Genomic DNA, 144,179 nt, shown 5'->3' with positions numbered 1-144,179 from the left:
TGGTCGAGGGGAGAAAAACAGAATGAGTGTGAGGAAGATCGGAAAAAATAAAATATCTTTACCGATTTATAAGTCAGAGTTCTTAGATGAAGAATTTATTTACTAAGTGTCTTATTAAAAAAAAACGAAATTCATTTCAAACAAATAATGAGGTGTTTTAGTTCCATTAACTGTTATTTTCACATTTAAAATACTATTTTATGTTTTCAATATTTCTTTAATATTTTTTAAGGCCTAGCTTTTTAGCTTGTAAAAAAAAAATCAACAAATAACACCAAATAATAAATCATTGGAAAGAATGTGATAATATGTGTGAATATATGTATTTGGTTGATTGTTGTGTGTGTGATTTAACTGCGTGATTCTGCAGGAAAGAATGAAAAAATAGGCATACATTATATATGTGCACTTACCAGCAGCTCTCTCCTTAACTTTCTTCACCAACTAAACAATCCAGAGTTCGCAGTTTCCAGTAGAGTCTCTCTGTTTTGCTGACAAGCAATATTCCTTAACTAATCAATATAACTAAACAAGAGTCTTTAAATGGGCCTCTTAAATTACACATATGCCCTATTTATGATTGTGTTAAAATAAAAGTTTTCATCATGTGTTCAGTGAGTCCAATAAGCTTGTCCATTTCTGTAACATCCGTAACGCTGGGTATTTTGTGACTTACCTCAAAATCTAAAGGTCCAAAAATATTTCATATTGCAGGCTTATCTTTATACCAATATGTTTAACTAAAATTTGAGTATTCAATTTTCTAATTTAAATCAATAGCTTGTTAATGTTAGGCTTGGTTTCCAAATTTATCTCTGAATGTAACGTACATACTGCTAGAATAACCCATATGCTTCAAATATACCGATGAAATCATATATGACTGTTTTGATACAAAATGTATAACTCAAGTTACTTTGTCTAACATTTTTTCCCTCATTTGTTACTAGCCGAACAAACAAAACAACCAGATTGTAAGATATAACTTAATTCATGACCATAAGTCATAACTTACCCATTAAAATATTTATCTTTTAGCATGCAAAACAATCTCAGGTCAAAATTGTCTGCCTCTGTTCGATTATAACGATATTAGTTATACTCAGTGTACCACTGCTAGGGATGCAAGGGCTTGGTGTGCTACATCATTGTACAACAATACTAATGAAGCTTATGGGTGGGAGTATTGTAATTCTGCATGTTCTATTGCACCTACACTGCCTTCAACATGTAAATCTTTGTTTTGTCTGAGATTCTAATAATTTATATATTTTTTTAAAGTTTGTCAAACCCTTGAACAACAGCCATGTGTGCTTCCCTTCGCTTACTATGGGACCTCGTATTCCAAATGTACTGATGTTGATAATGGTGGTGTGAAATGGTGTGCAACATCAGTCGACAGTACACACAGTGCAGTTGGCTGGGGTAACTGTCTAAATATATGTAATTAAGAAATGTGCCCCTTCACAATTATGAATTATTATTTGGACTGATTTCTATTAATTTTTTTGTATTATTTTTTAAACTAATTAATTTTTTGGTCAAAAAATAAAAAATGAAATACATAAATCAGAACAAAATCCAAGACTAACTAAAACTAAGAGTGTGTATATATTTGAGGTAATTTTCTTAGGTATATCTCTATAAATAGAGTTGTCAATGAATTCCGAATTATTGGATCTTATTTTCAACCTGTATTGCATTTAGCTGCATAGTCTATAATTAAGGTTAAGATATTGCCTCGGTAGGTGACCAACCGTTCTCTTCACCCCAAATAGATCCTCTTTTATATCTTCACAGAAGACTTTTCATTTTTTATTGGGTTTCCAATCGACTTAATGATAAAAGTCAAACACCAAAATCTAAATTTATTAATAACACAAGCCAAGTAAGTTTTGTTTCTCAAAAATATTTTAAATTCCTTGTTCAATTCTAGTAGTACTTATTTTCATACATATGGAGATGGAAGTAAACCCCCTCATTACTCTTCCCCTGCTATCGACTTTTGTCTATCATTTCAACTACTCTTTCTTATTTTCCCTTTAACTCTTCATTTTCTCCAATCTCAATTCAGATCTACGTAAACAATAAGGAAGATAATCAGGCCCTTACTCCCTTCTCCAGGATTGCTTATTATCACCTGCTTCACTGTTGTTTTTTTTGTATTGAGAGATATTTATTAAAAAAGAAGATAAATCTTACTGTTTCCTTCAGTTTTAATATTTATTTTTTGAATGGTACTATTACCATAAGCTAAGATCCTATAAATCAGGATTTCCCTTATATAATTTTTTCTTCCAAAATGAATACAACACCTTAATGAATTAAATACTTAATATATTTTTGAAAAATAAGTAAACTCTAGGTGTTTTGTACAATTCAAAAATAAAAAATCTTCATGATTAATTCCAGGTCTATAATTCCATAGTATCAACCGGATAATATTTAACATATTCAATGCTGCTACCTTATAGTCACATTTTAAAATTTGTCGATTATTTTTTTATGTACTAATATGTAATTGCTTTTTTTCGGCATTACCACCACTAATATCAAAGCACCTCCCCCAGGGGCGGTATTGCTCACTTTGGGAATGACTGTTTAAAACAGAAAGACTTCTATTTGTTACAGAGTGAATTATGAACTTTTACATCGTCATCTTTAAGAAAAATGAAATGTTCCATTGATAATTCTATCAATTTAAAAGTTTTTTTTTAGCAATCTAAGGCTTGATATAAAATAAATTATCAAAAATGGGTTCCTGAATTTGGTTATTTAAAATGTACCAAAAACACACTTGTAGTATTTGTTCTTAAAGCATTTGCTCGACAGTGACTTCAAAGATTATATTCAGTGTTTAAGTTTCAGCTCTTCTATCGACTTTTTTGTTGAACAATTTTTTTCTAATATATATTCTTCTTCTTCTGTTAAAATAAAGAAAATCTGTTATACTTGTGGAAAAAAGCAAAAAAAAAAAAAAAGATCTTATTCTCGAACATAGTTTTTTTGTAAAAGATTAATAATTTTAGGAACAATGCACGAGTTCCGTATTCTCTCCCCATCTATACAATCCCAGATAAGTGTGATTACGCTCTTTCTTATAGAATAAATTGTTTCCAGAATTTAACTATTCCGTTTGACATTTGATATAAATACAAGGTTAATTAAATTATTATTAAAAAAAATTACTAAAGACTTTTCCTCATTGATCTTTAAGCCTAATTGTAATTCCAAGAAGGATATATTTCGGCTGACTTATATAATAGCAACCATGGTAAGAACGCTGCCTGAATCAATGGCTACTGATGTGTCATCCGCTTAAATGAATTTACAACAATTAATCAGTAGTACTTGAGGAATTCCATCTTTGAGGTCTTGCATCGACGCTGGACTGTTTGCGTAGACCTTATCTTTCAATTGGCCCGAAAGGAGTCACAAGGTGTTAAATCATAAGATCTCGGAGGCTGTAATCCCCGTTACGATTTTTAATGGTCGGAATTGGATGGTATTGCTCTGGAAAACGAGCAATACTAAGTCAAAGATGTCCAAGTATTAAAGGAAATTGGAGTCACTGATGGAATTTCCAAAGAAGATATCAAGTCTTTAGATCCCCCAAAAAAAGAGCAAAGGTATGTTCCACCTTCACAAGGTTCACAAAACAACCAAGACAAAAGTTTCTCCTTCAAGATCAAACATAAAGAGGAACAACTCTATCACGGAGAAATTGAGTAAGCCTGTGGATCACTCTACGAAAGAGCTAGTAAAAGACATCCCCAGCTATGCCAATGGCACTTCCATCTTCTCAAGGGACTTAGAAGAGATCAGGAAAGGTTAACCTCTTCTTAACAATCCCTTTCTATTGTAAGTTGACGTTACTGACCATTATTTGAACATATATCATGAAGAGGGAATGAAATGTTTTGAAGAATCCTTGAATACAAGCATTGCCGTATGTCAGGAAGATTTTTCGGTCCTCTTTACAAGGGTGAATGGTTGATTTTCAGTGGTGAACGTGAGATATTTAAACAGGGCAAATGCTACAGCATAGATTAAATCTTGCAAGAATATTGTCCAATGGACTGTCTGACCATTATTTTCTTCAGGCAAACATTGGGAAAAATAAAATGAAAAGGAAAAAATCTAAACGGAAGGTCAATGCCGACCTATTCATAAAGGAAGGAGTATAATGGAGTATAAAATGCACGGTGCAAGAATGAGAGAAAATTTTTGAACTATACAATTAAGTCAAACAATTTAAACCTCCTTAAATATTTTGAAAATAATAACGGATGAAGATAATGAACGAGATTATAATATACCATGAAACGGTTACATCGACAGAAAATAAATTTGGTTCAGCTGGGGCAGGTTTTGCCAAATGGACTTCACCTGACATCCAAAATGAGCTGATAGAGATTATACCATCCAAAGTGACCGAAAATATAATTGAAGATATCAAAACTTGTGCCGACGATGATGACTACTGGTTCTCTGTGATTGTTCATGAGACATCTGATATGTCAAACAGTCTGTCACTGGGATATCTGACGAGTGAAGGCATCAAGAAAGAGAGCTTCCTCAAGTTTGTAAAAGTTATCCAGACTGCAGGCAAATATTTGTTTGAGAAGCTTCACGAGGCTGTCAAGGATCTCGGCCTTAACCCCGCCCACACTGTCTCCCTGGCCTCGGACGGTGCCTCCAACATATCCGCCATCAAGTAGGGGCTTGCCGCCAGGTGGAAGGAAGCAGCCCCATTGTGTGTCTACATCCACTGCTACGCCCATGTCCTCAATCTTGTAGTCAAGGATCTTCTCTCAGATATAACCCTGTTGAGAAATACAATGGGGACAGTACAAATTTTATACAACTTCATTGAAGGGTCACCAAAGAGGTCAGCAATCTACAAATCTTTACAGCTACAACCTGAGGGCTGGGATTTATTTAGGATATTATAAGGGTTTTTAATGTTTAGGGAAGCGGCAGTGGAAAAATTTGACCAGCATGAGGGAACAGCAGCCAGCAAGCAGTACTTTGACAAAAAGGCAATGGAAAAGCCTTAAAAGCACTCCAAAAATCTCCTGACCCGCCTCAAGCACCCACTTCATCGAGACATGCTCTAGTTTTTTTTTTTAGACGAGAAGCACTTTTGGGACCAGAAAGTCAAGAATTATTACAACAGGTGGCTAGCCTTCTGCCCGAAAGATGTACCTGCTGTCATGCAGACAAAGTTACCAGCCCACGTCATTATGTTGAATTGGTTAGCTCCGTAGGCCACGTCATGCCACCTCAAATGATCCCGAAAGCCCTCAAGGCCAATACTGATACCTACTTGGACGTACTAGAGACTAAGTTGAAGCCCTGAAATGCCATGGTTGCCAATGGGAGGCCTTACATTCTTTTCGAGGTGTGGCAGAAAGTGGAGTCCTTCTGCCATACCTTAAAAAAAATATCTAATGACTCCACGACAATTTGAAGACTTCATCTCACCGGTCTTGTGGCCTCCAAACTTGCTGGATCAGAATCAGATGCATACTTTTTTGTGGAATACGATCGAATGACAAACCAACCGAATCAGCCGGCTTAACCAAAACGAACTTATCAGTCGGATCAAGATGGAATTCCAGGATTTGCAAAGGGACCAAGTGGAGAAGGTCTCCTCGTGTATAGGGGCTGTAATTAATGCTGGAGGTGAGCTTATTAAATTAAATAAATTAGAATTCATCAAAATTTCAGAATCTGGCTTTATTTATATAATCTGATGACTTGTTGGAGAGAAAATTGCGTTAAAAAAATGATTTCCTGGCACAGGTAGCTTGCGCACTAGAGCGGTTTATTTTTCAATTTATTTTTCAAATTCCGATTACAACTAGTTGGGAAATGTTGTTATATATAAGAAAATAACCTATTGCTCTAAGATGTTATCTTTAAGTAGCATTTCTATTTCAAAGTTTGAAATGAGGTAACAGTTCATAATATCCTCATAATAGATTAAAATACTGGATTATTCATTATTTTACATTTTTTAATTATGATAGACAATATTCTAATCTATACTAGATATTAATAAAGTTGTATTTCTAAAGCTTTTCGATGGAGCAAAAAGAGACCAATACATTTTGCATATTTAATTTTCATACGATATGACAACTTTTCTACAATTGTCGAAATTCATAAAAAGGTTGATCAACAAACCACTTTATTGCGCACCTTGTATACCTGTTTATTTTATTATTGAAAACTGAACGACTTTTTTTAATTGGGTGAGTCTGTTTGTCTTTTCTTTACTGCGTCAGATTGTTTTATTTATTATTTGTATACTCAGCATTTATTAACATAAGTCGATTGACGTAATTTATTATTATTTTAAATTTTGACATACACTATGGGAAAGGATGGAAGGAGAAAAAAATTTATGGAAAAATTAATTATAAAATTTTTCGTAATACTAACTATTTTTCTTTATGGATTATGAGAATAGTCCCTCAATACTCAAGTAAAATAGGAATCTTCTTTGGAAACTAAAAAAAAAAATATCACTTGCCCTTTATTTACACATAATTGACAATTTTTTTACCACCTAATAATTTGGGATGTTACGAAGGACTTTTATGATGTAGTGGTCCTACATAACCCTGTTCTTCTACTACTATTTAGAAATGATCTTTTCAAAAATGTCAGCATCCCAAAACCTCCATACCGAATTACACTACTACTTTGACAACTACATTCTGATGAGTAGATCTGATGATCGTTTTACCCATTTTTTTTCTCAAAAAGATACAGAATGTACCTTTAGAACAACTCTTCAGAATTTGGGGAAGATTGGACAATATCTTATGATGGTACATTCGGATAATTTCATCGTATGACAACACATAAACAAACATATATTGCTGACCAAATCTGAATAATTTTATTTTTGTTTGGATGTAGGTTTTAATCGCGTATAGTTTGAACCATTCTTTTATTCTACTATTGACTTTTTCACTGACTTGCTAAGCCACCATGACAATTATCAACTACTTGTACTTTGCTATAAAAACTTGCAAGGTGGTTTCATTCACATCTCTGTGCCATCATTTACAACATATAGATTGTCTTCGCTGGAATTTATATTAATGTAACTACTATTTCCATTTAGATACATATGTCTTTAAAAAATCCGAACTGAAATTTAATATTCGAAATAATGTCTAATTAATTCTGAAAATAAGTAGTATTTACTTTAGGTACATGTAAGAATTTTGGATTTCCAAATTGCAATGCAATTCCATTTCTATTTAAGCATTTGAAAGGGTTCTTTATTTTTTAGAATTTTGCTCCTAATCCTTATTTTTGCCGTTTCCTCGATAGAATAACTAAACAATGCCAATGGAACAAATTCTTCTATCAAGCATCACAAATGCAATACAATTGCTTGAATGGGACTCTTGAAAGTGTAAGTTGTACATTTTTATATTCAAGACAAGTATGAATTAGGTTTAAGTCACTTATATGAGCAGAATTTAAAGATTGGACCGTTATTCAACAATATGCAAACAAATGTACAAATTATTTTAATTTGTACATTTGTTCAGGGTAAATAATTGTTCTTTGTGGCAAATAATTTATTTGACCTGATAGTAGCATCATTTAATTGAGTATAGCATGTATGCCATCCACCTGATAATGTGAAGGTCTTCCTGTCTTTATTTTTTATTTCAGAGGTACTTTACCAAGTTACACAAGTTTTCTCAGAATTAATTCTTCATATTTCCCTCTTGAATAGTGAAACTCCTATGTTGCTTACAGGGCGAATCTATCATATTTTTTTGCATTTCTTGTTATTCTAGTTTTTGAAAGACAATCCGTTTTTCTTGGTTGAATATTTAAAACTTTTTTTACTCTTCCAAATAAAGAAACTTCAGGACCTTTTGAAACATTGATTATTTAAAGATCCAAAGAATTTTTAAGCAATCTTTCTCCAATATGGTGGCTACAGGCAAGCCACAATAACTCTCTCTCTCTTTAACAATTGTTGAATAGATGTGCAAGGCATGGAGTGTTTTCCCTAACATTTGTGAATATTTCCAATTTAAAAATTGTCTTTGCAATTCTCTGTTCGAGTAAAATAATTGTTTTGTGTTGTAGAAAAGGAACATCAAGTAATTTTAATGTTCTGATTCCCGAAACAACTATGGGTAATCTTTCTTCCAAGAATTTAGGATTGTCAAGATTTTCTATTAGTTTTTCGTCCCAGTGCACTGCCATAATGGATGGGAGTTTCCAGGAACTTCTAATTTGTTTTGCGATACTAGTGAATGTTTCAAAACGATATTTCTAGGTTTGAACATAACTTAAATTTATTATCTAATTTCTATCAAGGCTGTGACAGAAACATTTTCTTGACGGCAGACTCAACAACGTTGAAATTTTTACAATTATCATGTGGCTAGAAACCTATTGCTCCAAGTTTTGCCGTTCCAACACTTTTCTAATATTTTGTTAAAATGCAATAGCTTCACAAATTTGTTCTTTTGGTACAAAGTTAATGTTATTTTTTGTTATCATATATTTTGAAAACAATAAACCCTCTAATACAATATTCTTTTCTTCTTCAGAAATTGCCTTCAGACTATTCAAAAAAAAATTCTCGACATTGCTGGAGAAGAATGATGACATAATTTATTATTGTTTTTCAGTTAAACAAAAACCTTTCTGTCAGTTGATCTACTATCATTAGGATGTTCAAGGCAATTTTTTGTAGTCATTGATATGGAAAGATATAACTTTTCTTGTAATGTTTTTTTTAGTTGTCATCGGTATTCTTGCTTTATGAGAGATACGTTGTTGAACCTCATTCACTAACACAGAAGCTGCTTCAAATTTCACTTTTCTGTTCACTGAAGGGAAATACTCAAGTTGAAGGTGTTTACGTTCGCAAAATAGAATAAAAAAAACTTTTTATAGTTTTGTAATTTTGATCCCTTAAGATATCACAAGGACATATTAGTAAAATTTCTTGTGCCATAGCACTTTGCCTTGCCATTTTTTAAGAACTAAATATTAGGTTATCGATTCTAGGAATGCTTTTTTCTTGAAAAAAGTGTGACAACGAGAAAACAAAGAACAAAGGATTTTGTTACGTAATAAGCCTTATAAAAAACCAGAATGTGCCAACAAAAGATATTTGGCAATTTTTATAAAAATCCGAATTTAGCTTCAGTGTATTAAACATTACGAGTATGAAAATGGCAAAAAAACGCATAAGTTTGGAACGGAGTGATGACCCTATAGATGCAATATAAACACTCTCGAAAAGTAAATCAATGGATTATTTGTTACTAATTTTCTTCTCTTCCTTAATTTTATTCGAAATTTTTCCATAAACTGTGTTGAGGACTAATCAATAGTATTGTTTCGATTGAAATAAAAAGATATATTTACTATATTTGAGAACAACAATGAATTTTGCACGCATTAGGAGGTTTGCAGCTGATCAATAGGATTGAAAATTATCATCAAGATAAGTGAATGCATTTATTTAAGATATTTTAATGTAGAAAGAGAATTTCCATATTTTTCTAAAAGAAAATCCTTATTAAGCTTCAATATGCTTCAGTGAGTAAAACAGGACATTAAGTTCAGCTTACAATTCGAAATACAAAATATAATTAATTTTTTCAAAATATATGAACGTCACTAGCGTGAAATGAGTAAAGAGACAACATCACGAGCTATTAATGGATGAATAAAAAAACTATATGCTGAATCTATGTACGTAGGCACATAGTGAAAACACTTGTGAGAGAGTAAAAATACCTTACTAATAATATTGACATTTGATTAAGAGATTAAAATCACTTAGAAATATAATGAAATGAAGACATTTCATTTTCAAATCCTCCCTTGGTCTGCATTCTCTTAAATCAGATTTTAAATCAACTATGTAAATCGTTCCATAAAAAAAATTTTACCCCAAAAATATAACAAACTAAATTATATAATACATATACTTACTGTGTCAAATCAAATTTATCCCTTCATTAATACTATAAGTACATCTTTAGGGTCATTTTACTCTAATCGGCATTATTTCAAACAATTTTTTGGATTGAAACAACTGGTCAATTTATTTCATGTTTTTACTGTATGCCAGAATATGAAGTATATATATATTTAATTTGGAGTTATCAGGATTTCAATTTAAGTATGTAAATGAAATAGTTATTAAAACGAGTGTCTTAAATCGTTATCTTGTTAAAAGGAATTTGTTGGAGATCATGATTCTTCTAAGAAACATGCGTTCAATTAATTGTTGAATCTATAATTTAATTTTCTTTTTTCATCGTAGTACACATAGTAGTCCAAGGGGTTCAGATACCTTGAGCTAGGAGGCTACAATTACTATGCAGAAAATGCAAGATAAATTAATAAAAAATCTAACAGGCTTAAAACTATAGCCTAGTCTTGAGTATATTTTCAGCCTTCTTTTATAGAATATCATTATCATTTTTACAAGCTAAAATAGATTAACTATTTCATCTATTGAATTAAATGCATGAGTAAATGATCCAGTCGTAAAAATGCTCTTAGAAGCTATATTAAGAATTATTTGTTAGCATTTGAGGAGCTAAATAATAAAAAAAACACACAGATGAAAACGGTAAGTTTATGCAATATATAAAGATCTATTAGTTCCACAATTTGACATTACTTACGAGTTATCAGTTCTGGAAGCATGATAACCATGAAAGCTATCTTCGTGATTGTGGCTCTCTCAGCTTTGTTCCTTGAGAGCAATGGACAAAGTATGTACATAAAAGGGTTATATCATTGAAATTCAGGATATATGCAAATCCTGTTAAGTAGAATTGAAAACAATATAACTAACTCTTTTCCATATTAACAGTCAAAACAACACCAGCACAGGGCGTGAAAACAACTGTGGTTCTAAAAGAAACTAATGCAACTGTTATTACAACGACACCACCCTCACCTACGACGACACCAACCGCACCTCCGACGACACCAACCGCACCTCCGACGACACCAACCGCACCTCCGACGACACCAACCGCACCTCCGACGACACCAACCGCACCTCCGACGACACCAACCGCACCTCCGACGACACCAACCTCACCTCCGACGACACCAACCGCACCTCCGACGACACCAACCGCACCTCCGACGACACCAACTGCACCAATAGGTAGATATATATTCAATTTGTAATATGATTTTATCGATATATTTTGACTTACAGGTTGTGCAACCGTGACTGGGGTTTCTTGTATATTCCCATTCATTTATGGTGAAAATATTTATGCTGGCTGCACATCAAGCGATAATGGGGGTGTTCTTTGGTGTGCAACAACATTATATCCAACAGGCTTTGCTCATTTCTACGGTACCTGTAACTCTGTTTGTTCAGGTAAGTAATTTTATCGTCAATATATAACTCAAGTTACTTTGTCTAACATTTTTTTCCTCATTTGTTACTAGTCGAACGAACAGTACAACTAAATTGTAAGATAAAACTCAAATCATGACCATAAGTAATCAACTTACCCATCGAAATATTTATCTTCTAGCATGCAAAACAGTCACAGGCCAAAGCTGCACATTCCCTTTTCAATATAATGATATTACTTATAATGATTGTACAGCTGTTGGGGATACAAGGGCTTGGTGTGCTACATCATTGTACAACAATACTAATGAAGCTTTGGGGTGGGAGCATTGTAATTCTGCATGTCCTATTGCACCTACACTGGCTTCAACAAGTAAATTTTTGTTTTGTCTGAGATTCTAATAATTTATATATTTTTTTAAAGCTTGTCAAACCCTTGAACAACAGCCATGTGTGCTTCCCTTCGCATACTATGGGACCTCATATTCCAAATGTACTGATGTTGATAATGGGAGTGTGAAATGGTGTGCAACATCAGTCGACAGTACAAACAGTGCAGTTGGCTGGGGTAACTGTCAAAATACAACTTTTTGTAATTAAGAAATGTGCCCCTTCACAATTATGAATTATTATTTGGACTGATTTCTATTAAATTTTTTGTATTATTTTTTTTTTTAAACTAATTAATTTTATGGTCAAAAAAAAAAAAATGAAATACATAAATCAGAACAAAATCCAAGACTAACTAAAACTAAGAGTGTGTATATATTTGAGGTAATTTTCTTAGGTATATATCTATGAATGGAGTTGTCAATGAATTTCGAATTATTGGATCTTATTTTCAACCTGTATTGCACTTACCTGCATAGTCTAGTATTAAGGTTGAGACATTGCCTCGGTGGGTGAGCAACCGTCCTCTTAACCCCAAATATATCCACTTTTATATCTTCCCCGAAGACTTTTCCTTTTTTATTGGGTTTCCAATCGACTTAATGATAAAAGTCAAATACCAAAATCTAAATTTATTAATATCACAAGCCAACTAAGTTTTATTATTCAAAAATCTTTTAAATTCCTTGTTCAATTCTAGTAGTACTTATATTCATACACATAAAGATGGAAGTAAATCCCCTCATTACTCTTCCCCTGCTATCAATTTTTGTCAATCACTTCAACTACTCTTTCTCCTCGTCCCTTTTTCTCTTCTTATCACAAAAAAGCAAACTACGTAAACAAAAAAAAAGTTACTGGGGCCTTACTACTTTCTCCAGTATTGCTTATTATCACTTGCTTTAAGTCTAGTTATGGATGAATACATTAACAATTGAACATCTACCATAGTCATTCTGATTCTATTAAATGCACTTGGGTTTTGATTGCTCTATTAAATTCTTTTTTTCTTTTTGATTGTATATTGTGATAGCTATGAAACAAAAAAGCTACTTATTGCTTGTATTTTCCACATTCATTCCACATTCGAATCAAGTTGCAAGTATATTTTAATGCAATTTCCTTACCAGCTTCACCCAGAAATTCATCCCCCCAAAAAAAAAAAAAAATAATAATAATAATAATATATATATATAATCCTGCAGACATCTTTTTATCCCATGAGGAGTTTTTGCTCTTGCTGCTCTAAACGAATTTGTAAGGACAAAGTTGGTCGAGGGGAGAAAAACAGAATGAGTGTGAGGAAGATCGGAAAAAATAAAATATCTTTACCGATGTATAAGTCAGAGTTCTTAGATGAAGAGTTTATTTACTAAGTGTCTTATTAAAAAAGACGAAATTCATTTCAAACAAATAATGAGGTGTTTTAGTTCCATTAACTGTTATTTTCACATTTAAAATACTATTTTATGTTTTCAATATTTCTTTAATATTTTTTAAGGCCTAGCTTTTTAGCTTGTAAAAAAAAATCAACAAATAACACCAAATAATAAATCATTGGAAAGAATGTGATAATATGTGTGGATATATGTATTTGGTTGATTGTTGTGTGTGTGATTTAACTGCGTGATTCTGCAGGAAAGAATGAAAAAATAGGCATACATTATATATGTGCACTTACCAGCAGCTCTCTCCTTAACTTTCTTCACCAACTAAACAATCCAGAGTTCGCAGTTTCCAGTAGAGTCTCTCTGTTTTGCTGACAAGCAATATTCCTTAACTAATCAATATAACTAAACAAGAGTCTTTAAATGGGCCTCTTAAATTACACATATGCCCTATTTATGATTGTGTTAAAATAAAAGTTTTCATCATGTGTTCAGTGAGTCCAATAAGCTTGTCCATTTCTGTAACATCCGTAACGCTGGGTATTTTGTGACTTACCTCAAAATCTAAAGGTCCAAAAATATTTCATATTGCAGGCTTATCTTTATACCAATATGTTTAACTAAAATTTGAGTATTCAATTTTCTAATTTAAATCAATAGCTTGTTAATGTTAGGCTTGGTTTCCAAATTTATCTCTGAATGTAACGTACATACTGCTAGAATAACCCATATGCTTCAAATATACCGATGAAATCATATATGACTGTTTTGATACAAAATGTATAACTCAAGTTACTTTGTCTAACATTTTTTCCCTCATTTGTTACTAGCCGAACAAACAAAACAACCAGATTGTAAGATATAACTTAATTCATGACCATAAGTCATAACTTACCCATTAAAATATTTATCTTTTAGCATGCAAAACAATCTCAGGTCAAAATTGTCTGCCTCTGTTCGATTATAACGATATTAGTTATACTCAGTGTACCACTGCTAGGGATGCAAGGGCTTGGTGTGCTACATCATTGTACAACAATACTAATGAAGCTTATGGGTGGGAGTATTGTAATTCTGCATGTTCTATTGCACCTACACTGCCTTCAACATGTAAATCTTTGTTTTGTCTGAGATTCTAATAATTTATATATTTTTTTAAAGTTTGTCAAACCCTTGAACAACAGCCATGTGTGCTTCCCTTCGCTTACTATGGGACCTCGTATTCCAAATGTACTGATGTTGATAATGGTGGTGTGAAATGGTGTGCAACATCAGTCGACAGTACACACAGTGCAGTTGGCTGGGGTAACTGTCTAAATATATGTAATTAAGAAATGTGCCCCTTCACAATTATGAATTATTATTTGGACTGATTTCTATTAATTTTTTTGTATTATTTTTTAAACTAATTAATTTTTTGGTCAAAAAATAAAAAATGAAATACATAAATCAGAACAAAATCCAAGACTAACTAAAACTAAGAGTGTGTATATATTTGAGGTAATTTTCTTAGGTATATCTCTATAAATAGAGTTGTCAATGAATTCCGAATTATTGGATCTTATTTTCAACCTGTATTGCATTTAGCTGCATAGTCTATAATTAAGGTTAAGATATTGCCTCGGTAGGTGACCAACCGTTCTCTTCACCCCAAATAGATCCTCTTTTATATCTTCACAGAAGACTTTTCATTTTTATTGGGTTTCCAATCGACTTAATGATAAAAGTCAAACACCAAAATCTAAATTTATTAATAACACAAGCCAAGTAAGTTTTGTTTCTCAAAAATATTTTAAATTCCTTGTTCAATTCTAGTAGTACTTATTTTCATACATATGGAGATGGAAGTAAACCCCCTCATTACTCTTCCCCTGCTATCGACTTTTGTCTATCATTTCAACTACTCTTTCTTATTTTCCCTTTAACTCTTCATTTTCTCCAATCTCAATTCAGATCTACGTAAACAATAAGGAAGATAATCAGGCCCTTACTCCCTTCTCCAGGATTGCTTATTATCACCTGCTTCACTGTTGTTTTTTTTGTATTGAGAGATATTTATTAAAAAAGAAGATAAATCTTACTGTTTCCTTCAGTTTTAATATTTATTTTTTGAATGGTACTATTACCATAAGCTAAGATCCTATAAATCAGGATTTCCCTTATATAATTTTTTCTTCCAAAATGAATACAACACCTTAATGAATTAAATACTTAATATATTTTTGAAAAATAAGTAAACTCTAGGTGTTTCGTACAATTCAAAAATAAAAATCTTCATGATTAATTCCAGGTCTCTAATTCCATAGTATCAACCGGATAATATTTAACATATTCAATGCTGCTACCTTATAGTCACATTTTAAAATTTGTCGATTATTTTTTTTATGTACTAATATGTAATTGCTTTTTTTCGGCATTACCACCACTAATATCAAAGCACCTCCCCAGGGGCGGTATTGCTCACTTTGGGAATGACTGTTTAAAACAGAAAGACTTCTATTTGTTACAGAGTGAATTATGAACTTTTACATCGTCATCTTTAAGAAAAATGAAATGTTCCATTGATAATTCTATCAATTTAAAAGTTTTTTTTTAGCAATCTAAGGCTTGATATAAAATAAATTATCAAAAATGGGTTCCTGAATTTGGTTATTTAAAATGTACCAAAAAACACTTGTAGTATTTGTTCTTAAAGCATTTGCTCGACAGTGACTTCAAAGATTATATTCAGTGTTTAAGTTTCAGCTCTTCTATCGACTTTTTGTTGAACAATTTTTTTCTAATATATATTCTTCTTCTTCTGTTAAAATAAAGAAAATCTGTTATACTTGTGGAAAAAAGCAAAAAAAAAAAAAAAGATCTTATTCTCGAACATAGTTTTTTTGTAAAAGATTAATAATTTTAGGAACAATGCACGAGTTCCGTATTCTCTCCCCATCTATACAATCCCAGATAAGTGTGATTACGCTCTTTCTTATAGAATAAATTGTTTCCAGAATTTAACTATTCCGTTTGACATTAGATATAAATACAAGGTTAATTAAATTATTATTAAAAAAAATTACTAAAGACTTTTCCTCATTGATCTTTAAGCCTGATTGTAATTCCAAGAAGGATATATTTCGGCTGACTTATATAATAGCAACCATGGTAAGAACGCTGCCTGAATCAATGCCTACTGATGTGTCATCCGCTTAAATGAATTTACAACAATTAATCAGTAGTACTTGAGGAATTCCATCTTTGAGGTCTTGCATCGACGCTGGACTGTTTGCGTAGACCTTATCTTTCAATTGGCCCGAAAGGAGTCACAAGGTGTTAAATCATAAGATCTCGGAGGCTGTAATCCCCGTTACGATTTTTAATAGTCGGAATTGGATGGTATTGCTCTGGAAAACGAGCAATACTAAGTCAAAGATGTCCAAGTATTAAAGGAAATTGGAGTCACTGATGGAATTTCCAAAGAAGATATCAAGTCTTTAGATCCCCCAAAAAAAGAGCAAAGGTATGTTCCACCTTCACAAGGTTCACAAAACAACCAAGACTAAAGTTTCTCCTTCAAGATAAAACATAAAGAGGAACAACTCTATCACGGAGAAATTGAGTAAGCCGGTGGATCACTGTACGAAAGAGCTAGTAAAAGACATCCCCAGCTATGCCAATGGCACTTCCATCTTCTCATGGGACTTGGAAGAGATCAGGAAAGGTTAACCTCTTCTTAACAATCCCTTTCTATTGTAAGTTGACGTTACTGACCATTATTTGAACATATACCATGAAGAGGGAATGAAATGTTTTGAAGAATTTTTGAATACAAGCAGTGCCGTATGTCAGGAAGATTTTTCGGTCCGCTTTATTAGGGTGAATGGTTGATTTTCAGTGGTGAACGTGGGATATTTAAACAGGGCAAATGCTACAGCATAGATTAAATCTTGCAAGAATATTGTCCAATGGCCTGTCTGACCATTATTTTCTTCAGGCAAACATTGGGAAAAATAAAATGAAAAGGAAAAACTCTAAACGGAAGGTCAATGCCGACCTATTCATAAAGGAAGGAGTATAATGGAGTATAAAATGCACGGTGCAAGAATGAGAGAAAAATTTTGAACTATACAATTAAGTCAAACAATTTAAACCTCATTAAATATTTTGAAAATAATAACGGATGAAGATAATGAACGAGATTATAATATACCATGAAACGGTTACATCGACAGAAAATAAATTATACTCACAAGTCTTATGTTCTTAACTCGCATGTATACGTGGTGATGTGTTTGAAAGAAATGAAGAAAAAAATGCATGTGTTCTTTATCATGATTAGAAGAAGAAGTTTCTCCTCTCTTTCCTTGACGCAAAGGTGTCAATCAAACTGTCCATGTCTTCATGGAGCACCTTGTCCACCATCACCCTGTCCATGTTCAAGAGGGTGAGGGAGGAGACCCTTTCTGGTCCATGGTGGTCCTCATGTGGTTCTTGAGCCTTCTGAGACAGGAGAATGACCGCTCCGCCTCACAGCTGCTGATGGGCATTGAGGCCAGGATAACGACCACCTTGTATAGCTCTGGCATCAGGCGGAACACTCCCGAGCTTATTAACTCCGCAGCAATTTTTGACGAAACCATGTCTTCTGTGTCAATATCTGCCTAGAGAAACATAAATTTTAAACATATAATGCAAAATGAAACATTATAATATTAACCTTGAATTGCTGGAAGATTGCATGGTCTGACTGGAGTTGCTCGAGTTCAAGTCTGTAGTGCTTGGCGACACGCTCAATGACACAGGTCTCCACTTCACTGTCATTGACGATTGCAATGAGATCCATTGTGATGTTTGTATCGTCGGTGGCAAATCTGCTCCCAAGCTCTAATACAATCTTATTGATTGCAACATCGAAATGTGTTTCACGGAAGTAGGATTCAGCTGTTCCTTACCACCTTATTTTCCTTGGAATCTTCGCCTCCTTGAATTCCAAATCAATTGAGTCATCCTGGTCAAATACTGATTTAATCTCAGACGACTTCAACTCAGCAAGTTTCCAGATTGATTCAAAGATTTTCTCATTCTTAAGATCTTCAAGAGTCCTAATCACTAGGTTGACGTGTTTCCGGGCCTTTGTTAGGTCAACTTTTCTGCCTTGAAGTTCATCTAACAAGCTAGATGTGTGTCTGAGGAGTGTCTTCAACAGTTCAATGCCGAAAACAAATTCATGACTAAAGATGCTGTTGAGCAGAGAAGTTGTTGTTGAACTCAACAATGTATCTTGCTCTCTTCTCATTATTATGAGGGTCTTCATGATTCTGACCATCCCTAGAGATACAGCGTGTACATCATCGTAGCGGAGACTCCAGCGGCTAGCTGAGTGGTTCTTCAGAGTCATCACCTTGGCATGCTCCTCATCTATACTTGTTATCTTCACCGACTTGTAGATTGCTGACCTCTTTGGTGACCCTTCAATGAAGTTGTATAAAATTTGTACTGTCCCCAGTGTATTTCTCAACAGGGTTATATCTGAGAGAAGATCCTTGACTACAAGATTGAGGACATGGGCGTAGCAGTGGATGTAGACACACAATGGGGCTGCTTCCTTCCACCTGGCGGCAAGACCCTACTTGATGGCAGATATGTTGGAGGCACCGTTCGCGGCCAGGGAGACAGTGTGGGCGAGGTTAAGACCGATATCCTTGACAGCCTCGTGAAGCTTCTCAAACAAATATTTGCCTGCAGTCTGGATAACTTTTACAAACTTGAGGAAGCTCTCTTTCTTGATGCCTTCACTCGTCAGATATCCCAGTGACAGACTGAACTGCTCTGTGTTTGACATATCTGATGTCTCATCAACAATCACAGAGAACCAGTAGTCATCATCGCCGGCACAAGTCTTGATATCTTCAATTATATTTTCCGTCTTTGGATGGTATAATCTCTATCAGCTCATTTTGGATGTCAGGTGAAGTCCATTTGGCAAAACCTGCCCCAGCTGAACCAAATTTTTTGACTTCGGCCTCCAGTTTATCTGTGAGAATATGATTGTCGTGTGAACGCAGGGACAAAAGCTCCAAGAAGTTTCTTCGATTGTTTCCATTAGATTCTGTCAACTTTTCTCTTGTTTCGGAATCGCCCCTAAAAGCCAATCCTTGCTTTGCGAGGAACCCAACAGTTTGGAAAATATACCTCAAATAAGCTCGCCACTTCACGACTTCATCAGCATGTTGAGACTGAACATGGCCGAGAACCGAGGTATTCTTTTTCTTTGATGTGAGGAAATTGATCCACTTTTCCATCGACAGTTTGTGTTTTTTGTTGTTATAATGAACTTTCAACAAGAAACTGTTTTTCCATGTTTTGAACTCAAATTTCCCAAGGTTGGAAATGGAAAATTTGGAACAGGCGAAACACTTGGCTGACTTTTCAACCTCGTCATATTCTAGCCACGGGAACTTACGGAACCAATCATATTGAAAGTCTCTGGAGTATTTGTCATCTATCTGAGGACTGTATGTTTGTAACTTGGGCTGTAGAGGATGATCTCTCTCGACTTTAAGCACAGTTTCCCGCTCAGTCTCCACTCTGGTTCTGGTCTGGATGTCCTTCTGCTTTGGCTCCCCCCGGTAAGTATCGGGCCACCCAACTGGCTCGTGAAGACGACAGAGTACTCTGGGCCTCCGTCCACAAACTCCATCTCCTCAGTCTTGTTCTTCTCACCTCCCTGGACATTGTCACTAGTCTCAGAGTCCTCTGCAGAGGGAATATTGTTGTTGTTGACTACAGAGAGCTGCTCGGGAGAGAAAATTGGTCCGATATCGAGATTAGGAAGTCTTATTCCATGAGAAATCCGTCCGCTGAGGTAATTTGATGAGTCGCCATTATTTTCTGTGTCTGCAGTAACTTTCTCTTCAGCAGAAACGAACTTTTCAGATCTTGGTTCAGGCAGTAAGGCCTCAACTGGAGCAGGGTCATCGGGACAGGAGGAGGCAGTGACTGAGGATGAGGATGTAGCAGATGAAGTTTTCTTAATAGCAAAGTTCAATGTTTTCTGCTTCTTATGATCAATTTTCACTTGATACTTGCAGCTGGGGTAATTCTTATGGAGTTTAACTTTGTGATCATTAAAGTTGTCCTTCTGTATTTCCTTCTGACAGATAGAACAAATCACCAACTCTCTGTTCAAATGCGTTTTCCGCTTCCCGTGATACATTTCTGATAATTAATAAATTACTGCAACAATCCACTCTAAAAAGTACATAACTATTATTTATGTCCCTTTTAAGCAGTAATAATTTAATTTATCTTGTATTCAATGAAACAAATTCTCACGCTCTTAAATATTTCAAGAGTACTCCATACGAAAAATGTTGTGTGCGTCTTTTTTTTTTTTTTGCTGTAAAGTACTTCACATTTGCAACCAGTAACGTTAAACGTAATATGTAACTCAAATATCCACTCAATGTGAAGTACTTTAAATCGATAAGAAAAATGTTGTGTGCGTCTTTGTTTTTATTTTTGGCTGTAAAGTACTCTTGAAATAATTGCAGTAATTTATTAATTATCAGAAATGTATCACGGGAAGCAGAAAACGCGTTTTATATTCAAAGGTTCAATCATTTATATTTATAAAATGACAGACAATATTTGAAAAAGATATTACGGTTAATTAAAGGATTTGAATTCAAATTTCTGCGATGAATTGAGATACCCGAGAGTGTTAACTGTAGTTTAAAACCTCCATTTTATCTATTTGACTTAATTTGGCCCCAATATTGTCTTAGAGATATAATTTATTAATTTTATAAATGTGCCGGTGAATTTTGGCTACCTTAAGTACAATTTGTGGTGCCTCCACCACAAATTAATCAGAATCATTTTTTCATTTAAATGAACTATAATTTGTTGGAAAATATATTCCATGTTCAATTTTGTGAAAAATTATCTAGCTTCCTTTTGGGTGGACGTGCTACAAATATGTAATTCTATTATAATGACTCAGTACTATTATGAGTTGGTCATAAGTTACACATATATAATAGATTTTAATAATTAATTATGACTTAATTCATCTATATTTACATACCTATATGATTGGTGGAAGTTGAGGAAAGTTTTTTTTTTTTTGGTCCGCTGAACCGGACAAAGCGTAATATTGACGTACGGCCCTGAATACAAGTAAAGAAAATCAATTATTACAGCAATTCTTATGATTCTCGTGTCCCTGATTCACATCTGCAAAATATTTGATTTCAGCAAGAAATTAATTGTTAGGGACTGCTACGGGGACTACACATGCCAATATTTTCATGAGATTAATAAACAAACTCATTAAAACTATAAACTGGCCAATCTTCTTCTTGGAATGCCTCTCAGAATCTTCATGATATGGATTGGTACAGAAGAATAATTCATGACCTTCATGCAGAAAATCAATCAGGTTGTGGATATGTTCTGGATGTCATATGAGCTAGTGAATTTTAACGTCACCACCCAATAAAATTCACTAGCTCATATGATATCCAGAACATATCCACAACCTTCCTTGTCATTAATGTCTCTATCAAAAAAGGTAAGTTAATAACGGACCTGTACATTGTACAAGAAAGAATGTGGGTTGAGTAACTGCTTCCTTCTTCTTCACTCCCTGCTCATGTCACCAAAAACATACTTATAGTTTGGCCCTCAGAATTGTTAGGATATGCAGTGACCCTAAACAAAGAGCAGTAGAAATAGAGAAGGTGTAGATGAGTAGAAGTTACTTTAGAAAAATTCTTGAAGACAGTCTGAATAGAGCCATGGCTAATCAAAGAGAAAAATCACTCAAAACCAGTGCCAAAGTGGAGTGTAAATACGTTGTATTTCTTTTCACATATTACCAACAGTTACCAAGATTATTAAGAAACACTGGAACACATTAGTGAGGGATCTCACAATGAAACAAATCATTCCACATTCTCCAATGGTTACATTTAAACAAGTAGTAAGTCTCAAGGCTATGTTTCTGCATAGCCAAATTTCCAGAACCTTCAAGTAATGGCTCTACTACGTCAAATGTGGGATCAAAAAGTGAAAAAAGGACCAATGGAATTGCTGCCCATTTCTAGATATTAGCAAATAACTCTGTACTACCGAGTGAAAAGCTGTTGTAGATGTTAGTCATTAGGTTGAATGTGAGACAACTGGAGTTTTTTATTGCATTAATAACTCAAAAGCCCACTATAGAGTCCAATATGTAGGCCAAACAAGAAGAAAGTTGAAAGACAGAGTGTGGATTACATCAAGCTACTGAACTTCATTTCACAGGTGCTAACAAAATGCACTATATGAAAGTGCTAATCTGGAGTAATTATTTGTAACACAATAACAAGCATGGGAAACTATAAAAGTGTTCCCAAAATGTATAAGCTTAACGAATCCAACTCTGCTTTATATCCCTGATTCAGTATTAATCACAGAATTTTTTTTAACAAATTTGAGATTAACTATGCTAATAAAAATTTAGAAAAAAAGAACATGGTTCATCAGGAATAGGTTTAGAAATTTATTAGATGTTTGCAGATGAGTTAGCACTAATTTTAACTATATTTTTTATTAACATATACTCTTACAAGGTTCTTTTCTCATTTGTGAGTAAAAGACTACTCATAACCATTCCAAAAAATCACCTTACCACTGATATGTCAAAAACTTGAGACTAATCATAAAATTTATGAGATATTCTCACATATTGTCATCGAAAGGCTTCAATCAACCCTTCCTGATAATATTAGAGAGTCTCAGAGAGGTTTTATAAAAGGATATAGAATGGAAAACGTCAACTCTAATATAAAAACAGCAATTAAATAAAGTAGTAACTGCACCATTATTGCCATTTTAAAAAAGCCTTTGATTCAATATCATACCAATACCTGATAAAAACATTAGAAAAAACAGGGTCTTTTGAAATTTTATGATCAAAGCAATGACGTGAATGATAGTGAGATCAAAGATTCAATATGGTAAAGGGAAAAAACTTAAGAAATCAGTATGATATTGCCGAAGCATCGATGTTTCCACTTTTCAAGCATGTATGAGCTACGGAAATAATCTCCATACACCATCCAAGAAATCGTTTGCGTATCTAGTTGTGACAAGAACACTAGATGTATCATGATACCTATCAGTAGAGATGGACATCGATCGAGTAGGTGAAAAAAGCGGGAGCTAGATATATGGTACTGTTGATTAAATTTACAATTTTGGAGTATAGAATATCACGTGATTCTACTATAGAAATGAAAATCTTCTATATTTAAAGTTACCCTAGAACAATTCATATAAAAATTAGTCTAAATTTTCAAATTCAGGAATACATGATTTATTTCGTGAAACTCATAAAAAGAACTTTCATATCTCTATATTATAGATCTATTAACATTGATATCCCAATAACAATGAACAATAAAAACTAATGGCTAACACTTCGTCTCTGTGTGCCTGAGATCCATCGAGTGAGGCACACAGAGACGAGATCCCTTCAACAAAACATGAAGAAAGGATGATCAGAAGGTGTGTTGCTAGGACATTGAAATAGAAAAATAGAAACTCCGAGGGAAAATGGATAGATAGATATCCAATTAAATGTAATCCAGTCGGAGAGAGAACTTTTTTAAGGCATTTGACTAATAAAATTAATTATATTCAATGTTACTAAGGTAAGCAGCAAACTAAAGTTTTTATTAGAGGGAGATGTTGTATACAAGAAATATTAATAAATACTGAATGGACAAAAAAGAAAGAAAAAAAGAAGAAAATCTACCAACTGTTTTCCTTTTCTAATTTCAAAATAGTAATTTTTTTGACCAATCAGCCCATCTTTACTTACCAAATAATCATTACTCTTATTTCTGCAGTTTAAAAAGAGAGTCTGCTTCATAATTTCTGTGAAAGTGTCCGCATATTAAAACTTTGCTTTGCTCTTATTGAGGTGCCGAAGGAACGCTTCCGAGACTAAAAGAACAGATATCACTTTTCTACACTAGCTTCCAATAACGAATTATATGGTCCTGAAGTGAAGGACAAAATTCAATTCTGTTCTGCATCTACTTCAGGAAGGCGTTTGGCTCTAAGCTTGACAGGTGTATAATAAAGGGTTAAGACTCATTATTTCGTTTATATTTGTGTTATATGTTTTTATTATCTTATTGTAACAGACTGCATGGATTATGGATTACTTAACATCTGGATAAACTATACGCTTTTAAAATCACGCAACCTCTCTATTTCTATTTTGATTCTATAAATATATTCTTTTATCGTCAACTAGCTATCAATAAATATTATTTTGCATAGTAATTGATTATTCTTCCTAGAAGTGAAATATGCCTTCAAATTGTGTGGTTCCTTGTTGCCATACTGGTAAAACATTTGATCGAAAACTCAATGGTAATAAAATAAGAACTTCCTTGAATAAAGTTCTAACATCGAATATATCCATTCTTAATAAATGGAAATCAGCTATGCCAATAAATTAGATAGCGGGTAAAAAATACTATATATTTATTTTAGTGATATTTGATACAATAATTATTGTTTATATTGATGGCAAATCCATTGGTAGCTCTAAGAAAGTTGTTTTTCTCTTCATTTTAAACATGAAGATTTTGAAACAGAAACTAAATGAAAAGTTACTTAAAGGACGTATCTTAAGGAAAAGTGTTTTACCATCTTTAGGATTTAAAAAAAAAGTGACAATTAAACAAAGGACCTGTATAATATCAATGGCTGATGAGAGGCATAAATTGATAAGTGATGAAATAGAATTAAGGGCGCAAAAGTTTTTCCAACAATATGATTTTTCAAATTTGTCTGAGCTCAAACAAAAATTAGATATCAATTGTGCTTCTACAAAAATAAAAGTAGATTGAATGGAAGATTTATGTACAAAACAAAATAAGATTCAGGTATTTTAAACAACACATCATATTAGTGAAATGATTTATCTCTTTTTGGGAAGATAATTAATTATCCTTTTGATTTAATAACTATAGTTTTATTTAATTAATGATTGATTAGTAGTTTTAATTCATTTTAGGTTGTCCAGTTATTTGATTCAATTTAATAATTCAAAAGGACTTCAAATATTAAATGTGAAATACTGCAAATAAGATTTTCATGGACAAAACAAGTCATTGGTGGTTGCAGAGCGAATAAATACATGTAGTGCAGTTTTAAGTTTACTTGCTTTTTTGAAGACTAAGTATGAGAATGTTACCGTCAAAGTACAATTATTAGAATAAACAGCTTCAATAAAATAACTTCTGAACTAGCTCAATTAATTTGTTTCAAAGAATATAATTTATATTCAAACAATACAGGATATGGAAATTTTAATTAAAAATAATAATTATAGAACTTAACAAGAAATAAGTTTATTTGTTACTTTATATGTGAATTACTCCACATCGAGGGACAAAAGTAATTATGAGTTATTCTAATTAAAGATTCATAGCATGCATATCTCAATATAATATAATACATAAATATCCAAAAGTAAAAGAAGAACTTTTTGTCACAAAAAATCATCAGAATCAATTTGAAATGAAATAAAAATAAACACATCTCCATTATGTGCCGTGTTTTCAGTCTGAGTAGTTGCAATAATAACGATTTGTTGCATTGAAATAGGCAAAGTATGGACTAATTCATGCTTAACATGACGAATAAGCCACACATATGTTCTATATCCATAATATAAGTTTAAAAATCCTTAGGTGAAAGGTAGATATTCAAGCAGAGATCTTAATAAAATAGCCTGACTCGAGTTTTGTCCATTCCAGTAATTCGTTTCTTGATGTAAGGAATACGCGAGACTAGTGTTGTGTCGGAACTTAATTTTTTTGGTATAATTATGTATGGTCATAGGACCGGACCTATCCATTTTTAGGACCGGTCCTTAGGACTGTCGGTGGTGGAACTGATTATACAAAAAAAAAAATAAAGCTTAGTTTCGTCATCAACGACCAAACTTTTTAAGTTTTTAGGACTGAAATGCAGTACTAAACTGGACCAGACGTAGGCTGAACTGGAAGGGACTGTAGTTTATATTCCTAAATAAAGACAAACACACACACTCTTTTTTACATTACTAACTTTGACCAATTACAGGTGCTTTTTCTATTGTTATTTCAATAGAGTATCTATGAAATCAAAGAGAAAATTATGTTAAAATGATTATTTAATGAATGTCTAAAGGAATTAAAATATTTTTTTTTTTATTAATCAACATTTAGTTCTTTTTTTTTTATCAATTTTATTTATACTCTACCAACTCAATAAATACATTGTACGTGGTTTGTATAAATAAAAAACAATCCGGACAAATACATGAAAAAAAAAAAAAAAAAAAAAAATCAATATTTTGAGTTAAGTCCATAATTTCTTTATAATAAAATTTAGAAAAGATATACAGACAGCTCAGGTAATGGTCCTCTGGGTTGTGGGTCTGACAGCAGCAAGATGCCTCCCTACTTCTTCAAGGCCAACGTGAAAGTTAACAAGAACGTCTACTATAAGGTCTTCGTGTACCATGGGGCTCTAAAACAGTAAACTAACATCAACTCAATTATAGGAAAAACAATCGTTATTTTCTTGTACTTGCCTCACATATATTGATTTAAAAAAAACCTAAATCAACTGAAACGGAATATGATTCTTCTATATTATGTATCAAGGTATATTATTTTATGAATGAATGATAATCTACCGAATGAATATATTTAAAGGAGATCCTTAAAACTTCAAGACGCTTCAATGAGTGAAACCGTACATTCCGTTCTGCTTACAATTCGAAATAAAAATAATAATTAATTTCTTCAATATAAATCAACATTACTTGTGTGAAATTAGTCATGATACCACATCATGAGTAATTTAAGGAAGAATTAATTAACTATATGCTGTATCATTATTTGTACGAAGGTCCATATGGAAAACACTTGTAATCTACATACTTCATAGCAGAGAGTAAAGTACCTTACTAATAACATTTAGACATCACTTAAAAATATAATGAAATTGAGACTTTTCAGCGTCAATTCATCCAATGGTCAGTATTTCATTTATTAAGATTTTAAATTGACTATGTAAATAGTGCAATGAAATAAAGTTTACCACAAAACAGAACACACTAAATTTAATGATAAAAAATCCCTCATGTGTCTCAAACTCAAATCACCTCATTCATTAATACTAGAAGTCCCTTATTTGGCAAATTTTACTTTTATTTATGGGCGCACGTCTCTAAAAATCCCTACTAAGTAAGGGTTTCGTAAGGTTTGTCCTAGTTTTTCCTTATGAACAAAATGCTCAATTTAATATTGATTTCAAAAAGATTTTCCGATGTTCATAAAATAAACAGATTCGAATGAGGTATCATTCCAGATTGTTAATGCTTATTATTATAATTATCAAAATTCTGGAATGACTAATGAAAGTTCCTTGATATGTTATGTCCATAGTTAAATAGCCTATAATTGATAAATCAATTCAATATTTATCGTATTCATTCTCATATGCCTAGAGTAGAATTGAAATTGCCAATAGAGTTCTTACTTTAAAATTTGGATGCAGGCTCAGGCATAGATTATGTTGAAGAGGGTCTTTCTCAAAGTTATCGTAATGAATACCCTGTCCAAACTAAAGTTTGCATCTCAAGTCAACAAAAATAAATAAAAGGAATTTTATGATTCAGGTTCCTAAGATTTTCGAAATACCTGGTTTTTTACCCAATTAAGGTGTTCAAAACTAGGGTTACCTGAACAAGACAAGAAATAAGGCCATTTTGCGAGAGAATGCGCAAAATGGGTTTGTTAAGTGGCTAGATTACATATAAACAATTGTAAATGTCAACCTTACTCCCTCATCTATACAAACTAGCAAGAACGGTGTATCAAATGAATCAGAAAAGCGTACTGCAATATAGGAAGAGTATGCTCTCATCTGACTGAAGAATATAATATTAATGTAACATAAAAAGATGTGTCCAATATAGGCGAAGTGTCTTCGGCAAATGTTTCAAATAAAGATGCAACAAAAGGTAATTGACACTTCTATATGCTCCATTTCAAAAATAGGTAAAAAGGATATCCCTCTTACTTATAAAGGGAAAATTATGCCTTCTAGTAGGATGAAAGATGGGCCAAGGAATTGGTACAACCCCCCAAAAATGAAAAAAAAAACCCGGTCAAAATAAGCGATAACATTATATGGACGAGAAGCAGATCAGGATTTTCCTCTAAGAGGGTCACTCCAGACTCAAGGCTGTCGTCCGATGACAAGGAAACTTCGCTCAAAAAAATTGCCGATATTTCACAAAATATTCCGACAACTAATAATTCCATTAAAATGCCGAAAAAAAAATTGGAGCAATCATTGCGATTGACTTCAAGAAAGCTTATGATTTTACTTAAACGATTTACGTGCCCCCAGTTCTACCATCGGTAGACGAGAAGATCTTAAAGGAAGAGGACTAGTACTATTCTCAAATATTATACTAAAAATTAATATATAGATTTTTACGGACCTTAAGTCCAAACCTCAGTTAGAATGGAGAAGATTCATCAAAGATCATTCGTCTGTAAGATGATGATGTTTGGTACAGAATATTCCATTGAGGAAGTGGCATTGCACTCTATGGACTTGGTAGGTGCACAAAACATTATATGGATTAAATCACCTGAATTTAACTCCAATAGTACATTATACGTCATCCACCAAAATGCAAACAAGAAGTTATTCTTACTGAACCTCCAAAAACAACTCATAAAGCTGTACACGTTTGCCATCAGCGAAAACGTTCTTACATTTCACGATATGGATCACAAATCGATTGTGAAAGCTAGAAGATTCTACTACCCTCTGCAGAGATCAACAAAGTTACATGTTCCACTTACTCCTTGGTATCTGAAATTGAATTCCGAAGTTTTGAAATCTCCTGTTGCGTGTTTTATTACTAACGAATATATAAGGAGCTTAGATCTTCCTCAAAGATGAGAGAGCAGGATGTTGCGTTCTCTGAAAAGTATTAATGATAGGGGATATTCGACATTGTGGGAGTCCACATTAAAAAATTATAAAGGCTTTTATATTACTTAGTTCCAAGTAGATTTTAGATTTTGAGCCAAGATAATGGGAAGCATTTGGGCTATTTGGTCACAGAAGATAGGTTAATTGACAGAAGAGATCTAAGGACTATCTTAATATTGGCTGTAGATAGATACACTGCTTCATTCCTGAGGATTCCACATCGTGGAATTATGGTGCCGAATTAATGATCTATCAATATCACTTTATAAATATATTCTTAGGATAATTATTCGGCGATGTAAGAAGTAAAGTAAAGAAAATATGGATTTATTTGAGTAGCTTTGCGGGTTTTTTTTAAAAATATTTTTCTAAGTACAGTAACAGTATTTGATTATGTATATAACGTGATTATGTAAAACACTTTGCTCATTTTCTCCCCTCATTGTAAGAATGATGTGCCAATCTGACTCATTTAGACTTATACCAAAACTATCGGTAATAATACACTTCACGATAGATATTAGAGGTCTCACAAACAAAAACAAAAAAAAAGGAAAGGAATATTCTACAGCTTCTTTGCAGAAAAAAAATATTCCCGCTCCGTTTTATTCGACTTGCTGGCATATATGGAGGATGTCACCAACCTTTACCGAAACCATCTATGACCAAGTAGTGAAGGTACTTGACTGAATTATTTTCGGGTGGTTTACCCATAGTTAACCTTAGTTCTTCCTAGGCTTTGCTAACAAAAAAACTTTTTGATTTTTTTAGTTTTCAGTCATTATTTTTTTCCCTTTCCACTGAACCAATTCTTATTAAGGAGGGGGATTATTGGGTCTTGTTGAAGAAAATTAGCAGCATGAGTCGAAGAAGTTACTCCTGCATGAAGAATCCAATCAGTAATGTTTCCACTGAATCTTTTCAGTTCACCTCTTGATGTTAGGTTATGTTTTTCATAATACTGATTGGCAGTTCTAAGGCAAGGGTTATAGTTGAGTGGTTCAACAGGACCAAAGGTAATGAGAATACCAGTTATTGAACTTTCCCCAGAAACTGCCATTCTATACCAATAGCTATCCAAGGAATAAACATTTCTTTCTTGTGATAAAAAACTGGAAAGGTTTCCTAATTCTGCCAAAGACGACTTTTAAACTACAACAGTTCATATATTGGCCCAATAGTTACAGGATGATCACCAATTATCTCAAGAGTGTTGGAGCACATTGTCTCTATCAAATATAATTATTTTACAGTTTTGCGTAGGAAATATGACTTCAGACTAACATAACTTTTCATTATTTTCAAACTGTAAGTATATGAAATACTTACTTGTATTTCCCTTTAACCAAAAAATTAAGTCCACAATAACAATAAATTCTTACTAGTAGTTTGTTACGCGATATGAAAAAAGTTTGTAGAGACTGAAGCAAGCATCTCATTCAAATAAATTATAGTTGAAGAATCGTATTTATAGTAGGGGAAAGCAAAGACTCGACGATTTCCAAGGGAGTCATAAATTAAATTAAAATACATTCTTACTATAACATTACTAATCAAATTGTGAGCGCTCATAACTTCGTATCAGGTAGAATAATCGAAGGGGAGTGAATAATTCAGTGACTGTTATGTTTCGAACATAATCAAATAATTCACTTCAAGAACTTAGAGTAGACTCGTCTCTTTATTCAACGTATTTATATATATTATTCTATACCTACTTCATATTTATAAGTTGATATTCATACTTGATTTTACATCATTTCCCTCCTTATTTCGATCTTACTCGAATTATCTTGAACCTCCTGACTCTGAGTTCATGTTCATCCCTATTTACTTCTACACATTCCATTTCGCCTCTTTTCTTCAGTGTCTCAAGAAACGTCTATTCCTCCATAAAATCTATCCCATATTCAATCGAACTTGATCTTCTCTATTGCTCCCCTTAGCAATAATTTGTCTCTAATACGACCATCGATTATTCTTATAATTTCCTATTATTACCTCCATTCCTATTTTCAACTCTGGTAAATCCCTTTTATTGTAATTAAAGTGGATTTTCTCCTTCTCCCTTTACTCCTCCGTTCTTCTCCACCAGTCTTTTTGTTCTTTTTCAATTCTTCGATTATAACTCTTCCAACGGCTGGGTAAACACGATCTTATATGATGACTCGAGTCCCTTATCATTGTTTCTTCTGGTTAACTACGTAATTTTTTTATACACTTTCTAATCATTTCTTCAATATCAGAGTTCATTCCAAGACAATAAGTAGTCTGCCTAGCCTTTCTTTTTGTCTTCTTGATACTTGATGTGAACTGTGCAATCCCTGAAGAACTTGAACTTGCCTCTCCCGCTTGGAATTACCAACCTATTACCATTTAAAATAAGACCATTTTCAGTACTTAAATCATTTAATATCTTGGAAAATGGTTGTACTGAACCGTTTATACAATCGTTTTCAACTGTATTGAATAAACCCTTATATATTTGTTCTTTCATTACTTTTTTTCTAATATCCTCTACATATTAATAGATCTACTAATATTTCTTCATCTTTTAAATGAGTAGTTTGTATAACTGCAACCCCAATAACTTGTCCTCTGTGATATTCAACATCTCCATCCAACTCTTCATTTTTTTCGGGATGAGACACCAGGGATCTCGATAATGCATCTGGTACTTCATGATATTTCTCCTTTATCCATTTTGTTTCAAGTTGGTACATTGATATTTTCAATTTAAATCTAATTATTCTAGCATTATATAGCTTATCTATGCTGTAATTATTAAGAATAGAAACAAGTGATTTATGGTCCATAATGACACACTAAATGTAGGTAAGCCTGCTATATATATCTGACATTTCTTTATATCCCACACAACACCCAAACATTCTAATTCTATCTTGGAGTTTCTTGTTTCAGTACTTGATAAAAATTGGGAGCGACATTGAATTAATTTCCAGTCTTCTTTGTGCTTCTGACATATCCATTTATTATCGATACTCCTGTTTCAAGTTTGGTATCTAATCTTGGATCGAAGTTTTAACTTAATCACCAACATTAGGTGCTAATATTGGTGATTAAGTTAAAACTGTTTCAATTTACTTTATTACCAAAGAATGATTTTTGGTCCACACATATTCTACTTTTGACGATACAAGCTCTCTCAGGTGACATACGACTTCAGTAATTCTTGTTGAGAACTATTCCAATTGATTCACTTATCCCAAAAAACTTCTATACCTTTTCTAAATGATGGCTCTACAAAATCTTTCATAGCATTCAATTTACTTGGATCTGTAACAATAGTCGTTTTGGATAAAATATAACCAAAATATTATAATTTAGGTAGTGCAAATACAAATTTGGATGAATTTAATGTTATTTTGTTTTTTCTTCACATCTTTGTAAGATTCTATTGATATTTTTAATTGTGGTTTACAGTGAGAATGTCACCTACGACTTTGGACCTGTTTGATAAACCTTCCAATGCCTCATTTCCGCGAAAACAATATGAGTACTCCATTGTTATGAATCCCATGGGTGCTGTATTAAGAAATATATACCTCAAGGAGTCAAGAAACACGTGATTTCTCTTGATTTTCAAATTCAACTTTAGTACTACTTTTCGGATGCAAAAATACCTTTTATGCACTCTAGAAAAAATAAGTTATAATTCCACCCCCCCACTCCCCTCCCCCAAAATTTACTTTTTTTACCTATGAAGTCATATGTTTTTAATTTATTTTCAATATAATCTGAAGAACTTTACAAATTTTGTTATCAGTGATGCCTTTATATTCTTAAAGCCACAGTTATATAACATTTTAAAATTATAAAGTACAGTTTTAATGAAACTTTTTAAATTCAAAAATATAACTATAAAATTCAAACTTCTGAATCCCTTTACAAATACAGAATGTCGTTAAAAAAGAGTCATTTTCAAATGATTATCGAGGTCAAATGATGGCCTTTGAAGTCTGAAACTTAACAAAGATATTTGTTTCATTAAAATACAACAAAAGATCGAATTAACAGGGCATTCTAAAAACTGGACACACAGTTACACACTTATAAATGAAAAAGTTTGTTAAATTAGAATGTAAAAAAATGTAATTCAGAGCATATGTAAGAGTGATTTAAAAATGAGATCTTGTACCAAAATGGACAATTCGTTCAAATAATATTATTGCTAAAATTATTTTTAGAAAGAGAAATAATTTAAGATCTGCTCAACACTCAACGCCATTTATAAATGTACTAAATATATATATTATTAGTCTTAAGGCTGTCTAGTATATTTTTGAATATGAGTGTTGTTAAATTTTAAAATACCTATTATAGTTGAAAAGTTGTATTTGAATCCATAGAGATTTATTAATCTTCTATTAAATTGAATCTCATATATGAAGGAAGCGAAAATACTTTTTATGCCCAATCACATTTATGATACTTTTCGCCTTCGCATGATAATGTGGAAAGTTATTTTTTTCAATAAAAATTGGGACAAGTACACAAGTACTTTATGATATTCTTTTGTAGCTTTTAAAAAGGTGTGTCTCACTCTAAAGAAATCCAAGGAAATTAAATTAACAACACCAAAAATTAATCAAGGAGCTCACTTCCTTCACTCGCAAAGTAGAGTGGAGATAAAAATAATAAAGATTGAATATAAGTATTTTAAGATACTTCTCTAACTCAGAAGAAAGAGATCCAAAGACCCTGAATGCCTCTGAACAACTGACAATATTTAAAAGAAGAATATTTATGTATTATTTATTTCTTTTTCTACAAATTATAAATTCCTGTATTTTACTAAGTGTAAGGATATTAAAAAAAACATATTTGTAAGGAGATTAGATGAGATTTATCTTATAGAGTAAGGGGTACTACATCTAAACAGTTACAAGTCGAAAAAAAAGTAAAACGCTTCTGTAACTTTATTTCCGAACGTTTTTTTTAAATTTTATTTATGAAAACCAATATTATAACTTCAATAAAAACGCTGTTTGCTCGGACCACAGGTCAACAACGTCCCTGAAAAATTCCAAGTACCTTCTTGACCGTCCCACTTTGTAAAGTCCAGAATATTCTCCTTTTCCAGCTCTTGGAAATGTTTCGATGATGTGGGGACATTCATTAGAATCCCGTTCAACATTGCACCAGAAAAAATAATATCAAGTCCTAAGAACTTGGCTGGATGTACATCAAATTCTCAGAATCAAGAAAATTCAGTGTTATTTTGTTTGTGCAATAGATTGCCCCGTCTTGATGACAGAACCAAAGTAAGTCTTTCATGATGTACCAGGTTAAGAGAAATAGTAGGCAGACCACTAACGTAGACCTTAGCATTGAATTTTAGGCCCTGATGAAGGGCATCATAACGTAACCTTTGTTTCTAACAACGCCAAGAACCATAACTTGCTGTAGGTATTTGTCGTTAATAGTTCTAACGACGCTTTAAAAACTTTCGCCAAACATCTATTATTGTTCTTGCTATGCTTTTTGGGTTTACATAAATTTTTCTCATCTCAGAAGAAACAGACAAGATCTTTTACAAGAGGCTTCTGTTTTATGTGGATTAACTGCTTGGTTCGGGTGACTCTTTTCTCCCTGTTTAGCAGGGCTAAAAGCTATTTCCTTCGTCTTATATAGTTGTGGTACCTTAGTTCTTTATTGTTGGCATGATGAATATTTGAAGATGACACATCGTGGATGCTGTCATCGATTGTATTCATCGATAGCCCAGGATTCTGCTAAATTCTATTGTTTATATTTCATAATAAAACAAGACAAAACTAAGAATCTTTGCCGTAACTTCATATATTTTGCCGCAATTATCAGCAATCAAGGATTTTTTATGAATTCCAGTACACATTACTTTGAAAAATAACTATATTATATCATATAGAACTAGCACATACCCGTCCTTTTTTGCTGAGGTTTTTGTATTTTAAAATGCGTATCATGATTATAAGTATGTTAATTGTAATATAAAAACAAAGATTAAAAAAAGGTATTTAAAGTTTATTGTATTAAATGGTATGTTCAAATGATATGAAAATCTATAATAAAACTTTTTTAACTAAAACATAATCAATAGATAGGTAGATATTCAAAATACATATTATGAACCTGTTTATATATAAAACGACTATTTTGATTATAAGGCTAATTAATGACACAAGTTACAGAGAATTTATATTTATTTATAATCATTTTATGAATGCTTTAATTAACTCAAGATTTTAGTAACCTTGTTAAAATACAATATTTAAAGTTATTCCATCCCTTTGGCCATTATAATTACAAATATGTTGATCATTCAACTATAGTGAGACTAGCTCCCTCATTCCCTTCTTTTCCTTTTTAAATTATATTCAATAAACATTTTCTTTTTTCTGTTAGCACAATAGTAAAATTCAATTTTCGGATTTTTAATTTTTTTTGTTGCATTTTCGAATCGACCAACCCTCCCTTAAAAAAACTTTGAGACACGGGAAATTCATCTTATATTACTATAATATTTTATAATAGTAGACACTTATTTGCTAAATAATGTCTTGAGGAGAGAACATATATAATTAGTATGATATGTTAACTTCTCCTCAAGAATGAAAAAATAATGAAACAAATTTTATTACTGGCCAAATTGTCAACTACTGAAAGTTGCTCCCGCTTTTTAAGACATACCAACTCTTGATGTGCCTCCAAAAAATTGAAGATTAGAAGGCCTCATGATAATATCAGAAACATCAAAAATGCCTTTGGGAATATTACACTACAGAGCACTTTCATATATTTTATGATGTTACATAAAAATCTATTATCTTATAAACTAATACTTATTTGTTCATAATTCTCCATATTATATTGACTTTCTAGGACCATTTTTTATACGGGTATTTCACTGAAGGAACATTTAAGACATTTTGCAGAAAAATGATTCTTAATATATTTAAAAATGTCATTGCATATTTATAAAATATTCTCTGCACTAATTATATTTTGAATGATCTATCTCAGTACTACAGGGTCGTTCAAGTAAATTTGGACCACCTCTAATTGCATCTTAATCAATAAAGGAAGCAAGTACAGGTTTTTAAATTTTATTACAAGTTCGAATAATACAAAAAAAAATCGTTCAATGTGTCCACCATCTTCACCAATCATTGGACTATGGAAGATGGGTGATTTTAATAAAGTGATCAATTATCAAACCTGTCAAATATGCTGTGTAGGGTCTTGAATATCCATAAACAAGATTCGTATATTTCTCTATTTGAAGAAATTGCAGACCTGAAGCTCTGTTGGACTCCCATGACCATACACTCCCCATGAGTAATTGCCCATGACTTGAATGTAATAAAGGGTAATTCAAAACGAGCAATTTTTGGATTGTATAAATAAAACACATAAAATATTATATTATGGTCAAAACTTTATTATGAACCGAAAAAACAATCCTTTACAATGATTTTGAGAAAATAATCCCCTTCATATGTTGGCCGCAACTTGCCTTTCAATGGTCTATTCTTTTGAGCCAATTTTTGATGACACGTTCGAGCATTGTGACCGGAATCTCACGAATAACTCTCTCAATATTTGATTCCAATGCTTCAATCCTTGCTGGTTTATACAGATGGACTTTTGCTTTTACGTAGCCCAAAGAAAAAAGTCCACACACATCTTGGAGGCCAATTTACATTGCTAAAACGTGAAATTAATTGCTCACTAAAATGATGTCCCAATAAGTCCATTGTTACGCGCGCTGTGTGGCAAGTCTTGTTTGAACCAAATATCGTAGAGACCATGCGCTTCAATTTGAGGTACCAAAAAGTATGTTACCATGGCGCAATAACGTTCGCCGTTGACGGTAACGTGTTGGCCGGCAGCGTTTTTGCAAAAATATGGACTGATGATTCCACCAGCCCACAAAGCACACCAAACTGTTGTTTTCAATGAATGTAATGTATGCTCTTAATACAATTCGGGTTGTTCTTCACCCCAAATACGGCAATTTTGCTTACTTACGTAGGTATTGATCCAGAAATGTGGACCCTAAGTTGGGCGTAATTTGCGAAAAACTTCTTTCACAGAACGCTGATTTTCATAGTACAATTGAACAATTTGTACACGTTGTTGTGGCGTATATCTTTCTACGAAGAATTGTAAAACAATATTGAGTAAAAATGACGTATGAATTTGACAGAACTCGCGCGCGCCTGTCAAAAATCCCTACTGGAAAAAGCCGCTCGTTTTGAATCGCCCTTTAGTTGGGGTAAACAATTGTACCTTTGGTTACATAGTTCCAGTTTATCAGGCTCATAGAATATCCCCATAATATAATCTTATGGATAAGCATTTTTGAGGTTTTGATTCAATTGGAGGAGGGAGGCTGTTGTTTGGTCTTTGAAGGCATAAAGAATATCTTAGTCTCGCCAGTAGTCCCCCTCTTGTCCCTTTACGGTAAGGACCCTTTTTCTCAACACTGTCAGGAACAACTTCCCACACGTTTCTCAGCTCTAAACCATATCTCTTGATGATTCATTTAACACTGTTATGGGTCTCCAATCATTGATATCCAAAACAACCCCTTTCTTTGTTATTAATACAACTTGACCTTTAGAGACTATAGATCCATAGATCTGCCAATTTTCAATAAGAAAGGCGTTATTTCGTCTCCCAAAAAATTTAAAAATACACCTCCCACTCCATCAGGACCTGAGGCTTTTTAACCCTTGAAAAATTATATTATACATAATTAAGGGTTTGACTAGATTATATATTTCCTTTTTTCTAACTGGGATTTTTGGACCCCCTATACCAACTAGGGATTGGAAAGAATCTTGAAATACACTGAGGATGTCCGCCGTTTCAATAAAGTCTTTTCATTATGTATAAATTTGCTAATTGATGATGATGTAATTTTTTTTTTGTCTTCTAGTTTTTTATACGCTGAGAGTGGCTATTTTCTTTTTTCACTGTTTTCATCATATCATCTTCCAAAACTTCTGATATTCAATAAGTACTAATTAAGTCTGACGTGTAACTTCTTAAAAAAAGGGACACACTATCTAAAATATCATCTACATCTTTTTGAATCTACATTGCTACAGCCCTTGTATCTCTAACATATTTATATGATGCTAATTTAATGATCCTGATAAACTTTTTTTAGCTTGCTTGGAAGAAACATCTGAATCAAAAGAGTCAACTATTCTAGTATTCATGGTTATTTGAAATCCTTCATCTTCAAGAATTTATTTTGGCATTTAGAAACTTCAAGTTCCCATAAGGTTGAAGAATTCAATTTCAATTATTATATGATCTGAACTAGATTTTAGACGATACTTGACAGTCTTAATTTTTGACAAAATTAATGGAGAGACTAGAACATGATTAGTTATTGAAGAATGTAGCCCCTTCCTCCAGGAAACTGTTTCTTCTGAAGATGTGTCCTTCATAACATCTACTAAGTTAACTTGCCATATTAGGTTATTTAGAATGGGCTTATTTGTGTAGTCCTTCTTGTCCAGATCCACATTCATGTTGCCAACAAGTAGTATAGGAATGTCATGATTTATTCGACTATGAATAATTGACTTAACAAGAGTTAACAATTTCTGATTAGGGCCGTAAGCGTTTATTACTAAGAAATAGTAATCAGCATTAGAAAAAAAAAAAAAAAAAATTCTGACAATCCCTAGACTGAGAAACTTCCTTTACGACAGAAAATTCATTCAATCTTTTTGACACTCATGTTAAAAACTCTTTTTATTTATTAGAGCCGTTAAAATAACTTCTAAAATTCCGGGAGATCGAGTGATTAAAATTAACTCGTATATATATTTTCAAACATAAACAATAAGTTACAAAATAAAACAAATCAGTTCTATAGCTTATGTATCTAAGATCTCTAGGGGAGGGGATAATTATCTTTCCAGAATTCAGATTCTAAAATACAGTATAATTGTATTTTACAACCTTGCATTAAAAAAACTACGAGCTTGTGAGCTTCTATATAATCTTCAGGTTATGTTAGGAGTCAACACTGCACTTTGAAGAATCCTCTCAGTTATGTATCCATAACATTTCTGGTTCTTAATAGTTAAGAAAGTTTCTTAACTTTCTTAATTATGTGTATATTCAAAAGAGATAGTCAATATGTATAGAAAAATATTAAATAAATGTAAAGAATGTCTTAAGTTATGTTTTGTTTGAATAAAAAATAGAATAATTATTAGAAATCGGACTATTACAATGCTTGAAAACAGTGTTTTAAATATATAACTTTTAAGTTGTTGAATTGTCCTCAAAGTTTAATGAATTTCTTGATAAAGATCAAAATATTGAAAATATAAAAGATCAATTATAATTTATGATTCATATAAATCTTATATTTGAAGCTAAATTAATATTTGAAAGAGATTTTAAATGATTTACATAGATAAAATATTGATTTCCCTTTGTAAATCTTATATAATTTCCAAAAATTAATTAAGTGGAACAAATGAAATTTTCTTTCAATATTAGATACTTGATTAATATTTTATGTAAACACATTGTTTTTAATGTAAATAAACAGGCTCATTTTACTTCATTCTTATGAGTAATACGGATGTATCTTTTGACACCTTCTCTGCTTTATTGATTTGGAGAAAAAGCCTTATGATGATTAAAAATAAATTCTTGCACATTTACACCTCCATTTTGAGCACTAATTAAATGTCGTGGATCAATTCCAGATTTCCTTACAAAAAATCCAGTGAGGTACTGGTCATCAATATTAAAAAAATGGAAGATTCCATTGTTCCTATCAGCGTAAGAAAAAGTTTGGAAATTGTGATATGTAATTAATCATCAAGGTTAAAGATACTTACATTAAACAAATATCGCATGGTTTCAAAGATTGTAATTGAAACCATCCACTAGATAATTTAGAAAACATGAAACTAGGAACGTTCAATTTCAAGGAATTTTTAGCCACTTTAGCATGTCTTACTGAAAAAGAATAGCCAAGCTCATTAGGGACTCCCGTTCATGTGTTGTTGTTTTTTTGAGCAAACTTAAGATGTACCGCAACTTCACAAATTACAAAACCAGCAAAAAAAATTGTCCATCATTTGGATAGCTTTATCGCTCTTTGAAGTTTTGTAAAAACATACCTTCTCACAGATTTAAACCACATGTCTAAAATAAAAATATAACAAAATATAGTTTAAAGGTATTATCCCATATAGTATTAAAATAATTTATGTGTGTGTATGATGTACATTGATACATTGATGTACATTGATAAAATGAATTTATTTCAAAAACGGAGATACAGACTACTATAGACATAAAATAAAAGTTGTTCAGAATTTTAAGTTACGTACGTACAGCTATGTTTAATTCCAATCAGACCAGATTCCTGGGTTCTGGAGAGCAAATAAATTAAAAATCAAAAAAACGAATTATTGTTCTAACGGAACGTATATTAAATAAATATTTAAAAAAATGGAATTAGGAACAGGATGAGCTAGTTAATTTTAGTATGCACCTTCAATCCTCATTATGGTTCAAGAAAGACCATGACAATCCATCAATGACAATAAATAAATCACAAGGTCAAACATTTAAAAAATTGCTTTATATTTACAAAAAATCAGTATTCTCACATGGCAAATTATATGTTAGATTTTAAGAATGTCAATAGGGGGGTGCAGGTTTGATTATATTTCCATCAAATGGACAGAAAGCAATAAAAAATGTTGTGTACATGGAAGTTCTACAATAGAAATTTACCTATTACATAATTATAGTTTATTGTAGGTTGTTTTAGTTTAGCTCTTTTGCATCGAGGGGACACTGGCGTCCCATATTTTGATTCATTCGTCGTTGCTTTATTTTTCATGATATTTAAGATATTTTTAAATTATTAGAAAGAGTAATAGTAGATATCTAACATTTATATAAAAACATTTTATCATAGAACTTATATTCGTCCTATATTAGTCCTCAAACTATGTCATTTTTTAGAATTCGATAAAATAACATTGTACCTATCATATGCTTTTGATGCATGGAAAATTTAAATTTTTTATTGCTTGTTTAATATTTGTCTAGTATGAGGAGTAATTATATATATATTTTTGTGTTTTTTAATGTTCCTTTAATTGGTTAGATGGGGTTGCACTGATTAAGTACAAGTAAACATTATAGTATTACAATTACTATATCTAAACTAGGTATCTTTTGGTGAAATCAATGTATATATAGTATATTTTTTTCTCTAGGAATCACTGGGGCGCGAACGTACACACATCAAGTTCAAGAGAGTAACTACTGAGCGTGCTGCTCTCCATGATATGGCGATTGTTGAAAATTTTGCTATGTTTTTATGAAAAATGCAAAGGTTACGACAGCTTAAAGTTGTTGGAAGACTGGTGTCCCTATGGGTTAGAAAGGTATTTTTTTTCTCTTTTTATTAAATTTTAAATTTCTTCAGAATGAGACATGTATCTTTGGTTTTTGTCCTTTTAGAGTATTCATATTAAAGTACGCTTCATTAGTTGAGAGATTACCAAGTAATACATGTAAATACAAATATTTTTTATGAATACTATATTATTAAAATGTAGAGTAGATTATAAATGGAAAGAATATAAAGAAAAAAATATTTTAACCTTTATAGCAGCACTATTAGTGACCAAATTTATAGCATGTTAGACGAAGCAGACAGTGGTGATGAAGAGGATATTGACTTTTTCTATTGTAAAACCTCCACATAAGTAACATTTTTCCTTGGTTTCTGTCCATTTGATGAAAATATAATCAAACATGCACCTCCTTTCGACACTCTTAAAAATCTAACATGTAATTTACAATCTGCAAATACTGATTTTTGTAAATATAAAGTAATTTTTTAAATATTTGACCTTGTGATAGATTCTGGTACTTAAGTTATAGCTGATGAAGAGGTTACTACAGAAACGAATGCATAATATACTTCATTGATTCCGGAAGCAAACATTCACGTTGTTGTTATGATACTTCGAAATTTTCTCTTTGATGATAATCTCAAAGATAATAAGAGTGATAAAACATATAAAATCAAATCACTGAAAGTCTATCTGAACGAAAGGTTAAAAAAATTTGTCTCTACAGCAAAGGTATGGGAAAGTCGATCTCATGGATCAAAGAACTGCTTCATACCACTAAGATTCAGTTATCAAAACGATTTTATCTAAGAATCTTCTTTAATCTTCTAGACATAGTATGTGTAAATATCTATATCGCTTATAACATTAAACATCCAAATTAATTATCGTTTCTTGACTTCAAAGTTGTGATTGACAAGAATCAGATTAAATATTATGAAGGGCATAAGAAGGCACTCAATCGTCCAGACCATCAAAAAGAAAAAAATGTATCTGTTATAGTAGACATTCTCCAGAGTTTGAACGAAAAGAAAAAGATGCGCTGTGTACTGTACAAGCAAAAAATCGACAATCGAACTTTGTTCATTTGTATGGCTTATAATCTTGCTTTATGCATGGTAAGAGATATAAGTTGCTTCGTTTTGTTTTACATGTAGAGCAGTTATTATACTATTATTAATCAATTTTTCATGATAGACTTATTAGTAGGTGTTTGAATGAGATATAAAAGTTATACCAAAATAATGAATAAATGTCATTGTAACGCTCGCTTCCAATACTTATTTAAATGTTGAATTATACCATCGTTCCGACCAGTGTTAGTTGCAGTTCTGTCACATCCAACAGAATTCAAGTCCTCTAAATTCTAACCTCGTTCATCTATTAAAGTTGGGATCAAAGTAAAATTGACTTTGATGTATCACAACTTGGCGTTTTGTGTCCCAAATAAAAGGATCTTGGTTCTTCAAAAAAATCTAGGATGTGTTCTTTTGTGAAACTTCTTTGTGAGGGTAACGATCCCTTCTTTTTCCTTTGAAAGATTTATTTTATGGAAGCATATTTTCATTTTTGAAAATAATAAACTCATAGAAAAAAATACTTATAGAATCATAATGACCACTTGTTGAGACAGAATCCAGATTTATAGCGAAACATAACTATTTTGTAGTTTTTTTTGTTTTTTTTCAAAGCATATTTTTATTTTTATTATAAGCTTGATATTTTTCATTTATTGTGCATATTTAATTCTTTTTTTTTTTTCAATAACCTCTCAAGAAGAAACTATGAATAAATTATAATGAATGAATATTACATTAAATACCATTATTCGGATTTATATTAAAAATGGTCCTTCGGCGAAAGGTCCGTTTGACAAACTGTCCTTTGGTACAATACCATTTGGTAAATTGTCCTTCGGTAAAAATGCGTCCGGCTAATTATCCTAGAACTCTTAGTTCTTACTGTTGGTTTCTGAACTGAGCTCTGACTTTTTAGTGACATCACCTTGCGCTTCAAATCGCTATTTAATGTCAAATACACCCGTCTGTCTGATCCTGCAATAATTTGCAGTATAGGGCGGGATTTTCTTGTACACGAGTATTTATAGAACAAGAATTATTTTGCCGTTTACTTTGCCTTCTTTGAAGATACAGCCAATATTAATAAATAAATACAATTAGAAATTATTATTTGAATATAACGTAACCTCACTTTTGTGAAAGATCATATCAAAACTTGAGCGGTGAGCATTTCTTGAAGTGTAAACTAAAATATGAAGCATTGGGTATATACAGCCTTGAGTTATTCCATCTTTAATCAGGGATAGTTATTGCTAAAGTTAAGTGCAAAAATTTTATCTTTTAAAACAACAAACCAATCTATTCAAAAATTTATGTATAGACACATTTTAAATACTTTGGTTTCAAATTCCATTAAAATAGGTAGCTCTCAACGAAAAATACTTGTTATTGAATTTTTTAAACAAGTTATAAAAAAAAGATCCGCAAAGTAAGCAACGGGTAACGATATTGACAGTTTCGCTCCAAAATGAAAGAATTCAAATCTTCTTTGGATAATTTATAAATAATAGGCTACCCGTATTGGAAAAATCTTTTGTAATAAAGAGTTGTAATTATTTTAACAAAATTTAGAATTTATTTAGTTACATTCTGCAAGTAATAGTTGAATGTGAAAAAAAAAGTTCTGGTCATTTACCACATCTATGGTAAATATAGCAACCCCATGTCACTGCCATTCTTTTAAGGTCACCCAGATGCATAATGAAGACTGAACAATTTGTTTTGAACCTATATGAGCCATCAACTACCATTTCAGCTATTTAGTGAACATTCTGAGGATATTTTGATACTCCAGTTTACCTCATAGATGAAGAAAATTATTTTTCTTATTTGGAATTTTATTTGTTAAACAATGTTTTACCATTTAGTTACTCTTATATATATTTTTATTTTATTTTAAGCCTAAAATAATGGCTTTACAGACGGTTAACTGGCCATAATTGCTTTTTATATGGCAGTTTGCAGATATGATTCCAAGATTTGACATTACGGATTATGTCAGGTCAGCAACAAGTATAAGGGTCCTCATTGTATGACATCTTGGCTTGTAAACTTTCTTACCATTTTTTCATCCTTTCCAGCGATTTTACAAATGATACACTCTACGATATTTATACATTAAATGTGAGTGTATGTGGTGTCCCGGAATCACGGCCAAACCAATGGATGGATTTTATTGAAATTTTTCATGTAGGTTGTTATGCTCGAAAAATAATTCCCGTAAGTTTTGGTTTTGATCTTCAAGGCCATGGCGGCTTAAAATAGCATTTTTCTAAAAGTAGTTTTTTTGAATAACAAAGTACTACGTCATATCCAATTAGGAAACACAAAGGAAACCCGTAAAATTTTAAAAATCATTATCACTGTATGTCGGTATGTGTCTTTGCACACTTTTTTAAAGTAATCTACGAGGTTTGGAAAGAAAAACGAAGAGGATTGAATAAGAAATCCTTTGATTTCTTTAATAATATGAAAGATGAGCAAACATTGTTCAACTACAATATTTTTTTCTTTTTTAAACCTTATAATCTCCTTTAAAAAAGTGTCTAAAGTTAGATAGTCATAATAATTATATAAAGCAGAAGATTTAAACAATTAGTTCTAAATTGTTAATGTCGGGGCAACGCCGGAACATTGCATACTCTAGTATATATTAAATATGAATGTCTGTGTGTATCCGGGAATCATGGCCAAACTAATAAACTTTTTGGGCCTTAAAGGCCATTGCTGCCTAAAAATAGTATTTTTCTACAACAAATTTTGTGACTAACAAACAACTACTTCAAAGTTCAACTTGAGTATATTTTTTCTAAAAACCTTATAATCTCCTTTTAAAAAAATTGTGCAAAAGATATATACTTCATCTTTTGTTTAATATAAAAGTAGAAGAGTACATGATTAATTTTAATCGTTGTTAATGCCTAATCTAGTTTAGTTTTAAAATGAAGATAATATAAGACGTTTGAGTATGGCATTCTTTAAGAATTGCTTAAATAACATGGAAGCTATAAGCTATATTTAAAATTTACTTTTTTCTTCCATATAAGTCAAATGTTTTTATAAGGCTTAAAACAAAGTTTTACAGATGTAGCAAATTATTATCCATTATTTTCATATCATTATTACAAAAAAAGTGTATCTAAATATATCTATTTGTAGATTTAAAGAATCAATTAATTGTTCTAAGTGGCCAATTGTGATACATTCTTCCTTCATCAATATCGCATTTTATTTTAGTAATATCAACTAAAATAAATCTATTAAATACTACAGCCTACTCGTATTCATAGACGTACCAGAGCATTGAATATTAGGGACGTCACAGCCTATTTTAAGACTGACAATAAATATACAGGGTTATTAGAAAAACAAGTTTTTTATCACCTTGTATATATAGAAAGAAAACTCAGTTATATATAAATCAGTTATATTGTTGATAAAATCAAAAAAATAAATAAAAAAGTAAAATGTATAAATGTATTTGGTTTACGTTCAATGTTTAAAATTGTGCGAGTCCGAGACTCAAAATTATTTACACAAATCAACCCCCTCCTTCTATTCCAATCATAATTTGTATTATTAAAAAAATTGATCTACATATCTCAAAATTTGTACACATATTATGTAATCACTTCAATAATATTTAGTAACATACAAAACGACTTAAAAACCCAATAAAAAATGATTGTGCAAGTTGGGCCAAATGTTATAACAACTTTCTTTTTTTTAAATAAAAAATATGATCCTTAGGTCAAATTTGTGAACATATTCTTTGACTACTCTAAATATAAAAGTAATAAAGAATAAATAAAAAGTATTCTGACGCGTTGAGTCGTACCATAGTTTTTAATTTGAATAAATTCTATTCATGGAGAAATTTAATTTAATTGAAACTAGTTTAAATGCTGGTTTGTATAAACATACAACCCGTACTAATTGGTTAATAGAGGAATGCAAATTACAAATGAGGTAGATATGACAATACGAGTGCTTAAGAATTGTCAAGTAATTATATTTTATTAGAGTACAAATTGTAATAAATTATTTGAAAAAATGTAAAATTTTGTTACAATCTTGGGCATTCATCACATTAAAAATATGTACACCTACCATGGGCCACTTATTTTTTTTGTTATTGTAATATCTCATACCCCCCTTCCCAGAACGATGCATGAAAGGTGTCCTTGCAAAATATTTAAGAGTTACTTTTAGTGATGAGACGATTCCAAAAAAATCCCCATGCCGATGCAATTCTTATAACAATTAGCATTTTTTTAATATTTTGATTTTTTGGAAGAAAATTTGAGAAATTAAATTTTATTTATTAAATACATTGAAGAACAAAATATCAAAAATTAAATTTATTGAAAAAAAATTTCAAATATACAATTACATATTTAAAAAATTGACAACTATTTAGAAAAAAATTTAACTTTAAAAAAAAAAATCCCAAATCTACATTCATTTAAAAAAAAAAATCCCCAGTTGTTCACAAGAAATAAACTTTTTTGGAAAATACTTCAATAATCCCCGACTGTTCTCACAAAAATTAATTTTTTATGAATTAATTTCAAATATAAAATGTTTTGGAAAACAAATTCATTTATTAAATTTTCTATTATAAAATTTTTTGAAAAAAAACAAAACAAATATTAATATTTTTTGAATAAAATTTCCTAAATACATAGTTATTTCCAAAAAATTAAAATTTTTCGAAAAAAATTTGAATAAATTAAATTTCAAATATTTAATTTCTTTGAAAAAAATTTGAATAAATTAAATTTTCTAGTAAAAAGTAAAAATTTCTGTTTTATTATTTTTTTTTGGTGGGGGGAGTGGAGTATTCCAATGTATCGGAATCGACGAGAATCGGCCTTCTTTTGATTCATTTGAATCGGTTATCAGAATCGGCTCAATATCAAAGCATCTGTCTATGATCCATTAAAAAAGACACAAGTACGGATATTTCAATTCCTAAGGCAAGCATACAAAAGTCAATTAGAAATTGGAGACACTTGAAGACTATTTGATCTCATGTAGACCCAACCTGTAAAATGACAAAAAAAATAGTATTTTCTTAGTGTTACAAGTATTTGTTTTTTTTTAGGTGTGAGGCAGTTCAAATTAGATTAGAGATGGAGTGGCAAAGAGACTGACTTTAAATATCAAAACAATAGAGGGGCGTCAAACTTCCTAATATGAACCAATCGGAAATTAATTGACTCTTAATCACAGAGAGTAATTAACTTTTTAAAACTAAAATTTATTTACACTTAATTATGACGGATGTATCTATGTAAACTTTTTTTTTTAATCCGTAATTAATTATAGATTATAATTCAAAAAAGTAAGCAATTTTATTATATGTTTATGAAATTCCTGTATGAAAAAAATGGCATTACCAATATTGTAGACGTCTTTCAATTGACCTTTTTCAATATGGACATGACAAAAATATCAAGAGAGTCTTTTATGTATTCCATATACATGTTATATAAAATAATGAAGTTGTAAAATTCAAAATATCAGACCTAATTGTATACATATTTTTACAGTTATTCAGTAAATTAATAAGGAATCCTCATTAATTTTGATGCATAAAGGTTTTGTAACGAGTGCTTACGCAAGCTGTATAGGTTTGTAAGGAAAATACTATGAGAAGATCTGATGAGAATTTAACAAATAATTAAGGAAGTAGAATGCGTTCGATCCAATTTAATTATTTAGGAAAATAAGGATATTTCATGTTATAGTTTTCTGAATTAATAGTTTGGGTACATATTTTTAATTCATGAACCTAGTACTATTAGCCTATATTTGCGATAATGTCAAAAAGATTTAAAAAAGTACTGAGTGAAATAAACATTTGTACATCAATATCGTAATGAATCTTTTGAATATAATTGATGATAAAAGTTTTTAGATTTCTTCCTTAGTTCCTTCATGTTTGCGTTCAATACCCAACCCGATAGAGTCACTTTGCTGTTATCCCAGATTTTAACATTAAGTTATATCTATGATATTCTATATCTTATAAAACAACTGATATAAAACACTTCTACAATAAACAATTACACACATTATGTATGAATAATATTTCTATTAATATTGAAACTTCATTGCTAATCAATTATTTACGACGTATAAATAATCTTAATGGATTTATTTGTTCCACGTAGTAATCTGAATTATCTATAGTAGTATAGAGTTTCACTTGTCTTTAATCAAGAATATTTCAATCACTAATACTTCCTTTGTTTATTGCATGTACTAGGTGTGTTCAAAAAGTAAGGGAACTTTGTTTGTGTTTTTAAGGAAAAAATAATAATTTATTCTTTTTTTATTTATTTTGTCCCTTTCAAAATAAAATCCCTCAGGTACAATAAACTTATGCCAACGTTTTTTCCAATCCTCGAAGCACTTCTTATAAGAACATATAGTTATAGCCTAGAGCTCTTCCAGCGAGGGTGTTTTTAACTCATAAATCGTTGCAAACCTCCTTCCTTTCATAGGTCTTTTCTGATTTGGGAACAAGAAAAGTCACATGAAGCCAATTTCAGTGAATATGGAAGCTGAGGCATACTTTTGGTGTCATTTTTGGCCCAAAAATGCATCGATTCTTTTGGTCAAAATAAAGCTGTGTCCGAACAAACTTCAGAGACACGGGTTTCAAGGCAAAACGGTCGAAAAAAAACTTATGAAACGAGCCAACCGATATGTCAATATCCTTAACAACTTCTTTGATAGAGATATGGCAGTTTTTTAATACAATTTCAATTCTGATTCAATGGTTTTATCTGTTGTTGATGTGTTTGGGTGTCCAGAGTGAGGGTTGTGAGGGGAATCTTCCGGGCTATCTTGGAAGAGTTTGTACTACCAGATGGAAGTTAAAAGATTACAGGTTGTATCTTTGATCCCCACTGACAAGATCACTCCTTAAATAATCGAGCAGCTGGGAATCAGCCGCTTAGGGGTTTATAATGTCCGTAAACGTTTAGAAAATGAGTTAATAAATCTAGTCTATTCCCACTTAGAATAGCCGATCAAACTTGATCCCAAGACCACAAAAAAAATATAAAAAGGAAATCCAGGAATGTCCGTGTTTGAGATTGCTTGGAGGAGGCTGTCGGCCCCGCCACCGTGTAAAATTATGTCAAAGCTACCGGTTTTATGTTATTAAGATATTTAAAGACACCTTTTCAGTCTCAAATGCAAAGAGAACTCTGTTTTGAATGTGATTGGTGCTTAGTATATTTTACAAAGTATTAAGGAAAAATTGTTTATTAGGTGTTGTAGCACAAAATGTCGCCAATCTGGGTTGATAAAGGGTGCCGGTTAATAACGGTCGACTACTTGATAATCTTGGAGAAAAAAATATTCCACAAATTTGAAAAATCACTTGGATGTCTCGAAAGTTTAGATGGACATTTCAACAGGACAAAGCTTCATCCCATACTGCAAATATTGTTCAAGAATTAATAGTAAAAAATGTGAGTATTTGAGAAAAGATTTTTGAACATACGTAATGCTGATCCTATCTTATTAGAAAATTTAATCAAGAAGCTCTCAAATACGTCATAGTAATATTGAAGATCCAAATACATCATCTGTTAACTTAGGATAGAGAAAATTGACAATAACTATATTCATTTGGTTTGTTTGACTTTTGAAACTTAATTCAAGGTCATTATTGAGGGTAATAAAGATCATATTCATAGTTCATTACACTTTATGTATAAAAAACTGTTTTTAACTTCATCAAGCTGAACTAATGTTACTGATTAATCGGATTATGAAGTGTTATATGACTTTTTAAACGCCCAGAATTTACTCTAAGAATAAGAATATATGGAAAAATTAATTTTTTAAATTAAAAAAAATGAAATGATCGCGAAGTAAAAATTGTAGGGAGACTTTTGGTTAACATCAGCAGCTACTTGTTATATAACTTGATTGAAAATAAAATCTATTATTATTTTAGAAATTATAATTTTCAATATTTAAGATAACATTAATGCAGGACTTTTAGTATATATTTAATTGAAAGATATGTCTATGTAAATCTGGTTAATTTAAAAAAGAAATATTTTTTCTTGAGCATTTGTCATTTATCTATCACTATTGACGTGTGTTTTTGAAAAATTTCCTTTTTGCTCGAGTACTTATGATGTGCAACTTATAAGCAATGCCTAAGCAAAGGAAATTATTTTTAGTTTTTTTTTGTGACGGCATTACCAGACTTGTAAAAATAGTAATCTATATTAACATGATCATATCTGTCTGTTTGTCAACGTAACATTTTTGAATGTTTACTTAACATTTTAGAATAGAGTGTCAACCTTATTTATGATATAAAAATGTAGCATGCATCGTAATACGTCATATTAAAAAAGTGGGAAAAATAAGTTATGTTGATGTAAACGATGAAATCATAAAATTGGAGATTGTAGAAATATTCCGCAGAAATTAAAGACAAGGTACTCCTTCTATTTGGGTAAGAGCTACAAAGCTATTATATGGTTACAAGAAATAGGAATCATAAAACCAAAAATCTAGAAAGTATCTTGGTCTTTTTTTATACAAGCTTAGTTTGGTGGAAAATTTGGGGGAAGTAAATTGTAATAGATACTGGAGGTCCCTAATACGTAGAGTGCAAAGTGCATGAAGTTCCTGCAAGAACCTCGAAAAATTAACCCGGTTGCTTAAAACAATGGGTTTCAAAGTGGGACCGTGAGGGGAAGCTAGAGGGGGTAGCGAAGGAATATTGTTGACTTATTTGGCTAACTACCGGATGATTTTGGGCCTTTTTTCAGTTTCTTTTTGGAAAAAAAAGTTGTGTGATTCAATAAAAGCAAACACATGTGTCATTTACATAAAATAAGATGGAATACTAATAGGTTATAAATACACCAAAAAATACAAAAAAACGAAAATAAGTACAAGAACTGAGTCCGATAAGCAAAATATTGCACTCCCGGCTCGACTTTGTCGGTTACGGTTCTTGCAGTTCAAGAATCGGAACTGCTTGAACCGCTAGACCGATAAAGGCCCAATCTTAAAAACAATGAGTGTTAAAAAGATTATGCCTAATTTTCTAGAAACAATTATTACTACTGGCAACTTTCTTGGTGTAGATATTTTCATATGATGTACATCAATGTGGCCTTCAAATAAAAAGGATTAATTTAAAGATAATTCAATTTTTGTTTTTACTATGATCATTAATAAGGGCAACGATTAGACAATTAAAATAAAATATTCCTTGATTTTGTCAAATCATGTTTTTATTATTATGGTTTTGACCAATCCAGTAGCGTATGGTTTTTCATGAGTTGATAATGAAAAAGGCTTATATATTTTAAGGCAAGATAAAAGGAATAAAATATTGTTGATAAAGAAATCCATTAGTATTTGTGTTTGCATTTTTTTAGAATTTTGTGTCAATATTTTTTGAACTTTCTGCAAATATTTGTTGATTTTTTGTAAATATTGTTTGAATTTTCTGTAAAAAAATTAAAGTTTTTAAATACATGTTTGAATTTAAACTGTGCCTTAATTATTCCTAGATATTGAAAAGGTAGAATTTTGAAAATTGCGCTCACGATTGATGTGGGCGAAAATGGCTTTGAAAAACTATGTGTTCAGTTTGACAAATACTTATGAGCAATGCCTGGTACTCACGCTTGTATGAAAAAGTCGGAATTTATAAAATTAAACATGGGGAACTTTCTGCACTCGAGTATTTATGATATTATTTACTATGTGTAAAACCCAAAGGAAAGATCAAATATACTTGAACTTACTTCCTGAAAGAATCAATTGACTGCTGGCTACCCTTCTGAATAGAACAATCTACCAAGGTATGTGTGTCAGACTAGTAGGGAATGTATTTTTAGAAGATTTTATTTTTGTTTAATCGAAAAAATATTCCATCCTGATATTTGTGATTAAAATACATATATCCGATGAGATCATCGCAATATAATTGTACATACATATCTTCTTTCTATCCCAAATTATTTTGTAGGTGCCTCAGGGGCTGCACACAGAGAGAACAGTACCACCTTATTTTTTGAGAGTTTGCAATTATTTACAGCAGCCGAAAATGCATTTTTTTTTTGTCACAGTTATTGCAATTTACAAAAACGGTGTACGAACCCTGCTCCAAAATAGATTACTTTTCAAACACAGGCATGAATATAGATATTCCTTGTTTCAACCACTATTTATTAATTAATTAATATACCTACTCAACATAAAAATGTTATACAAATTTGAAAAGTAAATTAATTAAGCTATATTTTTTAATTGATACATATATTTTATTATTCATACAGTTGTACAAATGTTCCTAGTAGATATATTAAGAATTATTTTCTAGCTTTGGACGAGCTCAATAAAATAAAACACAAATGAAAACTTTACATAAATATCTAATATTTCCATGATTTCATATCATTCACGAAGTATCAGCTCTGGAAACATGAGGTCTATGAAAGTTATCTTCTTGATCATGGCTCTCTCAGCTTTGTTTCTTGAGAGCAATGGGCAAAGTATGTACAAACATAATAAAGTTTTATCATTGAAAATTAGGATACATGAAAATCTTGTTAAGCTCAATTGAAAACAATATAAATAACATTTTTGTATATACACAGCCAAAGCAACACCAGCACAGAGTATAAAAACAACTCAGCCTCTCAAAGAAACTCCTACAACTGTTATTACGACGACAACAACCGCACCTCCGACGACAACAACTGCACCTCCGACGACAACAACCGCACCTCCGACAACAACAGCCGCACCTACGCCACCCCCTAAAAGTCCAGCTCCGGTAACAACTACTACGCCAAAAATCACTACCCCAACAACTACTACGACAACCCCCACGACGACAACTACGACAACCACCCCACAACTACGACAACAACCACAACTACTACGACAACCACGACCACCACAACTACGACAACAACAACTACTACGACAACTACAACAACAACCACTACTACAACAACCACTACAACTACGACAACCACCACCACAACAACTACGACAACCACAACACCACTAGGTAGATATATATTCAATTTGTAATATGATTTTATCGATATATTTTGACTTGCAGCTTGTGGGACCGTGACGGGGAATCCTTGTATATTCCCATTCATTTATGCTGAAAATATTTATGTTAGCTGCACAACAACCGATAATGGTGGTATTCCTTGGTGTGCAACAACATTATATCCAACAGGCTTTGCTCATGTATACGATACCTGTAACTCTGCTTGTGCAAGTAAGTAATTTGATCGTCAATGTATAACTCAAGTTACTTTGTCTAACATTTTTTTCCTCATTTGTTACTAGCCGAACAAACAAACCAACCAAATAGTAAGATATAACTTAATTCATGACCATAAGTAATCAACTTACCCATCAAAATATTTATCTTCTAGCATGCAAAACAGTCACAGGTCGAAATTGTCTGCCTGGGTTCGATTATAACGATATTAGTTATCCCCAGTGTACCACTGCTGGGGATACAAGGGCTTGGTGTGCCACATCATTGTACCTCGGCACCAATGAAGCTCTTGAATGGGAGTATTGTAATTCTGCATGTTCTATTGCACCTACACCGGCTTCAACAAGTAAATTTTTGTTTTGTCCGAGATACTAATAATTTATATAATTTTTTAAAGCGTGTCAAACCCTTGAACAACAGCCATGTGTGCTTCCCTTCGCTTACTATGGGACCTCGTATTCCAAATGTACTGATGTTGATAATGGTGGTGTGAAATGGTGTGCAACATCAGTCGACAGTACAAACAGTGCAGTTGGCTGGGGTAACTGTCAGTCTACAAGTGCCTGTAATTAAGAACATGCGCCCATTATCATTATTTGAACTGATTTTTGTTAAATCTTCCATATATATTCTTTTTAAAATAAGGATTTCCATTGTCAGAAGATAGAATTAATGAAATACATTAATCAGGCCAAAAGTAGACTAAGACTAACTAAAAATAAGAATGATGAGATTTGGGGTAACTAAAATAATATGAAGAGTGTTTAATGAATTTCAAACCACTAGGGCCCTTTTTTAAACTTTCTGACCTGAGTTATTAGGGTTAAGATTTTGTCTGGGTGGTGATCAACAGTCCATATTTCCTCAGATATGTTGTCCTTTCCTCGAGGCGCACTTTGATAGAGTAGTCCAAGATGTTTGCATCTGAATACGAGGGCAGCCACATGTTGATGTCTCAACAGTCTACAAAGTTGCCTCCCAGGAAGAACCGGGTCTTAACGGTTAGATGACACGGAGCTTTTTCTTTTAGGGGGAAAAAGTTGTCCACGAACTCTGTCTCTGTTTCTCTGGCCTAAGGTAGTACATACTTATCCAGAAGTTCCCCATCATTATGTGCCACTCCTTCCTCTCGGCAAAAACGGGATTTCAGACTCCACAACGCCCAGGACCATGGTTCCAGGGGGACTTTGTGTTCTGAAGAAATGTCTCACTGACACTGAGAAATTGTCTGAATGCTATGTTGTGATATAGTGGCTGTTCTGCTTATTCACAGAGGCATCAACGGTGAAAAAGTTTTCTTCAGAAAAAAACAAAACCTTTTCCCGAATTTTTGTTGTCCTTGAGAAAATTAAGAATATTCCTTGCTCTTTCCAACCGTCTCAGGTTGCTCTGCTCAAAGATAAATGCTTTGTTGTTCTCCTCCGTGATGTTACCCCTATGTCATTGAGGATTGAAAATAGTAAAATGTGTACCACTAGGTAATATCAACACTGTACATATTATTAGAGATCTGATAATAATCCTCGTGAATATACATTTAATAAATGTTGATACACAAAATTAGATCGATTTGTGTTTCATATTAATTATTTCTCCATATTTAGAAAATTCCAACTCATTAGAGGGGTTTTTATTGAAATCTTTACACTTACTAATTCAATATTTAATGAAGGTTGTGTGGTTAAAATTAATTCATATCCGATATTTTAAGCCATAAACAATTAGTTACAAAGCTATAAAAACATGAGCTCTCTGGCTGGTGTACAAGTCGAGAAAATTGCACTTTTAGCTTTGCAAATAATTAAGTAACTCTTAATTAGTACAAACATTCCGCATTTTGAATATAAAATGTATATGATATGTGTAAATTTTCAGACCCTAATATTTCCATTTTTTTAAATTTTTTTTGATAAAAACAGTAATTGTAATACAAGTAATCTACGAGATAATCCTCAGTCCAGAGGTCACTTTGACTCTCCCAAAATTAGATCTTTCTTCACGTAACATTTATGTTTTTTTTGTTGCATTGCGAGCTTCACTTTTAATGATAATGTTACAAATGAAGAGATGGTTATACAGAATATATTGGTTAGGCTAAAGAGACTGTAAGAAAAGAAGAGGCAAAACAGGTGGAATAATAATTAGTAAAACAATATGTTCACATATTCACACACCCTCAATCAAAAAAGGATTCACAATGTTACTTTTAAAAAAAGATCTAATATTTCATTACCAAAATCACATTTCTTACAAGTGCTGGCAAATGAAATTCACCTGAGTCAGTGCACCAAAAAGATTTTTCCATCAATATGTACTAATATTTCTTCCTCCTCCTCATTAAAATAATGTTCTATACCTTATCTGAATTAAGGACTATTTAAAAATTTCTGAATTACATCAGTTTATATATATAAAATAAAAAAAATAGGATATAAAATGGTAAAAAAATGTGCTCCCAAAAAAGTAATACTCCTGAGCATTCATAAAAATTAAATCAGGTCCTCAAAAAATTAAAGGGTGCCCATAAAAGTTCTAGCAAAGACATTTAAAAAATCGAAGAGAAAAAATATTTTTATTTTTATTGGTCAATTTGGTGTCCCTCATCTTTTCAAAAATACGCCATTTTCAGTAATTTATAAATCATGAACACTGAGTAAACTCAAGTGACCCTCTACTGATTGTAACATATCATCTCGCAAGGATTCAGTTCAGTTGGTGAATAACTTTACTTGCAAATTCAGTTCTTTTGAAGAGTTGGATCTTTTGCAGTCGTTCGTTTGTGCACATATAACATACATGTTTGTAAATTTGAACGAACTTAAACAAGCAAACTAAATGAATCACTTTACAAATTTTATGAAATGATGCCAATTATAAGGTTTTTTTGGCTTGCAACTTTTTTTTTTTGGAGATGGTAAACTGAAGAGTGGATTTTCTTTTCCTAAGCTGTTATCATTATTATTTTATTCCTGATGAGTGAAGTTCCTTTTCTACTACATACAAGTTGTCATTGATATATACGAAACCAGATTGAACAAACAGATCATATACATATTTATTGGCTATATCATTGAAAGAAAAGGGTAATTTAATACCTTTTCTTATCTGTAGTATGACACCTCTTGATGGATGTTTTCTCTCTAGGTATGTAGTATAGAAGTACATTATATTGTAATTATCATTAATGGGAAACAAGTTAGAGTATTCCTTAACTCTTGTGTTAACTAGAACCACTATGTCAGCATCAACATAAGATGCCAAATATTTCAATATTTGGCTTCCCTTCTCATAACTGTCCCGTAATGTGAATTATAGTTCACATTACGTTATACAATGTTCATTATTTATTTACTAATATGAACATTGATTGATCAATTTATCCCACTCGTAAAAATGTCTCACGATCTTAGATTAATTCATTTTTTATTTATTCTATAGTACATTTATACCTTTACTTAAAAATTTTATTTATGCTCAGACAAATTAAAAAATTATTTATAGTACGTTCGATATTCATTTAGCATCTATATTTTTTACATTGGTTTTAAAAATGTTTGTAAGTAATGATCAAAATATACAAGTGAAGTCAATCTTCTGTTTGGTCGAATTTCAGCATTTGAAAAATGAATTCTTTATTACCATACCTTCATTACAATTAATAAAAAATCTATATAACCATCAAAAATAGAATAAAATGAAGAGCATTACTTAGAAGTTAATATCTTTTTTAATTGTTCTTCAAGTTCTTTATATCATGGCTAAAGTTGTAGAATAGACCTTATTTTTCAATTTTAAAAAAGGCCGATTTTTATTGAATTTTTTCATATTTATTAAGAAATAAAATAAAATAAGGTCGTTATGTTGTGTTGTATATAGATTAAAATAATATTCCGGGGAAAAAAATTTAAGTGCTTATAAGTTTATAACTAGCTACATAATTAATAATTTAGAAGTAAGTGGATTAAAACAAGTTTATCGATTCTTCATATTCAATACAATTGATAGTATTCTCCCACTTATTAATTACATAGTTATGAACTCATAAGCGATTCAATTGTTTGTATTTGCAGTAATAATCAAGATATATGATTGCTGCGGTAATAAATCGCTTTAGGGAGGTAATATTGTTATGTTGATCCTGTAGGGACTGGCTTCCAGCCAAACCAAAAGTATAGTATTTTCATGGATTTAAATATTGGGTCTTTCGAGGCAATACCTCAGGTGACCAAAAGTAAGGTACGTTAGCCTTGAACCATTCAATTGTTCTTTAGTCTTTGTGTGCTGGTGCAGTGTCTACTAGTAACGTGTAGGGTCTGTCAGCAACTACAGCCTTCATCCAGGGTACAACAACCGTTTCAAGGGTATCCTATAAACATCTTTGTTGATTCTGAGGTCATTAGTAAAGAAACAAGTATCCATAGTCTGACCGATGACACCAAATGTTGTAATAGAAGCCTTATTTTTATTTTTGAGTAGAAGAGGGACTTTCTGAACATCTAAACAGATCCACCTGACATTATGAGAGTTTAATCAGCGATCTACATTGAATGGGGTTTTCATCAGAAAATAAACGAAGGTAACCACCAGTTGATTTTAGACAGGCAAGAAGTTTCTTCCCGTGGATCACTCTTTTGCCCTTCATTGTGAGGAGATGCCGATGCTTAAAGCAATTAGAAGTAATCCAAGGTCATCAGAAACAGCTCATAAAGATAAATGCCTTGCTCACCTGGGGATTTTTTGACAAATTATTTATTGGAAAACCTGAGGATGATGTTACCAACAGTGTGAATCTTGAGTTTGTTTCTTAACTTTCCTAGGCTTTTTGTTTTTGTTTTGGGAGCATTGCCAGATAGTTTAAATCTGTTTTTAATATATTGAACATTTCGATTGTAGAAATTTAGGAGCTTTGCAATGTTCTTTGCTTCATCCTTGCATTGAAGATATTAATAACGGCATCTCTTTTCTGTCTTCCATATTAATCAATTGTTACATTTGTTAGTTTTTTTGCTTAAGTCATGATGAAGAAGGGATATATGGGAGTACAATGGAATTTGAAGAATAATATCTACAATATCATTATTATAATTTTGATATTTAATTGGCACAGATAGTTCATATTTTTCTACAAAGTTATTTACGACTATTTCCGTAATGACTTTTTGTAATTTCTTTTTTTCCTCTACTAATATATATAAACTCTGAAGGATTAGAAATGGTCTAATAATTGCTTACTAGTTAATTAAACATGAACTGCTGATATGTTTACGTAATATAATAGTAATTGTTTTATCAATTCAAATTATAGTATTAGAGAATGTTTTGCCCGGGAAATTAAGAAATTAAAATTAATTCTTAACTCTTCTGCTTTGTTAATCAAAAAATGATTGTTAGAAACGTTTTTAGGCTAGTTTAAGGCTGACATGACCTTAAAGTGCTAAAAAATGGTTACCATATAACCATATCTAGAGCCTGAAAAAGCGTCATAAAAAATTTCAGCACAATGAATTCTTTAGTTTGGCCATGAATTCCAAACACACACGTGGACTAAAAATCGCTACAACCACTGTTGTATCGCACAAACTAAAATTGCCCCTCTAACCATCATAAACTTTTGTGGTTATTTTGGACGTTTTATGTTACAGATTATAAATTACGGCAAATTTCTTCATTTCAGATCTCCGTATTCAACACAGGATAATTCACAACTGACCCTGCCTAGCGCAATACTGAACAAAAAGCGGTTGCAGTATATAATTACACCTTTGCAATCCTGTATTGTAAGATCGATATTACCAATAATGAACAAGATATATACTTAGTTTGAAAAAAAGGACGGTAAATACAAAATTACTTTTTTTCCAACTTAACAATATAAGTATTTACCAACAACTTTTCATCCTCCTCATACAACATTAACCGAATGTGTCTTCTTTATTTTACATTATCTATTTTTTTCTTGTAAGGGCGTAAAAACATAAAATCGACATTTTACATACGCCATAGTCTATAACAAACCTAATATCGAGTTGAAATTGAAACAAAAAGCTACGTCAAATGAACTTCATTAACGTTTTAAAGTTTAAAAAAATTAAAATCCTTTCACATACCTACATGTAAATCCCCAACAAATCCTCAATGTCAGTCTTCGTCTGTCATTTGCTTGTGATTATTTTATACATAGATGTTAGAATAAAAGAATAACTAAATCAATACTGCTCAGGTTGTAACTACAAATTTTTTTACACTTGTCTAAGTTATATTTTACTACAAGTCTAATCATCACCCTTTATCCACAACTCATTTATTAAAATCTAGAATCTATTCCTACAAACTCCACTTTGTTACTATTGATTATTAAAGTTTTCTGCAGTTTTTTTAATCTAGAAAAACTAACTAATCACTCATTCATTTTAAAAGGGTTGGTTCGTTCTATACTATATTAAGAATAATGATAGATTCTCGACTTTTGTCTCAATTTTCATTCTCTTATTATTTCTGAGTATCTTCAGTAATTGAAAAAGTGTAAAGTATAGTCTCAAAGATTGTATACTTAAAACACAAACACTCATCTTTTTTTTAGTTCAAAGATACTAGATAGAAGGTTGAGCTATAAATTAACACTAGAATGACGAGGAAATCATTTTTGATACTCCTTTGGAGTTCATTAAAATATTATGGGAAACTTCTTGATTGTATTTGTTCAGAAGTTCTTGAATTTTCATACATTATTATATTAACCGCAAAGAAACAAAAATTAAAATTAGTAATCGTTCGGTTGAAATAGTGAACACTACCTAGACAGACGTAGGTATCATATTTGATATCCAATCATTTCAAATAATCTGTTTGTTCTGCAATTGTGTATGAAAAGGTTCCAGCAAGTTCAGACATGAATAAACAACTCTAGAAAGAACTCTTGTGCCTTCCTTGTATAAATATAACATTGAAAACATTTATTAGTTTGTTTACGACTAATTGGTATATTTAAAATATGTGAAGCGACATATTAAGAAAGTTATTGTTTTCCAAGTAAGTATAATACAATCAGACAATATTTTTTTTTTGCCTTTAATTGTGGCATTCATTTAATTTCAAAATACAGCAACATTATACAACTATAATGATATATAAAATGCTATTAATTAGTGGCGACATATTTACATTCTTTACACAAACCATTCATAAAATAATCTCAAGTAAAATACAGCTATATACTCAATAAAACTTGAATGTAATGTATTGCTATCTATACAAAATCCATTACTGTCAATTTTCCCCATTATTCTCATCATATACAAAATTAATCTAGGAAAGTTCGCCTTTGGAAAGTTTGGCATGGGATTACACTCCCATGGAAAATTCGTCTTGAATGAAGCTCGCCGGGCCAAAGAATTGCCTCTATTTATTTAATAAAATAATAATCTCACTTATGTAATGACTAAGGAGTTTGAACCAAAGACAAAATAGATAATATTAAATATTAGATAAAAGAAAAGTAAACAAACACGACTATAATTCGAATGGAAGAAGTGCTAATCATTTAATTACCTGTTATAAATCATCATTAGACTATACACATAATTGATTATTCAAATTGGAACAAACTTATGGAAGGGCGAATAATTATAACATCAGATTAGACAAGAGCAGTCTTTATGAGCCAGGATGTGGAAAAAGAAGAGCTGGTTGGATGGGGTAAGGCATATCACTGAGAGGATTGGGAGAGGCACTCAAAAGTCAGGTCGTAGGAGAGCACGAGGAAATGAGAGAAATAAGTAAGTACAGCTGTACAACTTTTCTAATATTCCACATAAAAGGCATTCCCCTCGCTTTATAAAATTTGGCTCCCGCTATAAGAGTTCCCGTAAGTTTATTTTATTTTATATAATAACCATTTCTCTGCAATGTTAATACAAAATTAAGTATTTTTACACTGACAAATGCCCCTTGTAATTTTTGGCACTTCCAAAGTTGGAGTTTAAGTGCATTTTCTGAATAAGGACACCAATTTCATTAAAATCATCATTCTGAAAGGAAAAATTGGGGGGGGTATACCCTATACTCCGCACAGAAAATACACAGCTATAATGGCGTAAGGCAATTTAGTCAATATGAGCCGGGGACATTGTAGCATCAGTAGCACTCTCTAAACGGTTAGTTTTTACATTCAGTGGATAAATACATTCTGTTACTGGAATCTCCCATTCCAGATATTTTTCAAAGTTTCGAGCCTTCACAAAAAAAAATAATGCATATATATTGTATATTCTTTTAAAATACTGACTTAACTTCTTCAAAGTCTTTAGCAGATTTTTTGAAAAAGTAAATAGCTTAGGTTGAAAAATGGTTCCTAATTGTATAAAAAAATATATAGCTCAACAGCCCTAAAATATTGAAAATTTACATTTTCAACGAAAAACTAAGTATTTTCTTAAATACTGTCCATATACTTCAAATTAAAGCTTTTTTTTTTTTGTAAAAACAAAAACTTGAGCTTACTAAATTTACAAAAAATATATTTTATAATTATTTCAAGAAAAATAATATTGATATGCTCAAAATAACGCCAATTGAAGTTGATTGAAATTTAGCTCCTGAGCCTTTTTCTATTTATTTAGCATATTGTAAAACAACTGTTTGACTGATAAATATAAAATTTGTAATTACGTTTGAATCATTTTAAATTCAACGAAAAAATTTAAATCTTTAATAACCAATGCCTTAGTGGCCTTTTTATTATATTTTCACGGCAATTGACCATTCAATTCAACTTTAACATTAACATATAAAACAAGAAATAAAAATCATAGTCATCCGATTTGAAGATGGTACCTACAAAAAAGTTTATATTTGAATACAATTCTGTTCTTTTTTCTTTATGATGTGTCAAATAAATTATGAGTGAGTTTTGAATTAAACAAAGGGTACATAGATATTTATTAAAACAAAGCAATTTGTTTTGACGCTATAAGTTCAAGTACTGGCAACAATAATGGAGCTTGTATTCTACTTCAAAAACTACTAGCCAAAAACTTCTAACATTTGCTTGAAGATACTATATGATGGAATTAGTTATTGAAACTGTTTCCAAGAGTGTATGGGTACCACATAGTCTCAAGATATTCCTTTGTTCAAAAGATTCTAACAAAATTGGTCATCAATAAACAATACTAACTATAAACCTGTAACTGGAGATGAAGAAATGACCAGTCTTTTGCAAAGCATGCGGAAATTTGCAAGAAATAATCTTAAAAAAGATATGAAAAAGTCCAAAATAGATCATTATTAAAAAGACAAAAGTAAATAATTATTAAAACTTTTAATTCTATTTCTTGGCGATGCCCCTGAGTGTGGAGTTAAGTTCATTTCGCCTGGAGCAATGCACGGTGTATCTTGCCTTTCAAAAATGATATATAGCTTCAAGATTTGCATATAGAGATTAGAATTCTAATTGACTCTAAGGTAAGAACGAGGATTACGTGATGCTTGTGTTTTCAAACATATGTACGAAAACTTGAGTCAATGCATCTCAGGCCTCCAATTCTCTTTTGAATTATTTAATGAAGTTATTAATCGAATATTCTTCAATTAATAGACATATTTACAAACTCACGTCTTGCAAATTTTCTAAGCATTTATGGTATTTGTCGAAAGAACTCGCTCCATTAACTTTCTTCGATGATAGAGTAAGTTTAATTACAAAAAGAAAAATGATTAGTTCTCTCGAAGTTAAGCACAGGAGGACAAAAACTTAAGGGGGAAAAATCAGGAAATTTAAGAACTGCCTGATAGTTTTTAGAAGTTGGCCCAGCGCTTTGGCATGGTAGGGAAGACTAAATGGAGCCATCAGAAAAAGTTGATTCGCTCTATGTATACATTGAACATTGAATATATCACATAATATAGTGGGTTAATAACAAATGAAGATTAATTCAATGTCTTCCACAAGTTGTAGAAGACCTAAAGCCATGTTCATTCATGTTTTTTTGTACAATTAGGAACCATTTTTTAACCTAAGCCATTTACTTTTCCAAAAAAATTGAATTTATTGTCACTCCAATTTAGATGTTCATGATGCGATGATAAAAAGTTAGGAATGTATTTTTAGAAGATTTTATTTGTTGTTTAATAGAAAAAATATTCAATCGTGACATTTGTGCTTAAAATACATATACCTGATGAGATCATTGCAATATACAATTCTACATCCATATTTTTTTTCTATCCCAAATTGTTTGTAAGTACCTTAGTGGGCGGACAAATGAAGATATCACCAACTTATTTTTTGAGAGTTTACAATTATTATATAGCAGCCGATATTACAATTTTTTGTTACAGATATTGCTACTTTCAAAAACAGTGCACAAACCATGATCCTACATAGATTTTTTCGCAAAAGTTGTCAGTAATTTTGCCAAGCTTAAAAACAAGGATGAACATACTATTTACAACCACTATTGATTTATTAATTATCATACCTATTCAACAAAAAAATATGATCCAAATTTGAAAAGTAACTTAATCAAGGTATATTTTTGATATGAGACGTATATTTTATGATTCATACAGTTGCACAAATGTTCCTATTAGATATATTAAGAATTATGTGCTTGCATTGGAGGAACTAAATAATACAAAAAAAAACAAAAAAAAAACACACAAATGAAAACTTTACATAAATATCTAATATTTTTATGATTTAATATCATTCACGAAGTATCAGCTCTGGAAACATGAGGTCTATGAAAGTTATCTTCTTGATCGTGGCTCTCTCAGCTTTGTTCCTTGAGAGCAATGGGCAAAGTATGTACAAACATAATAAAGTTTAATCATTGAAAGTTAGGATACATGAAAATCTTGTTAAGCTCAATTGAAAACAATATAAATAACATTTTTGTATATACACAGCCAAAACAACACCAGCACAGAGTATAAAAACAACTCAGCCTCTCAAAGAAACTCCTACTACTGTTATTACAACGACACCAACCTCACCTCCGACGACACCAACCGCACCTCCGACGACACCAACCGCACCTCCGACGACACCAACCGCACCTCCGACGACACCAACCGCACCTCCGACGACACCAACTGCACCTCCAACGACACCAACCGCACCTCCGACGACACCTACTCCACCCCCTAAAACTGTTGCTCCAACAACAATCACAACTACTATGCCGACAACAGTAACACCACTAGGTAGATATATATTCAATTTGTAATATGATTTTATCGATATATTTTGACTTGCAGCTTGTGGGACCGTGACGGGGAATCCTTGTATATTCCCATTCATTTATGCTGAAAATATTTATGTTAGCTGCACAACAACTGATAATGGTGGTATTCCTTGGTGTGCAACAACATTATATCCAACAGGCTTTGCTCATGTATACGATACCTGTAACTCTGCTTGTGCAAGTAAGTAATTTGATCGTCAATGTATAACTCAAGTTACTTTGTCTAACATTTTTTTCCTCATTTGTTACTAGCCGAACAAACAAACCAACCAAATAGTAAGATATAACTTAATTCATGACCATAAGTAATCAACTTACCCATCAAAATATTTATCTTCTAGCATGCAAAACAGTCACAGGTCGAAATTGTCTGCCTGGGTTCGATTATAACGATATTAGTTATCCCCAGTGTACCACTGCTGGGGATACAAGGGCTTGGTGTGCCACATCATTGTACCTCGGCACCAATGAAGCTCTTGAATGGGAGTATTGTAATTCTGCATGTTCTATTGCACCTACACCGGCTTCAACAAGTAAATTTTTGTTTTGTCCGAGATACTAATAATTTAAATAACTTTTTTTAAAGCTTGTCAAACCCTTGAACAACAGCCATGTTCGTTACCCTTCATGTATAATGGAGTCATGTATACGAAATGTACTGATGTTGATAATAATGGTGTGAATTGGTGTGCAACATCAGTCGACAGTTCACAAAATGCAGTTGGCTGGGGTAACTGTCAGTCTACAAGTGCCTGTAATTAAGAACATGCGCCCATTATCATTATTTGAACTGATTTTTGTTAAATCTTCCATATTATTTTTTTTACAACTAATTAGTTACATTGTCTCAAAAGGTAAAGGAATGAAATATATTAATCAGGAGAAAACCAAACTAAGACTAAATAAAAATAAGAGTGATGATATCTCTATGTATTTAAGGTAATCAATTTGCATAATAATACATTTCAAACTACTAGGACTTTTTTGAAACTTTGAACTGCGTTGCCTAGCTTGGTGGTGATCAACCGTCCTCATTTCCTCAGATGTGTTGTCTTTCCTCCTCCCTGCTACTTATTGGTCAGGGGGAGTTAAACTGATAGTTTGTTAATGAACACATTATCGCTACAATTAATTCATGTGACCTTACGGGATTTGATCGGTCTTTTCTCTGGTCTTGACACTTAACCTTACAACAATTCTTCAAAATTTGGTGAGGAATAGACCATATCTTACCTTGCGCATTTGGATTAAACATTAGAATGGATAATTTTCGTGTATTCCATAATATAATCATACATATATTGAATAACAAAGTTGAAGGAATACCCTTGATCATGGTCTTGGACTATTTACATGAAACCCAACCTTCTATCTCTAAAAACAAAATGCCAACTATGACTCTATTTTACGTGGATGACTTAACTGTTTACTGCACGGGTTCATTGAAGGAGATAATTTCGTATTTGAGAGCAGTGTTTGGGACACTGGAATAATTTTCAGAGCCCTCGGATCTAGTGTTCAACATCAGCAAGAAAACAGTCTTATCTTCATTAGAAGAACCTTTGAAGATATATTTTCCATTAATGAAGTTCTCCAGTAGATCAACAACTCTTCTTGGAGTATCAGTAACAAAAGATGATGATGCGATCGGCATGAACACTAAAGCAGAGATAGTCCTACAATCTATCTTTAGAACTACGTCGTGGTACAATAAGCACCATATAAATATATTAGATAGGGTAACAATATGGAATGTGGTTGCAATTCTGAAGGTAAAAATTGGGCGCTATACCCTATACTCCGGACATAAAATAGAGCAATAATGGCATTTCACAACCCTTTCATGGACTCAAAAGAAGTTGTTCCGCTACAGGATGGCTACTTCAACTAGTTTTACAAATAAATTGAGAGCCAAATATACAAATTCTGTATGCCCAGTCCAAAGACTTCAAGACAACCGTTTTGGGATGGGCCAAAAGTGGTTAACATTGTGCACATGACCACAGAGTTTTTGAGGGAAAACTACAAATCAGCAATAAATATTCACCTTATACCTCGAGGACGTTACAATGAGCCAATCCGAGGGACTCAATCTTATAAGGCAGCCCCTTCAGGCTTCTGTCTCCACCAACCTAAGGATCCGGGTAATTTTTTTCATTGGTAGAATAATTGAAATTAGGTCTCCAATTATTTTTGGCAAAAATAACAAATTATCTGCTTAGGATCTTCTGGGACTTATTTGTAAAAATAAAAGAATGCCTCGTTCTGTTCCTCAGACATTTTTGACGTATATCAGTGAATGGGGTCTTCAAAATGACATTTGGATCGGCATGTTCCATGCCATAGCTAATACCAAGCCGTTCAAACCTTGGCCTGTAGATTTAAAAAAAATATTTTTTTGGGAATAGATATTGAATTTTGGAATTTTTTTTTCACAAAAAGGAAATGTCTGTCAAAAGATTTTAATTTTTGGATTTTTTTTCAAACAAAATTCTAAGAAACCAAGCTCTTGGTACCACACCCAAATAGTAAACTTTACAAGAAACGTCTCAACACATTTTATAAAATATCGATTTTTCATATTATAATACTTCAAATGTGTTAATTTTATTGAAGGTCCACTATCCAGTTTCGAAAAGAAATTATAAGTACTACACATATATATTTTATTAGGAGGATTCGATGATGATCACTTTTATGAGAGGTTTTGTTTCAAATAGGTATGAAGATAAAAAGTTGCGAATTTGTAATTATAAATAGAATAGCCCGTCGTTGCCCAGCACATTAGGTAATTAAAAGTTATTAAAAATTCTTCTGTTTTATATAAAACAAAAAATAAATACCTTAAAATTTTAAGAATTACTCTTAGGTTGGTTTTATGATGATGAAGGTACTAAAATATATAGGCGGACTACTTTCACGCAATGAGGAAGTTGTTACTCTGGGTTACACAACAAACTTGCTGTCTCGCAGCCGATTCCTCCATCCCAAAATATACCCCAGTCTAAAAATCTATGGCTATTCAAAAGAAAGAAATCAAATATTCAATTTTTTTGGAAAAAAATTTAAAAAATGCAATTTCAAATATTAAAATTTTTCCAAAAAAAATTTCAAAAATCTACAGTTACTCACCAAAAAAATTAAAAAATCCATACTTATTCACAAAAAATCCATTGACAAAAAATTACATTTTTTAGAAAATAAATTGATTTCTTAATATGGGGGAGGGGGGCTACATGATTAAATTGACTATTAATTAAATTGAAGACTACAAACTACTCTTAGCATAGTTAATAATTAATTATATTTGTGTGTTTTAAGTATTTCTCTTTTGAAGATTATTATTTTTAATGAAATGCAAATAAATTTTAAAGCATACTTTTTGAGCATTGATAGGATTGTTTGTTGCATTTAACCTTTCTTTTTTATTGAAAATCTCGAATCTTACCCAAGTTATATTATTGCAGAGAATCCGCTGAAATGCACAATCATTTTTTTGTACATTTAGCATTCTTTTAAAACAGCAGCAATAAAAAAATATATTTAAAGTCAATAGTTAGCTTTATTTAAGATAAATATATCTGCTAATTTCAGTGATGTCAATACTTTCTTTGTTTATTCGACAGTAACGGAGTAATTTGGATACTTTTCGAGAAATTTTGAATTTTTCTTAGTATTGACAATTTGAGACTATATCAAGTATTACAAATACTGTCAGTATTAACTATATAGAAATTCAAAGAATTATCGTATATAAAAAATGAATAAAATTGATTTGATAGGATGATGTTGACGAGGAACATTTAGAAAATCTTCAAGTCTTATAGAATATTCATTTCCAAATTGGGGAGTTCCGGGATACAACGATGGGTTCACAAGATGATTTCCAAAAATATATATATATATATATATATATAATTTAAACTTCAAAACTTAAATAATAAATTAACATATTTTTTTATGAATATCTTCTGAATCATTTTATAAAGTTTTTCCAGAAGATAGTGCTCCATAAAAAACATACCTGGATACTCCCCTTATAACGTAAGGTAGTCTGATATGAAAGATTGACTTATTGGAATTGCATATGACCTAACACAAAAAAACAGATTTTGACTCTAAAACGCTTGAAGAATTCTAGATTTTTGTTATAAATGAGTACCCGCTACTAGCTAAAGCAGCTTTAGATTTATTTATGCCCTTTGGCTCAACTTATTTATGCAAGAAGACCTTTATTGATATTTATTTATATCAATAATAAATACAGTATGAGTTATTGCATTATAATTAGCAATTGTGCGTATCCTTCATGAAATTAGTTTGTTGTTACACAAGCATAAATTTGGGGGGGGCATCTTTTTTGATGCCCTTAATAAGGAGTTATATTGCCGGACATTGCTACATAATTATCTTTTGCACTAAATCTTTACGATGTAACATTTTTTTTAATAGTATATTTATTGTCTAATTTTATGATTCTGACATTTACTTTATTGTTAATAATTATTTAGATCTCATCCGTTGAGATATATCTATCCTGTGCACCATTGTATATAAAAATAGCACAGTGCAGTGTTCCAGATTGTAGAACTGGATACCGATCAAATAAATATAAAGAAAATAATTCGAAAATCACATGACATGGCTTCCCAACTAATATAGATATGATAAATAAATGGAAAATAGCAATTCCAAGAACTTAGGCACAGGATATAATTATACTTGTATGTGTTACATCGGAATTCATTAATTAAATTAAAAAGTAAAACAGTATATAATTATTTTCTCAACTTTGTATTTCTTTCAGATGGCAAATCAATAAATATAAAAAGCTTAAATACTGACCAACCTTTAGAACTTCGATCATTGAAGAAGGGTGCTATTCCTTCAAAATTCCCTTGTCCAAGTTATTTTTCTAAAAACTCCCTTAAATGTAGAAATACAGAAAAAACAATGGCAGCTAATAGAAGAAAATCAAAAAATTAATTATATGAACCAGGAATGTATAAATTCCGATGATGTTTATACTTTGGATGAATTAAAAGAAAAATTAAAGAGTACAATATTCCATCAAGTATACTTTTTATTTCCGAAGATACTTCATTAACACTTACTTTTTGAGACACCAAGTTTAGGTAATTCAATTATTTTTTGATTTCTAGTATCAGTATAATTAAAAACATTTTTTTCAGAGCTCCAACTATTGTCTTTAGTCTGGTCATAGACTAGAACCTAACATTTGAACTGTATCAGAAAAAGAAACTACTACCTTTATCCGTAGTGAGCCATATAGGACCTTAAAAAAATCAATACCTGTTCCGAAGTATTGAATATTCTAGCAACTCTGAAGGGTCTTGAAACAAATTCCAATCCTGATCCAATTAAATACATTAAAAAAACAAGTTGAAGCTATTTTGAATATTCTTTCAGATGTTGAGGATGATATCGCTAAATCAATCAGTTTTATTATTGAACAGTTAGGCTTTTGGTATTAAAACCTAACAGAGGAAAACACTATTCTCCTACTCTTTTGACTGTTGCTTCTGTAGAAAAAATATTTTACCTGCTTTATATAAATACATGCTTAAAGAAGGCCTTCTTATATTACCAATGGTATGTTATTAGAAGGTTTTATCATCTAATTTGAACGTTAAGCCAGGGACAGAATTAGAATCATATAATTATATAGAAACCAGATACAAATCAATACAAGATTAAGTATCTATCCTCATTGATGAAGTGTATGTCATGCAAAAAATTGAATATTTTAAAAGGGTAAATTACAGGGATAGAAACATGGAGTCTACAAAAACATTGTTGTGTTTTTTCATAAATAGTATTTCTGGCACAAACAAGGATACCGCTGCAATTATTCCTATTTCAACCCTAACTTCTGATTTAATACATTCGTCATTTAATTTTGTCTGAAAATTGTATGCTACATTGGATTTAACGTCGTAGCGTAATAACAGATATACACATTTGCAATCAAAAATTATTTAAAACAATGTTGAAAAATGATGACCATTATATTGATAATCCATACTCCCCTGGACATATAATTTATTTTCTATTTGATATGGTTCATATTTTAAAGAATATGCAGGGTTCGGAAGCAAAACGTGGAATAAATTACTGATTTTAGGAAAATGTCAATAATTTTATTTTTTGATAAATAATTTCGAAATTTTTTTTTACAAAACTTTGAGAAACGACCTTTTTGAACATGTTTACTCAATATGGCCGCCCTCAGCAGCAATCACAGCCTCCACGCGACGGCGGAAAGACTTGCAGGAGTTGATGATGAACTTATCGGACAAGTTGTTCCACTCCTTCACAATGGCGGCTTTCAGTGAGTCCACTTTCGGTGAGATGTCTGGTTAGTATCCCTCTACCTAGCGCCTCACACAGTTTAAATCCGGCGAAGATGATGGCCACATTTTCTTGGCTAAAAATCAGCCATGTCGTCGGTGCATACCTTCTGGCATTTGGCCAATGTGTGTGAGGGTACACCATCTTGGGTCCACAAATAATTGTTCTCTGGGTAGGTTGCCTTGAACCATGGCAGTATAATGTACTTCATCACCTTGTAGAAAGGCCTACTGGCCGATTTTCTCTCCAGCCTAAAAAATAAGGGAGGCATCTTTTTGCCGTAGGACAACACGACCCCAGGACCATTGCTTTGACCGAATGTTATGTATGGAATACCCCGTTGATCTGTTCTGGTGATCCTCCCAGCCAATGGTCGTTCCGACGGTTGTAGACCTGGTGCACGGTGAAAATCTTCTCGTCTGATAATTTTTTTACTGTGGATACATTTTCCTTGATCCACACAGGAACTTTCTTGCACCTGTGCAGTCCCCTTTCCTTCAGAGTGTCTGTCAACAGGTGGCATGGAGTCCTTGTGTATGAGGACAAACCCCAAGTCCTCCTTCACAGGCCTCCTGATTGTCCCCTTGTCCACGTCAAACTCGTTAGAAAGGCGATTCATGGATTTTGTGGTGTCCTCCTGAATCTTCTTCTTCAGGTCCCCCAGAAACTCAGAATCCTTTTTCAAGTTATGTCCCCCAATTCCTTCTTTCCTTGAGGGTTCTTTTTTCATCTTGGCCACCATGAAAATGAGGCTCCTGGAACACTTCACTATATCCATAATCTCTGCCATCTCAATTTTTGACATCCAGAAGTTCTGAGATCTTCTGCCTTTTTGCTTCTTGCTCACTCATGATGAAAGATTTTGATAAAGGTGTATTATTGTTTACGTATGCAGAAAGGACAGGAGATTCAGAATATGCATGAAAACAATCCCAAAGCCTCTCTATTTTTATTACATAATCAGTATTTATTAACAGTCCGAACCCTGTATATAATAATCAACTCGTAAAATATTTGATTGTCCACCATTTAATGGAGCTTCAATTTCTGTGAATTTCAATCACATTCGTAATTTATTGAAATGAAAAGTTCTTTCTAGTGAACATGCACAGAAATAAACTGATAAAGTAATTAATCCCCGAACCATTGAGCGAACTTTCGTCAAACTGGCTGATTGTTTCTTTCATTACTCTACTATATCTGGTCTGAGGACGTATAAAAATATGAATTTAAAATGGGGAGAAACAGCAAACTTTTGGTCTTTGATAAAAGACTTCCGGTGGTGCATAAATGTAAAAAATAAATCCAAAGCCCAGCATTTGAAAGATAATAAAAGGACAGCTCTGAAACATTCGTTGGCTAGTACGATTGAACTTTCAATATATTTATTAAAATTCAAAGAAATAGATTATGTTCTTCTAGTAAAGATTCATTCTGATCCTATCGAAGCTCGCTTCTCAAAATATCTCCAGCTCCAGCAAATTATTATACTTCAATAAAGCAATTATTAGAACCTGAAAAAAAAAAACTATACTTTTGAGTCTTTTTCACTTTCTAAAATGTCTATGCAAGGACTAAAATGTTTTTTATTAAAGCTAAAGACCCAGATCAATTTGCACAAATTGTGAATCGAGCCCTTCCGAATATTGACATCAATGACACTATTTTCCGCAATGTTAAAGGAGTCGTTTTTAATATATCCGGATATATAGTGAGGTCCATTATTAAGTCACAAAATGCTTAGAATGTCATAAGTTACTTAAGTCTAGTGATTCACCACGCATTTCTTATCTATCAAATGAAGAGAGTGATTTAGTAGAGCTCAATCATTTAAAAGAAAATTTGTTAAACATGAATAATAGAAGTGGATTAGTTTCACCTTCTGATAAAGTATATCCATCTTGTGTCTTCCCTGTTAAACTATATATGAAAATCATGAATGAGGGTATTATTATTTTCTTTCATTTAATCAAATAACTTATTTTCAAACATATATCTTATTCGCATCCAAGAGCAAACAAAGTTTAGTTCCATAATAACAATTGTATGGGATGAGGGGGGTCATTCCTTTCTGTATTTTTTTCGTCAAATATCAGAAAAGTTCTTTATGTCATGATGAAAAAATTTATATCTGTAATTAATGACGCAATACATTCTAATTAAAAAGTGAAAAAATATATTTTAAGGGAAAAAAGTGTGTTTCATCAAAAAAAAATTCTAAATTATCTTCCAGTAACTTATAGTGGTAACACTAACATATTAATTGATTTGTCATATTCAAAAACTTAACTGTTCACAAGTAATTTTTAAGACAACAAGTAGAGTTGAGAGATAAGCTCGAGTGAAGTTGAGAGTCTTTCGACACTTGAGTTAATGAGTTTCAATCTTAGAGTCTTATTAAAATTTTAGCTTTGTCTTCGAGCTCAAGTTTAGTTAAGAGTATTTTACATCCAGTTCCAGTCAAATCTTAAATTTATTTTTTCTACCCCAAATCGAGTTCTCGTGGAGTTTGTAGTCCCAATTTAATGAGAGCTAAGTTCAACTAGTGTTGAATTGAATTGAGAGATAAGCTCAAGTGAAGTCTCAAAAGTAAAGTCCAATATAATACGACTCCAAGACAAGTCGCGAGTTTTTGGATACGTGAGTTAGTGAATTTCAAGCCTTGAGTCTTATTAAAATCTGAACCTTGATCGATCTTTATTACGAATTCCTGACGAGTTACAAGTCTTTCATATTGAGTCCTAGTAAAATCTGAAATTTCTTTTTATAGTCCGAATCAAGTCCTCCTGGAGTTCGAAGTCCTAATTTAATAAGAGCCATGTTCAAGTTTCCAATTCTGATTAGTGAGTTATAATTATAATTAATTGATGATCAAATAAACTGGATAATATTTTCTTCACTTCACTTCTATGTATTTAATGAAAATAAAGAAAACAGTACGCACTTTTAATAGGTTGCGTGAGCTGTTCACTATAACTCCTGCCTATAGCATTGCTACATACCTGGTCACATTTTTGTAAATTTCCCTCATCTTATAGCTTAACAAAACTAATTTGATGAAACATCATAGCTGCTAGGCAGTTTTCCTCTCAAGCAATTTTCAAATTGTAAGAGCGACCACGTATATGTTTCTATACAATGTAAACACAATAAATATAAATTCCATTCAATGCAACTGAAAATTTATATAGTTTTTCTTGCTAAATTGATCTCAATTCAACTTTAACTTTAGCACCTGATTCCTATCATTTATGACGAACTAGAACTTCAATCGAGTAATTTTGATCCCCAACTGAAACTCAAAAAGTAAATCTAAGTTAAAAAATGTGGTGGCCCTTAGAAGGGCCAGTTTGTAAAACTGGGTTCAGTCATACAACGCTTAGTTTAGGCACGTTCACCACGGATACGGCGAGCAAGCTGGATGTCCTTGGGCATAATAGTGACACGCTTAGCGTGGATGGCACACAAGTTGGTATCTTCAAAAAGACCCACAAGATATGCCTCAGAAGCCTCCTGGAGAGCCATGACGGCAGAGGACTGGAAACGCAAGTCAGTCTTGAAATCCTGAGCAATCTCTCGAACCAGACGTTGAAAGGGCAATTTTCGGATGAGGAGCTCAGTAGACTTTTGGTATCTACGGATTTCACGGAGAGCAACTGTTCCGGGTCTGTATCTGTGGGGCTTCTTCACTCCTCCAGTGGCAGGGGCAGATTTACGAGCTGCCTTTGTGGCAAGCTGCTTACGAGGTGCCTTTCCTCCGGTTGATTTACGTGCTGTTTGCTTAGTACGAGCCATTTTATCCAGTAGAGTTAAACTTATCAAATGATCATGACGTTTGATTTTCATACACTTTATATACTATAAAATTCGCGCGCTCAACTCTAGACGTCATTACCTTGTCCCCTAGAGCTAGAAGGATATGCAACACCCTCCCTTTTCTCTTTCCTGCCTCACCCTCCAACATATTTTTTTTTTTTTTTTTGATTTTCTTCATCCCTCCCCCTAACAACATAAAGACAGGATTCTTACATATGTATATTTTTTAGTTGAAAACATTCCCTGAGACATTTACTTACAAAAGTATGTACTTTTAAAAATGTAAATTTCTTTTTTTTCAATAAGAATTTTTCTATTTTATTTAAAGTTTATTTTTTATCACAACTAAGAGTTACCAATCTTTTTTTTTATATAGCCTAGTTTTATAGCTATAAATTAAAGGTACAAATACATTTCCCCAATAACCCCATACAAAAGAGTTACAAGTTTCTACTTAGCAGCCTGCACCTCATTCCATGATTTTCTTGGTTTAAAAGTTACTATGGAATAATTAGTTAGTAACATGGATACGTTTTAACGTTCATGGCCATTATTGAAATTCATGATGATTGAGTCCAAGTCAATAATATTTGGCACATCTTGTCTTAAATCATACAAGTCCTACACTTCTTAATATATGGACTTTTTTACTCATGTCAAATGTCCATTTATTATTTCGGTGATTTTTTTCTCCTTTCCAAGGAATAATAAGGTAATATTTTTAGTAAATTTTTTAAACCATGGTCACATCTTTAGCTTTATTATTCTATAATACACCCGGGTCCACGGGTTGTGCACTATCTACCCCTTGAAATTGTATATGTATAATAATTCGTCTGTCTAATACATAATAACAAATACAGGTGTTTTGCATACCTGTTCTATTTTGAAGTACATAAATTTTTATTTAACACCATACATTTAATAAACATTGCACAAAAAGTACCAATTACTAGTGTAGACGTAAATGGTACACAACTTTTGGGCCGGGGATGTATCATAGCATATAAGAAGGGGTCCTTGGTACTAAGGAACACGTCCGTGGTAGAGTTTAAATTACTTTAGGAGACAGCACTTTTTCCTGTACTATTGTGGCCGGGGATATTTCATTAATGCGACTACATTGTTATTTCTTCAATCAAAATATGTTTGTTATATACATCATGGAGGACTATATAAATTGCACCCTGTAATTTTATTGTCATATATATTCAGACATTCATACAGACTTATAGACAAAATTTGCTATATAAATATAGATTAATCTCGTATTGAAAATTAAATTCAAATCAATATTAAAGCTGAACTAGATCGTCTAGAACCCAGTACTGTTTGTAAATTAAATCTTAATTATTCATGCTTTATGTAAATTTCTTCTTTGCAAAAACAATTGAAAAACCAAGGTGTGTTTTCTTTGCAAACAAAACAATTAAAAGACGATAGCTTTTTCACTTTAAATTGCATTTTCTAAAGATTTTATGATCAAGCAAAAAATGATATCTTGAAAATCGACATATAATTTTTATTTAGATTATTTATTAATTTTTTTTTTTCAAAAGTTGCCACAAATCTATAAAAAGAGAGAAAATGTTCAAAAAAATCAAATAAAAAATTGGATTTGATACAAAAAAAAAATATTACTACAAAAAATGTAAGGTTAAATTGTAAGGTTTTTTTTTGTTTTGTTTTTCATAACAAAAAGTTTGATAAATATATAACATAGGTTTTGTTACTCTAACTGATGGCTTTTAATAAATCATTAATGTACTTGACTATAATTGCATTGGTTTAAGATATATCGCTATTCAAATATAAATAAAAATGCAAATTTATTTATCCTCAAGGCCTCAGTACTCAAAGTTGAATTGATTCACATATTCAAAACTTCATTACGAAGCTGATATACTGTCTATAATACCACATACCAAATTATATTCAAATCTGTTTCCTCGTTAAAATGTTTCATGGTATAAACCATACATATATATATATTTAATACAACTTGCGATTTCACACCAATTTTAACTTGTACAAGTTATAACAAAAAACGATATAAATAATTTTAAATGAAGGATTTAAAATAATCGGTAAAAGATAATTCCACAGATGATCAATAAGTTAATGATGTCTACTTTTGACTATGTTAATACAAATTACAAAAATGTAAGTATTCTGTGGCACATTATAAATACATAATAACCATGTAATTTTAATTGATCAAAATGAAATAATAACATCAATTGGTAATTTGTAATTAGAATGATGTTTGTTGTAATTCAATAACACATTTTAAGACGAAGAAATTGCAACTTGTACACATTTCTTATACAAGTTGCAGCTTGAAAATAAATCACAACTCGTGCACAACATATATATATTATATTCAGTAATGAATAATTTGCATGTACCATGAAAAATCAAAATTATGTAAAAACGCTAAAATAACTGTAAAATCCAATTACATAGTCTCTCTGGGATGCTTTGACGTCATGTCAATGGTCTCGTAACTTTTTAAGTTGGTCCAAGAGCTCCTATTTTGTTATTTTCTTTATACCCCGCTGCAAACCAGACTGAACCCATTCATTCTGTTTTAGGTGGGGGCTTCAAGAGGGTTATTTAATGCTCGAACGCCTCTTGATGAGTTTATTGCAGCACTTTACTCTGTTTGCCTTGTTCTTATACGAAAGTTTGTGGTGTATCCAGATACTCAAATGCTGTTTGAACCATAGATCGCCTGTACAGATCCGATGAACGATTTGTTGCAGTAGAGTGAGTGCAACGCCAAGGGTTAGTGTCAATAAAGTCACAAACACAGGTGAAGTTGTCGATGCTCCGGGTCTCTCTGGGACATCTGGACAACCATTCTTCTTTAGAGTCTCTATTCTCCATAGCTCTTTCCAGTTTAAAACAGTCTGACGAGTAGAAGATTGTTCTGGCTCGGTGTCGTAGATTTTGGTGATGGTCTCCAAGACTTTTCTCATCTTCCATAGACATCGCTGAGAAAAAAAAAGATTTTCCATCGTGTACATGTAGGCTGGCAATATATAAAAAATGAAACAAACGATCTCTTCTTATACTTACAGGGGTGAGAAAGACGATGATCAAATAATTTTTCAAGTAGTATTTACGGGAGAAAAATTATGGACTATTAATGACTCAACCTAAGAATATTTAAATAAAAGAAATGGAAAAAAATCCAGGTAATTTTTTTAAGTGTAATGGCCTTTTTTTTTTTTTTTTTTTTTAAATTTTGATCTTGCTTTTTCCCACCTTCCTTCTTCTTCCTTCTCTTTTTTGTTCTTTCTAGAGAACGCCAAACAAATAAAAATAAAAATTGCTTTATTAACATAGATATTGACTTCAAAAAGACAATTTCTATGATAGATTTTGTAATACTAAAACTTAGCTATGTTTTTTTTTTGTATAAGTGTGAGGAAAAGGTGAGAGGGAGACAAATGGTACACCAGAAATATGACTTTTGTAAATATCAGCTGTCTGTTTCAGGATTTTGGAAAACAAAAAATGATTTACTGATAAGAGGAGAACCTTGTCATTTAAAATAGCATGAGTGCATGAAAAATGTTTTAATTGCATTTAAATTCATATATATATATATATTTTATTATGCATTTTTAATCAATTTACACCAAAGATTGCCGATAATTCTTCTTTAAGAGGGATATGGTATATCACCCACGACTTATTAAGTAATGCACAAAATAAAAAAAGAGAAACCGTATCAACTGTGTTTCCTTTTATTATCATTATTATTATGTCCTTGTTTTTTTTTCTTTACATACTCTTTAGTATTATTATACGGTTTACTTATACTTCATTAATGCAACTCCATCAAACCAATTAACGGGAGCTCAACAATGAAAACACATGTTTAGTAAGGAATATGACATGCAATTATTAAAAAAAGAACTTCTAAGTCATGAATGAGCTGATATTTGTTTGAAGTGCAAGATGAGCTTTAAAGCCGAATCCAACCTGCATATAATCCCAAGGTTCTTCCAGCTAAATGTAAGCCCATGAATAATGAGTAATGATGTAAATCGTGGAAATTTTTTAGCTGGCGTTTTTTGTTTTTTTTATTGCTCATTGGAAGAATATATTTTTTTTTTCTTGGAAGCTGACATTATTATTTAATTTCTGAGTACTGAACTTCTTTTAATAAATATATTGACTTATATACAAAGCCTGATTGAAAATTCCTATATGTTAATAAAAAACAGCAAGTAAAGTTGAGCATTTGTTGCAGAGTTATAATTACAAGTCTTTATTGGATTCAAGGTAAAATAAAGGAGTGCTGCCAGGGATGGGGAAACCTATACCCCCCTCCACAAATTGGAATATTTTCAAAAAGGCATCACTCTACTAGTACAAAACTGAATGATAAAAAAGGGATAAAATTTTATTTAAGGATTTATTTTCTATAAAAAAGGGCATTCGATCAAATTATGCAGCAGAGCAATTTAAAATTCATTCCTCTTCCCTTGTTACAGTCAAATGTGGCAGATATCCTCCTAAACCATTTCAAATTTGTTAGGCTTGCCATTATGATTTTCGAGTTTGATTATTTTTTGACATGCCCATTATACACACGATTTTCATCACTAAGCATTAGTTTGTATCTATATTGTTTATGGAATAAATAAAAGGAAAATGTTATTTTATTTCTTTTTTGTTTAACTTTCCCTCGCTTTTTCCCACCTTCCTTCTCCCCCTCCCTCTCTTTTTTTTCTTCTTTCTAGAGAACGTATAAAAGCTTGCTTCCTTACCGGTTTAAACATCAGTTAACCTAAATCTACTATCATGACTGGACGTGGTAAAGGTGGAAAAGGATTAGGAAAGGGAGGTGCCAAGCGTCATCGTAAGGTTCTTCGTGATAATATCCAAGGAATTACCAAGCCTGCCATTCGTCGTTTGGCTCGCCGTGGTGGTGTCAAGCGTATTTCTGGCTTAATCTATGAGGAAACCCGTGGTGTCCTAAAAGTTTTCCTAGAGAACGTTATCCGTGACGCTGTTACCTACACTGAACACGCCAAGAGGAAGACTGTAACTGCCATGGATGTTGTCTACGCTCTCAAGAGGCAGGGACGTACCCTCTATGGTTTCGGAGGTTAAGTTGTGATTCTCTTCCATTTCTCATGGATGTCACTTCGATATATTTGAGTACAATACAGGTCCTTTTAAGGGCCACTAATGGGTCACATTAAGATCGTTCTTTAGCTTGTGGAATAGCAATATTAAATAGAGTCTGAGCAACTCTCTCTCTCTCTCTCATTGTGCTTAATGTTTTCCCGCGTAGATCGTCTAATGTTTCTTTTATCTCCTAAAATAAAAATATGAATGCAGGTGGGAGTATTTATCAGACAGAGGAGATGTGTACTGATATATTGTTCAAACCAAGGTTAATTGAAGTACTAGGTTAGACTATCATGTAATCGGGCTTGCTAGGATTTTCAATTTGATATATCGTACCTACTGTGGGCAAGATAGGGAGATTTTGACATCATAGTGAATAGAAAGGGTACCAAATACAAATTGAGAAAAGGCCAAAATTAAGAACTGGGACTACGCTGTGGGCCAAGAGAAAGAGAAATTTGGTATCCTTCGAGTATGATATTATATATTATTTACATTTTACAATATATATATAAATTATTACGATAATAATCCCTCTTCGCCATTCCAAAAAAGTATAATATATTCGCACAATGAAACTATTAGTTGTGCAGTTGCTATTTGTGATTTTCCTAACAACATCATATATCATCACTTTCCAAAGTATTCCTCAAGGAGAAAAAATGATTAAGTGCTTGTAATCGAAAGGACCCCCTAGGAAAATACCCTAGAATTTGTGATAATCAATTTGAATAAAATGCTTATAAAAGGAATTTAAAGGTGAACTGCTGGGACTACTTTTAAAAAGAGTTGCTATCCCTTCCAGAGGCCTCATACCTGGCAAAGGATTTGGGCAAGCTCCAAGGAAAACGAAATGAAGATAATGGACCATTTTGAAAAAGATTCTTATGAAATATATTTGGAGACATTAGACAAATTATCCCAAACCAACTCAAACAGTTGTGTTAGACAAGGTTAACGTATCTAATCAAGCATGTGTATCCCGGATTATACAAATTAGTAGGGCTTCAGAAAAGATCAACTCATTCTAGAACTCGAGTTACTAAGGAAACAGAATGCAGATTTACACAAAAAAGTGATAATCTTTCAAATGGAAAATAGATTATTAAAATCCAAATCTAATTTTAAGGAAGCGATGAAAGGAGAACTGGAAAAGAGATTTACTAAATCTCAATGTAAACTTATTATCAGTGGGAAGAGGTTTGGAAAATGGATAGAGGAGGATTTTGTTAAAGGACTGATACTGAAGTATCTTTCCTCAAAATCCTACCGTTACATTCAATCCAGTGGTCTACTTCCGGTTCCTTGTGTAACAACCCTCAAACGGTGGATCCAAAATATTAGAACAGCTCCTGGAATATAATCAAATATTATTAAAATTATCGCTCAACAAATCAAATCCAAGGAAACTCCAAATGGAAACTTAGCTGTCTTGTGCTTCGATGAGATGGAGCTCCGACTATTATCAAAAAAGGACTTTGGATGTGCCTATGGAGTAAATTTGGATATAGAAAAAGATATTCTCCAAAGCATGATAAATGTGATTGTAATAATGAAGCAAATTAAGAGAAATAAAAATGGTGAAGTGGTGTTGCCTAATTCATCTGCTTTGATGCCCTACAAAAAGGGCATAAGTATTTCTTCAAAATCTTTGATATCATTGTATCAATACATAAATGATGAAATTGGCTTTTTATATATATTGGCATCTCGTTTAAATCAAGATTGTCTTAAAAACTGTTTTTCAAGAATAAGATATATGGGACGAACCCACTCTCATCCTAATGCGGTGGAGGCCATGGATCGATTTCGGATACTCGAAATAAGTGGCTCAGAAAAAATGGTTGTTGAGAATACTTCCGTCAGATCTGAAGAAGACCAATGTTTTGTTTCTATGTTTCAACGAATTACAGGTTGTAGTATCACCAATGCACTAATGTATATATACTAATCCTGCATCTCCTTTTAGGTCCTATTTTGAGCAAAGCAGATTCAGGGGATAACATAAAATTTTATGAAGACTTTGAATATATAATTTATCTTCCAATCATTAAAGGTGAGATTGAGGAAGATATAAATAATGATGAAAATACAATAAAACAACCATCTAATGATTTATTTATGTTGCGTCTTGACGAGGGAGAGACACAAACTTATTTATAAGGTGGAGAGATCCAGGATGACCGAGAGAAATGAGGTGAAGGAATGACGTAGAGGAATAAAACTACACTGTTTATAAGATCATGGGTATTCTAACTATACTCTATTTATTTACACAATACGAGACTATTTATACTACGTAAAACACAGTACTTTAATACACTAAAGAACATACAAGAAAATAAGAACAAGAAAGGAAATATGAAATACATAACAATTTATTTCTAAAATCTGTGAAGATGAAGGATTCATTTATGTTGCTGCATATTTGGCCAAATCGTTACATCAAAAATTTCCTACTCTGGGGCTTAATACTTCCAGCATCCAAGTTCCTCTAAGTCCATAGCTTAAAAAATTATGAAGAGACTGCTTCAACCATAGGAATATTTTTGGAATTTTGGGAAAAAAAATTGAGAAGCATTTCATTAAGTTTCATGGGATTTTTTGATATTGAAACATATGTGATGGATCGACTCATGAGCATAATTGTGGAAAAGTATCCTAAGGAAGAATATGAAGTTATAAAAAATGGTATTCACACTCGTACATTCATTAGTATATTAATATTGTTAACAAAAGTAGCATAAAAAGAAAAATAGCCAGTAATGTGCAAAAAACTGCTCATTTCATTAGTTAAAAAATAGAGAAGGAAATTATACTTTTTTTTCTTTTTTTTTGAGGCTCATTATTTAATTTTAAACACTAAACTTTCAAAATGTGAGAACATGTGTTCTAGCCAAGTCTAAAAACCTTGTCAAGCAATTACTCAGAAATTGAATGCCCAACATTTTTTTTCAAACACAACTGTAATGCTATTGGGAGCGAAGTTTTCTTCCTGTGTCAAATTCACGAAGAGTCAATATGGGAACTGTTTGACTGTGGATTAATCAGTTCTATTTCAATAAAGTATTTGTTTGAAGATACTTAAGTTTAATTAAATCATTACATAACAACGCACATTATAATTTATTTATTTTTAAATTCATGATCCCTAGTATATGTAATTATGTTGCACTTTATCACAATGACCTATTCTTTAATGCCGGGAGTGACGAAGTATTACGATCTTTTGTTACATTGAACTCCACACATTCTCCATGGAGTCTTCATCTAGTATCTTCATGTTATGTATTTCATATTTCCTTTCTTGTATGTTCTTCAGTGTATTAAAGTACTGTGTTTTACGTAGCATAAATAGTCTCGTATTGTGTAAATGAATAGAGTATGGTTATGTATTAATAAGAAGACATATGTTCTTGTAAAAGTGTTTTACTCCTCCACGCATTTCATCCTCTCATCTCTCCCGGTCATCCTGGATCTCTCCTATTATAAATAAGTTTGTGTCTCTCCCTCGTCAAGATGCAACACTTCAATAATCGTGAGATATGCTTATGATAATTTATAGCCATCCTAACAAATGATAGTCAATACAAATAACTTATAAGTAATTACAATATATATGGATTGAATATATTTTTCTCGGATTGAATGATATAATTGATAATGACAAGGGTGAAGAGCTAACACAGAATAACTCATAAGTAATAACTAATATGCCTTCAATTAAATTTTCATAATGAATTTGAATGAAATCCGACAAGCTTCTTCGTTCCCCGCTGTAGTCCACTATGGCAAAGTGATCCTCTTTAGAAACTGAGACTTAGCTTCATAGCTTCATATGCTTCACTACGACATGGAAGATCCTCAATGGGTGTATTAAAATGAAGACCTTGTCAAATTGTAAAATTTAAGAATGTAGATTGTTTATTTTTTTATACGATGGAAAATGTAAACAAAACAAGTTAAGCTGTCCTACTCCGAAATAATCTTCACTCTGTTGGGGCGACCACTTTCATTTTCGGTTCTTTATTCTAACATACTGGAATTATAATTACTTATTAAGGTCAATTCAGTGAATTTGTGCCCTTCTTCTTTTTGTTGTGTACGGGTTGTCACTGATTTATTCATATATTTATCTCACCCTTTTGGTTATTGGTTAGTATGATCAAGAGTGTCAGAGCATAGGACAAATAGAAAATAAATTAAATGGGCATCATTCAGGATAAGTGAGATTTGCGTCTTGTTTGATTTTATATGAATATATAGATCCTATATAGTGGAACACATTTTTTTATTTTCAATCCCAGCTGATGTTGGTGCAAAATGACGGAGGAGGACCAGAATATCTCTTATTTCTGAACAGAGCGAGCTGACACGTTTGGATAGAGCAAAGAAGTTTCTGAATTTCCCCTAGGGCAATAAAAAGTTTTGCTCCTTTCTTATGTAAAAAGTTCACTGTTGATACCACTTTGAATTAACAAAACAACCGCTACATCACAACCGAATATACAAGCAATACCTTAGCTTCAGTGAGACATGTCTTTAGAACATAAAATCGAGGCAGAACCATAGTCTTTGGCATTCTGGAGTCTTCCCTACCATTTTTGTGAAGAAAGAGGAGCAGCTCCATGCAGATGCTTACATCCGACTTCTGGATAAGAAAGACTCACCTTGGGCTAGACAAAAGTTCGGGGACAAATTTGTTTTCGCTCAAGATGGAGCTCCATGTCATCGCCAGGCCTTTCGCAAGTTTCCAGACTTTTGGGACCTCAAAATGTGGCCGCCCTCCTCTCCAGACGCAAACCCCTTTAACTACTCTATCTAGATGCATCTAGATAGAGAGGTTGTTTGCTACTCCTCACAGGAGTTTTTAATCTCTAGAGGCTATAATCAAAAAGATGTGGACCAAGTTTGAGTCTGACTAGAAAGTCAAGGTCTGTAAAGGATTTAGATCTCGTTTTGAGGCAATTATTAGAGCTGAGCGCTCACATATAACATAAAAGTTTTGCTGATCACTATTTTCAGATGATTTTGTTAAATAAATGGTCTAACAAAGCATCTCATTTAAGTTTTACTAGTAAAAAAATGAAATGTATACAACTAGATAACATCAACCCTGTATATTGTTTAGATGTAGTCCTATATATTGGATAAAATATCCAATATAAACGCCGTATCATTATCGGAGAAAATTTTAATAAATATCTATATTTGATTTGATATTTCAAATGATGAAGTCAGAAAACTAAGTGGAGTGATTATAAAAGGAAAAACAGTTGATCGGTCTGCTTTTTCTTCTTTTTTTGTTCGTTATTAAATAAGTCGTGGGTGATTTACCGTCTCCCTCTTAAAGAAGAATTATCACCCGTCTTTGGTGTAAATTGATTAAAAATGCATAGCAAAATAAATATAATTATTCTTTTTTACATATACTAATGCTATTTTAAATGACAAGGGTTCTCGTTTTGTATGAATTTATTCATTTAGAGAAGTTACATATAATAAATATTCTAGTTTAAAAACTGGAGTCATACATTTTGAAATTTATGTTATTAATCAATCCATTATTAGCAAAACATGCTTTCTAAAAATATTCCAGAGTAATTTTATAAAACTCATGGTCATCTTTTTCCATGTTTTAGGTAATTCTATACAGTTTAAATATAAATCACAGATTTTATCCGTCTATTCTTCAGAGTTGGTTGGAAAATTCATTAATAAGTGCCACGGAATTGGAAGGAAACGGATGATTGCAGCTCTTTTGAGCGAAAAAAAAACAACTTTCCAATATTGAACAAAGAATTACAGTTTAGATCCATTTATTTTTTTGTTCAAATGATCCTCGGTATAGTTACCCAAGAATCAGAGAATTTATTAATTTTGTAATTAATAAATTCAGTTCACAGCATCAACCATTTGTAAGCAAGGTGGGACGAAAGAGATGCACGCCATTCAGACTCTGAGTTCCTTAAAGGATCAATTATTATCTTTTGAATAATTCTAGACAGCAATGACAACCCTCCTCCTAAATGAATTTTTGGGCCTTTTTATGGAATTTATGTAGCTCCGAGGAAATATCTTATTGGCCCAGTAATTATTTTCGTCAATGACTTTTTCGATTACCATTATCTTATAGAGAGTGGTAGGAACAATTTGCTAATTAAAGAGATCAATTCTTTTTTGGAAATTAAATTTCTTCTATTTGTGAATAGAACAATTAATATAAAATTTTAGATCAGTCCAATTTGTATGACAGGTTTTTTACGTTCACATTAAAATGTCGACACTCTTTTTAATAAAGAAATCGGCTATTTTAAGTCCTTCAAAGGGATACCATTTTCCCAGGGGAGAATGACTGTCTTGTTATTGTTAATCTTCAAATCGTACCTCCTTTCATATTTCTTGAAGTAGTTAATTAAAACTTCAGTTCTCCTTGTTAAGTGGTTTTCTGACTTTACCTCCAACATCAGAGTGATATCGTTAGTACTTATATGAATAATATGTACGGACAATCCAAAATCAACTCAAAAGCCCCCAAACTTATTTCTTATGGAATCCCAAAGATCTTTAAGTCCAACAGCGAAAAGTGGCGGAACTGAAGGAGAACCTTGACGATAACTTTTTTTAAACTATTAGAAATTTATTACAGTAATTTATTTTCTCCCTCTAAAATCCTAAAACAAGTAGATGGCTTAATTTATGTTTACCATATTTTTTTGTTCTTGCCTTCTCCTCACGCTAAAAAAAAAACTATCTCAAAAAAAAAAAATGGTATAACTGAGGTGAAATTCTTGTTAACCCTATACGTAAGCAATATAAACATGTATTTTACGTAGCAAAAAAAAACAAAAAAAACATTGATTTTTTTCGATTTCCTTCGAATAACCTAATTAAATTATCAATGGTAGCTAAATATTCAAGGATTCAATAATTAGTTTCAAATTTAAAGTCCTATCATAATTAACATTATTGAATTGTTTTATGTACTTGTCCTATTTAAGTATAATGTATTTTTCTCTCCCATTGAATATTTTCGAGACTTCTTTAATGATATTTTTCTTACTGAAATCAACATCAATAAACTATTGCAGTTGACACAAACAGAACTCGAGAAATTCTTTGAACCACTCCTCATCATAAGTCTTCAAAAGCTATGGTGAATAAGAAGCTATTGAAGATTTATCAGCTGGAAAGGAGATACGATAAGCTTTTTCTAGAGATGGATTGAAAAAAATAAAGGAGATGTCTCCATCTAGTGATAACTCTCAAATTTGTACCCAAAGTGGATCTTAATTTCATCTATATAGGTATAAATATCAATTGCCATTTTAATTATGCTGGATTTAATTAGGTGTCTATTTCCCTATACTTGCACCAACACATACAAAAAACGACCTTATGATCAATACAGGCTGGAACGTTTATTGCAACCGAGTAATTTGCAAATTTTCCAGTTATGAATTAATCTCCTGAACCACGTTTTCCTTTGCTTTAAAACTATTAAACATGAAAGTCAAATTGTTAGTTTTTATTTGTGGAAAAAAGCAAATGCGATTTTCAGGACTTCGAAAGTCTTATGGTTTTGAATAATCCATATTTCCTTTAGTTGTTGACCTAAATAAAACAAGTGAATAATGAAAAATTCAGTTGTTAGTAAATCCCACTCGATATTAGATGGGTAATTAAAAGGAAATACAAAGATGAAAAAACGATTGAATTAGAGTTAACTAGTTGTTGTTTTATCAAAAGCTTCACTTAAATTGTACTTTTAGAGCTAAAATGCCTATGAAATACAATTTTTAAATAAAAATTAAAGTCTAGTAACAGCCTAACTCAAACTACATAAGTGTTATTTTATAAAATAATGAAATATCTAATTGATTTTTACAACTAAAATGTCAAAAAATTATCGAAGTTAAATTACTAGAGAATATACTAACTGTATATTCAGTGTCGCCAATCATTTAGAATGATTAAACCCACACATTTTCTTGGAATTGGCAATATAAACAGTGTATTTTCTTTTCCTAAATTATTGTCATTATTATTTTATTCCCATTTTTCTACAATGGTATATCAAAGCTGGATTTTACGTTTGTACGTGCTCATGAAAGATTTTTTGGAAAACTATAATTTAAGTCCTTATTGGACTCAGAATATAATTGGGGATAAGGGTAATTCTTTTTCCCTTTCTTCATTTCCTTCTTCTCCAACCTTCGTCACAGCTGTTTATAGCTACTTAAATGAAAAGCCATTTCCACTATCCTACTCACCTCCAAAATATTGTTCAAATTGTCAGGTTTACCAAGTAAAATTTCAGTTGTTTTTTTAACATGCCCAAAATATACTTGATTTTCAATCGTCAAAGTTTCTTCATAGAAATAAATGGAAATTTATCATATTATATATGATAAAATAAATGTATTTAAGGAAAATAAATTTTTATTATTAGAAAGGGGAAAAAAAAGTGAATATGGAATGTTTTGGGAGATGCTGACGATGTCTCTGTTTGGTATAATATCAATATATAAATTAGAAAGTTCAAAAATTACTTGAATAAAATACAATTTGTCACTTTCCTTACATACCACAGCTCATAATGTTTAATACATTATTCATCGTCTTGTATACTAGTGATGACATTATGCATGTTTTCTCTTCAAGAATAAAATAAAAATGACAACAACTTTGAAAAATACACACATTTTTCAAGTTGCAACTACAAAAAGTATCACAATCGTTCAATGTCATAGTTTTAAAAATATGTCAATGTTTACACGTATATACACGTCTCCTCTGTCTGATAAATACTCCCACCTGCATTCATATTTTTATTTTAGGAGATAAAAGAAACATTAGACGATCTACGCGGGAAAACATTAAGCACAATGAGAGAGAGAGAGAGAGTTGCTCAGACTCTATTTAATATTGCTATTCCACAAGCTAAAGAACGATCTTAATGTGACCCATTAGTGGCCCTTAAAAGGACCTGTATTGTACTCAAATATATCGAAGTGACATCCATGAGAAATGGAAGAGAATCACAACTTAACCTCCGAAACCATAGAGGGTACGTCCCTGCCTCTTGAGAGCGTAGACAACATCCATGGCAGTTACAGTCTTCCTCTTGGCGTGTTCAGTGTAGGTAACAGCGTCACGGATAACGTTCTCTAGGAAAACTTTTAGGACACCACGGGTTTCCTCATAGATTAAGCCAGAAATACGCTTGACACCACCACGGCGAGCCAAACGACGAATGGCAGGCTTGGTAATTCCTTGGATATTATCACGAAGAACCTTACGATGACGCTTGGCACCTCCCTTTCCTAATCCTTTTCCACCTTTACCACGTCCAGTCATGATAGTAGATTTAGGTTAACTGATGTTTAAACCGGTAAGGAAGCAAGCTTTTATACGTTCTCTAGAAAGAAGAAAAAAAGAGAGGGAGGGGGAGAAGGAAGGTGGGAAAAAGCGAGGGAAAGTTAAACAAAAAAGAAATAAAATAACATTTTCCTTTTATTTATTCCATAAACAATATAGATACAAACTAATGCTTAGTGATGAAAATCGTGTGTATAATGGGCATGTCAAAAAATAATCAAACTCGAAAATCATAATGGCAAGCCTAACAAATTTGAAATGGTTTAGGAGGATATCTGCCACATTTGACTGTAACAAGGGAAGAGGAATGAATTTTAAATTGCTCTGCTGCATAATTTGATCGAATGCCCTTTTTTATAGAAAATAAATCCTTAAATAAAATTTTATCCCTTTTTTATCATTCAGTTTTGTACTAGTAGAGTGATGCCTTTTTGAAAATATTCCAATTTGTGGAGGGGGGTATAGGTTTCCCCATCCCTGGCAGCACTCCTTTATTTTACCTTGAATCCAATAAAGACTTGTAATTATAACTCTGCAACAAATGCTCAACTTTACTTGCTGTTTTTTATTAACATATAGGAATTTTCAATCAGGCTTTGTATATAAGTCAATATATTTATTAAAAGAAGTTCAGTACTCAGAAATTAAATAATAATGTCAGCTTCCAAGAAAAAAAAAATATATTCTTCCAATGAGCAATAAAAAAAACAAAAAACGCCCAGCTGAAAAATTTCCACGATTTACATCATTACTCATTATTCATGGGCTTACATTTAGCTGGAAGAACCTTGGGATTATATGCAGGTTGGATTCGGCTTTCAAGCTCATCTTGCACTTCAAACAAATATCAGCTCATTCATGACTTAGAAGTTCTTTTTTTTAATAATTGCATGTCATATTCCTTACTAAACATGTGTTTTCATAGTTGAGCTCCCTATAATTGGTTTGATGGAGTTGCATTAATGAAGTATAAGTAAACCGTATAATAATACTAAAGAGTATGTAAAGAAAAAAAAAACAAGGACAGTGATAATAAAAGGAAACACAGTTGATACGGTTTCTCTTTTTTCTATTTTGTTCATTACTTAATAAGTCGTGGGTGATATTCCATATCCCTCTTAAAGAAGAATTCTCGGCCCTCTTTGGTGTAAATTGATTAACAAATGCATAATAATATATATATATATGAATTTAAAAATAATGAAAACATTTTTCTGGTGTGCCATTTGTCTCCCTCTCACCTTCTCCTCACGCTTTTACAAAAAAAAAACATGGCTAAGTTTTAGTATTAAAAAATCTATCATAGAAATTGTTTTTTTCAAGCCAATATCTATGTTAATAAAGCAATTTTTATTTGTTTGCCGGATGAAGAATTATAACTTACAATGAGCTTATTAAAAAAAATTACAAAAAGAAGTAAGTACATATAAAAAATAATGAATGTGACATTAAATGAAGTTAACAACGAGCGTGTTTAGGTAAAAAAAACACACCAGTGAGCACTCCAGAGAATAAAGTACTCTCTGACGCATCACACAATACAAAAAAAAATCGAATTAATATGATTTTGATAAAATCCTTATGTTGTGAAATAAATCATATATAATGGGATTTTGTAAATATACTATTATAATCAAATTAAATTAACTGTTCCTAGTTGGATAAAAGCACTCAAGAGATGGAAACCCGTAAGTAAAAAAATAAAAAATTCCACATTCCAAAATTAGTGATATTATCCTTGAAAAAACATACATAAAATGCAATTAAATAAAAAACATGTTTGTTACCTAAATTCTAAATGACTTAAAATAATAAATAAAGTATTGTAATTCACGACTTAACTACACAAATTATGGTTACTCCTTCATATAAAAAAGTTATGAAATGAGGTGCTGATTTCTGAGTAGAAAGTTTTAATTTTTCTGTATGGGGCTATTAGGGAAATGTATTTGTACCTTCATATATAGCTATAAAACTAGGCTATATAAAAAAAAAGATTGCTAACTCTTGGTTGTGATAAAAAATAACCTTGAAATAAAATAGAAAAATTCTTATAGAAAAAAAAGAAATTTATATTTTTAAAAGTACATACTTATGTAGGTAAATGTCTCACGGAATGTTTTCAACTAAAAAATATACATATGTAAGAATCCTGTCTTTATGTTGTTAGGGCGGTGGATGAAAAAAATCAAAAAACACAAAAATATGTTGGAGGGTGAGGCAGGAAAAAGAAAAGGGAGGGTGTTGCATATCCTTCTAGCTCTAGGGGACAAGGTAATGACGTCTAGAGTTGAGCGCGCGAATTTCATAGTATATAAAGTGTATGAAAATTAAACTTCATGAACATTTGATAAGTTTAACTCTACTGGATAAAATGGCTCGTACTAAGCAAACAGCACGTAAATCAACCGGAGGAAAGGCACCTCGTAAGCAGCTTGCCACAAAGGCAGCTCGTAAATCTGCCCCTGCCACTGGAGGAGTGAAGAAGCCCCACAGATACAGACCCGGAACAGTTGCTCTCCGTGAAATCCGTAGATACCAAAAGTCTACTGAGCTTCTCATCCGTAAATTGCCCTTTCAACGTCTGGTTCGAGAGATTGCTCAGGATTTCAAGACTGACTTGCGTTTCCAGTCCTCTGCCGTCATGGCTCTCCAGGAGGCTTCTGAGGCATATCTTGTGGGTCTTTTTGAAGATACCAACTTGTGTGCCATCCATGCTAAGCGTGTCACTATTATGCCCAAGGACATCCAGCTTGCTCGCCGTATCCGTGGTGAACGTGCCTAAACTATCCATTGTATGACTGAACCCAGTTTTACAAACTGGCCCTTCTAAGGGCCACCACATTTTTTAACTTTAGATTTACTTTTTGAGTTTCAGTTGGGGATCACAATTACTCGATTGAAGTTCTAGTTCGTCATAAGTGATAGGACACAAGTTGGATTGAGATCAGTTTAGCAAGAAAAACTATATAAATTTTCAGTTGCATTGAAGGGAATTTATATTTATTGTGTTTGCATTGTATAGAAACATATACATGGTCGCTCTTACAATTTGAAAATTGCATGAGAGGAAAACTGCTTAGCAGTTATGACGTTTCATCAAATTAGTTTTGTTAAGATATAAGATGAGGGAAATTTACAAAAATGTGACCAGGTATGTAGCAATGCTATAGACATGAGTTAAAGCAATGTTGATCCTGAATTTTACTCCAATAGGTACTTACACTTATAACTGCACAGCAAAAAATAAACAAATAAATGATTGCAACTTTGCAAGATATAAAATATATTGAGATTGCAAATACAAAAAGCACATAAGATTAAATAATCAAAATATAAAACCCTATTTATATATCAATAAAGCTGTAAAATACTCAATACAGAGCGAGACAGAATTTTCAAAACTCAAAAAATAGTTCATGTGTGGGAGCAAACGCAGTTTAATTATCAGAAAAACATTTAAATTAACTTTTCGTGTGTCAACTTTGCCTTTTGGAAACTGAACAACTGAGAACAAGCGAACAGGGAAATTCTCTTTGGTAACGATTTGGTGGCTCCGAAAGGAGCCCTTGTTTGACATCGGATAAGTCTTAAAGAAGATGAATTAAGCCTTTTTAGAAACAGTTTTCTTAGTAGTTTTCTTTGCAGGTTCCTCTTTAATGGTTTTTTTTGTAGTCGACTTCTTGGGGGTCTTTGTCTTAGTCGTTGTCTTCTTAGGAGTCTTGGACTGGACCGTTTTCTTCTTGGAAGCCTTTTTAACGTGAGATTTAGACTTGGTTGATTTTTTTTCAGCAGACATCTTGGGAGATTTGGGTTTTTTAACGGGAGATTTTGACTTGCTTAATTTTTTCTCATCAGGCTTTTTGGCCGATTTGGGGGTTTTGACGTCTTTTGTAACTTTAGACTTGGTTTTTACAGAAATCTTGAATGTTCCTGAGGCGCCCATCCCCTTGGTTTGAACCAACTTACCCTTATTGACAGCGGATCTGATGGCTTTGCAGATAAAATGAGACTTTTTGACCATGTCAACCATGAAGTGAGCAGATATGTACTTCTTGATGGCTGCAAGGGAAGAACCCTTGGGATCCGCTAATGCCTTGATAGCAGCCTTGACCATCATGAATGATTTAGGCTTCTTGGATCCATCCTTGAATTTTCCGGAGGCTGTGATAGAAGTTGGAGAGGTAACTGACATGCTGTTAATTCGAGAGTGAACTTGATGATAATAATAATGCTGATATATTTTTCTTATATCCGACCATACGGAAATGTTTCAAGAGGCACATTTATTTTTTAGCGTGCCCGCCTCCAAAAAAATTTCCCTTTGTTCCACCAAAATTGTATTATTATAAATAATATGCTAAAAGAGAATTTTGTATCTTTTTTGACGCCTTAAACTTTATTCTAAAAACAGATTTGTTTACATTATAATATTCATTATACCAAAGGATTGTATTATTGAGCTTGTTGGGTCTTGACAAAGTTGAAGAGACCCAAACTATTCAATAAAGGAAGCCAGGACGACCTAGAGAAATGAGGAGAGAAGGAGACGTGAAGGAATAAGTCAAGGATGTAATTTTATAGGAACACGCATATATTCTTATTAATACATAATCATGCAACAATGACAGGGTATTTATACTATAAGACACACACAGTACATACACATAGACAAAAGATGGATTAAATAATAATAATAACAGGAACAATAAGATGAAAAGGTAGGAAAGGAGTCACAAATACATAACGGAACTAGTTGTAGTAGAGGCAAGGCTCGGAGTAATGAGCTAACTGACCAATTTGTATTTAACAATATATATGATAACTCCTCAAAAAATTCTCATTTTTCGTCTCTCCCTTTTTCATAAACACACTCACAAGCAACAGCTCAATACTTATATCAATTCATATGTTTTCCCTTCTCAAGAGTGAATAAATGATAAATGTGACTTCGAGAAGAAAAAAAATGTTAGGGTGACTGAGGATTGATTACCTTAATTTTAAGAGCGCTCACTTACAAAAAAAACAAAAACTTATTTCTACATACAAGCTTTTATATTTCATTAAAATATTATCATATATTGAAAATATACAGGAATTATGATAAAGATAAAAGACCAATAGCAAGAGATGAAAATAATGCTATCCACCACGACTGTGCTAAAGAAAAAAGAAAACGGAAATTAACGTGGTATGCCTGACAATAGAAATATTTTTGGGGGAAGAGTAGCTTAGCTGCCTTGACGTAGACTAGATTAGCTGTGAACAGACCTGACAGGGTAGGAAATAAAGTAAATACAAATACTACTCTGTATCTAGTAAAATAATTGCCAATAATTACTTTGGAGTCGATCTTAAACTCTAATCTTAGTTCAACAAGGACTTTTTATCATAACCAGCCTTATAACTTCCCAACCAATGTTCTATAGTTAAGAATGGTTACAATATTAATACATTATTTAACTAAGTTTTTATCGAGGTTGAATGACTTTCCAAATGTTAAAATTTGAAGAAAAGGATTCAGTCCTAGATCATATGGGCACGTTTACTAAAATTTACCATCACCATTTTATCTTTCTAATTATTCTTCCCTTTTTTTAACTCTCTCTTTGTATACCAAAAGCTTTTTTTTTTCCTAGACTCAACTGGATATTAAATATGCTATAAAATAGAAAAGTATACATATAGGAAATTAATGAATTAGATACTACAAAATTAATATCAACCACAGTGATTTTTTAACGACCACTTCGACCACCCTGATATTGAACTAATTGTAGTGTCTGGCATTGTTCGGATATATTAGAATACTAAAACAATAAGGAATATAAGGCTGCCTTGACTAGGTTAACCTTTAAACCAAGTATCAAACGAGGACCCGCGTGAGCAACAACAGAAAAATGGCTTTGTCAAAATTGACTTTTTTTGTCTGTTAGAGGCAATATTTTGTTATTATTGTTCCCTTCAAGAAAATAATAATTGTAGCTACAACTTAGAAACTTAAATATACTTGCATAGTTAAATAAATATATGGCTACAGTTGAGTTACTGAAGTGATAAATTATGTCTATTGATATGATTAATGTATTGGAATCGTCAGAGAAGAGTTTGCTTTGACAGTTCTGTAACTTTTTCTTCAAGGGAGCAGATATTGGCATATTTTAGAGGAGTTTCTTTCTAAAAAAATAAGCAGGAGGTCCTTGAGGAGTATATATGGAATAGAAATAGTCCAGTTGAGGACGTTGAAGCATCAGAATGAACTTCGAAGTATAGATTGTATTCCCGGAGGATGGGAGAGAGCGATTCTCTTAAATTTCAAGTCACTTAGACTCTGTGGCAATTGATTAATGGCTTCTAAGGGGTATGAAAGTGGCTTCTTGGCCACTGGCAGAGTTCTTCTTCAATCTTTTCTCCCTGTTTCTTTGGTTGAAGAGTAACACAGAGGATTTTTGGGAGTCAGCTTCTATATTATAAAACCAAAAAATGTATTTTAGCCAACGCCTACTCATTCTGGGGAATGTCGGATACTATCACTAGTAAGCCACTTAAGAACAATTACTATTTTATTTTACAGCAAATATAATAGATTTCGTTGTTTGACTCAATGATATATCTAGTGTCTTATGCTTTACATTAAATACACATTTGAAACCTTTTTCTAACTTGTTTGGCTCAAAAAAGTTTAGATCATCTTTTAACATTCAGTGAAACATTTTAAATTATAGGGATGCTATGGCCACAGTGCTTTAACTATTCTTGATATATATTGGATGTTACTAAATGTATTCATGTAATGTACAAAAAATAAATACTTGATCAATATGTCAAAAAATGAGCATAATGGAAGTAATCATTGCTACATACTTTTTTTTATACATTTGAATCCTTTTTCAACGTATCCACCTAAAAATTATGACACCAAAATGTGAATCACTAAAAATACGACATAACATCGTAACTTCCATTATTCAAATGGTACAAATAAAAAATTATTAAATATTTTGTAACCTATCCTATACAACCTAAATAATTTGTTTATAAATGTTCTTTGTTACTCTTCCTCCAATCCAATTAGGTTTTTTTAAGTACAATAATTTTTTATTACTTCATAAAGTAACAACTTATGAAATTTCAAATTCCTACAATAATTTGTATGGTTTTCATTAAGAGATTTTTAGGCTTGAAATTCTGAATTATACAAATATATTCATATTAAAAAATAAATTGTATAATTTATCATGAGCAATAATTTGAATCAGTTTGCATATTCTAAATAAAATCAATGTCTTATTATTGAGTTTGATTATTAAATAATTGTTCTTATCGGAGTAGCAAAAAGGCACAACTTTCAGTTAGAATGTTTAAGTATTTCCAAAATCAGAAATTATATCGATTTGCCATACCTTTCAGAATGTTTTTTTTATCTCCTTAGTTACAAGAAGGGTTTTAGTGAGAGTCGGTTAGGGTGAAAATAAATTTTTTGCACCTTATTTTTTCTTTCACCTTTGAAAGTTTGAATTTCAATGTTTAAAAAAAAGTATTGCACAAGTTCCTGGAGATATCTTGTACGATTCATTCTATAATAATGATATTCAAAGCGTTAGTGAGTGGCGCTCAATTGAGCCCCACTCAAAATTCTTGAGCAGGAGCGGTGGTGCGCTCTTTGTTTTGAATAATGAGAGAAAGAGCACCCTCTAATTTTGCTCATTTAAATAGATTTGTATTATTTTTCCCGTTTTTCCATCTTATGAGATAAAATCAAAAAATTAGAGAGTTAAAGAATAATTTTAAAGATTAGAAGAAAATACAGGTGAAGTTATGTCTCAAATTAAGCTAGAATCTTTTTTTCCATAATATATCTCTGACTCTCTGATTTCTTCATTTGAAGAATTTTCCTCTCATGTAGCTGGCCACTCTAAGAAGACTCAGCCATCAGTTCCCTCAGAGACACTGCAAGCTCTTTCGTGTGTCAAAATTAAGTTGGAAGATAAATCATTCTTTTTGTAAACGAATTTTCCCAATTGAATTTACTCATATTTTTATGTAGTAAATTGACATAGGATCTCAAAATCTAACTCAAGTAATAAGTTCAAAAACAAGAAAATCCTGTGTTCAAGCTCAAACTAATTATCAGGCTTAATTGGATTATAGTGCAGGAAACCTCGTAATAATTTAAAATAGATACCAGAGTTTAAGGGAATAAAAACTTTGAAAAAAAAGAAAAAAAAAAATCGTGAGTCAATTACTCAAATATGTAAAAGATAAAACATTGGACTTATCATTTTCAGAGATTTTTTTATTTTAAATATATTTTTAGATCTTTAACTTTTATTTATTCTTGGTCCTTATTTATCTTCATTTTTTGGGATAAACAATATATATAATTTTCAAGAAATTACTTGTAATCATAAAGAGTTGTCCAATTCAAATACTCTTTTACCAATTAAAAAATGGGTGCTGCTCATTTTAAATTAAACGGAAAGAAGCTCATTGCTTTTAAAAGAAGCGGGAGGGAGAGCCCATTCACAAAATTAGTAACTGAGGAGGAGCGCGCTCAGGATTTCTTGAGCGGACTAATGCTCTATCAATATGTAGAATTGTAGAAAAACAAAACAAAAATTAAAATATGGAATCGTCATAGCTCATGGACAATGCGCTCGAAAGTAGTTATTCTCTTTAATTCAATGTGTGTATGTTCCCACCTAGGTGATTTCTAGAAAAAGAAATATACATTATGTATATGGATTTCTCCAAAAGATTCCTAATTTAGATGGAGTAAATGTAATACTATAATGTGTACTATTACTTAATCAGTACAACTCCATCTAACCAATTAAATGATCCTTAAAAAAAAACATGGCACTTCTTATAAAAAACAAGGAAATAAGTGAAAATCCCAGACTATGTCTAGCTAATTATTAATTTTACTCCGAGTTTACACTTTTAACTACGCAACAAATCATCAGTGTTAATCTCCGCACTTTAGACATATATGTTATCTTATCAATAATTAAATAATAACAACTTCCGAGAATACTTATGAGGTTGCAAGTATAAAAAGTCTTGCACTCGTCTAATGTCATATTTTTACACAATTCTACTCATCTATATCAAAGTATATATTTCTTGAATACTCGCTGAAGTTATCAATTAAAAATATAAAATTGATATTGTTTAGTATCTTAGTTTCATCAGACTCTTGAGCCCGTTGTCTATTTCTTTCAAGGCGTTGATTTCTAAATAGTTTCATCAGACTTATCGTACATTTTCTCTCGATTTAAAAGGGGGATCTGTAGTTTTTTGAGATTCTGTTGATTGTTTTAAACACAAATGATTACATTTCTTATATCTGATTATTAGTTTTTTCAAACTTGTTCAGAACACGTTTTTTCCATGATGATTTGATAGTTTTTTCCTTATTTTTCAATCGGGTATCAGTATCTTCCCAAGAGGCTTCCCAGGTTTGCTATTGAAATGTTTCAGTAATCTGGAAATAAAAAAATAATTTTGTTGATTACACTTTGCTTGTTTTCTTGTTCTCATAGCTGCCGGCAGCTTAACAAATAAAACTTCCAGACAGCTAAGCTGCTCTTTGCTCAAAAATTCTATAAAAATGCTTTAAATTTCTACTTTGTCGTTAAAATATTTAGGATTGATCGTTTGAATTTGAAGTGGAGCGTTGCATTTTAAGTTAAATTTTGAATTAATAATTTAGGATATCTACTTTTTTCCTTTAATTCACTACGATACTGATTTACTACAGAAACTTCTTAAATTTTTTTGGATTAGCCATTATACTCTTATTTTTTAAGACGTCGTCATCTTTATTGTATCGCACAACTTTTCTTTCAAAAATAAACAGGAAAAAGGTCATACATCCGTTGGTGGTCGGGAAAATAAGTTTATCTTAACAACAACTATGTGTCACTTATTTACGCACAGTCTATCATTGTCATATTATTCCTCCACAATTAAAAAAAGTTACATATAAATTCATAATATTATAATCATTCCTAGTATTTTGCTCATACAATATTAAAAAATTTCTTAGAACTTTTTTATTAAAAGCGTAGCTATAAATTAGTATATGATAATAAAAATTTATTGATAAAAATAATACGTAGGCTGCTATTTATATTTCTGGCCACAAAGTGTTGCCAGGTGCAATTCGACATTTCCTTTGGTAAGTTTAACATTTTTGTAGCATAATCGTTCTCAGAATGTCTTGACGTACGGCCATCATGAGTGTTGTTTATAGTGACTTTAAAAAATTGATTTGGAAAAAAATGGAATTAAGTCGTGAACATTTTAATTTTTGTATGGCGATGAAGCACCATCTTATAGCACTATGACAAATGACAACCCGCTAGATAGAAGCATCCTTGGACATTTATTCCAGCAGCATACATTTGATATTGCATGTACACTTGGCCGTAAAAAAGGTTTGTTCCTGTTGGATCCTGCACAATTTCACAATCACTCAAAGAAAGGCTCGTATCAATTGGTGCAAAGAAATTTTGAAAAAATACGCTCGCGGTGTTTCAAAAGACGTTTATAATATCGTCACAGGTGACGAATCATGGATCCATGCGTATGAGTCCGAAACAAAACAACAATTGATTGTGTGGGTCTTCGAAGACGAGCCAAATCCAACGAAAGGTGTTCGTGGTAGAAGCGCTTCGAAGCAAATGGTCGCCTGTTTCTTCTGCAAAACCGGTCATGTGGCGACTGTTCCACTTGAGCATCGTATGACAGTCAGTTCTGAGGGGTATATCACAATTTGTTTGTCTGAAGTCTTTGGAGAAATTTGAGCAACGAACAAGAGAATACGAATCATTGTTCACCATGAAAATACGAGTTCTCACACATCGCCTCAAACCAGCGCCTTTTTGACCGGCCAAAATGTCGAATTGATGGGACATCCCCCGTACAGCCCGTTGTGGTACCCAATGACTTCTTTTTATTCCCATACATCAAGAAAAAATGCGTGGTCAACGATTTTCGTAGCCAGAACCGTTTAATCCCATGTTTCGGAGGTGTCTCAATTGGAGTGGAAAAGGAGCTTCGACAATTGGTTTGAGCTCATACAAAAGTGCCTAAATCATGCTGGAGAATACTTTCAAAACAATAAAACTCTTTTTGATGATAAATATTCGTATTTTTGATGTTAGGCCAGAAATATATATGGTAGCCTACGTAAGATGGCCAATATATTTATCCACGACTAAGGATCAATATAAATTGTATTCATACCTATTGGAAACAGAGGATAAGTATACCTACAGTTGAGTAATTTGTAATGAAAAAGTTGTGTCTATAAATTAGGAAAGTAAAATCAGTTGTTGCGTGTGCTCTTTCTTCTTCTTTGTTAATTAATTAATTGGTCGTTGTGGAGTTAACTTCTCCCTTTGAAGTAAACATGATTGCCTATCTTTGGTGTGACTTCTCTTAAAAATACATTCATAAATAGGAATTTAATAAATTGAATTATAATTGCAATATTTTCCCCGTACCAGTTCTATTTTAGATGTGCAAAGTTCTCTTTTTTATGCTTTAATTTAGTTTTTCACCACAAAATCATATAACAGGCAGCTAATATTAACAAAGCTCTTAATTCAAGTGCACCATACGTCTCTTTTTTTCATTACAAACTCTTCAACTCTAAGTATCATAGCTAGAAATGTAAGAGTGCGAGGAGAAGGAGCGAGCAAGACATGTATTTTTACTGAATTAAGAACTTTCCAACACCTGCTGCCGGTTATATGTTTTTGGGGTAGGAAATGAAATATTTTTATGTAAAAAATCATTTATTAAGTTTTTTGGCATCCTATGCTTAAATTTGAGAGAGCCAAGCATTTTTCTTTTTGTAGTTAAACTTTCTCTATCATCGAAGAAAGCAAGTCCTACAAGTTTCTCCGACAAATACCATAAATGTTTGGGAAATTTGCATGAGGCGGATTTGAAAATATTTCAATTAATTGAAGAATATTCGATTAACAGCATCATTAGTTTGAGGTCGTTCAAAGGAGCATTGGAGGGCTGAGATGCATTGGGCATAGTTTTTATATATACTCACAATGAAAACAACAACATCACATAATCCTCGTTCTTGCCTTGGAGTCAATTTGAAATCTAATCTAGAAATAATAATCCTCTCTTTTTCGTCCTCGAGCAGCCTTACTTCAATACATATATATTCAAATGCTTTCTCCGACATCTTGTTTGTACTACAACACCTGTTGTCCTCCACCAAACATGTTTTGTTTTTTTAAATATTCCTTTAATTGGTTAGATAGAGTTGCATTGATTAAGTATAACTAAATATTATAGTATTACAATTACTCCAACTAACCTAGGAAACTTGTGTGAAGTCCATATCCATAAAGAATATTATTTTTTTCTAGAAATCCCCTCTTTTACAAAGGTACGCGCGTATCACACATCTATTTCTATTCTAAACTTGGTAAGAAGTATCTGAAATAGCAATAACAAACATACATGCATATATATATAACATCATTTTTTTTTTAAATTTTATACATGTAAACACGTTCGTCAAAAATTGTCCATCATATTCAGAAATATAGACTAACTTTGCTTAATTTTAATATATATAGTCATTATAAGAATAAATATTGTCATAATTTAGGCACTCTCAAACATTATAATAGTTTTACCCATAAATCAGGTTTTTTGTTGTTGTTGTAATCTTTGGAAAAATATTCTGATAGCAACAACCCCTTCGAAATAATAAAAAAAATGTACAAAAAAATTATGGCGGTTAAATGCAAAAGTCTTCTTTATATTAATTGAAGTTGTCGTTGAATGTCCTCTTTTTAGCTTTAGTAGTATCTACAATAGCGACCATTTGTGCTGACTCAGAGGTAGATTACCCTTTACATATCTTCACAGATTGTGGAAATCCGTTTATAACACTTGTTAGCTTTAAACAACTATAAGGAGGAATGGTTTTTGTTATATTCACCAGGAATGACAAAATAAAACACAATTTTCCAATTTTTTCACAATTAGAAGATTGACTTTAATAAGAGTGAAAGTACTTGCTGGAGAATACAACAGGGATTGAATGAAATACAAGGTGACGCTATACAAAACTAACAAAAGGATTTTTTCACAGATTTTAACAAAGTCTTTGAAAATTCACCTTTTGAGGAGTATGTAGGTAAAAAAGCATGCGTAACTATATTTTGTTTTACCTGGTTTTTATAATGTAAAAATGATTCATCTTTAGCGTAAAATTTTAAATATTTAACTGTTTTGATTTAGATTTTAAGTTATAGTAAAAAAAACATCAAATTTGATTCCTATAAATTTTTTTTTAATTTCATATTGTACAAAAGTTTGGTTAAACCTATAAAAACAATAAACTTTTATTTTAAAATTCAAAAATTAAATTCTCAAAAAAAAAAAAAAAAAAAGATTTATTTGAAACAACTAACTACAGATCCTTCAATAGCTTTTCAAGCATTCCTAAAATTGAATATGAAATTTAAATAAATAAAATTTTGTTGACTTGTGTTATGGGACAAATTGAAGTCAAGCAGTAAAAAATAGACATTTTATTAATATTTGATGTAAGCACATGTTCAATTTTCAAAAAATAATTTATATTTTTTTTCTTCCCGCATAGAGCTTATAAAGTTCATCATTATCGTAAAACTCTTGCTGTCTCAAAAATAATGTGACTTCAAATCGAAATAATAAATAAATTTTCAATAAAATAACGAAACATCATTTTTTATAGATACAATGTAAAAACATGTTTATCAATGTTTAAATTTGGCTACATTCTTATGATTAACTTTGATGTATCCTATGATATTTTTCTCTCTTATGTTGATTTGCAGGATATGGTAAATGATAAAATATTGTAAGTTCACAACTCCACACAATACACACTCTAAATATTGTTTCTCAATTGAAGAGCATTATAAAAGATGTTCTTATGTTACATTTTGGCGAAAATGAGTATATTGCATTTTTTAAGTTGTTGGTATGTAAATTTAAATAACAAAGGGTCACCTCCATATTCACACCTAGCACCTTTGTAGTGAAATATGTTCCTATGTGCAACCATGTAGAACTAAAAGTTCCTTTGTCTCAGAGATAGTCAATCAGTGATTGCGTAGCACATCACAAGACTGGTTCACTGCACGCACATACTTTTTAGCATTAGAGAGCATGACAGGAGAGGCAAAATATGCTTCAATGCCATTCCTGAAGTGGGCATCAAACTTCTCAGCATCAAGAAAGTACTTTTCCAAAGGAACCTGAAAGGTGTCCATCTTGTTTTTATTTCTCATTAAGGATGCAAAGCTTGGAGATGTTAAAGCCCTTATAAACCCTGTTTACAAAAAATCCAAACACTGTAACTTTTTATGACAACTTGAGTCGAGGAATAAGCGAAGAAGTGGACGTGTATGATGATTAAACCTGTATACAATTTTCATGCCTATTTGTTAGGGGGGGGACTTGGTTTTTAGAACTGAATGACATTTTTTTTTGTGTTTTCTCCTGATAATTTTTTCTACCACATTAATAATATTTTGTCTTTATATCCACAATTTTTCAAATATTCCTTCATTTTGGTGGCCTACAGTCCATAAGGCCTCCATCTGCATGAACCCTTAAACCCCAGTTAGTTTTTTCATTCCTTTGTTTCAAAGTATGTTTCTTTTTTTGGCAAATGCTTTGTTTTTGATTGAAATAATGAAAATTATAATGTTAATTTTCTAAAATTTTCACTTATATTTAACTGAAAATATCATAACTTTTAGTCACAATAGCGAAATATGAAAAGTAACGAATATACCTATGATTTAAGCCTTCTAAAATATACTAAATGCTTCTGTTTTTATGATCATGATGTATTTGTAGTACTAGAAGTTCCTATGTATACTGCTGTAGTTCTTAGGTGCTAATTATTGATTAGTGCATGAATTAATTCAAAATATGTTTTCGTATATTTTTATTGTGGATATGGATAGAACATTAAAAATTGAACTTCATACTACATCATATAAATATATTTCAAAGCCATTTATCTCAAAACTAGTATTTTAAAACAGTAAAATTTCTTCTACTGCAATTTTCATTTTCATATCGCTTTGCAGAAAATCCTGTCATAAAAACGTCTTCAATATGAAAAGATGGAAGATTATAGGATTTCTATCAGAACAAAAAAAAGTTTAGAATCTGTATATAAATATATATAGATTCTAAATATTTTCTGGGACTGATAAGAATCTTATAATATTCCATTTTTTCATATTGAAAACGCTTTTATGACGGGATTTTTCTGCAAAGTGATATGAAATTGAGCAACAAAATTTAGAGGGTTTGATAAATGAAGGAGTGAATTGACAAGATTTTAACAAATAGCAATGCCTGCAAAACAACATAGGAGAGAAAAATATCATCAAAAGATTCATCAATATTACTCGTCAAATGTAGCAAAGTCTTGCTGTTCCTGAAAATTGAACATTTGTAAAGCATCAAATATTTATTGTTAAAACATTCTTTGATTAATTCCAATGAAGGTTAATTTTTTTAGACTACATACAATTTACGAGGGGATATCAATATTTTATTTTCTATAATAAATGATAATATTGACGTATAATTTGTTACATTTTTTTCGTATTTTGATTTGATGGAATTGCTATATGATAAGTGAGGTTAAAATCTTGTATTTTCACACCTCCATTCTGTACACCAATTCAATGGCCTTGCTCAATTCCACCTCTACTTGCAGAAAATCTCATAATGAACACGTCATCCAAAGGCAAATATGAAAGATGATATGACTCCTGTCAATACATACACAAAACATATTTAGAAAATATTTATAATTAATCATCAAGGATGAATGAGACTCACTTCAAATATACATCTCACGGTTTCAAAGGATATGATTGTGAGCATGCCATGGAGATATGGAGGATATACTCCCTCTGTAAACATGAAAATTGAAAATTCGTACTTGGAGGAATATTTTGCCTCTTTAGAATCTCTTAACGTAATAAAAAGGTTACGGACATTCTCTAAGAGATATGGACCGTCACAGTATACCCACAGTTAAGAATAATTGACCACCTTTGAACTATAATTGAGGGGGTTTTCTTTGGGTTTTTAGAGGCAAGGTTATGAGATCTATAAAAATCATATTGTATCTTACTACGCCGCTGGATTATTCACTGCCATGAACTTAATTTACCTGATACGAACTTGTGAGCAACTACAATTGTATAGAGTCAACGAATACACGTTGAAAAATGTCTTCTTACATATTTCTTTCATTTTGGAGTTCTTTGGAATTGATCCAGTATTTGCTTTTCCCTACTATAAATATTACCCTTGAATCATCATTTAATGAAGTAAGATGTTTGCTCCAGGGTTTACATACTTTTTGTCATTTTTAGTAATCATCAACTCGTCTAAATTGATTTTTATTGAGGGATTAATTATTTGATGAACTCAGAATATGTATATTTTTCATGTACTCACGATTTGATATTGATTAAAAGTTCTGTGACTCTCATATTAATAGTCCTTGGCAAAATTGTAAGATAATTCAATTTTCTAAAGAGTTAGTGCTCCATCACTCATGAGATATTGGGTGGCCATCCATTAACTATTAGCCCAGTATATGTCACATTGTTTGTACAATTCAACTTAAACTCCAACATTGGCAGACTTAGCACCTTTTAATATTTTTTTTTACTACAAGAGCATAACTGTAGTGTTTTACTCCATTCCATGTCTGTATTTTAATGATATTGCTGTGAACCTATGTATTCAATATAGCGATGAGATATGTATAGAAAAAAAAACAAAAAAAAACTGTACAGAAGTTTAATATAATGTCTTACTTGATGTTAATAGGTAATAGAACAAAAAAGAATAATCATTAGCAATCGGATACATACAATCCTTTAAAACAGTTATCTATGTGTTATCTTCTGAAGTTCTTCAATCATTCTACAATTATATTGGACTATTAATAAAAAATCCTATGTTTCCGAAATGATATTAACAACAACTGTAAATAATGATCCATTTCAATACAAGTGCGTAATTTATTGAGAATATTCAAATTACTCAAAGGGATATTTTTCGGTTCTATAAGTTTAACAAATAATGATTTTTAATGATAAACAAGTAATATATAATCTTTTAATATTTATACTTTAAAAAGAGAAGGAATAAGGAATCAGGGATCTAGGATGCTGAGTCTATTTCGAAAGGACTCTTTGACTTGTGGCACGTTAATGAATTATAGTCGTGGCCTTAGTTGAGGCTTGAAGAAATTGAATAAACTCCATCGATACAAAGAAGGAATAAATATTGGTAAATCATAACTCTGGCCCGAAGATTTATTTTTCTTTCATGGTGGGTAGCCTCTTATATCTCTAACGTACCTACTTTTACTATAAACAAGATGAAATAGCTCACGAAAGTGCATTTCTTTTCTTTAATTCATCTCACTTGGGCATAGCCTTATCCCATTGTGTTATATAATATCTTATAAATATTAGTTATTACGATATTATCACTGATTCTTTCATTCTTTGTAGACTCCTACTCGACTTCCCTCTCAAGCTGGAAATCCCCAAAGAATCTTATCAGGGCAAACTACTTTAGACTATCTCTATCCCAGATGGTCGGTAAAATCATCATGCTGTACTATCTCTTAATCAATGATCTCCATTTTATATTTCCTGAATTTACTCCGTCATTCTTCAAAGCCCAATTCCCCCTCTTGGGACTCTTTTCACTCTCAATCATGCTCAATCAAGAGTGTTATCGTGTCAACTATGTTTGGATAATTGTTTATTGAAAAAATATCAGGCCTGCAGGATAGTATGTTTTTTTTTGTTTTGTTTTTCCTTACCAAGAATATTTGCGTTTATATAAAAAAAAAACATAATTAAATATTATACTTTAAAATTAATATCTTTAAATGTAACCTCATTATTTATAACAAAAATTATGTAAAATGTTCCTAGAAAAAATAAAATTGAAAACTGTACAGGAAAATATCATCCACTGATGTGCTTTTCATATTGACAAATAATTAACTAAAGAGTCTTTTCATGTCGTACGGAAATATGTTGAAAAATTTTTTCATTAAATCGGATGCATAATTCCACGTAGCCCCATTGGAGGTTGGTATCTTAAAAAAAACGTAGCGTACCTTGCAGCAGTGGGAATAAGTATAGATCTTATATAATACAGAATAACCACTCAGTATACAGTAATGTCCTATAAAGGACTTATAATTACTAAGAGATGAGCTGATTGCCTTTTGTCCTTTAGAAAATTCAGTCCTTCGTGAGGAAACAACAAACAAGATATATCCTTTAATTGCTTCTTCTTTATAGTTCTCGATAAATGTATGATTAAGCATAATTAACTGAATAAATATTGAAAGAACTGGAGAGTCAAGAAAAGCGGGGATACTATTATTAAAAATTCGTCCATAGTCTTTGCAAGTATTTGAAAACTTTTACAGCTTTACCATTATCAAGAATTGATTCGTAAAATCCCTTCCATCATATATCTTCAAAGAGTGTACAATTTTCTTTCCCAAGGACTTATCAAGGTTGAGAACAGATGAAAAATGAACGAGTTTTTCCTTAGCCTCTTTGAAAAGAGAAATTCTGTTGACCAATTTTAGGCACCAAGGTGTTAGTAGAAGATGATATACAGCCATTTTTTTGTAAAGGGAAGAATATTTTACCTGAAACAAAAATAGGGTTTAGTTTTAGGTCATGGAGTGTGGGTACGTTTTCGTCCGTAGCATTTTTTTCAAGCTCACTTGTGTCCATTCCTTTGATAGATTGAGAATGCGGTTATTTGAAAGGTTATGCCATACATTAAATAACTAAAAGCATTAGAAGCGTAGGAAAGTTTTATTTCATTCCATGGTGAAGCTTAACAATTGTATCTTTAAATATTTTAAGATAGGTTTTAAATAAAATATTAGCTATTATCCTCCTCCTAATCGAGACCGTGGTTTCTGTAGGGTGGGGATGTAACTTTTATCGAAGAATGTACCCAGCCATTTATCTTCCTTCATTAATGATTTCTCATCTACAAAAGGGGCAGCAGTAGCAATATATATAATCTGAGGAATCCATTTGGTATTATATAAATAAATTCTCTTTTGAAGATTCAATCTCCTCCACTGGAGACAATACTTACATGCTTCCGAGTTGACTTTTATCCAACTAGAAGTAGCGGGCCATCCCTTTTCCGTTCAACGCCCAATATATACACTGTGTTAACTACAGCACAGCCACCTGACGGATGCCAGTGACGTATAGAGAGGATATAAGTTTTGTTGAAATACACCTTCACCTAGTGAACTTTTCATAAGCAGAAAGTATAATTACAACTCTCCTTTCCAATTGTTTATTCGAATTTCCTTAAATCATAAGCCTAATTTGATCCATGTATAAATCAACCAAGTTACATATAACACCAAAACGAACCCCGAAACTCATGTATTTACGATTCAAGTAAAGGCTTCAATGCTCCATAGCAGTTACAAGGAGAAGTGGGGAAACCGGGAACCCTTGTCATCAGCTTTTTCCTAACTTTATGGGATCACTCTGGATAGCATTCAACAAGAAAGATGAAGTCCTATTCAACAAAGATGCACGGATAGGATTGAAGAAACGTCTTGATAACTTTTTTTTACGGCTCGTAGGATACATTTATGACTGATCAAATCAAACGCTTTCCTAAAACCTAGTGCAATAATTGCTCCGCAGTTGTTCCTCAATCTTGTTGAGTCAAAAACAGCCTGTGTGCAATTTCTCCATTTATTAGAAATCCTTTTTGTTGCTACCCTATCTTCCAACTTAATAAAGGTTAGATTTGCTTAGCCAATACACCGAACAATATTCTATATGATTCGTTTAGAATTGTTAATGGATCCAATGGTTTATTCTTGTCCAATCACCTCTTTTAGGAATCAAAGATATTCTACCCAGTGCAGAACAGAAGGGAGCTTCCTTTTGTCTCCACATCGGTTCCAAATATCAATAGGTATGGAATAGTGTCCGCAAGGCATAACGTCTATATCTTTCATTTGATATTATCTGGATCTGATGCTTTATAACCCTTATAATTATGATTAATATGGTAGAGTATATTCTCCTCCGTATATACAGAACAATTACTCAACTTCTTTGGTCTAGGAAGTACCCTTCTAGCGACCTCAACAATATTTTGGTAAAAGTCATGGAAATATTTGAAAATAGACTTTGGTTCAGTGAGCACCTTTTCAGTTATTATTTTATTAATTCGTATAATAGATAGTTCATTTGTTGACGACATACTTTTCAATCTTTTGTGGGGGTTTCCTTTTATCATAAATTTTTCCTTATTTCTTTTTCAGAAATCTCAGAAATTCCTGTAATGCTCAAAAAATCCCCCGTTATACCTCGAATATACAATGTCTTCAAAATGTTCCTTTCACTGAATATTTGCATTCTTCTTTTTATTGATCTTGGTTGTATCTCGAAGGATTTTTGTAAATATTTTATATAATTTATTGAAGTTAAAATAAATCCTACATCTTTTTTTAAATTTTAATATATAAACATCTAAGTCAATTACCCAAATTAAAGATTATGAACCTTTTGTCAGGAGGATTATTATAAAATTTGAAGTAGATGAATTTGTTATCAGAAGAAGTTTATAATCTATAAGTCGCTTTTTTGTGGTATTGAAGTATACTCTCGACGAATTTTTCCCCATCTCCAAGAAACATTTTCATTCACATCGGAGTTTAGAAACAGATCGACTAAGTTAAGTTAAGTTGGATTAATTTCTTAAGTATGATTACATTTCAGTAGGAATGTTTCTGTTTTTTAGGGGTTACATTTGTATCACCAATCAGAACCAAAAGGAATTTGTCTGTCTTCTGGCTATTAATTATGGATTGAAAAAAAGGGGAACGACTTTTGATTAGGACCATATGTGTTTATAATATCTAATTCCGAGTCAGCTGTGTATAACCTAATCTTATGCCAAATCACTCATTTTAGAATATTGCTTAATGCTTTTAGAAGTTCCCAAAGACTTAGATACAAGTGTGAGGATACCTCAATACAAGTTAGATCCAGTAAAATAGCTCGAGTAATTCAATGGAGGGCAAAAAGATCATGAGATACAAAAGAAGATGATACCTTAGACTTTATATCCTGCAAGTAAATTATATCTAGCGTTAGTGCTAGAATTCTTTTCATCATTGCGGGTCAGGATTTACGATCCCTTCCTCCCCTAGAGTTTAGGAAGACTCTCCTTCTCAAACCTTAATTCCTCATAAGATCATAAGACTATGATTCCTTGAAGTCTGTGTAGAACTGTTGTGGATGTAAAAGTTAAGGGTCAGGATATTTTATTTTTATTTTCTATAAAAAACCCTTCTTAATTCTTTTGTGATTTTAAAGGAGTGCCCTTGCTATCAGGGGACAACCCTGAATCAGTGGATGTTCTTTAGTAAGTATAACCAGACCTTGTTTGAGTGGATATGATGTAGTCAATTATACTAAAATCGAGTTTGTGTGTTTGCTTCAAAATTATCACCGATTGGGCCTTCTCCTTGTTCCGAAATGCATTCTTCGTTGGAGGGCAAAAAAACTTCCTCTTTTTCTGATATTTTCCCCCCCATTTGCTGTGGCAAGGCTTGGTTCTACATTTGAACAATTTCCTTCCTTCTTGCAACCTTTATCTTTACTACCTCGCCTAGTATTAACAAAAATATTAGTTTCCTTTTCATTTATTATATTTTCTAAAGTCTTTTCAATACAGTCAAAAGCATCTGTTATATTCTTCTCAACAGATGCATAAAAACTCGTAGTTTTTTTCTTAAACTTCGATGACTCAAACGTTTTCTTTACTCTTATGTTGATGCCCTGATAGTTTCTCTCATGTCTACTTTTTTTATACTCAAGTCATTAATTATAACTCATATAAATTAAATATTTTAATAAGATGTTTTTATATCCTTCATTTTCTATACTATCGATTATATACACTGTTTTAATTATGAAAATAAGAAGACCCATAAAGTACATAGTACATAACTGATGGTAAAATTCTAAAATGTGTGGAAATTCTAGTCAATGCTACGCATATATTTGAATTTTTCTATTGTATTCTAATTAACTAGTTGGCGTTGTATTCTTTCACAAATCTCTTGGTGGTTTTTTTTTCTATAAATTACATCATCATCTCTTTCTACATCCACTATTTTCATTTTATCAATTACTTCTTTTTTTAAAGAATCAATTAATTTCCACAAATTTTGGTCCATAATTGTAATAGAGCTTTGTATGCCCCCATTTTTGAGGGATACAATAATGAAACTTACATATAAAAATATTTTTTGTTGAAACTGTCATATCATTTAGTAATAATGCAACTTTAAAACAACCTTTCTCTGCCATTCCAATTTTTGTATTAAAGATAGGCTGCACTTGTTCTTCCGAAATGCCAGATAAGATTTTATACGTTTAATTAAGAACTGTTATTAGTCTCCAGTTCTTAGAATATGTTCTGTTACATTTATTAGAAATGGTGATTTTTTTATAGTGGTAAAAGATTTCCGCATTTTACAAAGCTTTTCCATAGATTTACTGACATGTAAGGGATAGGACGCACTTTCTTCAGAGAAAAGAGTAAAAGTTTCTCCAACAAAACCATCTGGACTAGGTAATTTTTGCAAATAATTTTTTTATAATGTAGGACACTATTCGTTCCTTGGAGAAAACTTGATCATCACAAAAGGCATTGAATGATCATTTCCCTGGAAAATACAATCTTTCAGTGACTATAATTTATTAAAAATTTTATGAAAATCAACGTAAAAAAAACTACGTAAACAATTAACTAAAGAATTATATCCTTTTTTTCTTAATTTATTTTTTTAATTTCCCTTCGATTCCTCAGGTATCGCAATTATGTGACAGAGCATAAGTTCTACTTTGGTTTATGAATGAAGAGGGATAAATCCACCTAATTAAATGTCTTCTAAGCCTTTCCCTGAATTTTTCAACACTTAGAATGTAAATAATAAATACTTTTTAATAACTAAATTCTAAATGAAGAATTAAGCTTTTGGTTCATTCAGAAAAGTAGCTATGGGGGTTTTAGGATTCATCCTATGAGCTCGCCACATATTTAATGTAGAATTACACTCAGACACACTCGCTTATTTTACTGCCGTCACTATTTTCAATTTCTTATTTTTTATTAATAGTAGGAGAGTTTACTGAGATTGTTTTTATAAAGTTTTAGTTCGGTCCAACAAAAAATAAATCGTTCTCAGACTCGTCTAAGATTTCCAGACAAAAGCCAAACACAAATAAGTACGGTACCTTGTTGCATTAAAATAATAATTTATTGAATGTTGACCATGGGATAAACGGCTACGAAGCAAATCTATTTCAATACATTTTTTATTTATTTCAATCCGTTAAATATAAACTCAAGTACTATTAAGTATATATATCACAAGTGTTTCTTATATATTTATATAAATGGATACGGCATATTCGTGCTTAATTATTTAATTAACAACTTTTCATGATGTGGCATCCTACGTCATTATAACGTTTGTGACGTTGTTATATATTTAAATATAAAATAATACAAATAATTAAATTCTTTATTTTGAATTGTTAGTTCAACTTAATTCCCTATTTTACTTTCTCATTAAACCATTTTTAAGTTTTTTAAAGGATGTTCTTTAAATAAATTCATTCTGTAGATTATCTTTAATTCATAAAAAGAAAAAAAAGATATTCGCTGAAACGTAGAGCAATCATCATTGGTGAAATTATTAAAATGTACATGTATAGTAAAAAATGTATATTAACGTGGTCCCTCTGACAATTTGAAGAATGTTTTATTAAATTAGCTGTGAGAAGCTGTGAAATGATTAAATAATAATGATAAAATTTTTAAAAGAAAAAAAGAAGAAGATATTTTCCGGTATAAACTTCAAAACATATTTTCATTGATGAAACTAAAAATAAAATAGAAAAGGGCCCGTTTTTTGTAGTTGCTATCTGAATATATATAAATTAATTCATATTTAGATATATTATAGGATAAACAATTAGTTACAAGAAAAACACAAAAGCCTGAGGGCTCTAGCTTACGTACAAGTTGGGAAAATGACACTTGAACGTGATCGTTCCCAAAATCTACTCGAAAACCAATAAACATCTTTGAATAAAAACTGCAAGATCATTTAGCGAAGCAACGAATAGTAAGGGAGATGAAGGAAAGCCTTTTCGACAACTCTTTCTCAAAGTTATACATACAGTCACTCTTCCTATCTCCTATAGAGATAACTGATGTTCCATGGAAGAGAAGAGCTCTGACAGGATTAAAGTATTTATTAGGAAGGAGTTTTTACTACTTTCATGACATGACACTTTAGATTGAATCTAAAGCCTTGCTGAAGTCAAAAGCAATTATAGCTCCAAAAGTTTCCATTTCCTATAAAATCTCACTTCGTAGATTGTACTTTTTTTGAAATGTCAGAAATCTATCTTTCTTCGAGGAAACCTTTTTGATCTTTTCCCATTTTGGAATTTAAAATTGGTTCAATTTCAGTTGTGAGAACACCAGTAATAATTATGAAGTTCTCATTGAGCACTGTAGTCTATCTCACACTTTTCGAAGGGATAAGAACAATCTGGCCTTGTATAACTGATTTTGTAAGTTTCTCATAGATTTCTATGGACTTTCTCTGTTGGACTAAGTAGGAAACTACCTCATCGACACATTGTGTAAAAATCCTTCCACTCATACCATCGGGCCCAGAAGCTTTATTACCATTTAAATGATTTTTTATAAATTTGGAAATGCAATATTCTGTAAAAGTTGTATACATTTCCGATTTAGATCAAAAAATTAGCTCCATCACCAACAGCAAGTCTTTGAAAGTGATTATGGAAGAGTTTTAAAATTTCTTTGGGTCAGTGATTGTTAGAACACGTTCAATAATCGTACATCGATCTTTTCAGACTATATTTTAAATTCTTTTGATGGGTTGGTTTCCAACATGATTTTTCTTTGTATTCCATCTCATCTATCTCTGAGGTACGAAATAAGTTTGCAGTATCTTTTGTAACTGTGGGTAAAAATAGAGAACCGCTATTTAAAGCATCTTCAAACTCCTTTTGGAACATTGAAGTTTTTTAAAATATTTTTTTACATTCAATCAATATTTTCGATTAGCTCTGAGGTGAGTATATGAAAAAAAATATTCAAACAAAATTCAGGTAGCAAATAAAATAAAAACAAATTTATTGATGGACTTTTCTTAGAAATGTCCATCCTATCACAAGATAATTGTAGAAGTAGTGCTGATTGGTATAGTGGCATAAATAGAATCACACTATACTAAACTGGTATTGGACAAATAACTTCTAAATTTCTGAATCCTGACCCCGCTTCATCCTTTATAGAGAAATAATATATATATATATTTATTGGTCCTGGACAAAAGAGAAGACAACATTTATTCTTTGTTTATAATGTGAATTTAAAAAAAAAATCCTTTATTTTATATATGAGTATGTAAGTAGTATTGGTGGGTGGTTCATTAGTAAAATCAAAAATTTCTTAATTTGGAGGAATACAGTCTCTCCAACCCAACCCTTTTGGATGGCCACGAGTATATAACTCACTACTCAAACCAAATTTTTTTTATTGGCTTGAAAGTAAAAAAAGATAATTAAAACGAGGTTGGACTGATTATGTATACATAAGTAAACATTATAGTATTACAATTATTCTATCTGACCTAGGAATCGTCTTTGAGGTCCATATATATGAAGTATATTTCCTTTTCTATGAAGGACTGAGATGCAAACCTACAAACATTTAGTTCAAGAGAATAACTTCTCCCGAGAACGTTGTCCATTGAGCTACGTGGTTCCATATTTTTTTTTTTTTTTCATTTTTGTGATTTTTGCTCCTGGTTACTTTTGTGACGACGTCCCAGATTTACAATAGTTGAAGATAATTTAATTGGGAAATTTGATTATTTAAAAGGGTTAATTATTACCAATGAAGATTAATAATACAAACAAAATACATTTCAATTTCGTTTAGGGACTATTAATATTAAATGACTATTAGGGCGATGCAGTTACAAATAGGCATTATCAAATAGTAGTACAGGAAATAAAAAAAGGACAACCTGTTGTCCTTTTTTTTTTACAAATTATCCTTTTAATATAATATAAATATTGGATTTATATTCTAACATACACAGAAAACAAGGACATTTAGAGTGTTGCAGTTCCCCCGGATTATTATATTAGATTCAGAACTGTGTTTGAACAACTCACACTTTAGGATATCAAATACCTCAATTTTCCATGTTTGGATCATAGACTCGAAGAGCAGAAAGAAGATATCCTTCAGCTTTGCAAACCGTTGTCCACTGAGGGGATTATAAATTACTGCCAATCCTGTAAATTCTCTACTTAAGTGAGGTAAATGATAAAGGTTTTAGACAGTTCATCTAAGCTTCTTTATGCTATAACGATGAATTTGCTTAGTAAACAATTGATTTCAAGAAATACCTAACGGGATTGCACGTGTGACTGGCGGGCAACAGAGACTAAATCGCTTTGTTCTATTTTTGATAATTGGTTATCAGTCTGGGTGGTTTACAGCTCCACTTACTTTAGCATTACCGTTGAATGATTTCATACTAGTAAATAACTTGATCAGTTATAAGAATTTTGATAAACTTGTGCCGGTGCAGCAATCAAGGCGTTCTTGGAACGTTTCTGTTACCTAACTAAAGTTGGAAACAACATCAAAACAAAGACGTCATGAAAATTACTCAATTTAGAACAAAGCCACTGTTGCATGAGGGATATGAACTCATGATATAAAAAACTGACATTCCTACAGAGTCCAGTAAATGTACTGTAGATGAACTGAATTTATTACAGTTTTTGTACATATTCCTAGTATTTTTTTTTTTTTTTGACATCATGAAGCTAAGCAAAAGCTTCTTTCAGAAACCAGTTGAAAAATGGGAATCAGTTCCTGGCTTTTACACAGGCAAAAATAAAATCGATAACTTGTCTGGGGTTAACGATGGAGCAGAAAGAGGGGTGAAGATAGCACAAGATTTTTTGGCCCAAGCTAGAAAAGAAAGAAACTCCATCAAGTCGATCAGAATGATTAATATTCCCATTCAAAATCAAAAGTAAAAAAAGTTAGTATTTAAAAAATTGAAGAATGATCTATTTAAATGTTTTAAGTGGTTAGTAGTTTAATTATAAATTTATTTTATTATGTGAAGAATATTAACTGGTTTTTTTTTCATCTTCTTATTCTTTTCTCAACTAAAGATTAATAATGTCTTCTTTATTTAATAAACAGTCAAGTAGTGATCACTTATTGCTTTCTAAAAGTAGAGAGACATAGAAAATTATTAAACCAGATAATCTTTATTTGATCAAAGACATATTTTACTTTGTTTTTAAAACAACCCATAATAAAAAAGTTTTGCTGCATACTCATTTAGAAATTAAAATTATGCAAGAGGTAAGTGTTAACCAAATTTGCTTAATTTTTTTATTTGTATTCTACTAACCTAGTTGCATATTACAATTATGGAGTGGTGATTCGGATAATCTTGGGGGAACTTTATCGCCGTAATGACTATGTTGTAAATTTGTATTATTGTGTACACTTTGAACTATGTTTTGTCCCCGGAACACCAATAGAATAAATTGACTTTTTGCAGGTACGAAAAAAAGTATATCAAGTGCAATATTATTGTTTTGAGATATCCATGATTGATACAGTTTTCAAAATCAGGATGTGTATAAAAGTAACAAGGAATGATTTATTTTAAATTGAGTGTGGATTATTTTTGTATTCTTTGTCAACCTTTGGTCAATTCCGGTCAACAAATTATTCTTATTAACCCTTTGGAGGCACCAAAATTTGCACTTAAATAAACCAAATTTGATAATTACTTTAAAGAAATCATAAATGTATTGATTTTATTTAAAAGGTCAAATCATCGGGGTCAAATTAAGTTTCATAAATAGATTAAAAAGTTTTTTGCATCCAGTGGAAAGTGTTTATTTTATTACATTTTTTGTTTGTTTTTTCTAATATGTTTTTCCTGATTTTAAGATAAGGTAGAGATACAATAAACATCCTTTTAGAATTCTTACTTATTAAATGATGAATATTCAATAGATTTTAAAGTCGTCTCCGATTAATTGAGATACATGCACAAAATTTCCAATTGGTAACAAATGTCTGAAAAACTAGTACCTGCAAATATTTTCATTTATTCCAATTATTTTTGTTGTCCATTGTGATAAGGAATTTTTCACAAGCAGATTATCAAGTAATTACCTTAAGTATAAGTGCTCTCTCTTCAATAATTAAATAATAAAAATAATGTTTTATATACCTTTATCAAAGTGGATAACATTTAAATTTCTTATTTATTTACAATCACGAGGATTTAGACCATTTTTGTATTCTGAATAATAATATTCCTCTAAAAATAAGCAGGTTGTCAACTGATACTTTTATTATTTTACACAGACTTGGATGTAGTATTGTTAAAGCAATGTTTGTCAGTCTATTACTCTGTTCATAGACGTAAAACTCCGATCAGTGCAGGGTACTCTCGGTAGTTATTGATAAAGCCAGGCAGGATTTATTTTTAAAAGACTGTAAATGTCTAAAGTTATTTTATCAGTTGGTTTTATTTAGACATCCACATATTCTCCTTGTGGGAGATACTCCTTCTTAGATCGTTAGGGGTATAGGCAAAAACAAGGAGATCGCTTACAATCAAAATACATCCTGGTTCTGACAAGAAGACAAAACTATAACCCAACTTTTTAAAGGAAGCTTTTAAAAACCCTACTAAAGAGTGTATGGCCCCATTTATGTAGATAAGTTCAATATTTTGAGGAGAATGATGTTTAGAATAATGAATAATGGCTGGAATATCTTGCAGACCAATAGCTTAAAGCAGGCACAAAAGTTCTTGGAGGACAATGTGCCCTTTCAAATGATAAAAAAGGTCAAATAAGTTAATTTGAATCCCGTAACCCCTCGAATCTTATCCTCTGATTGAACTAAGGCATCATTTGAAAGTGTTGTTATTGATTTAAGAAAATTACTCTTGAACAATTAATCAATCATATTTTATTCCTGCTTAAGAGAAGCTAAAGTAATGACCTTTCAAATATCAAGAGAAGGACAAGGGTCTCACCCTTGTCAAATAAAGAGAAATGATAGTCATACTCTCATTTACATTGTTAAATGACTTCCAAGATAAATCACTTGAGATACAATCAGATATCCTTCAAATAAACTGATCAAATCATTTACGACTATTTTGAATATTTAAAAAAAAAGTTTTTTGAAGAATATATAAAAGCTTATCATAAATTTTTTAATAATTTAATTAGTTTGATCATCAAAAGTATAAGCTTAGAGAATCGTGAAGAAAATTGTTTGATTAAGTTCTGTCTTGGTGCCTCTCATACCTTTTTTTTAAAACTCGTTGTTCTTATGTTACAAGACTTTTATGAAATCCAACCATGGATCCTTTTCATCTTTTTACTCGCTGGACTTAGAGGAAGTCCTTAACTTCTTGCAATACGGAGATAAAAGTCATAATTTCCTCAAGAAAAAATAAAAAATATATATCCAAGTTATATTTTTTGTATGTCTTAGATTTATATTCCTCTTATAATGTGTTAAAATTGAGTTTTAAAGGTAACTAATGTCATGGTAATTATAATTTTTTTTTTTTCCGTTGAATTGAATTTGAATTAAACCTCATTGCAAATTTTCATATTTATCAGTCTAATAATTGGTATGCAATATGCGTAAGAAATAAAAAAAAGGCTTCTATCAACTTCAATTGACGTTATTTTGAACTTATATATAATTTTTTTGGCAAATAATTTGAAATATATTTTATTGTTAATTTATATGGACAGTATTTAAGTAAGTAGTTAGTTTTTTCATTTCAAATGTAATTTTCAAAACTATAGGGCTATTGAGCTCCCTTAAAATATTTTTCAAAACTGTTGAAACTTTTCTTGAATGTTTTTTGTACAATTAGAAACCATTTTTTAACGAAAACCATTACTTTTCTAACAAAAAATGATTTTATAGTCACACTAACCCACATATGCCATTATTTTCATAGGATTGATAAACAAACTCAAAAAGGAAGTGGCCAAGCTTATTTTTAGAATGCCTCTCAAAATCTACAATAGATTCACTGATGCCTTCTTCTTGATATGTGTTGGTACAGAAGAAAAAATAATGACCTCAATGTCTGAATTTTTTTTCGTTTTGCTTCCTGCTCTGGCATAATTCACAAAAAGAATTAAAAGTTTTAAAATTAATAAAAATAGCTTGACATAAAGATACAGTTTGATCCGTTATGACGTATAAAAAACAAAAACTTATTTAATCTATTATGTAACAAGTCCTTAAGGATTTTGTCAAAATGCGGGTATTTTAAGTGTGTAAGAATACAATGATACAATTTGCTTATCCAAATGAAGGAGAAATGAGGGTATATACTGTTTAAAAATTCACTGTTGCACTTAAATTGTTCAAGAGAATTGTAAAAATTGTAATCTACCACCCAAAAAATACGCGTTTTTTCCAAATTTTTGAAAAATGTTTACAACTGTTCATAAGTTATTTCTAAATCAACCAATCAAAGTTCAGAGCCTTGATTAGGAGGAGCAAAACATAAATATTGACTGGTAAGAAAGCAAAAAGACATTGTAGATGTTTCTGTGAATGAGGTAACGCCGAGATAAATTATGAATGTGTTAATCAGGAGATATGAACGATAATACAAGTCATATTTAAGTGTATAAACATGAAAATGACCTTATTACCCAAAGTTATTATTTTTTTATCAATGGAGTGTTTTTAACACTTTAACGTACTCACAAATAAACAAAAAAACAATCAATGTTGGTTTTTTAACAGACCCCACAGGGTTTTTTCATAGCCTTCTACCAGATGGTTCAGATACCGCTTCATAGTAAAAGCGCATTTTAAAGAACGTGCATACTTTTTTATGCATTCAACTAAAAGAAAATACATATATTTCTATGCATATATCGAAGATATGGTGATTCAAAATATGTTTTACCAAAGGGAATTCGCACGGGGTTAAGGAGTTAAAAAAGTTGTTTTTATTACAACTTCTAAATGAGTTAGTTCTTTTGTTCTTTTTTTGAAAGATCGAAATAATAGAAAAAAAGTATCAAATATAGTTTGTAAGTATTTTAATAAATATTAGGAACCACAAAAGAGATTTTATATTTAAACATAAAATTTAGAAATTTTGGGCCTACAATTATTAGGTAAGATTGTCTGAATTGAAAGATATAAATTTTTACAGCAAAACGTAGATTATGTAAACACAATATGAGAAATATGCTTCAGAATTTTTTTTTTTTTTGTCTTCGACGGTCACAGACAGAAACCAATAATGCAGCCATGAAACCTCCCCGAGTTTCTTAAAAATAGCACTAATTAAATTCTGAGCAGTAGCACCTGGATTTCAAACTCTAAAACACATTGAACAAAATTAATAAAGGGCCAACAAAATCTACAACAATTCCCGTCGTATATAATATGATATCATCTAGAGTAGCCTTCCAAAATTTCATTTTTGTAAAGAAGAACTCATTACTTTCTCTGCAAATAGAACGCTACAATTTATATCAAAACAGTCATATATGATTTCATCGGTATATTTAAAGCATATGGGGTATTCTAGCAGTATGTACGTTACATTCAGAGATAAATTTGGAAACCAAGCTTAACATTCACAAGCTATTGATTTAAATTAGAAAATTGAATACTTAAATTTTAGTTAAACATATTGTTATAAAGATAAGCCTGTAATATGAAATATTTTTGAACCTTTAGATTTTGAGATAAGTCACAAAATACCCAGTGTTACGGATGTTACACATGATGACAACTCTATGAACTTATATTTTAAAGACTAACAATGTTAAATATCGTTTTGTAGGGAAGGGTTTGAGGTACCCAAAAATCATATGTATATAGAAAAACTTTTTTTTTTCCTGTTATAGAAAGAATCACAAAACATTACAGCTATGGATATTAAACGTCTAGAATAGACAAAAAAACCATAATAAATAGGGCTTTACCAACATATGTGTAATTTAAGAGGCCCATTTAAAGAGTCAAACCAATCTGAAGGGTCGACTCTTGTTTAGTTATATTGATTAGTTAAGGAATATTGCTTGTCAGCAAAGCAGAGAGACTCTACTGGAAACTGCGAACTCTGGATTGTACATTTGGTGAAGAAAGTTCAGGAGAGAGCTGCTGGTAAGTGCACATATATAATGTATGCCTATCTTTTCCTTCTTTCCTGCAGAATCACGCAGTTAAATCACACACACAACAATCAACCAAATACATATATCCACACATATTATTACATTCTTTCCAATGATTTATTATTTGGTGTTATTTGTTGATTTTTTACAAGCTAAAAAGCTAGGCATTAAAACATATTACAGAAATATTGAAAACATAAAATAGTATTTTAAATGTGAAAATAACAGTTAATGGAACTAAAACACCTCATTATTTGTAAAAAAATGAATTTCGTCTTTTTTAATAAGACACTTAGTAAATAAATTCTTCATCTAAGAACTCTGACTTATAAATCGGTAAAGATATTTTATTTTTTCCGATCTTCCTCACACTCATTCTGTTTTTCTCCCCTCGACCAACTTTGTCCTTAGAAATTCGTTTAGAGCAGCAAGAGTAAAAACTCCTCATGGGATAAAAGGATGTCTGCAGGATTATATATATTATTATTATTATTATTTTTTTTTTTTTTTGGGGGGTTGAATTTCTGTTTTAAATTTGAAAAAATTAAATTTCAAATTTCAGCACAATTGCATACAAGATGGACATTTAACTTTTATATTCTTTAAGATGTTGAATTTTGTAAAGAATTAAAAATGTTGTAGGTGACTAATATTAAATTTCGTATCCATCAGAGTTTTAAAGTATAGGAAGAAATTAGATCTATGGAAGCAGCTGGTAAGGAAATTGCATTAAAATATACTTCCAACTTGATTCAAATGTGGAATGAATGTGGAAAATACAAGCAATAAATAGCCTTTTTGTTTCATAGCTATCACAATATACAATCAAAAAGAAAAAAAGAATTTAATAGAGCAATCAAAATATGCCAAATATTCTAAAGACCCAAGTGCATTTAATAGAGTCAGAATGACTATGGTAGATGCTCTATTGTTAATGTATTCATCCATAACTAGACTTAAAGCAAGTGATAATAAGCAATACTGGAGAAAGTAGTAAGGCCCCAGTAACTTTTTTTTTGTTTACGTAGTTTGCTTTTTTGTGATAAGAAGAGAAAAAGGGACGAGGAGAAAGAGTAGTTGAAGTGATTGACAAAAATTGATAGCAGGGGAAGAGTAATGAGGGGATTTACTTCCATCTCTATGTGTATGAATATAAGTACTACTAGAATTGAACAAGGAATTTAAAAGATTTTTGAATAATAAAACTTAGTTGGCTTGTGATATTAATAAATTTAGATTTTGGTATTTGACTTTTATCATTAAGTCGATTGGAAACCCAATAAAAAAGGAAAAGTCTTCGGGGTAGATATAAAAAATGGATATATTTGGGGTTAAGAGGACGGTTGCTCACCCACCGAGGCAATGTCTCAACCTTAATAATAGACTATGCAGGTAAGTGCAATACAGGTTGAAAATAAGATCCAATAACTCGAAATTCATTGACAACTCCATTCATAGATATATACCTAAGAAAATTACCTCAAATATATACACACTCTTAGTTTTAGTTAGTCTTAGATTTTGTTCTGATTTATGTATTTCATTTTTTATTTTTTGACCATAAAATTAATTAGTTTAAAAAAAAAAATAATACAAAAAATTTAATAGAAATCAGTCCAAATAATAATTCATAATTGTGAAGGAGCACATTTCTTAATTACAAAAAGTTGTATTTTGACAGTTACCCCAGCCAACTGCACTGGTTGTACTGTCAACTGATGTTGCACACCATTTCACACCCCCATTATCAACATCAGTACATTTGAAATACAAGGTCCCATAGTAAGCGAAGGGAAGCACACATGGCTGTTGTTCAAGGGTTTGACAAGCTTTAAAAAAATATATAAATTATTAGAATCTCAGACAAAACAAAAATTTACTTGTTGAAGCCGGTGTAGGTGCAATAGAACATGCAGAATTACAATACTCCCACCCAAAAGCTTCATTAGTATTGTTGTACAATGATGTAGCACACCAAGCCCTTGTATCCCCAACAGCTGTACAATTATTATAAGTAATATCGTTATATTGAAAAGGGAATGTGCAGCTTTGGCCTGTGACTGTTTTGCATGCTAGAAGATAAATATTTAAATGAGTAAGTTAATTATTTGATGGTATGAATTGAGATATATCTTACTGTCTGGTTCTTTTGTTTGTTCGGCTAGTAAGAAATGAGGAAAACAAATGTTAGAAAAAGTAATTTGAGTTATACTTTGACGTTAAAATTACTTACTTGCACAAGCAGAGTTACAGGTATCATATTCATGAGCAAAGCCTGTTGGATATAATGACGTTGCACACCAAGGAACACCCCCATTATCGGTAGTTGTACAACTAACATAAACTTTTTCCGAATAGATGAATGGGAATACACAAGAGTTCCCACTCTGAGTTGCACAAGCTGCAAGTCAAAATATCATGAAATAATAATACTAACAAATAGATAAAAATCTACCTTGTGTAGTAGTTGTCGTAGTAGTGGTAGTAGTTGTCGTAGTAGTAGTCGTGGTTGTAGTAGTGGTTGTTGTCGTGGTAGTGGTTGTCGTTGTCGTAGTAGTGGTTGTAGTTGTAGTGGTTGTTGTCGTGGTTGTTGTTGTTGTCGTAGTGGTTGTCGTGGTTGTTGTTGTCGTTGTAGTAGTAGTTGTTGTCGTCGTAGTAGTTGTGGTTGTTGTCGTAGTAGTGGTAGTTGTGGTCGTGGTGGTTGTTGTTGTAGTAGTGGTTGTTGTGGTTGTAGTTGTCGTTGTCGTAGTAGTGGTTGTAGTTGTAGTGGTTGTTGTCGTTGTGGTTGTTGTTGTCGTAGTGGTTGTCGTGGTTGTTGTTGTCGTTGTAGTAGTAGTTGTTGTCGTCGTAGTAGTTGTGGTTGTTGTCGTAGTAGTGGTAGTTGTGGTCGTGGTGGTTGTTGTTGTAGTAGTGGTTGTGGTTGTAGTTGTAGTGGTTGTTGTCGTAGTGGTAGTCGTGGTTGTTGTTGTCGTGGTCGTTGTTGTGGTTGTTGTCGTAGTGGTAGTCGTGGTTGTAGTAGTGGTTGTTGTCGTGGTAGTGGTTGTCGTTGTCGTAGTAGTGGTTGTAGTGGTTGTTGTCGTGGTAGTGGTTGTCGTTGTCGTAGTAGTGGTTGTAGTGGTTGTTGTCGTGGTGGTTGTTGTTGTCGTAGTGTTGTTGTGGTTGTTGTCGTTGTAGTGGTTGTTGTCGTTGTAGTAGTTGTTGTCGTCGTCGTAGTTGTTGTCGTCGTAGTAGTTGTTGTCGTTGTAGTAGTTGTTGTGGTCGTGGTAGTTGTTGTCGTAGTAGTGGTTGTTGTCGTGGTGGTTGTTGTGGTCGTAGTAGTGGTTGTTGTCGTGGTGGTGGTTGTCGTTGTCGTAGTAGTGGTTGTCGTGGTCGTTGTAGTAGTTGTCGTCGTAGTAGTTGTTGTCGTCGTTGTCGTAGTAGTGGTTGTTGTCGTAGTAGTGGTTGTCGTGGTCGTTGTTGTGGTTGTAGTAGTTGTTGTGGTGGTGGTTGTTGTCGTGGTCGTTGTGGTGGTAGTTGTTGTTGTCTCGGGAGTTGTCGTCGTAGTGGACGTTGTAGTAGTAGTTGTAGTAGTTTCTTTTAGAACCACAGTTGTTTTCACGCCCTGTGCTGGTGTTGTTTTGACTGTTAATATGGAAAAGAGTTAGTTATATTATTTTCAATTATACTTAACAGGATTTGCATATATCCTCAATTTCAATGATAAAACCCTTTTATGTACATACTTTGTCCATTGCTCTCAAGGAACAAAGCTGAGAGAGCCACGATCAGGAAGACAACTTTCATGGACCTCATGTTCCCAAAGTTGATACTTTGTAAGTAATATCAAATAGTGGAAATAGTTTATCTTTATATAGTGCTTACCCATACTGTTTTCATCTGTGTGTTCATTTATTATTTAGCTCCTCAAATGTGAGCAAATGATTTTTATGAACATTTGTACGGCTGTATGAATCACAAAATATACGTATCAAATCAAACTACTGATTACTGGATCATTTACTTATATTTATTTAAAAGATGAAATAGTTAATTTATTCTAATATGTACGATTGTATTTTTTGATACAATATCATTTGTCCATAAAATTTGTATTAAGATTTCAGAAGTTAGCTCAAATTTGAGTTTTATCTTATGAATAGATAATATTTTTATACTTATTACTTTAAGTATAACATTTAATTATAATAATATAAGTTATCGTGAGCATTGGGGTACCATTAATAATAGAAATAAATATATATTACTCTCTAAACTAACGTTATTGATCAACATTATTAAAAACTTTATTATTAAATTACAAAAAATATTTTGTCGGGAAAAAAAATTTAAGCTCAATATAATTTTCTAGAGGCATTTAATATTAGACTTGAAAAAAATGGTATATCAGTCTGAAAATTGAAAAAAATATTTTTTGCCCCACATCTTCCTGTCCTAAGATATATTCTATCACAACCCTAGCAGTAATATCCTATTTAAATTTGTATAATATTATGAGTTCTGAACAGTTTCCTCTGCTTAATTCAACACTTTAATAGCTCAAATAATGTCGCCATCACTTTGAAACTTAGGCATCAAAGATTGTTAGAAAAAAACCCTAGTTGCTTAAATTTTTAAGTTTCCTTCAGTTTTTTTAATAATATTTGATGATTTTTTTTACAACTTTGTAATTAAATTAACAACATTGCCACGAATAATACGTTTGATTATATTTTGTTTTCTGTGACGTCAGTAAAAACAATTAATATGAACGATTCTTTAGCTTTTTACCTTCAGAACTCAGTTATAAAATCTCAATAAAGGCATTTCTCAACGATTATGATCCACTGTTGTATAGATTTAATTGACAACTTTATTTAGCTATCTTTATGACTTGAGACCTTGATCTTTGTCGTCTACAAATCGATACTATACAGACATTTAGGATTGACCTTTTTCTCTCAATCAAGAGCAATTTAATTAGTGGGATGAAATGTTTTTCTTTAAGTATAGAGGTAGAAGAATAGTTATAAATCCGTCTACAGCTAATTTCCAAAAGAATAAATATTTTGATACATACAGAACCCTCTGATTTAATTATTAATTATCTAAAAAGTTAACTACAGCCACCTATAAAACTATTGTTTTTTATATGATGATGTTCCAATTTGTATCTATATGTTAAATTCGAATGTCATGTGTGTTAATGGATTTTACTAATTTTTCATATAAATTTTTAAGGCTCCAGAGACGGTTCCGATAACATTTTTTTGGCCTTCAAGGCAATGACATCCATAAAATAACATATGTATCTTTGAACACTTTTATTTAAGGGAGATTGTAAGGTTTAGAGAAGAAGAAAAAAATGAAGAGAGAATAAGACAAAGGATTTTTGATCATAACGTAACAGTTGAGCGAACAACAGTTCAACGTCGGCGCTTGAACTATTTTTCGTATTATACTTAGAGGGCAGTGTAAAGGTATGTGAAACTTTGGTAGGTTGAAGAGGTTTTTTAATACTAACATTTTAGCAAAAAAGGTGAGCAATTTGAATGAACATGATAAAATGTGGATATATGTTGATCCCTACAGCAACCAGTAATGATCTAATGAAAATTTACATTAGAATCGTTGATCCTATTTGATAATATTCTTACTACACGGTTGTATATTTCAAGTTTGAAAAGTATTCATTTCTATAAAAGTACAATGGGTGTTTGAAATATCTCTGATTAATGATAAGTAAAAAACTCAAGGTTGCTATAGATAATACACTTTACTACGTTCGTCTTATACATTGAATTTGTAATATAAATATAAATATTATTCGGAAATGAACTGTGTAATTGTTTTTTGTACATGACAAGTACAAGTTTTACAAGAGCTATTTTATAAAATATAGCCGAAAGATAGTAATTCTAGCAGTCTCAAATAACACCAACATTCATTTGTAATAGTCATTTTTATCTTGAATGACTACTTTTACATCAAAATCCAATAAATTTAGATAACATTATTCTTCTATTTTTAGGGATAAAATTTAGAATTAAAAGTTCAAATTTTTCCAAAATAAATTTTATATGACTCGAGGCTGTAACAGCACATAGCCATGAGTAACATTATTTTTTCTGATAAATATATCTATCGGAAATATTACTAAAATAATAATAGTATTTTGATTAAATAAGTAGATTGTAAGTATAGGCGAGCTACCACATTTTTCTGTGCGTATACGTATAGGTGTGTATATAGGTAATAATATATTTGTTAGACCAAATCTTCTCCTGATATCATTTATATATATATAAGTGTGCACGCAAGATAGATGTGGTAACCCGCCTAATGAAAATTATCCTTTTAGAACTGTTAGTTGATTTTTATATCTCAATCACTATGTATATTTAAAATACTCGTAGGTATACTTTATTTTATATCGATAAATTAATCAGAATTGGCTACATCTGTGAAACGTAGTTTTAAGCCTTAATCAAAAATTTATATATATTGGATTTTAGTAGGATGTACTGATATAAAAATTTTACCCAATTCCAATACTATCTTTATAAACGATTCCGATACAAATTCCGATTCTTCAGTAATATTATTTATAGATCAATGTTATAGACAAATAAAAAAGGATTTACTTTCTTTAATGTCTAACTTTTTATGAATTAGGGTTTGACGAGAAAAAACATGAATATATCTTTGATACTTATAATTATAGTTAGTTGTAAATAATTAGAAATTAAAATGATTTCCTTTTTAAAGGATGGACCTGAAGTATGTTGTGGTAGCTATTTTTTTTTATATTGCAAAATTTAAATCCTGATTACCCCAAATTAAATAATAACTTACAAATTAAATATATTTTTATTTATCATACAATAAAAAATGATGTATTGTTTTTAAACTAGTCAAAATAGATGCACCAGTTGTTGAGGTTGGTTCTGATATGGGCGTTTTCTACAAATACCTGCTTTGGTGATCGCTCCCCCTATTATTATTATTTTTTAAAGTTAAGGCATGTAATTTACCTATGTTCTAATCGTAGGACTTATCCTTTAGAGCAAATCTTCAAAATTTGGCAAGGATTCGACAATATATTATTCTGGCACATTTGGATTAAATATACCTAGTGGATTATTTTCAGTTCATTGCGTAACATAAATAATATATATATTGTTCAAAAATCTGAGCAATCTATATTTTCTTTCAACATAGGTATAACAAACTAGAGTTTAATAGCATTTTTTATAATAACATCGATTTTTTCGCTAATTTAGTGAACGATCACAAAAATTATCGATTACTTTGAGTTTGTTTTCTCGTTTTTTGAAGTGCCTACTAGTCATGTCAATTACAACAGATAGGTTTTTCATCATTGACTTTATATTAATGTAGATACTCTCTGATTTACATTAAAATTCAGGTTTCTTTAAAAATCATAAGTGATATTTAATGTTCATAATGACGCCCAACCATCTATCACAATGTTTTTTGATAAATTAGTTGGTTTTTCTTACGGTACAAGTGGAAATGTTTGTTTTCGAAATCCAGTTTAATAACTGTTTAAGCATTTTAAAAGTTTTTCTGTTTGAGAATTTTGTTCCTAATCCTTATTTTTACCACTTCATCAATAAAATCTCTAAACAATGATAATGGAATCAACTCTTATGTCCAACATCATATAAGTCAGCACAAAAAATAACAAAACACCTTCCATAAATATTGCTTTAATCGCGGCTCCAGATAAATTAGGCTGTACAGTTTTATGTTCCAGGACAGTATGAATTACATTGAAATCCTTTATGGGTTCAAAAGATAAAGCTTGAGCAATTATCCACGAAGGAATATAACAATATACAACGAAATGTACAAATTGTTTGAACTTTTCCAATGGTCCAGACTAAAAAACTGTTTTTGAACCATTAAATTTATTGGACCTGATAGTGGTATCATTTTAAATGAGTATAACATTTTATAAACACAGCATTGTGAAGAGCTCCAGGCTCTTTGATTTTTTTTTTAAATCAGAAGTGCTTCACTAAGACAGATGATTATGACCTAAATTAATTTTTTACTGTCCCTCTTGAATAGTCAAACCTCAATGCTTGGATGCAGAGGGAAACCATCATTTTTTTGTGTGTGTGTTTCTATTTTTCTTTTAATTCTAGATACAGAAAGACAATCCGTTAGTCGTAGTTGAATATTTCAAAACTTTTTTAAAAGTTAAGCAATAATAATTCTTTCTTCAACAATTGCTGAATAGATATCCAAGTCCCAGATAGTTTCCCAATGTTTGATGATGTTGTGTCAAAAAAAAAAATCTGTACGTTTTCAATCTAAATAAGTTAAAAGTAGTCTCTGCAATTCTTTGTCCATATATATCGATTCTTTTGTGTTGTAGTGGAGGAACAATAAGTAACTTTACTTCTCCTATTCCCAAAAAAAGTATGGGTAATCTTTCTTCCAATCAAATAAAACTTTTATTTTTGTAAATCGCAAATTACCTGATATATATTTTTATATTTTGTTTATATAAAATAGCTTCACAAATTTTGCATTGGGTCCAAAAATCAATGTTAATTTTGTCTTTATCTCTTAAACAATATTATTTTCTTAATCAAACTTTCCATGTATAGCCATGCATAGGGTAGTATAATTATTGCAAGTCTATGAAATTCTTTACCAAGACGGAGTTTAAAAGTACTGATAATAAACTTATATAATTTATATCAATCATAGAGAGTTAAATGCCATGAGAGGTGGGTAAAAGAGAATAAATGCATAGCGGGTAGATGTCCTGTAATATTAATTATATACACTTCAACGGTCTATGATTTTTTTATTAAATCAATTGTTATAAAAATTAAAATTGGACTTATTTCCTGAATAACTATTCATTTTGACGAAAACATAACTCATCATTCTTTTTTTCGACATTAAATATAAACATATGGAGTTGGCGTTTCTTGAATCAAAAATTAAAAGGAAATTGTAGAAGATTTAAAATGAATATCCCTATCATGCAAATTATACATATTGTTTTACTTATACTAATTAGAAATTATTATAAATTTTGTAACGTTGAGAAAATAAGAATCTGTGTAGAGATTATCTTTACACGTAAAACAGGAATTGTATTGAGTAGTTATTAATTATGATCATATCCATATTATTATAATTATATTACAATTTTGAATTTATAAAATGTTCACTCGAGTTGCAAACTTGATCTGGACAGGAGATTAATTAAAATAACTTTGAGGAAGACCCTTTTTAACATAATCAATGCCAGCACATGCATCCAAGTTTTCAAGGAAGAACTCAATTGGCATTTCAATTCTACTCTAGGCATATGAGAATGATATGACAATAAATATAAAATTGAATAATTAATTATAGGCTATTAACCCAGTGAGTTAACATATCAAGGACCTATCATAAGTCATTCCAGATTGATAATACTTATTATTCAGATCCCTCATTCGAATCTGTCTATTTCATGAACATCATAAAAACTTTTTGAAATCAATATTAAATTGAGCAACTAGGACAAACCTTACGAAACGCTTACTTAGTAGGGATTTTTTAAAGACGACCACCCATCACTGAACCTACCTTTACAATCCAAAAATAGTGATTTTCGAACTATGCATACACTCCGATTGGAGTAAAAATTTGCGAAAAAAAGTACTTTTAGTATTAATGGAGGATGTGATTTTGGTTTGTAATGACACATGAAAGATATATTCTACAATATTTAGTGTTTTCTATTTTGTGGTAAACTTTATTTTATTGCACCATTATTGGCATAGTCAATTTAAAATCTGAATAAATGAAATATTGACCATTGTATGAATGGACGATATAATGTATGAATCCGTCTAAATATTATTAGAAAGGTATTTTCCTCTCTGCTATGAAGGATGTATATCACAAGTGTGTGTGTTCAATATGTATCTACGTACATAAATACAGCTTACTTTTCCAATAATCAACTGCTCCATTAATAACTCGTGATGTCGTCTCATTACTCATTTCACGCTTGTGATGATAATTTTTATTGAAAGAATTAATTATATTTTTGTATATCGAATAGCAAGGTGAATTTAATGTCCTGTTGTACCCATTGAAGTATCTTGAAGTTTTAATATATTAATTTTGTAGATTATCTTTCATTTATATAACGATATTCCGTTTGCTATTAATTCAAGTTTTTTTAAATCAGTATATGTAGAATACCTACTCCAAGATTTTCACTCGGAGTGAAATACATTCATATGCATTAATAACGAATATATATTACTTATCCTGATTATCATTTTTGTTTCCAATGTCGTGATTTCCAAAAGTTTTTGACTATATAAAATTTAAAATTGAGGTTATATGCTCAATTAGCTCTCAACACAGTCTATACAAACTACAACCACTACTGTATCATAGTTTCCTTTCTCTTTATTTTTTAAATTAAAATACTTATTTGTCAGATTATGTAATTCTTTCATTTATCATTATTATTAGCAGTTATAATGCAAAAGGCTCCCAAGAAGGAGTGAAATATATTAATATATACTGAAAAAATAATGTTTTTTTTCCTCCTTAGTCCAACTAAGAGTTCTTTAGTTTTTGAGAAGCCCTGTCTCCATCTCTCTATAAGCAACTTGATGTTATTTTTTTGAAATATTTTGGTTGCAAGATATAGAAAAATATTGATACATTGTAAAAAGGTTCTAGATAGATTTGCCTTGAACATTTTTTCAGTGAACGTGTCCCCCTTGTTTGTATTTTACCACCTTGTGGCATTTTCTCCTTCCACCATCTTGTCAATGAAAAATGGATCTTTACCGCTTTATAGTACTTTTAAAATTATCTTAAGCAATTACCAATTGCAAAATTCAATCATTTATTCAATATTAGGTATGAATTTTGTATGGAATATATGTTAATAAATGAAGCACAATTAAAAAAAATATGATATTTCAATTCCATGCCGACCGCTCAAAAAAAAAAGAAAAAAAAGTTTATCTCAAATTTAGTATGTTTGCTTATTTTTATTCATAAAATTGAATTATAACCACCCATATTCCATTTTCCAACTTTTTTAGTTTGGCCCACTTTTATGTATATTTCATCTATATAACTTTTTTTTAGTATATTAGGACCTATTTTTTCTTCGTTTCTTTCAGAAAATCCTTCTCACTCACTGCAGGCATAGGAAGGTGGTTTGAAAAGTTTCTAAACAAAGATACAAGACATTTTATCTGAATTTTTATTTTTCAACATAGTCTCCTTGTAACTCGAGACACTTCTCCAAGGAATGTTTCTATCTTTATAACCCGTCCAAATAGTACTCGGCGTTTTTCACTGCAAAATAATTATTCATAAAGGTATTTGTCTCTTCTTTTGAAGAAAATCTTGCTCCTCTGAGCGTAACTTTTAGATGAGGAAACGAAAAGAAGTCGCTTATGGAAAAAGCAGATGCAAATAATGATTCGGGGATTTTTGCCATGGTAACTGCTGAGGTTGAGTTCTGCCTTCAACCTGGCAAGTAGAGTGGTTGCTATTTTGTAAAGTTGGCCAAATTCAAAATTGTCACGGATCCTGAGATGTATTTAGGTGTTGGTATTGATCTTCTAAAAAAATATTATGTGTCTTCCAAGACCATTACCCTCCAACAGGTCAAAGTGCCAGTGTACTGGAAGTACTTCAAAATGAAGTCAAATTAAAAAAAAAAATCTTATTATAATTAAGGCATCAGAAAAGAAAAACAATATTTTGTTTGTAATTTTTTTGGCTTTATTATCTAGTCCGTCTTGTAAGTTAAAACTCATTAATAAAACATTATTGACGGCATACAAGTATCGATAAATAATTAAGGACTTTCTATTTATTAAGTAATTTACATTATTTAATTTTTATAAGAACAAAATCCAAATGGCCATAGACACACAAAAAAATTACTAACAAATTTCAAATAATTCCAAAATATTTTTTTTCTTTTCTTATGCTTTAATTGTAATAAGATTTTTTCCTTTTTTTATTTGACTTCATTTTGAAGTACTTCCGGCACACTGAAACTTTGACTTGTTAGAGGGGTAACGGTTTTAGATGGCACATAATTATTTTTTTTTGGAGGTCAATACCTTAACACATCTCCATGATACTTTTGAATTTGTGCAATTTTACATAATAGCGAACACTCTACTGTCATGTATTTATGCGTAGAATGCTCCTGCGGTTGTCTTTCCTTTTTGAAGATAATAAATTAAAATAACACCAAGACTATTTCAAAAACAGTCACCATCACTTTCCCACTTTTTTGACCCGTTTCCTCAACTGCAGTCTAATGTTTGGACTGTATTTTTGATTTAGGAGCATAATGGTGTATCCAAGTTTCATTTACTGTAATTTATCGGCGGCAAAACTCGAATTTATTGCGGCTAAGTTATTCCAACAGAGCGTTGGAAGTGATTATTCGAACACCTTTATAATATAACGTGTGCAAACGCTGCACCCAAACTGCAGATCGCTTTTTCATACCTAAATGTTGACTTATTATGTGAGAAACACGTTTTTTTGAAATGTTCATAACCTATACAATAACTCTCACTTTAATTCGGGTATTGTCTAGCACTATTTAGTTAGCTTTGGCGACGTTTTCGTCGATAGTTGCCGTTTTTGGACGTATCAATCGAACAGTGTCTCCAATGTTCATACAGACAAGTTTAAATACAGCTGCCAAAAATTTAACTATGGTAAATGATGGTACAAAGTCCTCATACAAATAATTCAACTCATATTTGATTTACGTAGGCGTATTGGCTTTCACAAAAAAAAAATTAATGACCCTCCTCTTTGTGAAAATAAAATTTTATACTATATTAGAGAATCAACGTTTTTCTGTGATACTATTCTTGTAAATCTAAATAAATAAATTATTTTTTCTACATAGTAAGAAAAAAAAATCACAGATCCAACAATAAATAACCGAATTCATAAAAGACGTTGTTACTTTTTTACATTATTATTTTTATAGTATCTTGGGATATTATTCAGGCCTAATTCGTTTTATGTTGACTCCTCGTCAGCGAGGATAGACGTGGTTATAGGTCTTACAGCCCTTTCTTATGTGTTATGATTTGTGACTATCTCCTTATCCAAATTTCAAAGAATAGTGTTATGCTTTCGTATTATTATTTATGCACTCAACGATTAATTATGTACCAAAAATGTCTTGTTCGATGAAATTTTTTTCATCCATTTAATTTTACAAATCATCTCATTTTATAAAATAGACACAAAAGAATTCATTATTCTTTTAGTTACTCTTCACGGAAGTCAATTTGAATTTTTTTTCCTGACTGATTATATAAGAGAAAAGAACACTCGAACGTGCTTCAAGGCATGCCCTCTAATGGTCGCATCCTTCTGATTGGGGACACATGATTTAAAGAATAGTTTTAAAGTTTTACCCTTAACTCATAATAACTACTTATTAAAAAAATAGTGTGTAGACCGCAAAAGCAAACTTTTTGAGTTAGATAGAACATTCTAGTATTATTAACAAGTGGAACTAATAAACATTTAATATTTTATTTTTCACTTGTGTTTGATTATAACTCATTCAACTATAAGGAAACGGCTTTGTCGTTCTCTGAAAAAGTATCTGTCAACTTATTTAGATAAATTTGAAGGACTATAGAGAAAGAGTGAACATGAAAGCTTTAAGACAAAGTGGCGAAAAGCGCCTGAAAGCTTCAGATGTCGAGTTTTTTATCTGTTAATTTGAAAAAAAAAAAAAAAACAACAACAACATATGATTGTTTTTTATGTATATCTTACTTATTACTAACTGTTAATTATTATTGGTGGATTTATTATTTAAATATATCATAAATAATGAAATATTCCTTTTTCAATTGGATAGAGTTCCTTGATTGATATAAATTAATAAAAAAAAATATAAATCCTTTATATCTTTTTTAGTTTATTATAAGTAAAGTCAGCTGTTTTGAATTATACAAGAGTCAAATCATCAAAACTAATGGGGAAAAAAACCTGTTTCATTGTTTACTTCAAAAGTCTCGAGGTGCGAGTTGATCCCTTGTCAAAGTGGTATTCTTTTCCGACACAAGATATCGCTTTTTATTGCATAACTTTAATATGAAGTCATTATATCATTTTTCTTCATAAGTTTTTCAAGGCTTTTCCTTTCGGATAATTCACTTTGTTAATTCAGTTAACAGGATGAATTCATTAAGATTGTATAGTTAAATTAAGATTCATATTTGAGTATACTCGACACTCCTAGAGTACAAATAAGTTATCACGTTGCCAACTATATTTGGACAAATATTGATCATATGGTCTTTGTATCACTACTTGATTTATATTTTTTGTGTTCATCCAAAATTCGGTGTTTTTTATTAAAAAATGCTAAATACTTTATGCTTTCATGAATAAGAAAAAAATCATAAATGGATAAATATGATAGGTTGTGTTTATTTGACGTGAGCAATGTTGATGTCCGCCATATTTGCGGGTAATAAAAAACAAAAAACAAAATAAAAAACACTATTTTTTAGAATAATAGAAACATTAAGGTTAAAGGAAATGTTAAGGTACTATCATCAAATTGGGAAGAACAAATAAATTAATTTAAACTTTATTATGCATCGAAAATCCATCTCTTTAAGAATAAAAAGCTGGTATATGCATATTAACTAAATAAAAGAAGTAGTGCTCTCACTTATCAGGGACCACATAGAGGGTAATCCCAATTTTCAAATACTCGGTGCATAAGAAGAATAATTACAATATTTAAAAAAATTACACTTTTTGTGTTGCTCAAGTACAAAATATGCTAATTTTTCTAGAGTTTGATCCACCTTAGTTTTTCTCTATTAGCCTGTTTTATTAACTGCAATGTGAGAGACTCAAAGATCCTTACCATGATTTTGCATTTACCTAATTGGATTTCCCTTAATACAAGTCTTGAGGATTTTTACTTTAATACCGAATTTCCAACCAGAGCCATCATTCCTACTAAATTTCTCAGTAGACAGTTTTCTTGGAGACACTTACAAGCCATGTAATTTCAGTTGATGTGTGACCTGTAGGAATTAATGTTAGACCTTAACCTTGTTTCCACCTTAGATGACATTTTTTCTTTTTATTTAAAAGTATGACTTTTTTTATACAGCTGATATTTAATAGAAACAACAAATGTTTGGAACTTTTGAAGCCAGTCACTTACAATCCCAATAATTTGGAATCATTTGAGGATGTAAATGTCAATTTTCGCTCAGTAAACCCCTTTACTTATATATTTGACGCGCTGACCCTACACATGTTTGTTGCTAAACCTCATCTAAAGTCACATTAATGTCTTCTACTTTTTTTAACCCTCCTTCTTTTAAACATATAAATATATATGACGTGCTGAGCTTAAGCTACATATTTTTGTTGTTAAAACGGAATTTTCTCAAACAATAAAGCAAAAAAACAAAACAACTCTTTGCTTTAATATTTATATACAGGTTATTTCGTAGAATAATTATACTTATTTTATTTTTTATTCCGAGTTGAATAAAATTTAATATGTCAAATATACTATTGTTTGGAAAATCAAAATTCACTTTATTATCATTTTATAAAAAAGATTAGAATAATAGGTTATGGACATTTAATTTTATTTAGATTCACAAACATTTAGACAATTTTTGTACCTCTAATAATAATATTCTTCTAGAATCTCATACTATTATTATTCTACACAGACTTGGATGTAGTATTAATTTACATCTTTTTACATCATTTAAGCAATGTTCATCAGACTATTAGTCTGTCCCTAGATGCCAAAAAACTCAGATCAATACTGGGTACTCTCGGTAGTATATAATAAAACTAGACAGGATTATATTTTAAATTCTTTTTTAGTTGGTATTATTTAGACGTGTAAATATTCTTCTCGTGGGAACTACAGGTCTTACAATCAAAAGGCATCAAAAGACATCCTGGATCTGGCAAAAAGTCGAAACTATACCCCAATTTTGTAAAGAAGGCTGTTAAAGCCACCAACTGAAGAGATTACAGAATAATGTTTGTAGATATGTGCTATATTTTCAGGAGGATAATCTTCAGAATCATGAAAAAATGGATGGAATGTCTTGAAGCAGGATAGTTAACAGTATCAAAAAAGTTCTTCGAGGAGAAGGTGCCTTTTTGATTAATAAAATTGTAGAAAAAAGTGGATTTGAACCCTGTAAAGTACGGATCTTAATCCTTTGATTAAACTAAGACATCACTTCAAAGTGTTGATATTGATTAAGAAAATACTTCAAAATTAGTTTTATCCATTTTGGAGAATAAGTTTTTGCATCTTTGAGAAAAAACAAAGAGAAATATTATACCACAATTTATTCATAAAGAAAATTACTCTTGAAGAATTAATCAATCATACTTTATTGCCAGCCAGAATGGTTAAGAAAGCTAAAGTAATTACCATTCGAATATTAAGAGAAGGACAAGGGCCTCGCCCTTGTCAAATAAAGATAAATAATATTTATTCTATTGTAAAGACATTTTTCCGAGAGAAAACACTTGAGATATAATTATATATCCTTCAAGCATACACATAAAACCATTTATGATTTGAAAAGTATGGAGCTTTCCTTAACCAAAAATGAAATTGATTGTACTAATAAAATCTTTAAAGACTGATTCAAATTTGTATCATCTCAAAAAAACAATACCTGTGATTAATACAAAATGTTCAAGAGAGATGTATCAAGAAAGTGATTAGTAGCTTCCATCTTTGTGCCGAAGTAGTTACTACTGAGGGGACCGTCATATAAAATAAAAAAGTTATAAAATTTCAATGACTTTCCCTAGTTTTCTTTACTTTTTCATAACAATTCTGAGAGGACCCTTCCAGTATGGCTTGAGAAGGATGCAAATGTGGAAGAAGTGAAAGCCCCGGTCCATTACTTTCAACAACTTTTTGATGAGAAAAAAAATGGATCAAATGGTTGAAGAAACAAATCTTAATTCCACACAAAATGTACCAATCTGACTCAAAACGAGTTATATAAGTTTTTTGGGAGTCTTATGGCGATGTTTTTGTTGAAGATTTCGTACTCGGACCTAAATGGGTTATCATTTCTTCAATGTCCGATGGTTAAAAAAGTATTCATCGGTTATCGATGGGAACAAATGAAGAGCAATTTACGTCTGAATGATGACACTAACATGCCAAAATTTGGTACAAAAAGTTATGATGAGCTGTATAAAATCCAACACATTTTGGATCACCTCAAAAAATTTTTTTGCCAAGGTATTGAATAATAATAGTTCCATTTAAAGGGAAATCAAGTATAGAATATTCCGAGTCAGCGTCATAAGTTGTGGTTGAAAATATTTGTTCTATGAGATATTAATGGGTTTATGATTGACTTCAATGTCTCCAACCGTCCAATAACACCTCTGGATGTGGAACCAGACTTAGGAACAAGTAGTAATAATTTTCTAAAGTTGATCCAAAAAATATCTAGAGGAAATAATTATTTATTCTTACTATTGACAATTGGTTTACTTCAATCTCATTACTAAAAAAATTAGCTCAAAATAAGATTTATGCTCTCGGAACTATCAGACAATCTCGAGTAAAAGGATTACCCTTTCCAACAATAAATAATTTTTAAAACTAGATGGAGGGGCTTTTAAATAAGTTCAATTGATTGATGGTGTAGTACAATATGTTGACATAAAAATGGTAACCCTTGGATCAAGATTTGCTTTCCCTCAACCCGCCCACCATTGTCTTTGTTTTGGCAAAAAAAATAAAAAATGAAATTCCATGTCCAAATATTGTTAAAACCTATATCAAAATTAATTGGCGGTGTCTATTTAATGGATTCCTTAATACAGAATTCCGACAAGATCAAAAAAATTTATCGTTTGTTATTCCATTTTATTGATGTACCTGTTGTAAATTCTTGGATAATTTATAAAAAAAGACTGTAGTGAAATTGAAACTGGTTCCAAAAAAGTAATGCATTTATAGACATTTAAAATGGCAATTGCAAATGTACTATACCGCAACAACGGGGGAAAGCAAGGACCTACCACACACACAATCCTTTCAAGCGAAATAAAATTTGATGGTTTTGAACATTTTTATGAGGTAGTAGAAGAAAGTGGTAGGTGTTAGAACCCTTCCTGTAAAGGTATCATAGTCTTTTTTTGTACAAAATATCAAATTGATTTATGTATTACTAAAAAAAAAAAGAAATTTTTTTCCCATATGTTTCATGAGAAAATATAACGGTATTTATAAGGACTGATTATATTATAAATATATTTTTCTCTGTACATTATTTGAACTCTATGTCTGAAAGAAATTGAATAATAATATTTTTTATTTTTTACCTTTAACAAAGAATATAAAGAATTATTTACGTTAAATTAAATACCCATAGCACTTACTAAAAAAAGGATAAAAGTACAATGCTACTTTTAGGGTATATATGAAGACAAACGAAACAAATGCTTTTTAGGGATAAAGCAAAAAAGTTCATCCTTAGAGGGTGCGACAAATAGAGGTTTTCCTTATCAAAATAAAGGATGAAGCTTTCAGCTTCATTTGGTATGGTATCTATCTGGGTGTTAGGGTTCATCGTGTGAGCTCACCGCATATTTACTGGAGGCTTAGACTCAGACACCCTCCCTTATTTTACTGCTGGCAGTATTTTCAATTTGTAAAAGAATATTTAGGTTATGAGAGACTTTGTGGGTAGAGAAAATTTGGTTACGCCCCTTCAAATTACTTAGTTGTGGTTTCCTTATTTTTATTCCCAGTAGGAATTCATTTAACAAAGTATGTCCTTGTCATAATTTTTCATCTCATTTGAGCCAAAGAAAATGATTGAGCTTGCATTGGGAAAACTTGCCAATTTTTTCGTTCGGTTGAGTTTTAGGTTGTATTATATGTATAATCTGATTAACCAATCAAAATTAATCACTGATATTAATGCTGTACCTAATTCCATTAAACTAAGAATTGTTTGAACGTTGACCATGGGATAAATGATTACGAGGCAACTAAATTTCACTACATTTTAAAGTTATTTAAATCTGTTAAATATCAAACTCAAGGACTTTTAAGTATGTATATCACAAGTGTTTCTTATATATTTATATACATACATACAGCGTAGTCATGCTTAATTATTCAATTAACAACTCCTCGTGATAATTCTCCTACGTCATTTGAGCACTAGTGACGTTGCTATATTTTGAAAAAAAATAAAAATACTAATGATTAAATTCTTCTTAAGTATATCAAATTTAATATGATTGATACAGTTTTCAAAATCAAGATGTGTGGTCCATCAACATAAAAGTAAATATTTTTTTTTTGAGTTTATTCTTTGGCAAATTATCATCAATTCCTATAATTAAATTATTCTTATTAATTCTTTTGGAGACGCCAAAAGTTGCACATAAATGAACCAAAGTTGAATGGAAAATTTAAATATTCAAATATGATTCTACTTATTAATATTATTCATCTCCTATTTTGGTCGGAACATGTACAATCATATTGTACAAGTTAAAAATTATAAGTGAGTATATTTTTTTACATGTAAGTACTTCTTTCCAGCCAACGGCAGAGAGAGAGAAGAAAAAAATCCACAGGGCAAGCAAGAAGGAAAAAAGAAGATTAAAGGAATTTCAGTCACCAAATAATTTACTTTTGACACATACTCCTTACTATCCTCCTCCAGAAAACAAATAATTTCGTCACAGAGTTTAGCTTCACTTCCCAGACCTTCCCAGACCAGACCAGACTTGAATATTATTCAAGCTTAATATCCCCCGTTTACAGCAATGTCTCTAACAATATATACACCACTGTCCAACCTCTGAAATTTTGCCATTTTCAATGCATCTCAAGTTAAAAAAAAATGAGTCTGCGGTTGGATGACTAAATTAAATTTATTTATTGAATATTCACAGTGGCAGATTATTATATCACGTGACTTAACATTTAAATGTGCATTTTTCGTTGATATTATTTAGTTAAGTATCAAGTTCTGAACGTCGAGCTGGACTGGCATGTGAACACTTATTTCATTGGTCAGGAAGTGATAATAAGCCACCACAAAACAATGACACATTCATTGATTTTAATTAGACAGGCTAAATCACCAAGGTCAATATGAGTTTCACAAAGAAAGTATAACGCTTTTTTTTTTATTTGTTTTCACACATTTTTCTTGATTTTAAAATATTGTAAAGATATTAATATCATTTTGGAGTTCTCACTTACTAAACGATGAATATTTAATACATTTTCAATTTTTTTGTTACTCATTGCAGACTTATCCGATTAAACGAAATACATCCACAAAATTTGCAATTTTGAATTAATATCGGAAAAACTAGTATTTGGAGAAATAAAGTATAGCTAGATTATTAATTATGCATCTTAAGCCTGGGATTAAGCAAATGTTTATATGAGTGGCTACTTTTCCTTTTTACCAAATGTGCTATGAGATTTTTCTTTTAAGGGAAAGGTTGTGCCGATTTTTTCCCTTTAAATTTTCCGACAACATAACATTTTTTACGTTAAATAATTAATTTATCATTCATTTTATTTACAAGGTGACAATTAGAAAAAAAAAACCACACACATAGTATAAAAATTCATTGTTAAAATAATTTTACCATACACTTGCATTTTTAATAATCACTTTGGAAAATTATATCTTCAATAAAATAATTGTAATTATTGATTCAAAAGTCTCTACCAAATCAATATTCAAAATTGACCTACTTTATTAAATACTACGATTTCAAGGGTGGATTCTTTATGATTTAAAAAAAAGTATCTGAATAAAATACGAACAATAATTATTCACTGTCAACTCTTGCTCCCGCCTTCTCCTCATGTTCTACAAAATACACATCCCCACTAAAGAGACAAAAAATATATAAATGGAGATAAACACTGATATTAAAATATGATAAAAGTGTGATGTGCTAATTTCTTGCTTCAGTCTTATTCATCACTCAACATGCTCAAGACCAAGAAGTACAATGAGGATATCTTCCAAGTTGTAGCTAATTACCATAATCAAGGTGACAGCGTCGAAGACATTTCCATCAAATTTTCCATCCCAAAATCCTCTTTCCAAAATATCCTTAGCAAATTCAAAAGAACCGGCCATGTCAAGAATCTTCCTAGAAATGGTAGGAAGTCCAAGCTGAGCTCAACACAAGTGAGACATGCAGTCTGAGAAGTTGCCAAGAATCCAAGAACAACTCTCAAATCCATCCAGCAGGTGTTGAAAGCAACAGAAACTTTGTTTGGACAATCAACAATGAAAAGGATTTTGCAACAGAAAGGGTTCCGGGGTTGTGTGCCAAGAAAGAATCAACTCTTCAATAACAGGCACATGAAGGTCATGATGAAGTATGTAAATGGCCACAAAGATGATGAACACAACTTATGGCGCACTATACCGTGGTCAGATGAGACAAAGGTGGAGTTGTATGGTCACAACCAGCATCGGCCCATTTGGAGACAGAAGGGTAAATCGTACTACCCCAAAATCACTATTCTGGTGGATTATTTGGGCTTGTTTTATTGCTAATGGAAGTGGATAACTTTACAAAATTGATGCCACCATAAAAAGGAAGACTAGAGCGAGGTTCTTGAATTGTAT

General features: G+C 31.4%; 8 protein-coding genes and 3 long non-coding RNA genes across 11 annotated transcripts; 5 read left to right on the top strand and 6 right to left on the bottom strand.

The window, feature by feature from the left end:
• The first annotated feature begins 10,636 nt into the window (after window positions 1–10,636).
• LOC121122952 (uncharacterized) lies at window positions 10,637–11,534 on the top strand. The gene is made up of 4 exons (XM_040718032.2): window positions 10,637–10,790; window positions 10,892–11,194; window positions 11,249–11,416; window positions 11,488–11,534. Exons 1-4 carry the CDS (start codon window positions 10,721–10,723, stop codon window positions 11,532–11,534), a joined length of 588 nt encoding a protein of 195 aa, XP_040573966.1. The 5' UTR covers window positions 10,637–10,720.
• A 43-nt stretch (window positions 11,535–11,577) lies between these two features.
• Window positions 11,578–12,146, top strand: LOC139906154 (uncharacterized). The gene is made up of 2 exons (XR_011781484.1): window positions 11,578–11,768; window positions 11,820–12,146. It is a non-coding gene; the product is annotated as an uncharacterized lncRNA (long non-coding RNA).
• A 14,409-nt stretch (window positions 12,147–26,555) lies between these two features.
• Window positions 26,556–26,991, bottom strand: LOC121122372 (uncharacterized). Its single transcript, XR_005865788.2, has 3 exons — window positions 26,909–26,991; window positions 26,804–26,838; window positions 26,556–26,739 (listed from the first exon to the last, which is right to left on the bottom strand). It is a non-coding gene; the product is annotated as an uncharacterized lncRNA (long non-coding RNA).
• Window positions 26,992–64,687: 37,696 nt separating this feature from the next.
• On the top strand, window positions 64,688–66,176 carry LOC121122938 (matrix metalloproteinase-9). The gene is made up of 6 exons (XM_040718017.2): window positions 64,688–64,841; window positions 64,947–65,243; window positions 65,298–65,465; window positions 65,537–65,560; window positions 65,626–65,817; window positions 65,871–66,176. Exons 1-6 carry the CDS (start codon window positions 64,772–64,774, stop codon window positions 66,044–66,046), a joined length of 927 nt encoding a protein of 308 aa, XP_040573951.1. The 5' UTR covers window positions 64,688–64,771; the 3' UTR covers window positions 66,047–66,176.
• Window positions 66,177–74,562: 8,386 nt separating this feature from the next.
• Window positions 74,563–75,453, bottom strand: LOC121122797 (histone H3). Its single transcript, XM_040717847.2, has one exon. The coding sequence runs from the start codon at window positions 75,449–75,451 to the stop codon at window positions 75,041–75,043; it is 411 nt and encodes a 136-aa protein (XP_040573781.1). The 5' UTR covers window positions 75,452–75,453; the 3' UTR covers window positions 74,563–75,040.
• Window positions 75,454–80,263: 4,810 nt separating this feature from the next.
• LOC139906219 (histone H4) lies at window positions 80,264–80,714 on the top strand. Its single transcript, XM_071890657.1, has one exon. It carries the CDS (start codon window positions 80,291–80,293, stop codon window positions 80,600–80,602), a length of 312 nt encoding a protein of 103 aa, XP_071746758.1. The 5' UTR covers window positions 80,264–80,290; the 3' UTR covers window positions 80,603–80,714.
• Window positions 80,715–89,264: 8,550 nt separating this feature from the next.
• On the bottom strand, window positions 89,265–90,010 carry LOC121122798 (histone H4). The gene has a single exon (XM_040717848.2). The coding sequence runs from the start codon at window positions 89,981–89,983 to the stop codon at window positions 89,672–89,674; it is 312 nt and encodes a 103-aa protein (XP_040573782.1). The 5' UTR covers window positions 89,984–90,010; the 3' UTR covers window positions 89,265–89,671.
• A 2,366-nt stretch (window positions 90,011–92,376) lies between these two features.
• On the top strand, window positions 92,377–93,270 carry LOC121122949 (histone H3). The gene has a single exon (XM_040718028.2). It carries the CDS (start codon window positions 92,379–92,381, stop codon window positions 92,787–92,789), a length of 411 nt encoding a protein of 136 aa, XP_040573962.2. The 5' UTR covers window positions 92,377–92,378; the 3' UTR covers window positions 92,790–93,270.
• LOC121122796 (uncharacterized) lies at window positions 93,264–94,259 on the bottom strand. Its single transcript, XM_040717846.2, has one exon. The coding sequence runs from the start codon at window positions 94,197–94,199 to the stop codon at window positions 93,609–93,611; it is 591 nt and encodes a 196-aa protein (XP_040573780.1). The 5' UTR covers window positions 94,200–94,259; the 3' UTR covers window positions 93,264–93,608.
• Window positions 94,260–99,105: 4,846 nt separating this feature from the next.
• On the bottom strand, window positions 99,106–106,418 carry LOC121123525 (uncharacterized). The gene is made up of 3 exons (XR_005866022.2): window positions 106,242–106,418; window positions 102,357–102,478; window positions 99,106–102,282 (listed from the first exon to the last, which is right to left on the bottom strand). It is a non-coding gene; the product is annotated as an uncharacterized lncRNA (long non-coding RNA).
• Window positions 106,419–123,988: 17,570 nt separating this feature from the next.
• Window positions 123,989–126,287, bottom strand: LOC121123301 (uncharacterized). Its single transcript, XM_071890396.1, has 6 exons — window positions 126,192–126,287; window positions 124,925–126,090; window positions 124,703–124,870; window positions 124,607–124,630; window positions 124,350–124,541; window positions 123,989–124,298 (listed from the first exon to the last, which is right to left on the bottom strand). The coding sequence occupies exons 1-6, from the start codon at window positions 126,259–126,261 to the stop codon at window positions 124,203–124,205; spliced, it is 1,716 nt and encodes a 571-aa protein (XP_071746497.1). The 5' UTR covers window positions 126,262–126,287; the 3' UTR covers window positions 123,989–124,202.
• Window positions 126,288–144,179: the final 17,892 nt, after the last annotated feature.

Source organism: Lepeophtheirus salmonis, chromosome 8 (genome assembly GCF_016086655.4).
Source record: "Lepeophtheirus salmonis chromosome 8, UVic_Lsal_1.4, whole genome shotgun sequence".
NCBI lineage: Eukaryota > Metazoa > Arthropoda > Copepoda > Siphonostomatoida > Caligidae > Lepeophtheirus > Lepeophtheirus salmonis.
This window is presented reverse-complemented; position numbering and strand designations above follow the sequence as displayed.

Coding starts and splice junctions, on each gene's coding strand:
- LOC121122952 (XM_040718032.2), top strand. CDS start 10,721: ATGATAACCATGAAAGCTATCTTCGTGATTGTGGCTCTCTCAGCTTTG. Junction 11,195..11,248: donor GACACCAACTGCACCAATAG/GTAGATATATAT, acceptor TTTGACTTACAG/GTTGTGCAACCGTGACTGGG. Junction 11,417..11,487: donor CTGTAACTCTGTTTGTTCAG/GTAAGTAATTTT, acceptor ATTTGTTACTAG/TCGAACGAACAGTACAACTA.
- LOC121122938 (XM_040718017.2), top strand. CDS start 64,772: ATGAGGTCTATGAAAGTTATCTTCTTGATCGTGGCTCTCTCAGCTTTG. Junction 64,842..64,946: donor CCTTGAGAGCAATGGGCAAA/GTATGTACAAAC, acceptor GTATATACACAG/CCAAAACAACACCAGCACAG. Junction 65,818..65,870: donor ACCTACACCGGCTTCAACAA/GTAAATTTTTGT, acceptor CTTTTTTTAAAG/CTTGTCAAACCCTTGAACAA.
- LOC121122797 (XM_040717847.2), bottom strand. CDS start 75,451: ATGGCTCGTACTAAGCAAACAGCACGTAAATCAACCGGAGGAAAGGCA.
- LOC139906219 (XM_071890657.1), top strand. CDS start 80,291: ATGACTGGACGTGGTAAAGGTGGAAAAGGATTAGGAAAGGGAGGTGCC.
- LOC121122798 (XM_040717848.2), bottom strand. CDS start 89,983: ATGACTGGACGTGGTAAAGGTGGAAAAGGATTAGGAAAGGGAGGTGCC.
- LOC121122949 (XM_040718028.2), top strand. CDS start 92,379: ATGGCTCGTACTAAGCAAACAGCACGTAAATCAACCGGAGGAAAGGCA.
- LOC121122796 (XM_040717846.2), bottom strand. CDS start 94,199: ATGTCAGTTACCTCTCCAACTTCTATCACAGCCTCCGGAAAATTCAAG.
- LOC121123301 (XM_071890396.1), bottom strand. CDS start 126,261: ATGAGGTCCATGAAAGTTGTCTTCCTGATCGTGGCTCTCTCAGCTTTG. Junction 124,871..124,924: donor TACGACAACTACTACACAAG/GTAGATTTTTAT, acceptor TTTGACTTGCAG/CTTGTGCAACTCAGAGTGGG. Junction 124,631..124,702: donor CTGTAACTCTGCTTGTGCAA/GTAAGTAATTTT, acceptor ATTTCTTACTAG/CCGAACAAACAAAAGAACCA.